The sequence below is a fragment of the Pangasianodon hypophthalmus genome, chromosome 8 (genome assembly GCF_027358585.1).
Source record: "Pangasianodon hypophthalmus isolate fPanHyp1 chromosome 8, fPanHyp1.pri, whole genome shotgun sequence".
NCBI lineage: Eukaryota > Metazoa > Chordata > Actinopteri > Siluriformes > Pangasiidae > Pangasianodon > Pangasianodon hypophthalmus.
Window position 1 is genome coordinate 23,348,216 of NC_069717.1, and position 142,198 is coordinate 23,490,413.

The window sequence follows — 142,198 nt, forward strand, 5'->3', positions numbered from 1 at the left end:
TTGTATGTAATTACTTCTGGGTGGGTCAAGTGAATGGCTTTAGTGCAAGTATTTTGTTTTCAATTACTGCTGGTACTCGATATACTATATATAGAGAGATCAGTGCCAGTGGTGCAGCACTTCAACACATCCAAAAGCATCTACCAACAGCATCCAACATCACTGCTTCGACACATTCAGCATCATGCTGCCTTTCCTGAAGCTTACTCTACTCACCTGTAAGTTTCTTCCATGCTTTTCCATATGAAATCCATGGGTGTGTTAAGCTAAATTTTTACCTCATCCCTCTTAACAGGAGAAATAGGAAAGTAGTCAAATTTATGTTCTTTTGATAGTAAACTATCTGTGTTTTGCTTTACAGTACTTATTACAGCACCTGGCTTGCTTGTTTCTGGAGGTAATATTTGAATGCAGTCAAACACCATGATTTTAAATAACTTAGCATATGATAATGGTTTCACACTGTACCTGACCAAATAATTCAAATATCTGTGTGTATAATCTGTTCTTTCAGAGAATGTGATTACCTGCGATGGTGATGTCCATCGCCTCACTTGTGGTAAGTTTAATTGTCTTTCATAACAATGCTGTAATAAATGTGAATTTCTTTGAACTGGAAAGACTTGTTATATTTATATGTTTTCAGACTATGGACTGATAGTGGTGTGGTCTACTCTGTACGGCCGTACGGACAGAAGCATCTGCAGTACTACACATCCCCCTCTTCAGGTTACTGATACTAGCTGTTCCTCGAGTATTTCCACTATTGCTGAGAGGTACAGTGTTTCTTGGCTTATAATTTCTTGGGTAGCACAACTGGCAGAAATTTAAACACAAGTGATTTAATATTATTTATATAATTCTTTAAAATAATTTATACCACTGTCCTGCTAAATGCTACAATCTAATTGGTCACAAGGTGCTGATTAATTTTCTACAGCAGCTCTATACACTAGACAATTTTTTTGTTTGATTAGTTTCAAGAGAGAGGAGCAAAAAGAGATTGTGCTGGTGAGGAAATGTCTATATCTGCTATAACGTACAAGATAAGAGAAACTAACTTCATGTTCCACAGCATTAAACATAACTGTAAAGGGATAAAATGTACAACATGTCCTTCTTTAATAAGTAACAAATTGTAATAGTTGAGAAATTGCTTCAGGATCGGAGGAATGAAACACTTCAAGGCATGCTGTTTTCGAAAAATAATCAAATTCAGTGTGTAACAGTAGCTCTGCTTCACAATGGGGTCCATCACACATAACAGCCTTGTAATTATTATTTGAAGAGAAGAAAAGGAGCCTTTATTTGTCACATATACATTACAACACAGTAAAATTCTTTTCTTCACATAGCCCAGCTTGTTAAGAATCTGGGGACAGAGCACAGGGTCAGCCATGATAAAGTGCCCCTGGAGCAGAGAAGGTCAAGGGCCCAACAGTGGCAGCTTGAACCCCTGACCTTCTGATCAGTAACCCAGAGCCTTAACTACTGAGCCACCACTGTTAATTAAGAGCAAGTAATTAAAAACTAAGAGTCAAAAATTTGAAGTCAAGGTAAGGGTTAAGCATCATATTAATTTGCTGCATTAATAATTATGTCAGCTGAAGGTCCACACAAGGATGATAAGACAAATTCACTCTCACAAAGTTGCCTCAGCCCTTTCTAACTAAATAGACAGGCACTGCCATTTTATTTTTCTTCTGTGATCATTATAATGAGAAGATTTATACACTAAATAGTTCCGCTATTTATTCCAAATTCTGAATGCGCAAAAGCCGACACTTCAAACCTGCTGAAAACATTTGGTTTATTTACCCAAACAGATGCAATGGACTAGCAGAGTGTGAGGTAAACACGGATTTGCTTGACACCCCTGACCCATGTGAAGGAACCTACAAATACTACCACACCACTTATAGCTGCTACCCTGATCGTAAGTAGTCTATAGAGTGGGCTATGTTAGAATTTATGAAGGCTCTTATGAAATTGGTATCACAGTGCAGAATTCACTGTTAACACACTAATACTGATCCAATACTGACACCTTTTTCTCACCCTCTGCAAGCTTCTGCTGAAAATTTATGCAAAACATTAAAGAAGTGATAGCGATTTGCCTTAGGACAATTTTTTTCAATATTCATGTGCAACTTTGTCATGTCAGTTGACAAAAGGTGCTCATATATCAAAACCAACCCAATATACATACATACATATATATATGCTTTGTCTCTTTCCTTTAGGTAGAGCTGTGATCTGTGAGCACGGCTACAGCACACTGGGATGTGGTAAGAACTATTTGTCCTTATGGTTGTGCTACTAAGCTTTATATTACTTTTGATTTTGCTGCTAATCTACAGCAAGCTTACCTGTATATCTGTGCAGGTACTGGTGAAGGTATTTTGATCATAAATGCAAACTTCGGGCGTGCTGATACTACAACCTGTTCAAATGGAGTCCCCAATGGTTTGACCAGGAAAATCAACTGTTATGCTCCAAACACGCTCGCAACTGTGGCAACACTGTAACGTTTTTGTTTGTTTGTTTGTTTGTTTGTTTGTTTTTTAAAGATTTTTTTAAGCTTTTACTTAGTAGATGCACTTGTCCAGTGCTCAAAGAGGCCATGTTAACATCTTACTTTCATTTACAGGTGCAATGGACAGCAGAGTTGCACTGTGGAAGCTTCACCCACTGTCTTTACAGATCCTTGTCCTCGGACTGTTAAATATCTCACTGTGTCCTACATATGCATTAGTCAGTGAGTGTCTCCCTAACAATACTTTCTTTTTTTTGAATACTGGTTTTTACCTCTTTTCAGTAATCTGGGGTAAACAGGAAAGAACAAAAACCCTTATGAGCCATGATTAAAAGTCTTTAAAAGTCTTTTACTTTAAATGTACATTCATTATCTTTTTTGCACCTGTAGAATCATTATTGCAATACGGACAGGAGCAGGGTCTTTAAATGTAGTAAAAATAAAATTATCTTAAATTCAGAAAAAGTAAAAGTAAAAGTAAAAGTGCACACTTTTCATAAAAATCCAATAAATTCCAGTTTAATTTATTTATTATGCACATTGAAAGTAAAGCAATCATAAATGGTTTATTTTTCATTTGTATACTCAAAATTTGTTGAGAGCTTTATAAAATCTTTTTCATTACACAATTAATTTGTTTCCTGCAGGGAAGGCTGTAATTGGGGATGCTGAGCCATGTGGTTTGTAATCTTTTTTTCCCCAGTTGTTTTTTTTTTACTTTTATATTATGTTATATTACATATTATAATATTATAGATAATAGATAATATATAAATAGATATAGATAATATAATATATATTATAATATCTGCTACAAATAATGTCTTCTGTGACGCCTGCATTGGCACCTATAAGTACCTGAAAATTGTGTACGCCTATGTCTAACAGTGAGTTGCTCTCTCTCTCTCTCTCTCTCTCTCTCTCTCTCCCATGTATCTACTGAAGGAGATTCAGCCAATATTGAGAATATAAATATTCTATTTATACCACAGTGTTGATGAATTCTCAGTGCTGCCTGGTCAGAAGGTCACTGGTTCATTTTCTATAACGGCAGCTCTGATCATAGTGCTGGCTAAAATTCAAATCACAGGCTAATATTAAAGCGCTCATTCTAATAAATTATCATTTATATAGTAACAACTCATTCACAGGGACGTTCATCTAAATAATATTAAAAAAAGTGATAAGACAGAGTGTAAGTGATAATAGACCAGCCCGTACATTAATAAATCAACAAATGTAATCATTGGAAAATTGCTGTAGTATAAGAGAAATAAAACACAGGTGGAAAATAATAAACTTCAAGGTGGTAACAGTTATCAAACTGTTTCACATCACTGTGTTAGTTTTTTTTTATTTTGATTAATTTTCCTATAAAAGTATGAACGTTCATATTTTATTCCTTATGTATTAAAGTCAAAAAGTGTAAGTCCAAGCCACAATGCAAAAATTTAAAGGCCAAACAAGATTTATATTTTTAAAAAGTTCCCAAATACTAACATCACTATGTAATGTTCATTTTATACTAAATCTCAAAAGATGATACAACACAAAACATACTGCAAAAATATTCCAAAATTAAATTAAATTATTTTTCATCTTTATTCTGAATCATGTCACTTCTAGGGTACTGTATAAACATTATTTTATGTGCAGTACTACAATTACTCTTTTTTCCTTGTTGTTACTGCTATTGAAGGTATACCTAGAGGGACTGCAGCTTTCTCCCCAGCGGCCTCTCTTCAGTCTGAAAAAGACTCAGCTTTAAATATGCAACCAGGCACATGATAACGTGCTGGAGTCTTGGTGGTGGTATACTTAAACTTTGCATGTTATATAATCAACTGATCTAATGATTTTATTCTTGAAACATGTAATCTGTTCCTCCTAAACTAATCCACTTTTTTAATGATTGTGCAATAAACTATCCTCTGAGTGCAAGCATAACAGATGAGAGTTGTGTGAATTCATGTGCAGTTGGTTAAAATTGATACAGTTTGTGTCCAGTTCATGAGCTGATAAACAAACTCTAATTAACATTTTAAAAACAGAGCTCAAGCAGACAGGTGCAAAAGGTAATTCAAAGGCAGAATACAGATACATAGTCCAAGGCTGTAACACAAGTAGGCATACTTAAGAGATCAGTAATTACACTCATTAAGTTATTAAAGGCATTCATGCACAGACAATACATGTCAAGTGTTCAATAAAATAGATCAGAAAATAAGGAGAGAATGATTAAGGGCAGCATAGTGTAGCAGCGGGTAGTGTTTGCTGGCTGAAAATATTTTAACACTTCAAACAGTGGTCTAATGATTTTAGAAAGTATAACACTTCATAGGGTAAAGAAGACTTTGGACCAGGGTGGAGAAAAATGATCCAATTTTAGTCATGAGATTTTGATGGTCCAAAATTTTATCCCCTTAAACATTGGTCTGAACATTGCTTAATATAGGAAAATAAGAGATTTTATGCAACATAAAGAAGAAGAAAAATTTGGGCACTTGGACTGGACACACAATATCCTACTTTAGGAAGTCTTACTGTTGTATTCTTTCACATTGGGGTGAGATTCCGGTGGCCCAGAATAATTTAGTCCCTTAAACAGTGGTTTGAGCATTGGTCCATCTAGGAAAAGGCATTTGATACAACATAATATTATGCATATAAGGGTGAAAGTGGTTCAAACAAGACATTGTGTTATTAATTTGTACTACCAAAAAATGAAAAGCACCTTAATTCATTTACCAATTCAGAGTCATTCTACAAAACATTAAAATTAAAAGAAAAAAGACTGCTGCAGTGGTGGCTTGTCCATATGGGGCTGTTTATCAGCATTTATATCAGCTGTTTAACAAATGTTAATCTTCATAAAATCCTCATTCACAACTCAATACATTTAAATTCCACTGAAATTCTAATTACCTCTTCTGAGCGGCCAATGATTTCAAATTGAGTTATTTGGCAGATAAAAGCCAATGTACTGTTGATTTGCTCTTGTTTCAAGATTGCAATTACAGGGCAGTGCTCACACCACTTAGCTTCCATAGAGTTATTATTACACCTTGTGCTTGTTACAGTTTCTTTTTTGACCATTAATAGAGATCCATAAAGTCAGGATTTGTGCTGCTCCATGCTCAGTCTGAATATTTTCAGTAGAGGAGGAGCATGAACAGAACAGTTAATGACATGGTTGCTAAATTGGGTTTAAGAATACTTTGGGCATCCAAGATATATAGAAAAAAATGAAATACTTGAAAGGCTGAGAAAGACAAGAAACATTTTTCCCTTTTCCAATGGACAAATGTTTTGGACTAGTTTTAGGTATTTTGCATTGTTTTTGTGATGTAGTTGGGCTGGAAATATTGCTGAAAACTGGCAACCCAGGTTAATAATATTAGCTTGAACACAGTTGAAGGCATGTTTAACAGATAACACAGGGACACCGCTATTTTTTTAATTGTTTTAAGTGTCTCTGCTGATGTCCCGGATCTAAAGTGTTGCACAGCATTAAAAGAAGATGCTGTGGCAAATGGAACTGATTTATAAACCAGCTTTCATCCTTCAAAACAAACCGTGCAGTCTTTAAACAGCTTTTCCCTAATAAGCTTGGCATGCACTAAATCTTTCCTCAGGGAAACTGATATGTTTTAATTATTTTGAAGTGTCTAGGCTGATGCCCGGAATGTGAAGTATCACAAAGCATTAAAAGAAGATACCATAGTAAACAGAACCGATTTATAAGCCATTTATAAGCTTTCATCCTCCGATAAAATCATACTGTCTTTAATTCTTTTAATCTTTTCCCTCATAAGCGCGAACACTCTGAATAAACTCGACAGTATAATTCATATATAAAGGTGTACGGTGGCCGACAGGGCCCAATGCGCTGCAAATACAGAAATCACATGCAAATATAGAAATGACTTGCAAATACAGAAATCACATGCAAATACAGAAATCACATGCAAATATAGAAATCACGTGCAAATTCAGAAATCACATGCAAATACAGAAAACGCATGCAAATACAGAAATCATATGCAAATACAGGAAACGCATGCAAATACAGAAATCACATGCAAATACAGAAATGACATGCAAATAAAGAAAACGCATGCAATTACAGAAAACACATGCAAATGCATAAAATGGATACATTAAACTAGCAACACACGCACTGTACCGACAGTGGGCCAACACAATTACAGAAAACACATGGACTGTATACTAGGTACCCAAGTGTTGGTTCTAGTGTTAAATATACACCGATCAGCCATAACATTAAAACCACTGACAGGTGAAGTGAATAACATTGATTATCTCGTTACGATGGCACCTGTCAAGGGATGGGATGTTATGGTAACATACCTATTAAATGTGCAAATGAAATAAAGTAAGGAGTTTCATAGCTACTTACCACAAGTTTCTTGAAACATTCCTTTAAAAAGTAATGTGTTTCATTGCCATATTACCGTTTTTAATAGTACCTCGTTATGTAATTATGCATGAGCTGCTGAGAATCAAAAATTTATTTAAAATATTGACCTGTTTATGTAAAAAAGATAAACAAAAATAAAAAAAAAATTAAATTTAAAAAGTAAATTTTAATTTTAAAATTAAAAATGTAATTTACAGTATGTATGTAACATTTTATACCTGACAGCTTATGATTCTCATTTCTGTGCTTCACAGCCCAGGTAGGCTATGGGAGGTATTTTGTGCCAAAAATAAAATTACATTAAAATTAAAATGCAAACCTCCATTTGCCATTTCTTTTCCCAAAATGAAAAATACAATGCAATCTATTTGCATTTTAATTTTCCATGTAAGCATGCAACATTAGTGTCAAAAATAAAAATAAAATCAAACCATAATGTTCTTCATCATTTCGATATTTTATGGTCATAATCAAAATTAAAACATAACATGTTTTAATACCGAAATGTAAAATGAATGAATGAAATCAAAACCAAGTGCAAGCGATTGGGTTTTCAGCATGGAGGCGCTGTTAGTGTCAAAAGGGAAAAAATGCAAATGATCACTGGCGCCATCTGCTGGTCATTTACTTTTCATTTCCTACTTCGCCTTTTCATTTCCAAGGTCACCCAATATTCTAAGTAGCTGTGGCCGGGGATAAGATTAAGGCCACGCCCACTCACAGTTCTACTCTTATTGCCGCGCAGTAACGTGGAGCGCGAGACTCCAGCAGCATGTAACAGGTGGCTAGCCAGTTAATGGAGTTAGCAGATTTTTAGGAGATTTTCCTTTTATTAACATGTTAATTTTTTCAAATTCATGTCAATTAACTTTTTTTCTGTTAATGCCAGGGCTATACCGGACCTGTTAAAGAGAAAAGCATTGTTTCTGTTTTGTAAAGGGAAAGAAGCAGAATTTTTGCTTTGTTCAAGGAACTCATGCCTGCAAAGAAGAGATGATGTTTTGGAAGAATCAGTGGGGTTGTGACATGATTTCCTTTTGGTGCTGCGAATAAAACAGCAGGAGTCGCTGTTTTAAGGGACACATTTTCTGGTCAGATTATAAGTCAAAAATTAGATAATCAAGGTCATTGGATCATTCTTTCACCTGAAATAAACCAAATTAATTTTATTCTTATTAATGTATATGCCACCAACAATAAAAAATAAAATAAAAAAAACCATTGGGCTCATTTTTCAAGACATTCAAGAGGACAATGTCACAGGTACACACTAAATTTCCCTCTGCTAATGTCATTTGGGTGGTGATTTAACACGGTTTTTGGTGAAAAATTGGATATATGGCCCCCTAAATCTGACAGCAGTGTAAGTGAAGTAAACAATGTATGTTTAAGATTGGGCATCATAGACATCTGGAGATATAAAAACCCACAATTTGAATAATAAGAAGAATAAATCTATGCAATCACGAATTGATGTTTGGCTCATTTCGGAAGATATTAAAGATAAAGTTGAATCCGATATAACTGAAACATCTATTTTAACTGACCACAAAGGGATAATGATTAATATTTTATGTAGCCAATCTAACAAGGTAAACAGAGGGTACTGGAAATTTAATAGCAATCTATTGAACAGTAATGATTTCAAAAAAGAAACAAAGTGCGCAATTAAAAAATAGTGGAAGAAAGCATCTATTTTGCAGAGTTATTGTCAGGAATCTCCCCCTCGCACCGAGTGCTGTGTGCAGAAGCCTACAGCGCTGAAGCGCGCGCTTCTGTGTTGTCACGTCTTTGTTTACATTGGCATGTGTGTTTTTGTTTTGATTCCTGTCCTGTCTCCTTCCCTGTACTGTCACTGGTTATTTCCCGAATGTGTCATGATTACTCTCACCTGTTCCCAGTTTTCCCTTTGATTAGTTAGTATATTTAAACCCTCGTGTGTCTGTATCCTAGGCTAAGTACTGTTCAGTGGTTTGCTGCTTGTGGAGACCAAGCCTTTGTTCTGTGTTTGAATGCTCTGCTCTTGCTCTTGCTCCCTGGTTTATGCTTTTGGATTACTCCGACATTGTTGTTTGTAAATTGACCACTGCCTGTTTACCGTTTAAGGTTTCGGGTCACGTTTTGGATTTGTGTGCCTGCATCTCTTTAATTAAACGCTTATGCTGTATTTCCATCCGCCTCAACTCGCTTTCGCATTACGTGGGAAACCTGTATCGAAAAAGAAAACAATGTTGTGAAATAGTGTGCATTTCACAGAAGACTAAGGGTGTCTTCGTTGGATCAAGATAAAAATGGATGGAAGTAGGTGAAAAAAAAAACATTCAAAATTTTCGGGTTAGAAAAAATAAAATATCTTGGGGAAATATCTTCTGTAAATAAGCTAATAATAAATGGTATTCCTAATGAGAATCCTAAAGATTTCTCTAAATTTGTTGCTCAGTTTTATTGTCAGACAACCAATCTCCGAATATAGACAACTTTCTTAGGAATGTTTCAAAAAATATCAATATGATAACCACAGATTTTAAAAGTTGTGAGATGTGACAAAGATTTAGAAATTCATTAACATATAGATAGTATAAACAGGCATAAATACAACAGGTCTCCAGGCAATGATGGCGTAACGGGAGAGTTTTATAAAACATTTTGCAATCATCTTGCCCCATTCTTACTTTCTGTTTTTAAAGAATCAATCGATTCAGGAAAATTTCCTGTCTTGCTGAAACAAGGATGAATTATACCCATACCAAAACCTAACAAAGATAAATTATCTATTGAAAATTGGAGACCAATCAGTTTATTAGACCATGATGCCAAGATTTATGCTTTAATATTTGCAAAAAGAATTTCAAAAGATTTACGTTGAGTAATTGATGAACAATCAGGTTTTATGAAGGGGTGTTACATTGATAACAATATTAGATTGATTTTGGTTTTAATTAATTATAGACATCTTATTTCAGATGGAAGCTTTATTTTAGTTATTGACTTTTATAAAGCTTTTGATTTGCGATATTTCAGGGAATTTCCATGTTTGGCAAAGAATTTAAGCTATGCCAACTAGCTGATGATACAATACTTTTTGTTAAAGGCAGTGAAGAAGTAGAGAAAGCCATTAAATGTATACATTATCTGAGTTTTATATGATATAAAGATAAATGTAGTAACAGATATATTGGGAATGTTTTTAAAATGAAATTTGTACCATGTTCAACAGTGTTCTGATCATCTCTTTTTGGAAATATTAATTGAAAAAGGGTCTGGACAACAACCAACCAATACTTCATGTGTAATAAAGTTAGAGAGGTATCCTTTAAAATGTCACATAGAATCTATCCTCTTAAACAGTTATTTGAAAGATTTAATTTGGATATTGAAAATTCTTGCAAATTTTGTGGAGTTGCAAAAGAAACTGTTGTGCATCTCTTCTTCCAGAGTGTGTATTCAACAATGTTTCGGACAGATGTCTCTAACTTTCTGTGAAGAATCTTTGCATCTTTGATACAAATTGAGTTGCAAAATGTAATTTTATTTTTTGTACATGATAACACTGATTGCAAAAGTATTACTTATTTTATCATACAACTGTTCATTTTACTTGGGAAGTATCAGATTCATGTGAGAAAATAAACTAAAGCTAAGCCAACTTTTGAACAGTTTATAAAAGAGGTTAAGCAATATGGATCTGCTTTGAATTGCATTAGAAACAAAAAATTAAGAAAGAAACATGAGGCACTGCTTTTATTTAATTTATTATAAATTGTAATTTTACCCCGGCACAATTTTATATATTGATGGATTTGTTGTTTTGTTAACATCTGTTGTGAGATGTATAGATTTGTATTAATCGTGTACATGAGTTAATAAAAGTTGATTAGAAAAAAAAATCTTTTACTACTGCAGTCTCACCATCACACACTCAGAATTTCTTGATGTAGCATTTCATTTGTTTTCTCTCAGTGTTTGTGTCAATAAAGGAAAACCTTTTTGCGTTTCTTCGGACTGTTTTTAATGGATAGTAATAATATTATGAAGTTGGAAGTTTTCACCTCGACATTAGTTTGTCAAGTTTATGCAGTTGTTACATTATTTGTCCACTAGATCGCAGTCATTGACTACAAAAAATATGCGTTTGTGCGCTCCTCTCATAAATAAATAAATACTTGAGTGCAAAAGGGCACTAATGCAATGAACTATAATTACTTGAGTGAAGAGAGCACTATCCCTTTCCGCTGAAATAAATAAATAAAATATGCATAAAAAGTAATGATACTTATAAGAAATACTAATAATTCTTAATACACACACAAACACACACACACACATATATATATATATATATATATATATATATATATATATATAAAGAAATGCTGTAGAGCAATGATGCCTTCTACAATAATGAAATTAAATGTTTCTACATTAAAAATGTACTGTGTCTAAAAATGTGCAATATATAATTTTATTTCTTACAACACTGCATCACTGTGATATTCATCTGTGCAATATTTTTATAAAATGATTTTATATAATTTTATTTCTTTTATTATTCCTAAGGGTGCATATATAGTTATAGTTTTAACTTTTCTTTCTTCCTTCCTTTTCTTTCTTCCTGCACTTTAACTGTCTGTGAGCTGCTGTGATAAGTGAATTTCCCCACTGTGGGATCAATAAAGCTTATCTTATCTTATCTTATCTTATTTTAAAAAATACTATAAAGAGCAGTAAACAGTAATAAATGAAACAAAGTCAATATTTGGTGTGACGATCCTTTTAAAAAAAATAGTAGTCTCAGGTACAGTTTGTGCAGTTTTATAAGGAAATGAGCTGGAAGTGTTACTGAGCATCTTGCAGAAGCAGCCACAGCTCCTCTGGAAACTTTGACTGTCACACTTGCTTCTTATTTTTGCAGCAAAACCCAGCAGCCTTCATTATGTTTTTTTGTCTGAAAAGTGTCTCTTATGTAATATGCTGCATTCTTTACTGACATACAAACATTTTTCTGTAACATTTAATTTTGTGCTGGAAAACTAATGTTTGGAAATCTAACATGTTTTTGTACTGAATCAATAATGTAGAAGTCATAAAATAAAAATTGATAAAGTTTGTATTAAAAGAAAATAGGGTGCCTAAGACTTTTGCACAGTACTTTGTGTATATATATATGTATGAAGTTATGGAAGTTATGGACGTATGGACGAAAATTTCATTTTCTCCTTCTGTATAAACTTCAGAGCGTAGTCATATATACTGTGTGTGTGTGTATATATATATATGTATGAATATATATATATATATATATATATTCATACATATATATATATATACATATATATATACACACACACACACAGTATATATGACTACGCTCTGAAGTTTATACAGAAGGAGAAAATGAAATTTTCTCCTGTTCCACGCAGTTTCTTAGTCTCAGACAGTGAAGTGGACGAGAGACTGAGCTGCGATTGTGGAAAGCCAAAAGGGTCACATCGAAATAAAACAGTTTTATTTCGAAATAAAATTAGAAGGTGAAAATTATGAAATTAGAAGGTGATGCTCTTATACAAGGTTATATTCATGTTATGGTCCTGTTTAGTGTGTGTGTGGGAGGCTACATACCTGAAAACATTTGGTTGTAATTTTATAATTAAGCACTTGGAAAGATTTACAATCAAAATTCGTTACATTTGTAGCTATAAAAGTAAATTCACACTGCTGGTTCATTGTGCTCCCTAGGCGCTTTTGCTGTTACCTTAAACGGGGAACTCAACCGGCCGGTAGACGTCCATAACTTCTAGTCTAAAGGGTGAATCTGAAAAAAAAAAAAGTGTGTATGTGTGTGTGTGTGTGTGTGTGTGTATGTATGTATGTATATATATATATATATATATATATATATATATATATATATATATATATATATATATATATATATATATACAAACATAAAAAATAAGTTTTGCGCAAGTATTTCATTGTGTGTCTGTTAGAATTTGAAGAAAATGCTTTTTTTTGTTTGTTTCATGCTAACTGTTCCTCTAATGCTATATACTTCATATCACTAGAAGGAGCAGTAGTGTTGACTAGGCTGTGTAGGGGAAATGGTAACTGTATATAACCTATTACTGTATATAATCCTGTAGCAGTATAGACACTAAAGGACTTTTATACAGCAAAATAAGGGAGGTAATGAGAGACAGGTTATTATTTTCTATGGTCCTTTCAGGTTTATTTAGATGAAACAATGCACCTGTCAAGTTCACATTATACATTTCATGAAATTTCTCTGTTATGTATGTGTCGGTCATAATAGTTACTATTTTGTTTTGTAGTGTGCCAACTGTTTTTTTCTTCTTCTCATGACTAAGCCTATTTTTACTGTCATCATCTGCAAGCTGTAATTAAAATAGTTATTTCATCTATAAATGTGCCACATGACAGCGGGACTGCCCTTGTAAAAGAAAAGTGTAATTAACTGTACTTTTAAAAGTGTGCTTAATATGAACAGTGCATACTTTTCAGGTTAACTGTTTATACATGCTTTAATACATACTAAATGTATTATTTTGAAACAACTTATGACAAGTTGGTTTAAATTGTAATTATGCTATGCTTAAATATAATATAGTTGCACTCAAGTAGACTTAAAAATGTAATATCTAGACACAATTGTTATAACTTGAAGTAGAGCACAAATATACGACAAGGTGTATTAATACACACACACACACATACATACATACATACATACATACATGCACTGCTAAGCCATAACATTAAAACCACCTGCCTAATATTGTGTAGGTCCCCCTTGTGCAGCCAAAACAGCTGTGACCCGTCGAGGCATGGACTCCACAAGACCTCTGAAGGTGTGCTGTGGTATCTGACACCAAGCAGCAGATCCTTTAAGCTCTGTAAGTTGCAAAGTGGGGCCTCCATGGATCGGACCTGTTTGTCCAGCACGTCCCACAGATGCATGATTGGATTGAGATCTGGGGAATTTGGAGGCCAAGTCAACACTTTGAACACTTTGTTCCTCAAACCATTCTTGAACAATTTTTGCAGTGTGGCAGGGCACATTATCTTGCTGAAAGAGGCCACTGCCATTAGGGAATATCATTGCCATGAAGGAGCGTACTTGGTCTGCAACAATGTTTTGGTAGGTGGTACATGTCAAAATAACATCCACATGAATGCCAGAACACAAGGTTTCCCAACAGAATGTTGCCCAGAGCATCACACTGCCTCCGCCAGCATGCCTTCTTCCTATAGCACATCCTGTTCCAATCTCTTCCCTAGGTAAGCAAGCCATATGCACCCGGCCGTCTACATGATGTAAAAGAAAACGTGATTCATAAGACCAGGCCACCTTCTTCCATTGCTCCATGGTACAGTTGTTATGCTCACGTGCCCATTGTAGGTGCTTTCAGCAGTGGACAGGGGTCAGTATAGGCACTCTGCCCAGTCTGCGGTTATGCCGCCCCATATGCAACAACCTGAGATGCACTGTGTGTTCTGACACCTTTCTATCATAGCCAGCATTAACTTTTTTAGCAGATTGTGCTACAGCAGCTCTTCTGTGGGATCGGACCAGACATGCTAGCCAAGTGCTTCAATGAGAATATCGCCAGTTCATCGGTTGTACTTTCTTGGACCACTTTTGGTAGGTACTAACCACTGCATACCAGGAACACACTACAGGACCTGGTGTTTTCAGCATTTTTAGACCATATAAACAGTGCAACATCAGATAGTCTACTTGGTGTAGCACTTACAGTTGGGACAGTATTACTCATTTTTGAGACTTTTGGAGAAAATGTGCATCATTTCACATAAATAAACTTGATAGGACCATAGAAATTGGAACTTTTATCAACTTTACACAATCTATGTAAAATGCGCTGGTAAGCTCTCTAATTATTTTAAACTAGATAAACAGTCATTCCATGTCTTGTTATAACCCAGGCTCATCTGTTGCATTAATGTAATGTAGCATTTCATCTGTTTTCTCTGTTTTTGTGTTGATAAAGGAAAACCTTTTTGTTTTAATGGATAGCAATAATACTATGAATTTGTTGGAACTTTTCATCTCGAGAGTAGTTTATCAAGTTTATGCATTTGCTACATTATTTGTCCATTAGAGCACAGTCATTGACTACAAACAATATGCATTTATATGCTCTAATAAATTAATAATTACCAAATGTGCAATTTTAAGGATTCAAATCCTCTTCTTTACTTCTAGTCAGCAAAGCATTTCCCTACTTACCCACTATGGCTATAATTGCATAGCAAATAAAACTAAAACTTATTGTGCCAAATACCCTCTCATGAAAAGTGCACTAATGCAATGAAATATCCACAAACAAATAGAACGTTTCACATTGCTTAGTCTTTTTTGCCCTCTAGCCTTCATGACTAAGCTTATTTTTACTGTCAAGCTGTAATTAAAATAGTTATTATCTATAAATGTGCCACATGACAGTGGGACTGCCCTTGTAAAAGAAAAGTGTAATTATCTTACTTACTGTAATTACAAGGTGTATTAATACACACACATACATACATACATACATGCACTGCTAAGCCATAGCATTAAAACCACCTGCCTAATATTGTGTAGGTCCCCCTTGTGCAGCCAAAACAGCTGTGACCCGTGGACTCCACAAGACCTCTGAAGGTGTGCTGTGGTATCTGACACCAAGACATTAGCAGCAGATCCTTTAAGCCCTGTAAGTTGCGAGGTGGGGCCTCCATGGATCGGACTTGTTTCTCCATGGTCTAGTTGTAATGCTCACGTGCCCATTGTAGGTGCTTGAGCCTTGGGCGCCCATGACCCTGTCGCCAGTTCACCGGTTGTCCTTTCTTGGACTACTTTTGGTAGGTACTAACCACTGCATTATAGGAACACCCTACAAGACCTGGTGTTTTGGAGACACTCGCTCTGACCCAGTCGTCTAGCCATCACAATTTTGCTCTTGTCAAAGCCACTCATATCCTTATGCTTGCCCATTTTTCCTGCTTTCAACACATCAACTTCAAGAAGTGACTGTTCACACAATATTTTTAACAAAAATATTGCATTCATTGTTTAGGAATTACAACCATTTTTTACATAGTACCTCCATTTTCACAGGCTCAAAAGTAATTGGACTGATATGCCTGTTTCCTCCTTATTTCATGGCAATAAAAGGTCTGGAGTTGATTCCAAGTGTTCAATTCGCATTTGGTAGCCTTTCATGGGAAATCTCACTATGCGATCCAAAGAGGTGTCGATGCAAGTGAAGGAGACCATCATTAGGCTGAAAAAACAAAACAGACCTATCAGAGAGATAGCAGAACCTTTAGGAGTGGCCAAATCAACAATTTTGTACATTCTTAAAAAGACATAGTGCACTGGTGAGCTCAGCAACACCAAAAGGCCTGGAAGACAACTAAAGTGGAATTCTTTCCTTGGTGAAGAAAAACCCCTTCACAACATGTACCCAAGTCAAGAACACTCTATAGGAGGTAGGGATATAAGTGTGAAAGTCTACAATCAAGAGTCAGCTTCATGAATGTAAATACAGACAGTTTATCTCAAGAAGCAAACCACTCGTAACACTCAAGAACGGAAAGGCCAGATTAGATTTTGCTAATAAATAAATAAATAAATAAATAAAAAGCCTGACCAGTTCTGATGCAAGATTAACTTGTGCCAAAATGATGGGAAGAGAAGAGTATGGAGAAGGAAAGGAAGGGATCATGATCCAAAGCATACCACATCATGTGTCAAACATGTGGAGGCAGTGTTATGGCATGGGCATGTATGGTTGCCAGTGAAACTGGGTCACTGGTGTTTATTGATGATAAGTCTGTTGCTAGAAGTGGCAGGATTAATTCTGACTTCTATAGAGCTATATTTTCTGCTCAGATTCAGTCAAATGCTGTAAAACTGATAGGACAGTGCTTCACAGTACAGATGGATGATGACACAAAATATACCATGAAAGCAACCCAAGAGCTTCTTAAGGCAAAGAAATTGAATGTTCTTAAATGGTAGAGTCAGTCACCTGACTTCAACCCAGTTAAGCATGCTTTTCACTTATTGAAGACAAAACTGAAGGCTTGGCAAAACCCTGGGGGTTCCTTCATCCATCAGGGTGCAGACTCTCGGCCAGACGCTGGTAGGGCATGTGATCTTTGGTGCTATCATCAGTTTCTACATGCAAGGGAGACAAACGGATCAGCAGGCATATTCAGACCAAACTGACTCACCTTCCTGTGTCAGTGATGCCCTTTTTATACTCCCCTGGCTTCTCGTGGTGAGGAGCCTCCACTGCTGTCATTGGTGGCCAGCTGTGTGTGGTTCTAGCACTCCGCCTCACAGCCATGTGCTCCCGTGCTCACCACAACAGCAGAGGTGCTGAAGTGGCGCTGTCCCTTCAACACCCGAGTGGCAGTTGCACAAGGAGTGTATAGAAGTTTTTGTGCAGGGGCACTCGGCTTATCTAAGCACATTAAGTCTACCTATTTAGTGTACTAAACAATAATTTACTTTTTTTAAACATTGTCTTTATAAAAAAAACACTTACACTGAAAAGACAATTAAATATAATGAAGTGTACTTCCTGAGTAGCATTAAAGCATACTTTGAATGCATACTTTCAAAAAGCAAAATGCAAAAGTATACTTTTTAAATAATATTTAAGTTGACATAATTAAATATTCTTTAGTTTATGTATGCTTTAGAAATATATTTATTCAAGTGTAGTTCCTTACAGCATGCCAAAGAATACTTTAAAATCTATTGCTTTAAAAATGCATTTTGAAAAATACAGAAATGTATTTTAGGTGCATTTCCAGAAATGAAAAATATACTTTTAATATTCTTTATATACTTGAAGTATACTATTTATGCATGTAGGTAGGCTTTGTTTTCACAAGGGAGTGAACAATCTGTATAGTTGTGTTTATTTGTTTACACATATTAGTGTAAAATTAGTATCATAGCGTATACACATTTTGCTATATGACTACAAGTTGTACACTGATGACATCTTTGTAGATTGTTATTTTATGTGAAGTGCACAGAGTACAGAAAGTGAGGTTCTGAGATTTCATTGGATTTCTATGGAGTTTACACTTCATTCATGTGCACAAGTGAAAATCTGACTAGAAGCATAAAATAAGGTGGCGTCATGCACAGGGAGGAATTTTTGGCCTTCATTTATGTGCCTGTGATGTGGAAGTGTGGCTGGAAACATTTTTTAAAATGGAGTTGAATGAGGTCTTGACAGGACACGTGATGCTTAATGTGATGCGCTAACATCTGACATCTAATTTGAATCATTTTCAGTGGAACTGTCATAAATAGAAATTGTAACAGTATTAAATATTTATATTAATGGTATTAATATTGTCATGTTTGGGAGACGAAGGCAGATGCAAATGCAGATTTATTTAAATAAAGTGCAGCAAGATCACCAAAACCGTGAAAACAAGAACCGGAACTAGAACAGAGAATACTAGGCAAAAACGTCCAGGCAATAATCAGGGTGAAAAGAGACACAGGTGCAAGTGATACCTAACATCATGTGTCATAGAATAGAATCTCCTACAATCGGGGCACTTTCAACAAGCTTTTCAAGGGGTGACTCGCTAAGGAGAGCAAACCTGTTTGACATGTAAACCAGAGAGGAGTAGTGCTTTCATGGGTGAGCCTTAAAACTGGCTTTGGCTCTGCGCCTATGCCCGTGGGAGCTGAATATATCTACCTGAGGCACCCACACTCCTCTACTAAAACTATGCTGCTCTTCCTGTCAGTAGTTCTCTCTAATGTGTGCATAGGCACTACGTTTCACATTTCAGGGCAGAATATGGTGAAAAGCACTGTCATACGTGATCACAAAATGTAGGTGATTTTTCTGTAAGGAATCCCATCTCACTGTGTTTGATACTCTTAGAAAAAAGGTTCTTTGAAGTTTCCTCAAAAGTCACTTTGTACAGTTAGGGGTTCTTTTCTGCTTAAAAAGTTTCTAGTTTGGTATTCTTTTTTCTATCTGGTTTATTAGCTCAGAAAAAGCAATCAAAGATACTGTGGTTAGGACAAATTCCTGCAAAATTATCTAGTGTGTAGTGAAATATTGACGCTAAGTATTCGATCATTCCTGTTTGTCAGAATTCTTGTGAAATTGTATGTAATACATTGTGGGTGGGTCAAGGGAATGGCTTTAGTGCAAGTATTTTGTTTTCAATTACTGCTGGTACTCGATATACTATATATAGAGAGATCAGTGCCACTGGTGCAGCACTTCAACACATCCAACAGCATCTACATCCAACATCACTGCTTCAACACATTCAGCAATATGCTGCCTTTCCTGAAGCTTACTTTACTCACCTGTAAGTTTCTTCCATGCTTTTCCATATGAAATCCATGGGTGTGTTAAGCTAAATTTTTACCTCATCCCTCTTAACAGGAGAAATAGGAAAGTAGTCAAATTTATGTTCTTTTGATAGTAAACTATCTGTGTTTTGCTTTACAGTACTTATTACAGCACCTGGCTTGCTTGTTTCTGGAGGTAATATTTGAATGCAGTCAAACACCATGATTTTAAATAACTTAGCATATGATAATGGTTTCACACTGTACCTGACCAAATAATTCAAATATCTGTGTGTATAATCTGTTCTTTCAGAGAATGTGATTACCTGCGATGGTGATGTCCATCGCCTCACTTGTGGTAAGTTTAATTGTCTTTCATAACAATGCTGTAATAAATGTGAATTTCTTTGAACTGGAAAGACTTGTTATATTTATATGTTTTCAGACTATGGACTGATAGTGGTGTGGTCTACTCTGTACGGCCGTACGGACAGAAGCATCTGCAGTACTACACATCCCCCTCTTCAGGTTACTGATACTAGCTGTTCCTCGAGTATTTCCACTATTGCTGAGAGGTACAGTGTTTCTTGGCTTATAATTTCTTGGGTAGCACAACTGGCAGAAATTTAAACACAAGTGAATTAATATCATTTATATAATTCTGTAAAATATTTTATACCACTGTCCTCCTAAATGCTACAATCTAATTGGTCACAAGGTGCTGATTAATTTTCTACAGCAGCTCTATACACTAGACAATTTTTTTGTCTGATTAATTTCAAGAGAGAGGAACAAAAAGTGTTTGTGCTGGTGAGGAAATGTCTATATCTGCTATAACGTTCAAGATAAGAGAAACTAACTTGTTGCACAACATTAAACATAACTGTAAAGGGAACATATCCTTCTTTAATACGTAACAAACTGTGATAGTTAAGAAATTGCTTCTGGATCAGAGGGATAAAACACTTCAAGGCATGCTGTTTTTGAAAAATAATCAAATTCAGTGTAAACCAGATCAGTAACCCAGAGCCTTAACCACTGAGCCACCACTGTTAATTAAGTGCAAGTAATTAAAAAAACTAAGAGTCAAAAATTTGGAGTCAAGGTAAGGGTTAAGCATCATATTATTAGCTGTATTATAATTATGTCAGCTGAAGGTCCTCACAAGGATGGTAAGACAAATTCACTTTCACAGAGTTGCCTCACCCCTTTCTAACTAAATAGACAGGCACTGCCATTTTCTTTTTCTTCTGTGATCATTATAACGAGAAGATTTATACACAACATAGCTCTGCTATTTATTCCAAATTCTGAATGCACATAAGCCAACACTTTAACCCTGCTGAGAACATTTGGTTTGTTCACCCAAACAGATGCAATGGACTAACAGAGTGTGAGGTAAATACGGATTTGCTTGACACCCCTGACCCATGTGAAGGAACCTACAAATACTACCAGACCATTTACAGCTGCTACCCTGTCCGTAAGTAGTCTATAGACTGGGTTATGTTAGAATTTATGAAGGCTCTTATGAAATTGGCATCACAGTGCAGAATTCAGGATGTTCACTGCTAACACACTAATACTGATCCAATACTGACACCTCTTTCTCACCCTCTGCAAGCTTCTGCTTGCAATTTATGCAGAACATTAAAGAAGTGATAGCGATGTGCTTTAGGACAATTTTTTTCAATATTCATGTGCAACTTTGTCATGTGACTTGACAAAAGGTGCTCACATGACATTAAATATATATATCAGAATCAGAATCAGCTTTGTTCGCCAAGTGTGCACGCAGACACACAAGGAATTTGTTGTGGTTTTCTTTAAGGTGCTCTTGGTACATACATACATACATATCTTACATGAGAACAAAAAAAAACATTTAAATAATAAGACTTAACAATAAAAAAATAAAAAATAATAATGTGTATGAATCTGGAACAGAAGATTTATGTACAGATTTGTGCATTATTTACTCTATATACAGCTGTATAAATAAAGAGATATGCATATGTATTTACATAATACTTGAGAAAGAGGTAGTAATTAGAGATGGAGGATGAATTACAGAAATGAATTATAGAATAAAAAAACACAGGTAATGATTCCTGTGTTAGCTGTTTAAGCTGGAGATGGCATGGGGGAAAAAACTGTTTTTATGCCTAGATGTCCTAGTGCACAGAGATCTGTAACGTCTGCCTGAAGGGAGGAGTGCAAACAGGTTGTGGCCGGGGTGAGAGGGGTCTGTGATGATGTTAGCTGCCCGTTTCTTCACTCTGGAGTTGTACAAGTCCTGAAGATTGGGCAGGTGCACACCAATGATCCGTTCTGCTGTCCTAACTATATATATATATATATATATATATATATATATATATATATATATATATATATATATATATATATATGAAAAGAAAGTACACCCTCCTTCCACCCTCCAATTGTGTGGTCCTCACCAACTTCTATAAACAAGTCAATACCTCATTTGGCTGCAATTACAGCTGTAAATCTTCTAGGATATGTCTATATCAGTTTTGCACTTCAGGATCCTGATAAGTTCATTATGTCCATTCTTCTTGGCAAAATTGCTCAAGCTCTGTTTAGATTGGGCTTGACCATTCATGTTCTTGGTTTTGAAGCACTCCATTATAGCTTTGGCAGTATATTTAAGGTTGTTTCCGTGTTGGACGGTGAACCTCTGGCCCAGTGTCAAAACCCTAACCAGTTTTCCAGTCCCTGCTGATGAAACTCATCCCCACAACATGGTGCTACCAGCATAATTCTTCACTGTTAGGATGAAGTTCTAGGGTGAAGAGCAGTGCTGGGTTTTAAAGCTTGATGATAGAATGATCTATGAATACTTATGCAAGGCTGGACAATATCTGGATATTGTCAGAATTCTTGTATTTGCTTTGTCTCCTTCCTCTAGAGAAAGCTGTGATCTGTGAGCACGGCTACAGCACACTGGGATGTGGTAAGAACTATTTGTCCTTATGGTTGTGCTACTAAGCTTTATATTACTTTTGATTTTGCTGCTAATCTACAGCAAGCTTACCTGTATATCTGTGCAGGTACTGGTGACGGTATTCTGATCATAAATGCGAACTTCGGGCGTGCTGATACTACAACCTGTTCAAATGGAGTCCCCAATGGTTTGACCAAGAAAATCAACTGTTATGCTCCAAACACACTCGCAACTGTGGCAAAACTGTAACGTATTTTTTTTTGTTTGTTTCTTTTTTTAAAGCTTTTTTTTAAGCTTTTACTTAATAGATGCACTTGTCCGGTGCTCAAAGAGGCCATGTTAACATCTTACTTTCATTTACAGGTGCAATGGACAGCAGAGTTGCACTGTGGAAGCTTCATCCACCGTCTTTACAGATCCTTGTCCCCACACTGTTAAATACCTCACTGTGTCCTACATATGCATTAGTCAGTGAGTGTCTCCCTGACAATACTTTATTTATTTATTTATTTTTTACCTCTTTTCAGTAATCTTGGGTAAACAGGAAAGAACTAAAGCCCTTATGAACCATGATTAAAAGTAGGCAAATAACTTCAGAAAACATTAAAGTAGACAAGGACAAATAAATTCAGAAAACATTAAGCCTAGCCTAGGTTCCCACAAAGGGTTGATACTCATGAAGTCATATGTTTACTATGGCACAGAATATTTTTAGTATTACCTTTACTTTAAATGTGCATACATTATCTTTTTTGCACCTGTAGCATCAACAGACATTAATTCTCATTACTGCAATACGGCCAGGTGCAGGGTCTTTAAATGTAGTAAAAATAAAATTAGATTAAATTCGGAAAAATAAAAGTGCACACTTCATAAAAAATTCAGTAAATTCCAGCTATATTTATCTATTATGCACATTGAAAGTAAGGCTATGAATGGTTTATTTTTCAATGGTATACTCCAAATTGGTTGAGAGTTCTATGCCTCTTATCTACAATACTGTACATATTACATTTTATTTAAAATTTTTAACATTACAGAGATAAAAAGAAAAAAATACATAAAATCTTTTTCATTACACAATTAATTTGTTTCCTGCAGGGGAGGCTGTAACACGGGATGTTGAACCATGAGGTTTGTAATCTTTTTTCCCCAGTTTTTTTTTTTTTTTACTCTTATATTATGTTATATTACATATTATAATATTATAGATAATAGATAATATATAGATATAGCTGTAGATAATATAGTATATATTCTATTATCTGCTACAAATAATGTCTTCTGTGACCCCTGCGTTTGCACCTGTAAGTACCTGAAAATCGTGTATGCCTGTGTCTAACTGTGAGTTGCTCTCTCTCTCTCTCTCTCTCTCTCTCCCATGTATCTACTGAAGGACATTCAGCCAATACTGAGCCCCACATATACTGTATCATATATTATATTCTATTTATACCACAGTGTTGATGAATTCTCAGTGCTGCCTGGTCAGAAGGTTACTGGTTCATTTTCTAGAAAAGCAGCTCTGATCATAGTGCTGGCTAAAATTCAAATCACAGGCTAATATTAAAGCGCTCATTCTAATAAATTATCATTTATATAGTAACAACTCATTCACAGGGACGTTCATCTAAATAATATTCAAAATAATAAATGGGTTGTTACTTAGCAGTATGTCTAATCATTGATATGTTGGAGTTTTCTGTAAGGAGATGGTAAGAGTCTCTGGTGTCAGCGTTTTGTAGAACAACAAGGTCTTTAAGACAGAGGACTTTCTGCTTATATCTGCTATAATGTAAGTGATAGACCGGCCCGTACACTAATAAATCAATAAATGTAAGCATTGGAAAACTGCTGTAGTATAAGAGAAATAAAACACAGGTGTTATTGGAAAATAATTAACTTCAAGGTGGTAACAGTTATCAAACTGTCACATCACCCTGTTGGTTTTTTTTTTTATCTTGATTAATTTCCTATAACATTATGACCGTTCATATTTTATTCCTTATGTATTAAAGTCAAAAAGTGTAAGTTCAAGCCAATGAAAAAATTTCAAGGCCAAAGAAGATTTAAATTTTTAAAAAGTTCCCAAATACTAACATCCCTATGTAATGTTAATTTTGTACCAAATCTCAAAAGCTGATACAACACAAAATATACTGCAGAAAAATATTCCAAACTAAAATTAAATTAAATTTTTTTCATCTTTATTCTTCATCACTTCTAAAGTACAGTATAAACATTATTTTATGTGCAGTACTACAATTACTCTTTTTTCCTTGTTTTTACTGCTATTGAAGGTATACCTAGAGGGACTGCAGCTTTCTCCCCAGCGGCCTCTCTTCAGTCTGAAAAAGACTCAGCTTTAAATATGCAACCAGGCACATGATAACGTGCTGGAGTCTTGGTGGTGGTATACTTAAACTTTGCATGTTATATAATCAACTGATCTAATGATTTTATTCTTGAAACATGTAATCTGTTCCTCCTAAACTAATCCACTTTTCTAATGATTGTGCAATAAACTTTCCTCTGAGTGCAAGCATAAAAGATGAGAGTTGTGTGAATTCATGTGCAGTTGGTTAAAATTGATACAGTTTGTGTCCAGTTCATGAGCTGATAAACAAACTCTAATTAACATTTTAAAAACAGAGCTCAAGCAGACAGGTGCAAAAGGTAATTCAAAGGCAGAATACAGATACATAGTCCAAGGCTGTAACACAAGTAGGCATACTTAAGAGATCAGTAATTACACTCATTAAGTTATTAAAGGCATTCATGCACAGACAATACATGTCAAGTGTTCAATAAAATAGATCAGAAAATAAGGAGAGAATGATTAAGGGCAGCATAGTGTAGCAGCGGGTAGTGTTTGCTGGCTGAAAATATTTTAACACTTCAAACAGTGGTCTAATGATTTTAGAAAGTATAACACTTCATAGGGTAAAGAAGACTTTGGACCAGGGTGGAGAAAAATGATCCAATTTTAGTCATGAGATTTTGATGGTCCAAAATTTTATCCCCTTAAACATTGGTCTGAACATTGCTTAATATAGGAAAATAAGAGATTTTATGCAACATAAAGAAGAAGAAAAATTTGGGCACTTGGACTGGACACACAATATCCTACTTTAGGAAGTCTTACTGTTGTATTCTTTCACATTGGGGTGCGATTCCGGTGGCCCAGAATAATTTAGTCCCTTAAACAGTGGTTTGAGCATTGGTCCATCTAGGAAAAGGCATTTGATACAACATAATATTATGCATATAAGGGTGAAAGTGGTTCAAACAAGACATTGTGTTATTAATTTGTACTACCAAAAAATGAAAAGCACCTTAATTCATTTACCAATTCAGAGTCATTCTACAAAACATTAAAATTAAAAGAAAAAAGACTGCTGCAGTGGTGGCTTGTCCATATGGGGCTGTTTATCAGCATTTATATCAGCTGTTTAACAAATGTTAATCTTCATAAAATCCTCATTCACAACTCAATACATTTAAATTCCACTGAAATTCTAATTACCTCTTCTGAGCGGCCAATGATTTCAAATTGAGTTATTTGGCAGATAAAAGCCAATGTACTGTTGATTTGCTCTTGTTTCAAGATTGCAATTACAGGGCAGTGCTCACACCATTTAGCTTCCATAGAGTTATTATTACACCTAGTGCTTGTTACAGTTTCTTTTTTGACCACTAATAGAGGTTCACAGAGTCAAAATTTGTGCTGCCCCATGTTCACTCTATGAATATTTTCAGTAGAGGAGGAGCATGAACCGAACAGTTAATGACATGGTTGCTAAATTGGGTTTAAGAATACTTTGGGCATCCAAGATATATAGAAAAAAATGAAATACTTGAAAGGCTGAGAAAGACAAGAAACATTTTTCCCTTTTCCAATGGACAAATGTTTTGGACTAGTTTTAGGTATTTTGCATTGTTTTTGTGATGTAGTTGGGCTGGAAATATTGCTGAAAACTGGCAACCCAGGTTAATAATATTAGCTTGAACACAGTTGAAGGTATGTTTAACAGATAACACAGGGACACCGCTATTTTTTAAATTGTTTTTAGTGTCTCTGCTGATGTCCCGGATCTAAAGTGTTGCACAGCATTAAAAGAAGATGCTGTGGCAAATAGAACTGATTTATAAACCAGCTTTCATCCTCCAAAACAAACCGTGCAGTCTTTAAACAGCTTTTCCCTCATAAGCTTGGCATGCACTAACTCTTTCCTCAGCTAAAACATTTGTTTACGGCTATGCACAGACCAGCCCGGCCTCCATTTATACAGTGCCATTTCTTTTATCATAATTAAATGACTAGTTTTATATGGCTTAATTTATGGGCTTGTGTTGGCTTACTTTCTTTATTTTTCATGTTCTTTAATTAATGCCAATAATATAAAACGATTGAGTTCCCAAAATTTTCTGGATGGTATTCGACCTAGTGAACTAGCATGAGGAGGTGTTTCTGACAGACACTACAGACTTTGACAGACTATACCCAGGTGATCATGCTCACCAAGCAGGCCACACAGGAAAACTGGTATGTTTTAATTATTTTGAAGTGTCTCGGCTGATTCTCGGAATGTGAAGTGTCACAAAGCATTAAAAGAAGATACCATGGTAAACGGAACGGATTTATAAGCCAGCTTTCATCGTAGGGTCATAAAATCATAGGGTCTTTAATTTTTTTAATCTTTTCCCTCATAAGCTTGAACACTGAATAAACTTGACAGTATAATTCATATATAAAAGTGTACGGTGGCCAACAGGGGCCAATGCGCTGCAAATACAGAAAACGCATGTAAATAAGGAAATCGCATGCAAATACAGAAATCTCATGCAAATACAAAAAAAGGAATGTAAATAAGGAAATCGCATGCAAATACAGAAACCACATGCAAATACAGAAACCACATGCAAATACAGAAATCTCATGCAAATACAGAAATCTCATGCAAATACAAAAAAGGAATGTAAATAAGGAAATCGCATGCAAATACAGAAACTACATGCAAATACAGAAATCTCATGCAAATACAGAAATCTCATGCAAATACAGAAAACGCATGCAAATACAGGAATCACATGCAAATACAGGAAACGCATGTAAATAAGGAAATCACATGCAAATACAGGAAACGCATGTAAATAAGGAAATCACATGCAAATACAGGAATCACATGCAAATACAGAAATCACATGCAAATACAGGAAACGCATGTAAATAAGGAAATCACATGCAAATACAGGAAACGCATGCAAATATAGAAATCACATGCAAATACAGGAAACGCATGCAAATACAGAAATCACACGTACTGTATACTAGGTACCCAAGTGTTGGTTCTAGTGTTAAATATACACCGATCAGCCATAACAGTAAAACCACTGACAGGTGAAGTTAATGATATTAATTATCTCGTTACGATGGCACCTGTCAAGGGATGGGATGTTATGGTAACATACCTATTAAATGTGCAAATGAAATAAAGTAAGGAGTTTCATAGCTACTTACCACAAGTTTCTTGAAACATTCCTTTAAAAAGTAATGTGTTTCATTGCCATATTACCGTTTTTAATAGTACTTCGTTATGTAATTATGTATGAGCTGTGTACCTCCATTTGCCATTTCTTTTCCCAAAATGAAAAATACAATGCAATCTATTTGCATTTTAATTTTCCATGTAAGCATGCAACATTAGTGTCAAAAATAAAAATCAAATCAAACCATAATGTTCTTCATCATTTCGATATTTTATGGTCATAATCAAAATTAAAAGATAACATGTTTTAATACCGAAATGTAAAATGAATGAATGAAATCAAAACCAAGTGCAAGCGATTGGGTTTTCAGCATGGAGGCGCTGTTAGTGTCAAAAGGGAAAAAATGCAAATGATCACTGGCGCCATCTGCTGGTCATTTACTTTTCATTTCCTACTTCGCCTTTTCATTTCCAAGGTCACCCAATATTCTAAGTAGCTATGGCCGGGGATAAGATTAAGGCCACGCCCACTCACAGTTCTACTCTTATTGCCGCGCAGTAACGTGGAGCGCGAGACTCCAGCAGCATGTAACAGGTGGCTAGCCAGTTAATGGAGTTAGCAGATTTTTAGGAGATTTTCCTTTTATTAACATGTTAATTTTTTCAAATTCATGTCAATTAACTTTTTTTCTGTTAATGCCAGGGCTATACCGGACCTGTTAAAGAGAAAAGCATTGTTTCTGTTTTGTAAAGAGAAAGAAGCAGAATTTTTGCTTTGTTCAAGGAACTCATGTCTGCAAAGAAGAGATGATGTTTTGGAAGAATCAGTGGGGTTGTGACATGATTTCCTTTTGGTGCTGCGAATAAAACAGCAGGAGTCGCTGTTTTAAGGGACACATTTTCTGGTCAGATTATAAGTCAAAAATTAGATAATCAAGGTCATTGGATCAAATAAACCAAATTAATTTTATTCTTATTAATGTATATGCCACCAACAATGAAAAATAAAATAAAAAAACCATTGGGCTCATTTTTCAAGACATTCAAGAGGACAATGTCACAGGTACACACTAAATTTCCCTCTGCTAATGTCATTTGGGTGGTGATTTAACACGGTTTTTGGTGAAAAATTGGATATATGGCCCCCTAAATCTGACAGCAGTGTAAGTGAAGTAAACAATGTATGTTTAAGATTGGGCATCATAGACATCTGGAGATATAAAAACCCACAATTTGAATAATAAGAATAAGAATAAATCTATGCAATCACGAATTGATGTTTGGCTCATTTCAGAAGATATTAAAGATAAAGTTGAATCCGATATAATTGAAACATCTATTTTAACTGACCGCAAAGGGATAATGATTAACATTTTATGTAGCCAATCTAACAAGGTAAACAGAGGGTACTGGAAATTTAATAGCAATCTATTGAACAGTAATGATTTCAAAAAAGAAACAAAGTGCGCAATTAAAAAATAGTGGAAGAAAGCATGTATTTTGCAGAGTTATTGTCAGGAATCTCCCCCTCGCACCGAGTGCTGTGTGCAGAAGCCTACAGCGCTGAAGCGCGCGCTTCTGTGTTGTCACGTCTTTGTTTACATTGGCATGTGTGTTTTTGTTTTGATTCCTGTCCTGTCTCCTTCCCTGTACTGTCACTGGTTATTTCCCGAATGTGTCATGATTACTCTCACCTGTTCCCAGTTTTCCCTTTGATTAGTTAGTATATTTAAACCCTCGTGTGTCTGTATCCTAGGCTAAGTACTGTTCAGTGGTTTGCTGCTTGTGGAGACCAAGCCTTTGTTTTTTGTTTTTTTCTTGGTCTTGGTCTTGGTCTTGTTTCCTGGTTTATGCTTTTGGATTACATTTTGGATTTGTCTGCCTGCATCTCTTTAATTAAACGCTTATACTGTATTTGCATCCGCCTCAGCTCGCATTCACATTACGTGGGAAACCTGTATCGAAAAAGAAAACAATTTTGTGAAATATTGTCCATTTCACAGAAGACTAAGGGTGCCTTCGTTCGATCAAGACAAAAATGGATGGAAGCAAGTCAAAAAATTACTTTAAAAATTTTCGTGTTAGAAAAAATAAAATATCTTGGGAAAATATCTTCTGTAAATAAGTTAATAATAAATGGTATTCCTAATGAGAATCCTAAAGATTTATCCAAATTTGTTGCTCAGTTTTATTGTCAGACAACCAATCTCTGAATATAGACAACTTTCTTAGGAATGTGTCAAAAAATATCAATACAGTAATCACAGATTTCAAAAGTTGTGAGATGTGTCAAAGCTTTAGAAATTCAGTAACTTATAGATAGTATAGACAGGCTTAAAAGCAACAGGTCTCCAGGTAATGATGGACTAACGGAAGAGTTTTATAAAACATTTTGCAATCATCTTGCTCCATTCTTACTTTCTGTTTTTAAAGAATCAATCGATTCAGGAAAATCTCCTGTCTTGCTGAAACAAGGATGAATTATACGCATACCAAAACCTAACAAAGATAAATTATCTATTGAAAATTGGAGGCCAATCAGTTTATTAGACCATGATGCCAAGATTTATGCTTTAATATTTGCAAAAAGAATTTCAAAAGATTTACGTTGAGTAATTGATGAACAATCAGGCTTTATGAAGAGGTGTTACATTGATAACAATATTAGATTGATTTTGGTTTTAATTGATTATAGACATCTTATTTCAGATGGAAGCTTTATTTTAGTTATTGACTTTTATAAAGCTTTTGATGCCATTGAACATTCTTTTATTTTTAAGGTCATTGAGTATTTTGGTTTTGGGAGGTTTTTTCTTTCAGAAAGCTATTAAAACACTTTATAATGGATGTAAAAGTTCAGTTCAACTATCCCATGGGATTTGACATTTGTCCATGGAATATGGCAAGGGTGTCCGATATGCCATTGTATTTTTTTTATTAGTTACACAAGTGATGGCAACTTATAAGAAAGTGATATTTCAGGGAATTTCCATGTTTGGCAAAGAAATTAAGCTAAGCCAAGTGGCTGATGATACAATACTTTTTGTTAAAGGCAGTGAAGAAGTAGAGAAAGCCATTAAGTGTATAAATTATCTGAGTTTATCTGAGGTTTTGGGTTTAAAGATGAATAAGCACAAATCTGTACCTTTTCCTCTTAAAGACTGTGTTTTGGGAGAAATAAGTGGAATACCAATTAAAGAAACAGTTACATATCTGGGCATAGTGGTGAGTAAAGGTCTTAGTCAAAGAAACACATTGAATTTTAGGCCTGGGCGTGTTCTCTCACTGAATGTCCCAGAAAATATTATCAAGGAATTAGATAAGGCTCTTTATGACTTTATATGGAAGGAAAAAAATCCCCACTACTTACGAAAAGATATAACAATAAATAACATGGAGGTCTTGAGCTATTAAATTTCACAGAGCTCAGTGATGTTTTTTAAGATAAAATGGATAATTGAATTTATTACAAACAAAGATAGTGTATGGAACATTTTTCCCAGTTATTTGTTTAACTCTTTAGGTGGCATTTTTTTTTTTTTTTTTTTTTTTTTTTTCTAAAATGTAATTTTTATATTGAAAAAAATCCCTACCAAACAAGTAAACTTTCACAAGAAGTCACTATTGGCTTGGCAATTAGCTTATAAACACAAATCTGTATTTTGTTTGGAATTACAAGGACATCTTGTACAAAAATAAATCTATTTTCTATCAGACATGGTATAATAATGGTATCATACTCAGAATTCCTTAAAAGGTTCAAGATTCCTGTGAAACCAAAAGAGTATGCTATCATTTTTGATGCAAGTCCAAGTAAGGTTGTCTCATTGTACAAATTGAGTTGCAAGATGTAATTTTATTTTTTGTTACTTCAAGATAATGAAGCAGATAAAAGGTCTGGAGTTGATATCAGGTATTGAGTTGGCATTTGGCAGCTGTTCGACTGGAGCTATGAATATGAAGTCCAAAGAGATCTCAATGCAAGTGAAGGAGGCCATCATTAGGCTGAAAAAACAACATAAATCTATAAGAGAGGTAGCAAAAACCATAGGTGTGGCCAAATCAACAGTTGGGTACATTCTTAAAAAGAAAGAAAGCACTGGTGAGCTCAACAACATCGAAAAGCCTGGACGACCACGGAAGACAACTAAGGTGGCTGCAGTGAAGGCCTGGCAAAGCATCTCCAGGGAGGAAACTCAGAATTTGAGTTTGAGAACATGGGCTCCAGACTTCAGGCAGTCACTGACTGCAAAGGATTTTCATCCAAGTATTAAAATTATGGTTATATTTACAATTATGTCACTTTGTCCAAATACCTTTGAGCCCCTGAAAATGGAGGTACTTTGCTTAAAATGGCTGTAGTTCCTAAACGGTAAATGCCATATTTTTATGGAACCTCTTAAAATAAAGCTGAAAGTCTACACTTTGATCACATCTTGACTGTTTTTTTTTTTTTTCAAATCCATTGTGGTGGTGCATAAAGGCAAAATCACAAAAACTCTGTAATTGTCCAAATACTTCTGGACCTGACTGCATATTACTGAAATCTGACCTTTAAGGACCATAGGAATCTGTAAAACTTTATCCAATAGCAAAGTAGATGGACAGGGAAAGTTCAACTCTGAGATTGAATAAAATGTTGGACTTGAAAGTAATGAAATAGGTTGGACTGTGATAACTGAAATTTCTCAGAAAGATCCCTGAAACTGGCAAAAGTGTTATCAGTATAAAAATCACAAGCCTACATTCGGCCAAGCCAAGGAAACATGTATGTATGTATATATATATATATATATATATATATATATATATATATATATATATATATATATATATATATAATTAATAATTACCAAACATATAATTTACTGCATTACTTCTAGCCAGCAAAGTGTTTCACCATTTATCCACTATGGCCATAAACAAGGACACAGAAAAGCATATACATTAATAGAATAGACAGTCCACTCATTTATTTACCACTATTTAGCTGTCTTTTAAAAAATATCTATCTTCTTCAAAATTCTATATATGATAATTAATGTTTTTATTTGTAGGCTAGCTGTTTTATTTTGATGTGCAAAACGTAGACTACATATTAATCGCGTGTAATTTAGGTGCTTTTGTAGGCATGCAGGTAGACAAGGGATGTAAGTCATAGGTATATTTAAAACTTATCAACCCCCCATACACCATACCCCTGTCTGTCTCAGATCAGTCCAGTGTAACGCGCTGACTAGCTTTACATGTGGAGAAGGCTACAAGGTCTTTAGGTGTCAATCGTGCGTCCTTTAAACACTTTGGCAAGAGTGCAGGTAGACAAGACAGGCAGGTAAATTTAAGAAACTCATCTTATTTTAGAACTGGAAATTTTGTACATTTGTTTCATCCTTAACAGTATAAACTCTTCACATTAATGCTGGGGAGACAGCCTGTGTGTGGCTGTTAATGAAGTGCGGTTTGGCGCACTCTTTGCACAAATAAAACAGCCTAAAAATAGAGATGTCCTGAAATAGTTTTGTTTTAACTGTGGCAAAGACAACTGCTTGACCAGTTGACTACTTTTTTAAAATTACTGGTTGACTAGTAAGACTTAGTGCAGGCTCGAATGTGACACTTCACTGCTGCACCTCTAACATGGCCCATGCAGACTGAAATGCTTTTTTTTTTTAAATGGAATCCAATGACATGTGACATGATTCTACACCCAGCGTCTTCGTGAGATGTAATAATAATTGCATAGCAACTTCAAAGTTTGTGGCAAAATAAACTCTCAAAAAGGGCACTAATACAATGGACCATCCAAAAACCAGTAAACAGGTTCACATTGCTTTTACGACTTTTTGCTCACCAGCCTTCATGACTAAGCCTATTATTACTGTTGTCTGCGAGCTGTAATTAAAATACATCTAATTACATATGTAATTAAAACAAAAATGTGACACAAGACAATGGGACTGCCCTTGCAAAAGAAAAGGGTAATTAAGTGTATTTTTGAAAAGTACATACTTTTAGGGTTAACTGGTTATACATACTTTAATACATACTAAATGTATTATTTTGAAACAACTGATGATAAATAAGTGGATTTAAATTGTAATAAAGCTATACTTAAATATATCTCAAATGTATTTCATTGTGCTTTTTAGCTTAGTTGCACTCTTAAAAATTTAATATCTAGATACAATTGTTATAACACTTGAAGTAGATTATAAATATACTATGAGGTGTACTAATACAGATATCACATATACTTCTGTGCTACATATACTTCAACTAAAATACAATTAAATACATTTAAATATCGCTAAATAACTAAAATACATCAGTATCACTAAATATACCTGAATACTTTGAATAAAAAGTTAAAAAATATATATATCATAAAAAATCATAATTTACATGTTTTTTAAAACATTATCTTTATAAAATAAATAGATTTAAGTTGAAAAGATAATTAAATAGACTGAATTGTACTTCCTATGTTGCATTAAAGCATAATTTGAAAGGCATTGCTTTAAAGTATACTTTTTAAATAATATTTAACTTGACATTACAATTAAATATGCTTTAGTGTAAGAATGCTTTAGAAATATATTTACTCAAGTGTAGTTCCTTACAGCATACCGAAGTATAAATTAAAATTGCCTACTTTAAAAATACATTTTGAAAAATACAGAAAAGAGAGAGAAATAACAATTCATGAATAAAAATGATTGACAAATGGTTGTGGTAAGGAATAAAACATGGACACACCCATCTTCTGGTTCTAGTAAAGACTCGGACTTTGCACTTACTGGAACTCGTTTATGCACTTACTGGAACATCCTGACCCCAAGGCATACAAGATATAACAAAAAGGTGAACTAGTTTTTCAACATCATAAAATCATAATATTTTCAGAGCTTCTCTGTCTGACATATTTTGTTTGTCATCATCTGCAGGTGTAATTACAATCTAACTATAGGTAATTAATCAAAATTGTGATAAGGCATTGAGACTGCCCTTGTAAAAGAAAAGTGTAAGTAAGTGACTTTTAAAAACTATGCTTCTTAGGAACAGTACATACCTTTAGGGTTGACTCTCTATACACACCTTAATTCATACTAAATGCATTATTTTGGAGCAACTTATGACAAATTAAGGGGGATTTAAATGTAATTTAATATATTTAGTTTTGCTTTTTTCAACCAATTTAGTTGCACTCAAGTAGACTTAAAAATGTAATATCTAGGCACAATTGTTATAACACTTGAAGAAGATTATAAATATACTATGAGGTGTACTAATGAACATATCACACATACTTCTGTGCTACTTCTACTTCAACTAAAATACAATGAAGTATGTTTAAATTATATCTCAATATCACTAAATAGACCCAAATACTTTTAATAAAATGTAAATAAAATATTTATAAAAAATAAAATTAAATTAAAATTAAATTAAATTAAAAAAAATAAATAAAATAAAATAAAATTTAATAAAATGTAAATGAAATACTTTAATAAAATGCATGCTAAATTATGCAATTAAATATATATAATGTATATAAAATAACCACTGAGCTCCACTTCTTCAAACCAAATTCTACATTGATCAGGAATTGAACCCAGGCCTCCTTTAATATCATTGATGTGTAACTCTTTAATGTGCTAAATTTACATGTATTTTTAAAACATTATCTTCATAAGAAAAAAGCACTTGAGTTGAAAAGACAATGAAATAGACTGAAGCGTTCTTCCTATGTTGCATTAAAGCATAATTTGAAAGGCATTGCTTTAAAGTATCCTTTTTAAATAATATTTAACTTGATATAACAATTAAATAGGCTTTAGTGTAAGAATGCTTCAGAAATATATTTATTCAAGTGTAGTTCCTTACAGCTTAATGAAGTATAATTTAAAATGTACTACTTTAAAAATACATTTTGAAAAATACAGAAAGGTAGTTTAGGTGCATTTCCAGAAATTGCATGGAATGCAGAATTTACTTTTAATATACGTTACATACTGTAAGTATATTATTTATGCACATATGCTTTGTTTTCACAAGAGAGTGAACAATTTGTATATTTGTGTTTATTTTGTTTCCATATATTAGTGTAAAATTAGTATCATAGTATATACACATTTTGCTATATGACTACATGTTGTACACTGGTGCTATCTTTAGGACCCAGGCACTGAAAATTCGGCCGGTCATTGGCCATTAGGCCCAGGCAAAGGGTAGCACATGGGCATGGTGGAGGGATCTGCACCGCCCCTTTTTACAGGGTACATTAACTTGGTGCATATATTGTACATACTTGTACATATATGTATGAAACTCAGTGCACATATTGTTCTCATCGACCCGAACAACTTTTGTGCTGACAGTCATTGGCTCCGCCCAACAGGAATTCAGCCATTTTGGATTTTGTGAAAAGAGCATGTGGTGAACTTTTAAATACTCCTCCTAGGGGATTCAAGTGATTGTCACCACGCTTGGTCAACATTGTGTCATGTCAAGACATTGAGGATGCTAAATTGCAAATGGATTTTTAATATCTTGATTTTTAATATTTTTAATATCTCGAAAAGTTTTGCCATGGCAAGGCAATAAATTTATGGCGAAAAAAGGGACACAGGATGTGTTTCATATCTTCTGAGTGCATTGAGTGATTTAGATGAAACTTGAGCTGTATTTTTGGTACTGGGGGCTGAGAACATGGATGTAGCTATTCTGTGTCATAGTGCCACCAACTGGCAGCAGGAAGTGTGTGACTTAAAACAGACTTTGCAATAATCCTCTTATATTTACCAGAATTACCTCAAACTTGGTCAGAATAATGTCAAGACATGGCTGATATAAAATTGTTAAAGGATTTTTGATATCTTCAATAGTGTTGCCACTAACATTCAAACATTAATTCTCTTTTTGAGAGTTTTTGGGGCTCTTAGCATACTTAGCATACACATGGGCATGGGGGGGGGCTCTGAAGCGCCCCTTTTTGACAAAAGTGGTGGAATCAGTTTTACCTACAGTCACCAAACGTGATACATATATTGTTCTCATCAATCCGGACAATTTTCAAAGTTGACAGACATTAGCTCCACCCAACAGGAAGTAGGTCATTTTGGATTTAATGTGGATTTTTTGAAAATTGCATGCTCTGAATTTTTAAATACTCCTCCAAGGGGATTCATGCAATTCTCATCAAATGTGGTCAACATTATGCCAAGACACTGAAGATGCTAAATTGGGAACGGATTTTTGATATCTCAAACGTTGTGGCCATGGTGAGGGATTAAACTAATGACAAAAAAGGGAAAAAGGAAGACTCTCATATCTTCTAAGTGCACTCTCTGATTTAGATCAAATTGGTGTTGTATGCTTGATAATGGGGGCTATGTTGCACCCCTTAAATGCATATGCCCAGTACACATTACTTCACTACAATTAATTACTGGCTAATAAGGATAACAACATATATCTCTTATCTTCTTCACGCATTATATCACCAATTATGAGCTGTATGTTTGGACATGGAAGCTGTTGTAAAGCCTTAGACCTGGGCTTAACCTAACAGATCAGCACAAAACAAGTTACTCTACAGCACTCACTTGAATATGCATTGTTTTCATGCACCCACCGGGTGGCGATGGCACTGTAGTGCTTGGGCCCATCATCGCTGCTTGCAGCTATAGTCGTAGATTGTTTCTTTACGTCAAGTGCACAGAGTAGAGAAAGTGCTTCTGGGATTTCAGTGGGTTTCTATGGAGTTTATGCTTCACTCATGTGCAAAAGTGAAAAATAGGCTTGAGGCATAAAAGGAAGGTGGCATCATGCAGGGTGGAATTTTTGGGCTTCACTTATGTGTCTGTGATGCACAGCAATACCACAGATTTCTGTGGTAAGGAGTAAAACATGAAGACCTGTGCTGTTATAGGGTAATGATTAAACTGTGAGTGGTAAAACATCACACCACCTGGCATAGATTGTTCTCGCAAAACTAGTTCAGATGAAGTGTCACATCACTCCATCTTCAACAAGCCTGAGTGATTGCGTAATGGGGACATCAAAAAGCAGAATCTTCAATATTCTACATAGTGATAAAGAACCTCCACCTTTTGATCGAAGCAGGCATGGCAAATCATAATAAACCTAAGGTTTGCTCGGCTACTGTGGGGCAAGACCCCATTTTCTGGTTCTAGTAAAGACTCAGACTGCAGCATTCTGCACTTACTGGAAGTTGTTTATGCACTTACTGGAACATCCTGACCTCAAGGCATTGGTTCAAACAAGATATAACAAAAAAGGTGAACTAGTTTTACCACATCATACGATGACATTATATTTTTAGAGCTTCTCAGTCTGACATATTTTGTCTGTCATCACTTGTAGGTGTAATTACAATCTAATTATAGTTAATTAATAAAAATGGTGATAAGGCATTGAGACTGCCCTTGTAAAAGGAAAGTGTAATTAAGTGACTTTTAAAAAGTATGCTTCATAGGAACAGTACATATCTTTAGGGTTAACTCTCTATACACACCTTAATTCATACTAAATGTATTATTTTGGAACAACTTATGACAAATTAAGGGGGAATTAAATTGAACAACTTATGACAAATTAAAGGGGAATTAAGTTGAACAACTTATGACAAATTAAGGGGGAATTAAGTTGAACAACTTATGACAAATTAAGGGGGAATTAAGTTGAACAACTTATGATAAATTAAGGGGGAATTAAATTGAAATTATGCCATATAATTTTCATTTTATAATGAAAAATATGCCATTTAAATATATCACAAATGCATTCAGTTTTGCTTTTTTCAACCAATTTAGTTGCACTCAAGTAGACTTAAAAATGTAATATATAGGCACAATTGTTACAACACTTGAAGAAGATTATAAATATACTATGAGGTGTACTAATGCACATATCACATATACTTCTGTGCTACTTATACTTCAACTAAAATACAATGAAGTATGTTTAAATTATATTTCAGTGTCACTAAAATATACCTGAATAATTTAATAAAATATATATATATATATATATATATATATATATATATATATATATATATACATATATATATAAAAAAACATTTAAATATACTTTAATAAAATGCACGCTAAATTATGCAATTAAACATGAAACATTGAAACATCTAAGCACAACCTTCTGATGAATATTCCAATGCTTTAACCACTGAGCTCCACTTCTTCAAACCAAATTCTACATTGATCAGGAATTGAACCCAGGCCTCCTTTAACATCATTGTACTCTTTTTAAATAATACATAACTTGACATTACAATTAAATATGCTTTAGTGTAAGAATGCTTCAGAAATATATTTATTCAAGTGTAGTTCCTTACAGCATACCAAAGTATAATTTAAAATGTACTACTTTAAAAATACATTTCGAAAAATACAGAAAGGTAGTTTAGGTGCGTTTCCAGAAATTGCATGGAATGCAAAATTTACTTTTAATATACTTTACATACTTGAAGTATACTATTTATGCACATAGGTATGCTTTGTTTTCACAAGAGAGTGAACAATCTGTACATTTGTGTTTATTTTGTTTCCATATATTAGTGTAAAATTAGTATCATATTTTTATCAACATTTTGCTATATGAGTACAGGTTGTACACTGATGCCATCTTTGTAGACTTTATGTGAAATGCACAGAGTATAGAAAGTGTGCTTTTGGGATTTCAATGGATTTTTGTGGCATTTACTCTTCACTCATGTGATGTGGCAAGTGTGGAGTGAAACATTTTGAAAATGAAGTCGAATGAGGGCTTGATACAACACATGATGGTACAGTAGTTTAAAAAAGTGTATACTGTCATAAGACAGTGGGGACCCTGGCAGGTCTAGTTATGAAATCATAACTAAAGGTCAGAGCCAGAATGTAACACAGCCAAGAGGGCACTCTGGCACATAACGTGTCACCTCACTCCACCTTTTACAAGCCTGAGTGATTGCATAATGGGGGGCATCAGAAAGCATAATCTTCTAAATTCTACATAGTGATAAAGAACCAAATCATAATAAACCAAAGGTTTGCTCAGATACTGTGGGGCGAGACCATTGCTTTATACAGTACGTCATTAGCAGTATTTTATAGTCAACACAAAATTTTACTGGGAGCCAATGTAGTGTGTATAAGACAGGAGTAATATGATCAAATTTTCTGCATTCTGCACATACTGGAGCTTGTTTATGCAACTGCTGGAACAAGGCATTAATCTAACCTAGATATGCCAAAAGCATGACCTAGTTTTTCCACGTGATGTAATGACTTTATATTTCTTAGCACAGCAAAGTTTCTGAGATGAAAAAGGTTATCCTAGTAATATTATTTAATTATTTAATAATTATTTATTCTAATGAGAGACTGAAGTCAAAGATCACACAAAGGTCTTTCACTAGACACAATGCAACTATTGTCAGAAAGTAGGAAGTAGGGACTGAGCATCTAGTGCTTAACATGCTTTTCACATTCCTCAACTGTAATTTAGCTTAGTTTGTTAAAGACACATTCTGAATTGCAATCAAATAATTGAATAATGCAGAATACACAATTAGAGAATTTAAAGTAAAGAAAAGAATGAATAAAATATGTATGCATTAAAAACAATAAACCAACATAAAATAATAAAATACATAGGAAGTAAAATGGACTGGCTAAAAAGGGCATTACAAAATATTAAAAAGCCTAATGCTACATGGAATGGTGCACTTCACATTTCTCAGTCTCTTTTTTTTTTTTTTATTTAAGAGTGACAGCTGAAAGTTTCCCACAGAATTTGACCTGTTCTCTCTCCCATACTAGGTGGGAAGAGATTGCGGAGAAGATAGTTAGAGTGATGCATGTCCTTTATTAATTTTACAGTGGCCTATATACTCCATGTCTATAAGTCTGGAAGATATAGGGGGATCCTTTGAACCTTCATCATTATTTTCATTCCTCTTTTTTGTACCTTGCCTGTTGCACCTCACTGAAAAAGAGCTTCAAAAGGGGCCCCATTTCTAACCCTAACAGTAAGGAAGTGTAAACGCTTAGAGGTCTTTTTCACTCACACCTTTTCCACTGAGATGATTATCCAGACTGAAACCTAGGTATTTTATCTTGGTTACAATTGGCACAGTGTATCTACCAAGCATTAAAAATGTGTGAACAACTTTGGTGAGAGGGTTAATAATCACAGATCAGCCTTTAACTGCCCCAGATGTCAAATGAACATATACCTTAGTTTGTTTAAATACATTCTATTGGCTACCAGCTGCTATGGTGACAAACAGGATCAGAATAACCAATCAGGAGCATGCATATTTCCATAAATATAACATAAAATGTCATTTTCTCCTATTCCTAACATCAAAAATATAAATTCTCATAAACATACACTCACTGAGCACTTTATTCAACATCTTCTAATGGCTACTTCCAGCATGATAATGCACCATGTCACAAAGCAAAGGTCATCCCAAACATGACAATGAGTTAAGTGCTCTTCAGTGGCCTTCTCAGTCACCAGATCTGAAGCCAATATAACACCTTTAGAATGTGGTAGAACAGGAGATTCACAGCATGAAAGTGCACCTGAAAAATCTGCAGGAATTGTGTGATGAAATCATGTCAACATGGACCAGAATCTCAAAGGAATGTTTCAAACATCTTGTGGAATCCATGCCATGATGAATTGAGGTTGAAGAATAAAGGGAGGCTCTACTAAGGATTAGTGTATTGTTCATAATAATGTGTCAAAAGTCAAGGGAGTGGCTTTAGTGTAAGTATTTTGTTTTCAATTACTGGTACTCAATATACTATATATAGAGAGATCAGTGCCAGTGGTGCAGCACATCCAACAGCATCTACATCCACACTGCTTCAACACATTCAGCATCATGCTGCCTTTCCTGAAGCTTACTCTACTCACCTGTAAGTTTCATCTATGCTTTCCATATGCAGTCCATGGGTGTGTTAAGCTAACTGTTACCTCATCCAACTTAACAGGGGAAGTAGTAAACAAGTAGTGAAATTTATTTTCTTTGGATAGTAAGCTATCTGTGTTTTGCTTTACAGTACTTATTGCAGCACCTGGCTTGCTTGTCTCTGGAGGTAATATTTGAATGCAGTCAAACACCATGATTTTAAATAACCTAGCATGTGATAATGGTTTCACAGAGAAAATGAACAAATAATTCAGGTTTACTTGCTCAAATATCTGTGTGAATAATCTGTTCTTTCAGAGAGTGTGATTACATGCGATGGTGATGTCCATCGCCTCACTTGTGGTAAGTTTAATTGTCTTTCATTCTGTATAGTTGTATGTAAACATTGAATTATTAGAGGAAACTAGATATAGCACTGCTGTAATAAATATGAATTTCTTTGAATCGTAAAGACTTTTTATATTTATATGGTTTCAGACACTGGACTGATAATGGTGAAGTCTACTCTGTACGGCCGTACGGATAGTACCATCTGCAAAACTCCACATCCTCCAAATCTTCAGATTACTGGCACTAGCTGTTCCTCTCCTATTTCAGATATTTCTGAAAGGTACAGTGTTTGTTGGGTTATAATATACACAACAAATCTACCACAACTGGCAGAAATTGAAACACAAGTGATTTAATGTCATTTATATAATTCTTTAAAATAATTTTTACCACTGTGCTGCTAAATGCTCGAATCTAATTGGTCACAAGGTTTTGATTAATTTTCTACAACAGCAGCTCTATACAATAGGCACTAGTGTAGTTGCAAGGTTTATATTAATACGCTTGCTCTAATACATTATTCTTTCTAGAATAACTGCTTACACAGGAATTTGTATGGTTAACACACTGTTGACAGATGTTTATTTAGTATTTATGAAAGGAGTTTTATGTAAAGTCAGTAAGGCTTCCAACAAATCAAGGTCAGAGGACTATGAACTTTGCAGTTTCACAGTAACAGGACACACTGTTTTTTTCTTTCTTTTTTTTTTTTTGTCTTATTAATTTCAAGAGAGAGGAACAAAACAAGTTTGTGCTGGTGAGGAAATGTCTAATGTCTTACTTGATGTTCCACAACATCAAACATAACAATAAAGGGATGTATGATGTATCCTTCTTTAATAAGTAACCAGTTGTAATAGTTGAGAAATTCGGAATTAGAGGAATAAAATACGTCAAGGCAGGCTGAAATAATCAACTTCAGTGTAGTAACAGTAGCTCTGCTTTACACTGGGGTCCATCACACCATAACATCTTGCCCTGGCCAGGCTTGTAATTAATTAATTAATTGTAAGTCATTTAAAAAAAAAAACTGAGAGTCAAAAATTTGAAGTCATGGTAAGGGTTAAGCGTCATATTAATTAGCTGCATTAATAATTATGTCAGTTGAAGGTCCTCACAAGGATAGTAAGACAATTCACTCTCACAGAGTTGCCTCACCCCTTTCTAACTAGATAGAGAGGCACTGCCATTTTCTTTTTCTTCTGTGATCATTATTATGAGAGGACTTATACACAGCATAGTTCTGCTATTTATTCCAAATTCTGAATAAGCCAACACATAACTCTGCTGAGAGCATTTGGTTTGTTTACCCAAACAGATGCAATGGACTAACAGAGTGTGAGGTGAATACGGATGTGCTTGACTCCCCTGACCCATGTAAAGGAACCTACAAATACTACCAGACCACTTACGAGTGCATCAGTGGCCGTAAGTAGTCTATAGAGTGGGGTGTGTTTGAATTTATGAAGACCCATATGGAATTGGCATCACAGTGCAGAGTACAGGATGTTCACTATTAACTGGATTAACTGGATAAAATTAATGGCTGAATACTCAGTAGTCTTAAATGTAATCAGTAACATATTCCGTTACACTGCTGAAAAGGGGTGACATATTCAGTTTATTTTTAGGATACTTTTTTAAAAAAAGAATTTAAAGGCACAGTTTAATTATGATGTGTGATCAGTGTTATGGTTGGTGGCTTCCTGTTTGTTATGCAAAGCGCTTCTAAATAGTGAGTTTCTTAATTATTTGCTCATTGTATACAGATAAGAGCAACAAATCTACAAAATTAACAGCAGACAACCCCCTCACATTCATACACATCATGTATTAACTATTGTATAATACATTCAGACACCTTGGATTGGTTAACAATGTCTCTAGGAATAAGTGGCGTATGTTCTGATCAGGAGTGCAGAAAGATGCTTGAAGCAAGGGGGGCTGCCAACTGAAAGGAAAAGTGTGACGTCATATATTTATTAAAAAAAAATTTGCACACACACATATACATACACATGCACACCACACATGTGGGGAGTGAAATGAATAGAATCCAATCCAATACTGATCCACTGTTAATGCCAGTCTTAGCCCCAATACAGATATTCAATATTTGGCATAATTTAATATAATATACTGAGTTCTTCCTCTTTCTATTTTCTTTAAAAAAAATAACATACTGCATCTAATTTTTTGTTTGTTTGTTTTTGTATCCATATGATAATTTCTGAATGCTATATGGTTTACTGCTTACCTGTTACAAATGTGCAACTGAAATGGACTTATTTGAGATTTTTACCATTTGATTTGACTAACATTTTGAAGGTGCAAAATACTTTTATTGTGACACAAAGGTTAATTATAGAAAAAAGCAGAATTTTGTTGGTTGCATATGTATTCACCCCACCCAAACCCCCCACGAGCAGTGTTGGGTTTTAATAGCTTGTTGATGGAATTATCTATGAATACTTATGTTGTGTATTGTCAGATTGTATACATTTCACTTTGTGTCCTTCTTCTAGGGGTTGTTGCGGTCTGTGAAAATAGCTACCGCACACTGGACTGTGGTAAGAACTTTTTGTCCTTATAGTTAAGCTTTTTATTACTTTTGATGTTGTGAATCTATAGCAAGCTTGCCTGTATATCTGTGCAGGAGATGATTCTATTCAAATCATAAATGCGAACTACGGGCGTGCTGATTCTGTAACCTGTTCACATGAAGTCCCTACTGGTTTGACCCTCAAAAACAACTGCTACGCTCCTAACACACTGAGTCTCCCACATGTGGCTCAACTGTAACTATTGTGCTTGTTTTTTTAAATAAATGTTTTACTTATAAGATGCATTTACCTGTTGTCCATTGCTCAAAGAGGCTATGTTAACATCTTACTTTGATTTAAAGGTGCAATGGACATCAGAGTTGCACTGTAGAAGCTTCATCCACCATCTTTACAGATCCTTGTCAAAAAACTGTTAAATACCTCACCGTGTCCTACACGTGTAATCCATCTCCTAGTGAGTAATCTGCTCTCCCTGACAATCCTTTCTTTTTTTTAAAATCTCTTTTGGTAAAGAGTGTGGAGTATTTTACCTCACTGAAAATGTTTAGTATGATCTTTACTTTAAATGTGCATACATTATCTTTTATGCACCTGCAACATTACCAAATGATAATTCTCATTCCTGCAGTATGTCAAGGTGCATGGAACAGCAAGGCCAATCTTTTGTTTTCGCTATACACTGAAGACATTTGGGTTTGAGATCAAAAGATGAATATGAGATGATAGATCAGAATTTCAGCTTTCATTTCCTGATATTTACATCTAGTTATACATGTTCTAAGTTGTTTAACGCATCTAGATGTAAATATCAGAAAATGAAAGCTGAATTTCTCATATTCACAAAGTCTTATGTTCATCATTTTTGATCTCAAACACAAACGTCTTTAGTGTATAGCAAAAACAAAACAATTGGCCTTGCTGTTCCAATACTTTTGGGTTGTGATTGTGTGATACCTTATTTTTATTTGTAAACTCAAAAATTGTTGACAGCTCTACACTCCCTGTTCTGTTTACAATACTCATGAAAAAAATGTCCTCATTATCACATCTTATTTAAAAATTCTAACATTTAATTACAGAAATAAAACCAAAATCACAACATAAAACCTCTTTTTTTAACTTCAATAATGACTCTGTTTCCTTCAGGGGATGTTGTGACCTGTGAAGGCGGTACTGCTAAGCTGACATGTGGTTTGTGCTCCTTTACCCCTAATTTTTTGTATATTATATTATATTATATTATAATAACATATTACATTATATATATACAGTACTGTGCAAAAGTCTTAGGCACATGCAAAGAAATGCTGTAGACGCCTTCAAAAATAATGAAATGAAATGTTTCTAAATTAAAAAAAATACTATAAAGAGCAGTAAACAGTAATAAATGAAACAAAGTCAATATTTGGTGTGATGATCATTCGTTTTAAAAAAAAAAATAGTAGTCTCAGGTACAATTTGTGCAGTTTTATAAGGAAATGAGCTGTAAGTGTTGCTGAGCATCTTGCAGAAGCAGCTACAGTTCTTCTGGAGACTTTGTCACACTTGCTTCTTATTTTTGCAGCAAAATCCAGCAGCCTTCATTATGTTTTTTTTGTCTGAAAAGTGGTCTCATGTAATATGCTGCTTTCTTTACTGACATACAAACATTTTTCTGTAACATTTAATTTTGTGCTAGAAAACTAATGTTTGGAAATCTAAAAGGTTTTTGTACTGAATCAATAATGTAGAAGTCAAGAAATAAAAATGTATAACAATGTATGTACTAAAAAAAATAGGGTGCCTAAGACTTTTGCACAGTACTGTATATAACCTATTAAAGATTTTAAGCACCATCTATAAATGCATGTTCTAGGAAACCTGAGTAATGGTGAGTGTTATACCAAGCAGATCTAGCTAGATCTAGATTTGTTCACAAAAGATTTGGTCTTTTATATATATATGTGTGTGTATATATATATGTACCGAATTCTTCTAATTTTAGGTGCTGGCAAGATAAAGATCAACAGTGCTAAATACGGCCGAAGCGATACCACCACATGTTCTTCAGGCCAATCTGAAAATGAGCTCTCCAACACACATTGCGACATGTCTTGTGCCCTAAATATAGTTGCAGCTAGGTAACAGAAGTATTAAATGAAGTGTCACCTTTATCATTAAGTTACATGACCATTAACATTAGCATACATTACTGATATCTGTGGAGACAATTCAAATGAAAACCTGTTTGTTTTGCAGATGTAATGGACAGAGTAGCTGTGAGGTGCCTGCTACGAATGATTTCTTCTCTGACCCCTGCTCTGAAATCTATAAGTACCTGAAAATAGGGTACTCCTGTGTCTAACTGTGAGTTGCTCTCTTTCTCTCTCATATATCTGATGAAATTCATCTAATGTTGAGCCCCACATATACTGTATCATATATTATATTGTATTTATAACATAGTGTTGATGATTTCTCGATTTTCTGTAACAGCAGCTCTGATCATAGTGCTGGCTAAAATTCAAATCACAGGTTTACATTAAAGCGCTCATTCTAATAAATTATCATTTATATAGTAATAACTCATTCACATGGATGTCCAACTAAATAATAATCTAAATAATAAATATGTGGTTATTTAACAAAGCAATACATCTAATCCCTGATATCGTGTAGTTTTCTGTAAGGAGACGTTTATTCAACTTCTATGGTAAGAGTCTCTGGTATCAGTGTTTTGTAACACAACAAGGTCTTTAAGACAGAGGACTTTCCATTTATATCTGCTATAATGTGAGTGATAACAGGAACTAATTTGTCTCAAGGCATATAATTGCATTAAATGTAACTATAAAAAGTGTTATGTGTTGTTCATTAATAAATTTAAAAAATTTTAATCAGTGGAATCATTGCTGTGGTATAAGAGAAATAAAACACAGCTGTTACTGGAAAATAATCGACTTCAGGGTGGTAACAGTAATCAAACCATTTTTTGATTGATTTTCCTATAATAGCACAACCTTTCATATTTTATTATTTACTAATTAAAGGTAAAAATTGCAAGTCCAAGCCACAGTGAAAAATTTTAAAGGACAAGGTAGATTTAAATTTTAAAAAGAGGCCAAATACTAACATCACTATGTAATGTTAATTTTGTACTAAATCTCAAAAGATGATACAACACAAAATATACTGCAAAAATATTCCAAACTTAAATTAAATTTATTTTTCATCTTTATTCTGAATCATGTCACTTCTTGAATACAGTATGAAAGTTAGTTTATGTATTATGTTATTTGGTTTTTTTTTGGGCAGTATTACAACCATTCTTTTTTTCCCCCTGTTGTTGTTACTGCTATTGAAGGTATACCTAGAGGGACTGCAGCTTTCTCCCCAGCGGCCTCTCTTCAGTCTGAAAAGGAATCAGCTTTAAATATGCAACCAGGCACATGATAACGTGCAGGAGTCTTGGTGGTGGTATACTTAACCTTTGCATGTTATATAATAAACTGATCTAATGATTTTATTCTTGAAACTTTAATCCACTTTACTAATGATTGTGGAATAAACTATCCTCTCAGTGCAAGCATAACAGATGAGAGTTGTGTGAATTCATGTGCAGTTGGTTAAAATTCAGTTTGTGTCCAGTTCATGAGCTGATAAACAAACACATTTTAAACACAGAGCTCAAGCAGACAGGTGCAAAACGTAATCCAAAGGCAGAATACAGATAAATAGTTCAAGGCTGTAATACAAGTAGGCATACTTAAGAGATCATTAATTACACTCATTAAGTTATTAAAGGCATTCATGCACAGACAATACATGTCAAGTGTTCAATAAAATAGATCAGAAAATAAGGAGAGAATGATTAAGGGCAGCATAGTGTAGCAGCGGGTAGTGTTTGCTGGCTGAAAATATTTTAACACTTCAAACAGTGATCTAATGATTTTAGAAAGTATAACACTTCATAGGGTAAAGAAGACTTTGGACCAGGGTGGAGAAAAATGATCCTATTTTAGTCATGGGATTTTGATGGTCCAAAATTTTGTCCCCTTAAACATTGGTGTGAACATTGCTTAATATAGGAAAATAAGAGATTTTATGCAACACATTATATGATACTGTAAAGGAAGAAGAAAAAATTGGGCACTTGGACTGGACACACATTATACTACTTTAGGAAGTCTTACTGTTGTATTCTTTCACACTGAGGTGAGATTCCGGTGGCCCAGAATAATTTAGTCCCTTAAACAGTGGTTTGAGCATTGGTCCATCTAGGAAAAGGCATTTGATACACCATGATATGATGCGTATAAGGGTGAAAGTGGTTCAAACAAGACATTGTGTTATTAATTTGTACTACCGTAAAATGAAAAGCAGCTTAAATTCATTTACCAATTCAATGTCATTCAAAACATTAAAATTAAAAGAAAAAAGACTAATGCAGTGGTGGCTTGTCCATATGGGGCTGTTTATCAGCATTTATATCAGCTGTTTAACAAATGTTAATCTTCATAAAATCCTCATTCACAACTCAATACATTTAAATTCCACTGAAATACTAATTACCTCTTTTGAGCGGCCAGTGATTTCAAATTGTGTTATTTGGCAGACAAAAGCCAATGTACTGCTGATTTGCTCTTGTTTCAAGATAGCAATCATAGGGCACTAATAGAGATCCATAGAGGCAGGATTTGTGCTGCCCCATGTTTACTCTATGAACATTTTCAGTGGAGGAGGAGAGCAAACAGGATAGTTAATGACATGGTTGCCAGATTGGGTTTAAGAATAAAATCTTGTTATATAGCAAATAACCTATGATCTTGTTATATGCAAATAATTAAATACTTGAAAGGCTGCAAAAGACAAGAAACATGTTTCCCTTTTCCAATGGACAAATGTTTTTGGCATTTTTAGAGTTTTAGGTCTTTTGTGTGGTTTTTGAGATTGTTTTGTCAGAGACATTCACACCAGTGGCCTGCCAGAGGTCATTCTATAGGGCTCTGGCAGTGCTCATCCTGTTCCTCCTTGCACAAAGGAGCAGAAACCGGTCCTGCTGATGGGTTAAGGACCTTCTATGGCCCTGTCCAGCTCTTCTAGAGTAACTGCCTGTCTCCTGGAATCTCCTCCATGCTCTTGAGACTGTGCTGGGAGACACAGCAAACCTTCTGGCACGTATTGATGTGCCATCCTGGAGGAGTTGGACTGCCTGTGCAACCTCTGTAGGGTCCAGGTATCGCCTCGTGCTACCCGTAGTGACACTGACTCTAGCCAAATGCAAAACTAGTGAAAAACAGTCAGAAAAGATGAGTAGGGAAAAAATGTCAGTGGCCTCCACCTGTAAAACCATTCCTGTTTTGAGGGTCGTCTCATTGTTGCCCATCTAGTGCACCTGTTGTTAATTTCATTAACACCAAAGCAGCTGAAACTGATTAACTACCCCCTGTGCTACTTAACTGACCAGATCAATATCCCAGGAGTTTAATTGACTTGATACTCTGATTAAAAAGTGTTCCTTGAATTTTTTTTGAGCAGTATATATATATATATATATAATCCATGCATATTATATGATATAAAGTCAATCAGTCAAAGTTTAGGCTTACATTTCTATGTCTTCTTATATGATTTTACAATTTATGAACTAATCAGTTTGTATCCAGCTTGATAAATGAGACCCAAAGTTTTTTCGTTGCTGTCAGCAATACTGTATCTTCAGACATGAAAAGGAGGCATTTGTTAATGTCCTTAATGTGAATGCTTTAATTTTTAAATATATATATATATGTAACAAATGCTCTCCCTTGTGCCTACTAGACTGTTCTCGTTATGTCAGGCTGGGAAAGTAATAGAGTAATATCGCCACCTATTGGATAGTTCAGGTAAGTATGTAATTCGAAAGCTGGTATAAAGGAGAAGTAGGATCAACATTTATCATTTAAATAGGATTATCTGGCACGGAATCAATTCCATAGTAAAGAGTAAGGGAAATGTTATTACAGTGTGTACTGCATAATGAGGAATGAATTACAGCAAAACACTGTTTTTGCTAGTACTGTTTTGCATCTAACATGGTTCAGGACACTGATCAGGGCTAATCTACCAGTAGAACAAGAGATTTTGTAATTTCTTATGATGATCATGGACACGTGGTCTTTTTAAATCTAAAATCAAATGAAATAGACCTATTATATGGCTGCTGCAGCAAAAGAAATGACAATGATGGCAAATTGCTGACAGTTACTGCTATTTTTTTAAGATTAAAATATTCTGTAGCCTATTTACTTGCATTCAGTACTTAGACTAAAATGTCATAAAATGTCATTTGTATCTACTTTTTATAAACATTATTTTTGCTAATATTTGATAAAACGGATTTAACCTGGCTGGTAGTCTGTAAAACACATTTGACAGCTAACCAAAATATAATTAAAATAAATTGTTTTCTGATCAGTAATAAAGCTAGGCTCTCGTAGCCTGTAATAATTTACTTCACTCTCATTCCATAGCCAACAGGAAGAAAGATGAAGGAGTAGTTCTTCTTCTACTTCTACTAAAGAAAAAATTTGTGGCAAGCAAATTCATTCATTTGTTCATTTATATTCAGTAACCGCTTTATCCTGGTCAGGGTTGTGGTGGATCCTGAGCCTATCTTGGAAACACTGGGTGTGAGGCAGAAACACACTGTGGATGGGATGCAGGTCAATCCCACGCACCATGCACGTGCACATTTGCACACTGAGTCACTTTTTTTTTCTATTCTATTTCTATATTTTTCTAAGTTATTAATATGTTGTTGTATAGCTGAAACTTGCTATATGTAATGTCAACACTATTAGCATCATTGTAGGGCTTTATAAATTCTCACACTGTTCGCAGTTGAAATGAATGCTCTGTGGGTGAAATATCATTAATAATTGAGTTGATAAAACATGGACACATTACTAGCATTGCTGCACTATTTTAATCATACACCAGTTAGAATATACTGGGGAAACCACTTTCCAGGAGTGTCAGTATAATCTGTTTCACCTGTTTCTTAATTATAAAAGCATATGGATGAAACTTGTAGAGTTCAGAGGAAAAAGAGAGACAGATTACAATCATCACTGTTGAATGTCAAAGCCATTTCAATAGTAATATTTTGTAATATTTGTGTGAGGAAACCTCCTTTCAGCCAGTTCTCTCTGTGGTCTAGTGTAAAAGAATGAAGTATGGATGAAACGTGCTGAATGAAACTGTGCCATTATAGTAGGATGTAAAGTAAATGTAATCTACTGGCAATATACTACAGGGAAACCACTTTTCTAGGTGCATGTGCTCTCAGAGTAAAGCCTAGTGTGTACCTGAGATAATTAACCTAAAATAACACAGACTACTTATTGTGCAATACAGTTTATGTCTGCAACAAAACTTCAGGTTGTGTGACACACACATACACTATTATTATTATTATTATTATTATTATTATTATTATTATTATTACTACTACTACTACTACTACTATTATTATTATTATTATTATTAAAGCTGCAAGCAGCATTTTTGGTGGGGCCAGCACCCAGACACGGTGAAACACACATTCACAGACACGCTACTATTGTTGCCTAAAGAATCACAAGAAAACAGAGCTTTAGGCAAAGGGATTCAAGAGTGATTTGTAATTTCACTCATGATGTGTATGTTTGACCATGGACAGTGGTGGAATGAACAAATGGGAAGCAGGGTGGCATTGCTGCAGCATTGTTTAGACAGGTGTCAAGATGATGTGATCCAAATTTGGTGAAGATTGTCAAAATTTGAAGGACGTCCTGAAGATGCCTACCAAGTTTTTTGTCAGTGCGCAAACTCGTTGCTGACATACAGCGTCGATTCCTGTTTGGCGGCTTCGCTGTCAGATTTGTTGGCCCATTATGGACAAACCGTTTGAAATATTCAAAATTATTTTGATAACATTTGTGAGGCTTACTCTGAAGATGATGTTTGCCAAATGTGGTGATGACTGGAGACAATTTGTAGGAGAAGTAGCAAAAAAAGAGTTTTTAACAAAATCCAAGATGGCCAATAGGAAGAACACTTGAATTTCAGATGTTGGTGTGCGTTCACTTCTGCATACTGCAGGGAATTATAGAAAAAATGAACTGTGAATTTATCACAAACTCTTCAAATGATACAAGGGAAAAAAAAGAAAGTTGTTTCAGTTCTTGAACATAAGGTGGCGCAGTCACGTAACTTCTTGGGTACATTCAGGGCATGGTCCTGAACGTAGTTATCAAATTTCGTGATGCATTGCTGAGATACACCTTCACATCCTGTTTTTTGATTTTGCCAGTGTGGTACAGGAATATAGGTTTGAATATCAAAATTCCTTTGAGAACTTTTGTTCAGACAGGTCTCAAGATGATGTGAGCCAAATGTGGTTGAAGATTGGACAAAATTTGGAGGACAAGTAGCAAAAATGGCAGTTAGATGTAAGCATTTTATGCATGTTATTCTAACTTTTGACCAGTATATGGTGCTACCATGAAATTTATTGCATAGCCTCAGGTCACGGTCCTGAAGATGCCTACCAAGTTTTGTGTCAGTGTGCAAACTTGTTGCTGAGATACAGCCTCACATCCTGTTTAAATTTAGTGATGGTTGTTCAAAATTTGTAGGAGGAGTAGCAAAAAAAACAGAAACTTTAATTAGACAGAAATTGACATCATAGGGTGCATTGAACTCGTCTCGGCCCAGGGAACTGGCGTTTAAATTTTGAACACACGGTTCGAAGGTTATGACCATAAATGTACTTCCAAATTAGGCCCAAATTTGACCCAATGGTGGCACTAGAGTGTTGGCAGCACTTGGCTCAAATTTGGTCAGAATGTTCCTTAGACCTGCCCCAATCAGTGTGTGCCAAATTTCACAACTTTTTCCAGACGGTTCTTCTGGCTGCTATAGACACCCTAGCCAGAAGAAGAAGAAGAAGAAGAAGAAAAAGAAACATAGAATAGCAGTAGGGTGCCTATCCACCTTCAGTGCTTGGCCCCCTAATAATAATAATAATAATAATAATAATAATAATAATAATAATAATAATAAACCCTACTGTCTGAACAAGAGAATGCATCTGAAGTACTAGACATTTACAGTTTCTAACCTGGCGCATCAATTCTTGCTATGTTACACAGAGACACTGAAAACACGGCGAAAGCTAGAATTAGCAAGTATATCCGACTAACGAGTAGATTTATCAATAAAACCTCTGACAACAATACATTCTATACTTTAAATTATGTATATTTAACTACACACTATTTAACAGGCGACGTGAAATTCACTTTATGCTGATGAAAAAAGTAATAACGCTATAAACGAACACACGCGCTCATATCGCGCACACTAGGAGAAAACATCATGAGTTCGCACATGCGCACTGACGTTTAGTTTGCTTTGCACTCTGGAACGCAATCTTCTGCATAGTGACAGTGCCTTCCAGCGCGGTTCCAGCGCGTGCCTTATGGTGGCGCTCACGAGCCCAGTCGCCATGGGACCGTAACGTGACGTGACGTGAGCGGGCCTGAAGGCGGAAGTCCGAGCATCAACAACCCCTACGTCAGTGATTTTTTTTTTTTAGGAGACAGACGTGAACGTTGTTGAGGTTAATTTGTGTGTTTTAAACAGAAACCTCTAGCTGCCATGTCTTTGTTTGGGAAGTTGTTCGGGAGCGGGGGGAAAGGGGACAAAGCCCCGAGTCCTCAGGATGCGATCCAGAAACTCCGCGAGACGGAGGAGATGTTGTCGAAGAAGCAGGAATTTTTGGAAAAGAAGATTGAGGCGGAACTGCTAACAGCGAAGAAGAACGGCACGAAAAACAAACGAGGTTCGAGTTAAACCGTAATTGACGCTTATTATTTCAGTAGTTACCTGAACTGTTAGCTGTAATTAGTTGTTGTTGGCCGTGAATAGGTAGGCGGCAGGTTAGGCGGCTCAAAATGTGTCAGCTGTCTAATAACCTGTACAGACCACGGAAACAAGGCCAGCCCCAAGCAATGTGGAGCTTTGCCTTATTACTCAGCATTTCTAGCGGCTTGTGTGTCTGTGTGTTTGTGTTTGTGTGTGTTTTTGTGTGTTTGTTTGTTTGTGTGTTTGTTTGTTTGTTTGTTTGTTTGTGTGTGTGTGTGTGTAGGGGGGGGGGGGTCTTTGAAAATGTCAAACAGCCCAGATCACACTCAGACATTTCAAAATACCCAAATCTCCAACAGCTAATCAGTGTTTTCATCATCACCTCTTCAAACTTCTATTATGTCTTTCAGTTGGAGTTTTTTATTATTATTATTTATTTACTTAGTTATTTATTTATTTTTTGGAAACCCCCTAATCTCATACCCTCCTTTAAAGTGAAAAAACATCCCGAACGACTTTCATATTCATCTTTGTAAGCAACACATGACCTTCAGTGACGTCACGATATATTTTGGAAAGAGATAAAGAGAGCTTTTTTTCTCTATTTTCAGTCTAATTGTCAGGTTCCTACATTACCCACAATGCCGTGGTGGTAGTTTCCTAATACTCACAATGTCACAAAACCTGCTGATTGTCGTGCGTGTGAGAAGTAAGCCTTGCTTCAGCTCTACTTTAAGAGAGCGAAGCAGCAGCGCTTTAGTGCTTTAAGTCTGTCTGTCTGTCTCACTGCCACATCTGTAAAGTTTCAACTTTTAATTCTAATACTGCCGTCAGTGCCATCATGTTTATCTTATCTATAGATAGTTAACTCTGCCATAACTGGTTGTATATCTGCATTGCATTCTGGAAGTTTGAGTCCAGTGTTTGTTGTTTCCACTACTCTTCTGCTGGATTTATCAATAATATGACATTAAACGTCACTGGAAAATGATAAGTGAGAAAAGAAGCACATGCTCTTTCATTTTTAGGAGCTCACAACCAAAACCTGGATCTTATCCCTTATGTTACGTATCTGTGAAGTTTGTTCCCTATTAATCACCATTGTAACTGTGCTAGTAATGTCTCCCTGTGACGTCAGCATGACAGACAACTGCTAACTTCTCACAGGAATAATGAAAATACAGCACCATGAAACAATTAAGCACCAGAATCATTATCACAAATATGAACGTATTTACTCCGTTTCAGGGTGGAGTTTTCCTTCAATGAAGCGATTAAGCGATTGGAAACAGTGCCACTGTGTTCAAAGTCAAATTTATTTATTGTTGGCACAGTATATCAGGAAATGTGTAAACTGAATTGCTTATGGTGCTTGTAAAGTAACATAAGGCACAGAGTACGCAAAACACACAACCACTTAAATATGAAGTACAATAAGAATACAATAAACAAAACACAATATAAGGAAGTAATGAAAAGGGAAAGAGAGAAAATGAACGATTCCTGTGTGTAAATGGATGTTATCTGCTTTCTCAAGCTGCCCTCCAGGCCCTGAAGAGGAAGAAGCGTTATGAAAAGCAGCTGGCTCAGATCGACGGCACTCTGTCCACCATTGAGTATCAGCGAGACGCTTTGGAGAACGCCAACACTAACACAGAGGTGCTCAAGAACATGGGCCTCGCCGCCAAGGCCATGAAGAACGCTCACCAGAACATGTACGGTTTTGTGGTCTTCAATGATCCTTTTAATGCCAGCTGTACATAAACTTTCTGACTAAAGTAAATGTGACTGTATTCTTTGATCATTATTAATTTAATTTCTCTTGTGGGTTTTTTAGGGATATAGACAAAGTGGACGAGCTCATGCAGGACATCACAGAACAGCAGGAGCTGGCACAGGAGATCTCCGATGCTATTTCAAAACCAGTCGGCTTTGGAGAAGAGTTTGACGAGGTACTGGATTCCTCAAGCGCGTACAAATTAGGCTTTGGATTTTATCACTGAACGTGCAGTATGTGAAAGCGTGTAAATTCCCAAGTGAACTGGTTGCACGGTAATGCTTTGAAATTCCAAACTGCATTCCAGCTGAATGACACTTTGCTAAACTAAGAACAATAAGGGTAAAACTAAAGTATAAACATGTAGTATAACTGGATAACTGTATTATGCTGTTATGGACAAATAACCTACAGAGTGGGATTTTATTGGATTTCTAAGCATGAGCAGATCTCTGTCAATTTAGCTCATTATGTAGACTATACTAGGAAGTGCATTAATTAGTAAAATAAAAAAAATGATACTGAGATAAAATCAGCACTTAATAATAGATTAAACTCACTGACTTATTTATTTGGTGTTTTCTCTTTTCTAGGATGAATTGCTCGCTGAACTGGAGGAGTTGGAACAGGAGGAATTGGACAATACCCTGCTGGAAATTGGTGGCCCAGAGAATGTCTCACTGCCCAGCGTGCCTTCAACCTCATTACCTTCCCAACCAGGTAACACAGACAGGGGCAGTAATAACGTACTCAGAACCATCGCTATGCATGTGTACATAAACTCACCGTTCACTTGATTAACACCTGCACGTTCATGCAGTTATCCAATCTGCCAATCCTGTTGCAGCAGAGCAGTGCATAAAATCATGCAGATACAGGTCAAAAGCATCGGTTAATGGTCAAGTCAAACATCATAATTGGAAAATGTGATAAAAGTATTTCAGAAACGGCTCATCTCCTGGGATTTTTTTAACACAGCAGTCTCTAGAGTTTACACAGAACGGTGCGAAAAACAAAAAAATATCCAGCAAGCAGCATTTCTGTGGGCGGAAACGCCTCGTTGATGAGAGAGGTCAGAGGTGACTGGCCAGACTTCCCAGTAACCACTCTTTATAACCGTGGTGAGCAGAAAAGCATCTCAGAACACATGGAACCTTGAGTAGGATGGGCTACAAAAGCAGAAGACTACATGGGGTTTGACTCTTGTCAATCTAGAACAGGAATCTAAAGCTACAGTGGGCACAGGCTCACCCAATCTGGACAGCTGAAGATTGGAAAAAGACCAGGTGACGTTTTTTGAGTCCTTTTTCACCGTTCTGTGTAAACTCTTGAGACTGTTGTATCTGAAATACCCAAAACAGCCCATCTGGCATCAACAACCAGCGTTAATACCACAATCATGTCTATGCATCTGGCCTGACCTCACACTTTGTACTGGTCAGAAAAACTAAACAAAAACAAGAAGCAACACACAGCAATGTCTCTCTCCACCTTTCCTGGCCGAAGGTCTCAGGCGAAACTACACTTTGTCATTATAAAGTTTCCGTTATTGTACATGTATAATGTACATACATAGAGGCACATACATATTCAGGCAGTGTATGTATTTTTGCTGTATTGAAGAATGGATTTTTTTCGAGACACCACCGTATCATATCGAATCAAACTTTGAATCATTACACCCCTAGTAAATGTTTCTATTCCAAGGGAAACTTCCTGTTAAATTCCAGCCACAGGGATTAATAAGGAATTATTAAGAGAGTGAAATAGACCAGTCCCAGCCATAGGACTATTCTAACCCCCTGTTCTTCTGTCTACAGCTAAGAATAGAAAGGAAGAGGATGAAGATGATATGGAGGAGCTGAAAGCTTGGGCAATGTGAACCAAGCCCAAACATCCGGACTGTCTAATCACTCGCTGTGGTGGACTGATGTTCAGAGTCGACTCGAACACCTTCGGAGAGTTAACGTTGCAAAAACAATTGTCTAGGAAATTGTAGCTCCAATTAATGGCTTAGGTCCAGAAACAAAACAAACAAACAAACAAAAAAAACTGTCCATAGGGATGTAAAGGAGGCTATGAAAGCAAAACAAACAATCAGATGAAATTTTATTCGTGAAACAATTTGGCTAAGGTTTGTTTATGGATATTTTGATGTTCTTCTCCTATTGTTGCTCATTTTCCCTTTTGAAATTGGAATGTAATCATACTGAACCCACTTAGACATCTACCTCTATCTGTTTATTAAACACCTACAGCAAGTGGGATTCATGTCATCCCCATAGTCTGTTTGGTAAGTATCAGGATTACGCCAATCCACTCATAGCTTTGTGTTTTCATGGTGATGACATCACTTGTGTATATACAAGCATCGCGTCTTTTGCATGCTTGATTTGAGAGCCTCCATTTTAAAGCATCTCCACTGACTGTTATGATACAGGGAATAGTTTTGGGTCTGATAATATTCTAAGGTTGATCTCAAAGTGCTTTTGTTTTAGAAGCTTTATTTAAACATCCAGAGTTGTTTTGATATATATATATATTTTTTTTTTATATTTCATTGATCATAGATTCTTACATCAAAAAAAGATTTAAAAAATGCATCACAAATAGTTACAGCCCACAATTTCTTCACTGACATCTCAACAAAGTGCTGTATCTTACCTGAAACTATCCTGCTGAAATCTCAAAGCACGTCAATCTGATGTATCACTTTTCATTAGGGTGGAAGGGTTATAAAGTTGGAAGCAAACTCTAAAGCTAATTTGTTTATTTGAAAAGATCCCTAGGAATACATGGACTTACTATATCTTTTGTAAAGAACCTGAAATGTAACAGCAAGGTGTGTCATGTGTACATTTGTATGTTTGAGATTATTCAGATAAGACTTTTATTTGAGAGATCATTAAAATGTTCGATTCTTCGTGCTGGTGTTTTTGTTCGTGTTATGGTTGGTGGGAAGTCCTGCATCAAGCAGGCATGCAATTCATTTTGCACTTTAAGCATATGAAAATGTATGTGAGCTGCTATGTGCCTTAATAATTGGCATGCTTATGCAACATGCAACAGTGACATGACATGTCTTAACATGAATATTCTAATGTGTGTAATACCAAACACCAAAGGTGCAAGAAGCATGTTACATTAAATAAATTTGTAGATACTGCAGTTGTGTGAAATCTGTCCTAGAGTTTTTTAGTTTGGATATGTGTAAATGTGCTTCAGATAAATGCTTACATCCCAAAATTGGTCAGCTGAATTCAGTTTTCTGCAATAAAGAGAATCACTAAGTGTCATGGCCTCCTGGAATGACTAGACAGTGTTACTCCTCACAATATATATTATATATATATATATATATATATATATATAAGTCAGCAACACAGAGATAGCTAGACACAACTGACATGTCAGTGTTTTATTATTTTCCCTATATCATGGTATAAAGTGATTTAAAAAATGTAGTCAATATAAGAACGTGCAATCTTCCACACAGCTAATATCCTATAATAGCTCAAATAAAGGCTTGACGGTGATATTAGGCCAGTGAGTTGAATGCAGCAACAAGCCCACCCACATTGTGTCAAATCAGCCCAGAAGGGCGGTGGCGGAATTTGTCGGAATATAGGTAGGATTAAAACAGGGGCGCCAACCACGTTTTCCGTCGCTGCATCTTTGGCGTCATCATTACTCGTCGGAAGTACGCGTGCGCACTCGGGCTCCATTTGCTGATGCAAGACACTTATGGTAAAGAGGTTCAGTGCCATTTAGCTGTTTATTGTCACTAAGGCGCTTTTGAAGACACCAGTTTGATACAGCGACCATGTCAGAAGACGAGGTGAGTTGAAACGAGTTTGTTTATCGTTCTTTACCCTCGGTTTTCAGTGAAACAGAAGTGTATGCGTTACACCATGACTTTGGGCCTTATCAGGTAGCTAACTAGCACGAGAGCTAACTCTGCTAACGCACAGTGAGCTGCGTTTAGTAGCTGTAAGCTAGCAAATGGGTCTCGTTTTCCTCGAACCTCTGTCTGTAATAAATAAGCAGTTGGTTATAATATGACCTTTGCAGCGCTGCTAAGATATTTGGACCTGTTTGTTTTTTTGTTCCTTCTCATGTAGCACGTGTTTTACCTTTCTGAAGTGCCATAGAAGCTAATTTTCAATGGGGAGCCACCTCGTTGTCTTTAAAAGAGCACTGAAAGGAGCAGGAAAGCCCTCCTCCCAACACATACACACGAACAAACAAATAAATAAACAAACAAACAGTATCCAAATGCAAACAAGCACATACAGATTTCTAAAACTGCTTTGAATAAGGCTGGCCAAATCTCAATTGCCCCTCTCCATACCGTTTATATAAGTGCACTACATAGTGTTTAAATATAGAGTATTAGAGCACAACCAATACCCAGAGCTCTGAGATCAGCATCACATCTATAAATGCAGAAATTGGATGCATCTCTTTTAGTTAGGCATATAACCACAGTCATCCTCAGGATGTTGAAACTGGACTTGAATTCTTTCGCAGATCTTATTCGACCCCACCACGACCAAGAAAAAGAAGAAGAAGAAGAAGCCCTTTATGCTCGATGAAGAAGGTGATGGACTCAGCGAGGAGACGCAGCAGGCCGAGCCTCGTGAGGCCGAGCCTGAGGCAGGAGAGGAGCGCGAGGTGGAGCCTGAGGAAGAGGAAGGGAAGAAAAAAGGTGACAAAACTAATACCTATACCCTGGGTCATGCAGTGACCCCAAAACTGTTCTCTTTCCTCTTGTGTATTCTTACAAGAAATGCAGTGTAATCATGTTTTAAGCAGGATAGGGATAGGAACTAAGCACTAGGCCACACAAGACTTGGAACCATGCTCTTGAAACTGTAAATATTTGTAAATGTATTACAGAAGATTTCTGGGGGTTTGTTGACTTCTTAGTTGTGCTGTCCAATCCCGTTCAGGAATCTAGGATATTGTTTTTTGTTTAATTGATAGTGAACAGAATGATGGCAATCTTTCTTTTGCTTCTCCACAGAGATCACAGATGACTTGGACGATTTAAATTTCTTCAATCAGAAGAAAAAGAAAAAGAAGCCCAAGAAAGTGTTTGACAATGACGTCGAAGAAGGCATGAAGGTCTGTAACCATCTTGTGTCCACAGTCAAGCCTTTTCCCCAATCTTTCTATTGACCTAAAATTGCATAAGACGAAGTTGTACTGCTGTTTCATCATTTAGTGACTTGAGTCACCTAAACTAGTGAATCAACTTGATACAAGCCTAAAGGAAAGAAATGATCTATTTAAGCTAAAGCTCTCTTGATTGAAATAATTGTGATTTTTTGGATTGGCACCCAGGAGCTGAAGATTGAAGGTGAGCAGCCTGAAGTGATGGAAGATGATGACTTGGACCTGATGTTGCCAGCGAAGAAGAAGAAGCCCAAGAAGGTGGAATTTGTCGAGGATGGTGATATGGCTGAGAAGGACGACGGTGAGCGAACATTTTGCTGTACTTGATTATGATTTTCACCATTTAGCTATGTTAGTAAAGCATCTGCATGTCTGTGAAGTCAAAAGAAAATCTTGAATTAAATTAATAGAGACTTATTATTTTTCTTGAGGGTTTCAATATGAGGAATTGTGTGTGTTAAATTCCCACAGAAAGAGTTATGCGAAACGCAAAATTGTTGCCTGATAAACTACAAGTTACCACAAATGTGAAATGGTTGCCAAATTCTGTTTTTATCAAGCCGTCAATGTTACGTACAGCAAAAGGCTTTCCTATCCATCTTCGCCAGCATTTAGATTTCTCCCCTCATTGCACCTGGCAATAAAAGGATCCTGTACCGTTAGACAACATGAGTTTCTAAAAAGGTGCCATGAATATGATTTCTCATAGGAAACTGTCTGTATTTTGTCATTCATGATAGTTTCTTTTCCTCTTTTTTCCTATTTGCAGCTCTGGAGGACGATGAGAGTAAAAATGCAGATGGTATCACGTTCAGCTCTCAGACTGGCCCAGCTTGGGCAGGTTCAGAGAGAGACTACACATACGACGAGGTACACACACACACACACACACACACACACACACACACACACATTCTCCTAGTTCCTGTGTGATTGCATTATGTGAACAGCTTTCACAAAACAGGTGGTCATAAAGTAAGACAAAGCTTTTTTTATTTTTATTTTTTCCCCTCCCTTTCACGTTGTGAAACATCCCTCTTTTATTTGCCAATTCCCCTTTAGAAGAGAAACAATGCATGCTGAATTTTGGTTGGAAAGCATCTCCTGTCCATTTGTTTTGGCTTTGTGAGTCTGATTTGTCCCAAATAGATCACTTGATTAGCTCAAGTGAGCTTTCCTAAAAAAAAAAAAAAAACCTCTGGATTTACAAATATTTCTAAAATATCTCAGTCTTTGTTGGATTCTGTTCATCAGTGTACTCAGTATTTACTGTTTTAAAAGTAAAAGAAAATGTTGGCTGAGGGATGTGTAGGGCTGAAAGCATGCACATAAAACTTTTCCATTTACTGGTACAGCAATGGAAAAGGGTAAAAAACACCTCTTGCATGTAGAAATCACAGAAATGACCAGTGCACAGAGAGAACATGGAGCTGGCACTAAATAAATGATTACACAGCATGAATTTTTTTGTTTGTTTGTTTGTTGGCCCAAATATCCAGAACATATGCCGCTTATAGCTCTGTCCTTTGGCTCAGTTTATCAGCTCGCATCTACTGATAAATGCTGATGAAACAAACGGCATGTTTGGTTCACATTCAGCAGCTGAGTTGATTCAGAGTCGACTCACCTTCTCACTACAATTAAACTACACTAGAATAACACTTTGCTGAAGTGCCTTCGGTTGTTTTGGTTCACACCTTGTCCTGTCTCGTTTGCATGAATGAACCGCACTGAGGGTTAAACACACCAGGGTTTGATTCTAACAGACTAAACACTGCACCCTAAGAGTCATACTGCATGTGGGTAATTTTATAGATCTTTTATTTATTTATTTTTTTCCCTCGTGGTCATCTGAGAATATCTGTGTCAACAGTTGCTAAGTCGCGTCTTTAACATCATGAGAGAGAAAAATCCCGACATGGTGGCGGGAGAGAAGAGGAAGTTTGTCATGAAGCCACCTCAAGTGGTGCGAGTGGGAACAAAGAAAACATCTTTCGTCAACTTCACTGACATCTGCAAACTGTGAGTGTGCATCACTTATCTCCTTGACCATTTCATTTTTTCAGTACTACGATGAATATGAAAGTCTAATAGTTTGTGTTTGTGTCTCTGTGCAGGTTGCATCGACAGCCAAAACATCTTTTGGCTTTCTTACTGGCGGAGTTGGGAACGAGGTAAACATGGATATTGCATGACGTGCTAGGCTGCATGCTTTTTGTTCCACTGTAATCATTTGTATTAACGTAAGTGATGTTTTTGCAGCGGCTCCATAGATGGAAATAACCAGCTGGTGATCAAGGGGCGATTCCAGCAAAAACAAATAGAGAACGTCTTGAGAAGATACATCAGTGAGTCATGTAGTGATCCTCACATATGGCATGAGTTTGTGGGATGGTTCACTGTAATGGGAGAATGTATTTAAATCAGAGTTGTTAAAACATTGAGATAATGAATCTTTTCAAAGCATACACATTGCTTTTCAAAGTCTAGATCACTTCACTGTCTGAATTCCAAAGCTGTGTTCATAATGGGTGTTCTTGATGTATAGACAAATTTCTGTGCTTTTTGTGGTGATGTTGTATAAACACACACACACACTGTAACTATAGGGCCTTTTGCACCGCGGGAACCTTTCCATAGTACCTGAACTAATTGTGGAACTACCCACTTTTTGGCGTTTTTACTGGGTGCGATTTTAGTACCGGACTGCAAGAACCAAATTAGCTCCTACTCCGGAGCAGGGTCTAACCAGCACACCTGGTACTATCCGTGACGCAAGTAGCACAAATGACGTCACTGTCGGTGCGATTGCACCCCTTTAAACGGTACTGGTATAGTTTGCCCAAAATCACCCAGTACTTTAGTACTGTAAATTTAGTTCTGGAACTAAAGCGGTGCGAAAAGCCCTTATAACAACTGTTACCATTGAGGTCTGCCCTGTTTCTGATTCTGCTGGCTATCTAACCAACCTAGGTAGCTGTCTACATAGATTTAGTTATTAGTGTTAATAATAAAGATGAATTTCTGACCAGTTTTGGTTTTGGAGGCAGAAAATGAAACGAAAGTGGGTGCTACTGCAAACAGACAGACCGGCACACAGCCCTCTATCCTTGTTGTTATCACTTCCCCTGTGACAAAGTCCTTACAATAATACATGTCCACTCAGCCGTTGCCTTGGCAACACTCCTGCACAGTTTTTTCCAGTTAGACGAACCCAAGCTCCACTTTACTTGAATGTGGAGAGAACATTAAAATGGAAACTGCTCACTAAGCTGATGGAGTCAAATTTGGACCACAATGGCTTATTATTTGTGGTGTTTTGCTCCATTAAGACAGTAGTAGTAATTTTTCAGGTTACTCTGGATATTATGCATGTGACTCTGTCCCTAACAATGGCCCCAACCTTCTTTGTTTGTTTCCACGATAGACATAATCCGTAAAGGTTTCCTACTAGGTGTATATATGCACTACATAGGATGTAACATCTACACCATATGTAGTGCATCATGTGGTAGAAAATAAGCCATTTATGATTCTGCTTATTCACTCGTTGCTGAAACTGAAGCTGTAGAACGAATGTGTTAGCCTTTTGGAAGAACTACGTGATATGGAATAGGAAGCTTTTTCATTTAATTCGACATAGCTCTCTATTCCATAACACATAGTTTTTTCAAAAGGCTAACGCATTACTTCTACATCTTTAGTTTCAGCAGCGAGAGAATTCTACATCTTATTCTCTCATTGCTGAAACTAATGCTGTATAAGTAATGTGTTCATCTGTTGAAAGAACTAGGTGTTATGGAATAGGAAGCTTTTTCATTTAATTCCATGTAGCTCTCTACAATTAACTGTATGTCTTCAATGTATCAAGTCGATTTGACTGTTGCTTTGTTGTTGGGAGAATCCCAAATTATAATATGGACTTCTGGTATGAAATGGTATAATCTGAAAACAGTACTTTTGCTCAGACAGAAGTGACTAAATATGTGCCTGTGATAATGATTGGCTGGACCAACCAGGTGGCTCGTTTTATTCACGATTGTAGCTCGTAATGCAGTCAACATACCGAGCTTTACACACTGTCTTAATCTTTCCACTCTTGAGTTGTCTGTATTCCTGATATAGTCTCTAGCTGTGATCTGATTGGTTAAGTGATAAAATGCTTGACATCACTTAGCACCTTTCTGCATTCTGCGCTAAACATGCTGATTTTTTTATTTTATTTTTTTGAAAAACAGCTGCCTTTTTCTGTGCATAACTGCTATCTAACAACTTATTTTTGTTCTCCGTTTGAATTTTACAGAGGAATACGTGACCTGTCACACGTGCCGCTCTCCAGAGACCATCCTGCAGAAGGACACTCGGCTGTACTTCCTGCAGTGTGAGACGTGTCACTCACGCTGCTCTGTGGCCAGCATTAAAACAGGCTTCCAGGCCGTCACGGGCAAGAGAGCGCAACTCCGCGCCAAAGCCAACTAACGAGGCGACCTCTACTCTTTCTGATTCTCCTTTCCATTACCAAACTTTGCGCTGCCCCATATGGCTACTTCAACTGCTCAGTGCTAGCTTATTCTCAGTCATGGACTTTGAGTGAACTGGTGAAAAAGTTTAGAGTGGATTTTTGTTGTAATCTAAAAGAAAACATTAAAATACAATAAGCAGGAGGGCTGGACAGCTTGAGCCACTGGTTTAACGAGTCACATCGTCTCTCTTTCTCAGAAAGACCACAGCTTTTGATTTAACAAAGTAGTGTGAGAAGCAGGGGGCCAGAGCATTTCAGACTCATGATTTATTTGCACATTGGTAGCAGATTTCGTTCTACTGTTTTGATTTCTTTGCAGGAATGGTATAGGTGGAAATATGGGCAAGTGACCTGTGTGCTGTCTGCTCCTGCTTTTTAAAACAGAACCACATCACAGACCTTTATGATGACTGATTGAGTTAGCTTTCTGTTAAGAGACCTGTAAACGACTTTTTTTTTTTTTTTTTTTTTTTTTTTTTTTTTTTGGGGTCAAACAGGCTTCATATAGATTCCATTAAGTGTGTTTGGATTCAGCCTTGAGGATTTGGAGAGCTCTGCTACCTCTGTGATAAAACCCCGCTAGGAGTCTCGGGCTCTGGCTTCTGACTGCTATGCTTAGGATTTTGGTTGTTTACTGATGATCACACTGTTTAATGAAGGTGACATCCACATATTAGTTTCGAACATCTCTACACAACAGAACAATCCTGCACAATATTGAGAAATATTGTTGTATGATTGTGTAGGTTGTTTAGAAAAAAAAATATGGGCCAGGAGATATTACAGTGCAGTGTTTCAGATAAAAGTAAGATGGGTGTCATTGTTTAAAACTGATTTTTTAATAAAAATGTACTCTATAACAACAGTATTTTGTGTATACTGTACCTGACTGTTGTTCTCACGCAGATGCAGTAGCTTCTACAAGTTGTGGGCAGGATTTCAGACACCAAAGATTAAATTCTAGTTTTTGACCACATGGAGAGTTAACTGGAAAAATTATCAAGCTAAGTTAAGTTTCAAAAGAGCTCACAGGTTTGAACTGGGTGTATTTATGGACTTTCTCCAATAGGTGTTCTGTTCAGTGAGCCACTTTTGCCTGTAGATGTTGGTGGGGTCATCCTGGAAGATAGCACTGACCCTTCCCTTTAATGGGACATAAAACAGTCAGAAAAATGCCCCTACAATAGTGTTTGTGGGACTGTTTTTAATGAATCTGACAAGTCCTGCCTGGTCCTGCACACACACACATGATCAATCCCAATACTGCAGCTAATATTTTATTTGCACCTGTATTTTTTGAACAAACTTTGTTGGTTCTGTCTCCCAAAATGGAAACAAATTAAGTCATTTAAACCACCATGACCCTCACCAGGACAAAGCAGTTACTGAGGACAAATGCATGAATGCTGTACAGTGCTGTGTAAGCACCTAATACACAACTATGTTCATGAACATGGCCTTTCTTTTGTCCTGGGAGCATCATATCTGACTGGGCACTCACACAGTAAAATCTGCCCACTCCTATGACTCTTTATCAGGTCCCATGTTGGGGTGGTACCCTTCTCCTGTGTTCCTTTTAACATTTAATGTTTAATCTTTCACCTGAAGATGTGGATATACACTATATAGCCAAAAGTATGTGGACACCTGACCCATCACACCCATGTGTGCTTGCTGAACACTACATTCCAGATTTAGTCCCCCTTTGCTGTTATAATAACCTCCATTCTTCTGGGAAGGCTTTCCACTAGATTTCAGAACATGGCTGTGGGGATTTGTCCATTCAGCCACAAGATCATCAGTGAACTCTGGGGCACAGTCAGCATTCCAGTTCATCCCAAAAGTGTTCAGTCAGGTTGAGGTCAGGGCTCTGTGCAAGCCACTCCAGTTCTTCCACTCCAACCTTGACATGTGCACAGGCAAACTGACATGCTGGAACACGCTTGGGTTAGGTCCCAACATTCACAGCTACAGTGTACGAAGATATTCCAAACAATTCTGTGCTTCTAACTTTGTGGGAACAGTTTGGGGAAGGCCCACATATGGCTGTGAAGGTCAGATGTCCACATATTTTTGGCCATATTGTTAGTATAATGTACCTTTTAAAAAAGATACATTACAATTGAGCCATAATTACTTTTTAAAGCTTTTTTTTTTTTTACCACATTTCTTGGTAAAAGATACAGAAGGTGTATGCTTGAGGGTACCACCCCAGTGACAAGCAATGGTACAGAGTGCATCTCTACCCTGCAGCACTACAGCCACCACTTTGTCCTTTAAAATCAGTCTCAACCCAGAAATAACACTGAGGTGTCAAAAAAAACACCAATCCCACCAACACTACCGCACCTGATACCCTCATACCAGCACAACATCCCTTGACTAACCTCTACTACACTGTATGATTGTCCATCTGAGATTCCGCCATGAAACCTGACGCCGTGGTGTCCAATGCGCATGCGCACAGCAAGAGCGATTCAGCTGGTCGGTGTTGGAGCAGAAATGGCGGCGCTCCGGCTGTGTGTGTGGCGGTCTACCGGCAGAGCTTTACTCCACTCTAAACATCCAGCTCAGTTTTCTCGAGTGAGTCAAGTGATTTAAACACACAGATAACAATTTAGAGAAGGTGTCGCGACTTTCCTTTCAATGAAAGCTTAGCTTTAACGTTACTAATGAGTTGTGACAGAATACACAAGGTCACATTAATGTTATTAAAATATTTGACTCACCAAGTCGTTGTTACCAAAAATGGGGTTATTTTGCTTGTAGTATTTAAATTCAAATACATTTACTCCGTTGCATCTGTTTTGATTTGATTTGATTTGTCAGTGATGTGAGCAATATGTCTGCATTTGTCCCCTTCCATAGGAGACACTGACATTTTGGAAAGTTCATTCATGTCTATAAATAATTTCTTACCTGAAGTGGATTATATTGAGGTTGCTTCAATACCTAAATGTGTGCTCGTGCTGTCTTACTGAGAACACTCACACACTATGCTGTAAAGCTCCATAGTGCAGTTGTGCATGCAGAAGTCTGACTGGTGCACCTTAGTAGCAAATAACCACCAGGTAATGAATGTAAATCTAACCTTCAGTCCAAACTAAGGTGCTGAAGATCCACCCAATTTCACCCTATCATATTCACACATGCTATTCTATAATCTTGGTAAGTTCTCTGGACATCCAGGATTGCTGTTCGGCCTGCTGTAAGCTCTGCTTCTCAAGCTTTGACCTTGATTTAACTCTTAAGAAAACTGTTATCTGGGTATAAACTTCATTTTGCTTTAAAACCACTGCTGGATATTGGATCAGCAGTCAGGTGGTGGACGAATATAGACACTGTTGTAAACAGTAGATTAATGATCATGTGTGTAAATTCTGTAATAGCAAAATAAATCATTGTAAAAACAGTGCAACAGAGGGTCACAGGTCAAGGGTCACAGGTCCAGGGTCTCTGGTTTGAACCTGAGCTTGGGTTACATATGGTCTGTGGTTTGCGTTTTCTCTGGTTTCCTCCCACTGTCCAAATTCATGCAGGTAGGTGTACTGGCTATGCCAAATTGCCCCTAGATGTGAATGTGTGTGTGTGCACTGTGCCATGAGATGAAGTGGCATCTCAATTAGGTCGTATTTTTGCCTCATGTCTTGTGTTCCCAGGATAAGCACTGGATCCACTGGGAATCTGACTAGTATACTATATACTGAAGATGAATGAGTGAATGCTAAATCCAAATTTCTGTGATTTCTAGGCAAATATATCCTTTGCCAGTCTGTCCAAGGGAAGGAAAGCAGCGATCTCTACTCTGGGTGTGTTGACAGCGGGAGGTGCCGGACTTGCACTGATTTTACATCAGTCAGTGAAAGCCTCTGAGCTGGAGCTACATGCGCCGTCTTATCCATGGAGCCATGGTGGCATGCTGTCTGCTTTAGACCATGCCAGGTGCACTTATGCTTTTTCTAATTTCTCTATGGTGCCATTATGACAGCCATTGTTTATTATCATGCGATTTGCCATGCCATATGAGTTTTGTTTCTTTCTCTTCACAGTATCCGACGTGGGTACCAGGTGTACAAGCAGGTGTGTTCAGCCTGCCACAGTATGGAGTACCTGGCCTTCCGAAACCTGGTCGGAGTGTCACACACAGAGGACGAGGCCAAGGCCCTCGCTGAGGAGGTGAGTTTTAAGGGTGTTTATATTGAAGTTTATATTTGTAGTTAGTTTGTGCTATCAATAAAAAAAAAAAAATAAATGGAGAGCACTCACTCACAAGAGACATGCGACCTCAGAGATGGCACTTACCTCTGTGGATACAGAGTTAGCTTTTCAGGAAGTTCCTTCACTGGGACTGATAGACAAAGGACATGCCTCCATGAGCATACATACCGAAAGTGAATCCAAAAAAAAAATCTGCACTTACACTGGCTCTTACACCTCTACTCTGTGCACTTTGCTCCTCTAGCACTCAATTAAAATCATGTAAGGTAGCACTACTTTATGTAAGGTAGTACTGTTCTTTGATTGATATATCGCTTTGCTTGTAGTTCCTCATTTGTAAGTTGCGTTGGATAAAAGTGTCTGCTAAATAAATTAAAAAATAAAAATAAATGTAAATGAATCAACACCTCCCGACCAGTCAGACTTTTAGCATTAAACAGTGTTGTGGTATAAACAGCTATTGAACCATTTAAGCGATTCGAATCATTAAATCTTAACATCTTTACCACTACATCTGTTTATTCCGTTTAAGAGACATCAGTTAAAGCTTTGAACAACTCTCTTTCTTCCTCCCCTCTCACAGATTGAGGTAGTAGATGGTCCAGATGAAACAGGAGAGATGTTCACTCGTCCTGGGAAACTGTCTGATTACTTCCCAAAGCCGTACGCCAGCCCGGAAGCTGCCCGTGCCGCTAACAACGGAGCTCTTCCCCCTGACCTCAGCTACATTGTTAATGCCAGGTAACAGGTCGCTTAATCTGCTCAATGCACAGAAGTCACATCTTTGCATATACAGTACATGAGCAAGTCTTTAACTCACCATGTAGCTATAATTCAACTTCTTCGTCCCAAGTAGACTTCCTGACCTTTTTTATTCTATAAACCTAGATGAAGTGCTGCCTTGGGCACGTCCTCTGCTCAGATTTTACACTTCACCTCTGTACTCAAACTCCCACAAGACCCACTGGCCTTGTACAGTGTTTTAAGATTAACCGCTGTATGATTTGGCGAGAAGTGAATCACTTTGTATGAGCATGGAAAAGAAAATTCCTTCTTAACACTGTGTAGCATTTCTTTGATAGTTAGGGAGTCAGACTCTGTTATTCATTAGAGAGTTGAAAAGAAAATAAAGCGTTCATGGTCATAAGCTCAAACATTTGGGCCATACTGTAGCTTTCGTTTGTTTTGACAACTTGAGTAGTGTCTAGTTTAGTTTTCTTGTGTATAGTACAGTTAGTAATGTGAATGTTTGCACACTGCAGGCATGGTGGAGAGGACTATGTTTTCTCACTGTTGACTGGTTACTGTGATCCCCCTGCTGGTGTGTCTCTGAGGGAGGGACTCTACTACAACCCCTACTTTCCTGGCCAGGCCATCGGCATGGCTCCGCCCATATATAATGAGATCTTGGAGTACGACGATGGTGAGTTTTCTGCAGGCAGGAATGAAGGAAGGCCTTCACATGATGCTCAGAGTAAACGTCTGGCTAGAGGAATGGTGCCAGTTTGGTTCCAAGCTTAATCTGGGGAGGAAAGACAAATGAGCTCTCCTCATTTTAATTAAGATAGCTAGCTAGATTTCCTAATTGTGTTTTAGAGGGTAGCTCTGTGACCAAGCTTATTTTTTTCCAGTATTAAGGATTAATAATGTAAAATGGAAAGTCAGCCACTTAAAGTCTATACTATTTCTTCAAATAATGAAACAGCTTAAGCAATGCTGTGTGTTTTGTTCTGCAATCTTTATCTTGCACCATGTTTTAGTTAGCTCTGCTGTTATTGTTTGAAGGCTTTACTTCAATGTTGTGGCTTTGACTGCTAATACCTTAATTGCTTCCTTGATCAAACTAGTGTAGTAGATGTATGTTAGACGAATGGAAGTCTACAAAGTACAGATGAAGTCCTTATCATGTATAACTGTAGAATTCCACAAGAACTGAACAGGCTTTTGTCCTGTTACAGGCACACCAGCCACAATGAGCCAGGTGGCTAAAGACGTGTGCACTTTCTTGCGCTGGGCAGCTGAACCAGAACACGACCAGCGTAAAAAAATGGGCCTTAAGGTAGTACATAATCTCTTAATGCATTTTATATACACTTTATAGAAGGTAATTAACACTGCTTTAAAATTGATTTCCAGAGTTTCTTCTGAAGCATTTGCACACACAACTCCAGAATTAATGTTAATACTATTATTATTTTTTTATTATTATTAAGTTTAATCGATTACATCTATATTTATAAAGATACACTATGTATGTAACTTGATCAGGTTTATAAGAAAAGCTATCTGATTTTCACCATGGTGGTGGTGACCAAAGGGTATGCAACTTCATATTTCTACCTCAGAGAAACAGAGCATGGTTATAGGCAATTAAAATAGTATTATATTGCCACACATTCTGAGAGAAAATTTATATATAGTTTTATAGTCTATTTAAAGTTCTTTTGAGAACGGTTTTGTTAAAGGAAAGGTAAGCATTTTCTTCAGTTGTTTTAGTTCAAGATTTAATTGTTTTTGTAATCTCTTTTGTAGGGTACCAATAATTTTGAAATTCACTGTTTCTGGAGTAAAAAAACATTTTTTGTATCTGAACTTTGTAGAACCGGGTTTCCTTACAACCATATTTCTTTCAATTCCAGCTGCTTATGGGCTCAGCAATCATCCTGCCGCTGGTGTACTATCTGAAGAGGCACCGGTGGTCTGTACTTAAGAGCAGGAAGATTGCCTATAGGCCACCAAAATAAACCTGAACCACGATCAAGTCAGACAAGACTTTGCATCCAGTCTGTCATCCGCTTTGTATAAAGGGACATTCCGCTTTGTTTAGAGGGAATGATTTCTGACATTTCTAATAACTCCAGGAGTAAAGACTATCAACACTCGACGAATTCAGGCTCAGTGTGAGCCAATGGACCAGGAGGGCCAGTTATGACATATACATGTTCCTGTTAATATGTAATATCTTGGTGTGAATCTAATAAACCTGTATTTTCAACGTGTTCTAGTGTGTACACTTTTTTTTGGGGGGGGGATTTTATGGCAAGGCTGACCTCGCTCTGGCCTTTTAGTACAATGAAGTGTAATGTCTCTTGTTCCTGTGCTTATAAAGTGTGTTATGTGTGTTATCTGGGAGGGTGTGGAATGAATGCAAATAATGTCTCTGGATATGGAAACTGACATAGTGCACCACTTCCTCACGTGACTATACTACACAAGAATTACTATATTCGCTCACAATTCTATTCACTCAGACATTTTGTGAAATAAAGAATCAAAATATACGAGTTGGGTTGTCTAGTGGGGAAAGAAAAGCCCAGAACCCCGGGGTAAAGCAGGGCTGGCCCAGTTTATAGGAAGCGGATGTGTCAAGTTTAGCGGAAGTGGTACAGCCCAGAGACAGAGAAGAACGAGAGGAGGACGGACACTCCAAGCCGAGCTTTCATAGAGAAAAAGCGGGACTAAACCCTATTTAAACCGTGAGTTTGCTCGCTTTTAAATTATAACAACACTAAATCTGTGTCTGACGCTGTTCATTGTGGGTGTCTGAATTAGAAAAAGAACTGAATGGCGGACGTTAGCATTAGCTAGCGAAAAGCGCTAAATGACTAGCTAGCTTCCTTTGCTAGCGAAAAGACAAAACGAGGGCTGAATACAAAATGGCTTCCTGCTCGGCGTATAAACGCCTTGCTTAGGGTGTGAAACAGCGCATGGTGCATAATATATAGTGGATTATACATTTAATACTGAACCATTTGGGATTCGGCCAAGGTTTCAGTTAGCGCGCTAGCTTATTCAGATATCCGCTGCTCGTCAAAAGCAAGGCCTCGGTCTTTCTCCATCAGTGAAAGACCGCAATGGAAAATTTCGCCATTACAACGCAGAAATACTTTCAGAAATGACATAGGAAGACGTATTACAGATCTATAAGTAGCTTATTACAAAGCGAGGTTGCATTTCCGTATATTGTGCGGGTTTTTTTTTTTAGCAGGTTAAGTTGCTAGCGGCGATTAGCTCGCTAACGTCATTGTAGCCAGCTAACTAGGCTATGTATCTGGTGCATCACTGAGAGCTGGGCCTTTGGGATTAACGTCACGACTCGACTAAATCGTTTTGTGCTCTCGAAACCCGACAACATGCAGAATTATCCCACCCCGAGGCACTGGATGGGTTAATATCATGGCGTTATGGTTGGTAGATGAAATCTTTTGCGAAGGATTAGGGGTCGGATTGCTAGCCGCTCATGTCAGTAGCTGCTTATATCCTGTAAGGTGTGCAGGCGCTCCATCCTGAGCATGTTAGCGAGCGAAGAGGGGAAAAAAAATGAACAAAATGGATCACGGAGGCGATGGATTTAAGTGGGTCGTGTCCTAATTAGTTCATCTTAATATTTGCTTTAGGAAATAACTCTACCTAACAGCGGAAATCAGATTGTCCTCGATTCGCTGCTTACTCTGCTTTGATATCCACAAAAATGGACAGAAAAAGAAATGGTTTGCTACACATGAACCATCGCATCCTGTTATTTCTGATCAGGATTCAGACTTTAAAGGTGCTCTAGTCTTAATGATCTCCTATGAGGAAGTGTATATGAAAGAGAGAACCCACTCCCCCCCACTCCCCAGTTTTCTTTGGCTTCCCGTGTTATTAGTGATCAGTAGTAAGAAATTGTCATTCATCCTTCTAAGGCAGAGGCTCTCTATCAAAGGGCAGACCTGTAATCTTAAATTTGACCTTGCTTTCACTAAACTACCACTAGATGGACCTCACTAGACATCTTGAAAAACATCTAAGCAGTATAACCTAGTTGAAAATCAATCTGATTCATTACAGGCAATTTAGCAAGAAGCTGAAATCTCGTCACCTCAGTTTTAACGCCGGTTCTGTGTCTGTCCTCGCAGTCTGACAATGGACAAGAGCGACCTGGTGCAGAAAGCCAAGCTGGCCGAACAGGCGGAGCGCTATGATGATATGGCCGCCGCCATGAAGGCAGTGACCGAGGGCGGCGGCGAGCTGTCCAACGAAGAGCGCAACCTGCTGTCCGTGGCCTACAAGAACGTGGTCGGTGCACGCCGCTCCTCCTGGCGTGTCATCTCCAGCATCGAGCAGAAGACTGAGTCCAACGAGAAGAAGCAGCAGATGGCGCGCGAGTACCGTGAGAAGATCGAGGTTGAGCTGCAGGAAATCTGCAACGATGTTCTGGTAATGCTGGTCATCGTTCATTCAACAGCAATCTTCATTATTTTTACATGATTTTAAACAAACGGTACAACAGGGAGGGGAAAAGATTCTTTTCTGATTTGATTGACATTGTAAAAGCCTCTAATTCGGCATATGGTCTTTGTAGGGTCTCCTGGAAAAGTATCTCATTCCCAATGCCTCTCAGGCTGAGAGCAAGGTGTTCTACCTGAAGATGAAAGGAGATTATTATAGATACCTGTCTGAGGTTGCATCTGGGGAGTCCAAGAGCTGTAAGTTGATCAGTTGCTGATCATCCAAAACAATCGATGTAGCTTAGGAATTAGGGAGATGTAAAATTCTGATTTTCTTCATGCAGCTACGGTCGATAACTCTCAGAAGGCCTACCAGGATGCGTTTGAGATCAGCAAGAAAGACATGCAGCCCACACACCCCATCCGGCTCGGTCTGGCTCTCAACTTCTCCGTCTTCTACTATGAGATCCTGAACTCACCCGAGAAGGCCTGCAACCTTGCCAAGACGGTTAGATTTCATGTCACTCATATTCATTTCCTAACCGTTCCAAAGTGAAGAAGTGAATTAGAAATTGTTAAGAAGTGAATTTCTTTTTCAGGCCTTCGATGAAGCCATCGCTGAGCTCGACACCTTAAATGAGGATTCCTACAAAGACAGCACCTTGATCATGCAGTTACTAAGGGACAATCTTACCGTAAGTTATTTAGTGTTTGCTATATTCCCATTTCAGCTCACTGTTGTAGCATTTTGTAACATTTTGTGGTTTGTGTATCATTTCTGTAGCTGTGGACGTCGGAAAACCAGGGTGACGAGGCAGATGCAGGCGAGGGAGAGAACTAGAGGAGCCACACTGATCTCCAAACACCCGCACACACACCCCCCATCTTACTTAAAAAAAAAAAAAAATTTAAAAAATACACAAATGGCTTCCTCTGAAACCCCCCACCCACCCTGCTTTCCATTCTCCATCCTTTTTCCATCAGCAGCCTGCTCCCTGTACCCACCCTCCCACGATCAGCATGAGATGCACCCGATGCGATACACACACTGATGCCTCTTGCGCAGGCTCCGGCGGCAGGGATGTGAGGGAGGGAGGGTTTGCGGGGTGACATGCCATTTTCAGCAGGTCCGCTCATTTTGTTTGTGAAATTCAACACGGTTGTACTGAATATCAGATCCATATTTGTTAAGTGCATGAGTGAGCGTGTGTGTGAGAGTCTGAGTGAGTGTATGGTATGATAGTGTGACTGAGTTGTTGTTCATGTGAGTGTGTGTGTGTTTTGGAGTCGGGGGTTATAAACTCTAAAAGTCCTTCCTGATGATTCCTTTTTTTTTTTTTTTTTTTTTTTTCTTTTCCCATTTTTTTCCACCTTAGCTGGTTGTGCATTTTCATCCTTATTTTTTTGTTACGGATTTTTTTAGTGTAATTCGTCATGGTATTTGCAGGTTTTATTGTATGGTTATTAAACTGGCAGTTTATTTTCACCAAACACTGTAATTTCTTGAGTTTTGTATGTTTTTTTTTTTTTTTTTTTTTTTTTTTTTTTTTTTTTTGGGACCTGTGATGCTCTGCCTCTCAGCTTGGATTCCTGGTTTCAGTGCTGCGGTTATTCACTGAAAGCCCTGTTCAGACACATGGTCAATGGGCCATTTCATAAAGTAAATGTCTGAAAACTGAATATCAGTAGAAAATGTGTATTTATTTATGACATGATGCAACACACACACACAAGGGCAGGAAGCAGAGAATTTTCCCTTCTGATTTCCAAGACAAATGATGACTGATCATGATAACCACGAGGTTGTGATACTTTAAAATCATGTGGTCAGCATGGCTTTGGCAAGTAGCTGCTTAAGATAAAGATTGAGTCTCTGAAGAAATGAATTAGAATAATATTAATTAAAAAAAATCTAGTGTAAAGGTATGATGGATTAAAAATTATATTTTATAGGCACACATGCATAAACAGCTCTAAAATGCGTACATATATATGGTTGAAAGAAAAAAAAACGAAAAGTGCTGCGGAAATAAAGGCCTGCTGCCTCCACCCGCCTTAATATCTTGTTCCGCAATCTCCAACGTTCGCTCCTGTATAAGGCTCAATCCTGAATCCCCAATGGCTCCCTCTAAGAATGCACTTTATAGCAGAGGAAGTAATGGCCTCTACAGGCTCTGTAGTGCACTGCGTTGTGCAATAAGCCGGTTGGAATACAGCCTTTTTTTTTCTTTTTTTATCTCGTCGCCTGTTGAACGCTGTTTATACAGTCTGCCCTCTAGTGGACAATTATGATATAGCGTTAAGATTTATTGAGTGTTTCTCTCTCACACATACACACACTTTATTGATATTTTTTTGTTTTACAGTGAATGCTACAAAAATCACGCCCTTTAGGATGTGTATATTTTTCTTATTTTATCTTTATCTGTTAATAAAAGTGTCCAGGACGCGCCCCTTCACGATGATTGATGGAACTATTTAACGTCGAGGATCAATATTCTGAATTGAGGCGAAGTTCAACGAATGGCGGCGGTTTTAATTAGCGGTGACGTAAGCGCGCATTGACATGACAGGTGTCTCAAGACAAAATAATCAAACGAAAACATTTGCCACAGAATCGCCGCCGCTCTGAAGACGAGGACCTTCAGTACCATCTGTGTTTCTCTCAAGGGAAAAGGTGATTAGTTTAAACAAGCACGAAATTTACATCATGCACTAGCTAAATATTACCTGAAAGTGTGCTTTGTAGGGATTGTCGGTTATAGTATGGCTAATAACATTAGCTTAAAATTCAACAACGTTTGCTTTAGAGTCTATTTTAGTTTTTTTTTTCTTTTTCAGTGAGCGTTTCAAGTACGTCTTTTGCCAGAAAGTGTCACTAATAACTATTTTTATTATTACTATATACTACAAAGCAAGCATTTTTATCATATTTGCGTTAATTCAGTTGCGCGAGGTCGAGCTGTCGATCAAATAGCTAACGGAAGCTAGCGGTAATGGCCGCCTGATATTAGCCGCTGAAGCTAGCTAGCTACAAAAGATTAAATAATTACTCAAATAATATTAACTGCTGTATTTTAATAAAGTCTTAATTGCTGTGTAATAAGTGGGTAATTTGTTGGAGGCTTGATAATTTGAGATTTAAATTGATTTCTAGGCTTGTGGTTAGTAAAACAGGTCATATCAGTTCTGTATCAGGATCACACGGTATTCTGACGAGGGTGTGTGCGCATGCGCACTGCATTTTCACTCTTCCATGAATTCATTCTTCATTTGTTTTAAAGCTTGAGGCGTTTTGTGATCATAAGATTATGATCTTATCAAAATAGGCCTCCTCTACAAGACACTGTAGTTTAACACTGATTTAAATATTCTGCCTGTAGTTTTATCCTTTTTATACTAGAGGCATTTTCTCATAAGGTCACAGTAATAAAGTACTCAAAATACTTGAAATATTCATAAAACAATACTGATAATTGCACACTAAGGTAGAACAGCAGGACAGATCCTTAGAGCACCTGCGTTAACCGATCTATTTGCGTACACCATTTGTTTGGTATTAATCGCTGATAACGTGCAACATTGAACAGTCGATTGAGTTTTCAAATGTGTGTGTAAACCATGGCAGAGCTTGCAGGATGAACAGCAGTGGGCCGGTGTACCCTTTGGCCTCGCTCTATGTGGGCGACCTGCATCCTGATGTCACAGAGGCCATGCTCTATCAAAAGTTCTCCCCTGCGGGACCCATCATGTCCATCCGCGTGTGCCGGGACATCATCACCCGCAGGTCCCTCGGCTATGCCTACATCAATTTCCAGCAGCCTGCTGACGGTGAGCACTGGCACCTCCTGCTTAATCTAGGTCTCTAATTATTTAAGTGTAAATTTGTCTTTTTAAACTGTTACAATTTATCAAAATTCTATCTATATAATAGGAGTGTTACAGTTGTTCACAGTATGATAAGCTAGTCTAAAAATATCATAGTATTTATATAAAATATCATAATTCGTGGTATTAATCAATCGTTTAAAAAAAAATAAAAAATACACAAGTCGGCAATGAAAAGCAAAACTGTGTTCCGAAATCTTTATACAAGTCTCTTTGCAGATATATATATAATATATATATAAAACAGAAAAGCAGATTGGGACGAAAGGATCAAGCACCTAATAGTGTTGCTTTTCTAATTTTTGAGGACAGCATTTCATGAAAAAAAAAAAAATACATTGTCAGTATTTTTCGTGCCATTATAAGCTGAAAGAGAGTGTGTCTGTGAGGAAAGGCAGCTCGCTGAGCATAAATAAAAATCTAACTACCAGTTTGTAGCCCTGCCTCGACAAAAATAAGAGTTGTTTCTTATAGTTATGGTCAGCAGTGCCATGCTCTTCTGCCATGTCATTTAGGCAATTTTTTGTGTATGCATTTTTAATGTTTTTTAATCTGCATTTTGAAAAAGTCAACAGTGGAGTAACCATCCAGTCAACACCTTGACTAACCGTGAAATCATGACACTGTAACAACTCTACTATCTAGATTCATTGTTTAATTGTGGCATCTTAATGCCCCATAAACTACATCTCTACACCTCTGATTAAAGATTAAATTACAGAACATTTGGGTTTTGCTAGGTGAAATGTCAAGACTTTGATGTCCCATGTCTGTAAATGGCTCTTCACCAAGACAGAATCTTTATAATATTAAGATCATGACTTGTCAAGATGAGTTAAATGATTGAGAGCAAATGTACTGTTCTGCTGCAGCGGAATGCGCACTGGACACGATGAACTACGAAGTGATAAAGGGTCGTCCAATCAGGATCATGTGGTCACAGCGAGACCCTTGTCTGCGGAAGTCTGGAGTAGGGAACATCTTCATCAAGAACATGGACGAGTCGATCGACAACAAGGCGCTTTACGACACCTTCTCTGCCTTTGGCAACATTTTGTCATGTAAGGTCAGCGTCAAACAAGCTTCCAGTTTTTCCCCCCCTTAGTTCAAGATTTAGGCTTTAGGCACTAACACGGGTAATTAAAGAACACATCTTTTCTTATTGCTTTTCTGTCCTCACCAAACCAGAGTTTTCAGCCATAGAGAAAACATCTTTCTGAATTCACTCCCCAGAGTGGATACTGAACACCTTTAGGATGAATTGGAATGCTGAGTGCATGTCAGACCTCCTCGTCCGACATCCGTGCACAAGCTCACTAATGCTCTTTTGGCTAAATGACAGCCACGCTCCAAAATCCCGTGGAAAGCCTTCTCAGAAGAGTGGAGGCTGTTCTAGCAGCAAAGTGTGGACCAAATCCATATTAATGCTCGTGGTTTTTGAGTGGGATGTTTAACACGCACACACTCAGGTGTCCATGTACGTCTGGCCATATAGTGTAAGATTGTCGTATGATAGCCGCAGTTTCAACAAGGTGAAACTTACTGCAATGGAGAAACTTACTGTTACTTACTGTTTCTCCATTGGGAATTTTACTTTAATGTTTGATTGGGTGACAGTATGACAAAGAACTCTTGGGTAAGCAAGAAAACATGTTTTAAAAAAAGATATCAGGTGGATGACAGCTGTACAGCAGCCATACATAAAGCTTCTTCATAATAAGGCTGAGGGGGGAACAGTAGATTCTTGGATACATCTTAATTCACTGTGTAAATAATTCTACATTAATGCACAGATGTCCTAATAAATTTTTTTTAAATAAACATTTTTAATGAAAAGTCACAGGACAGTACAAATACAATGGGAAGCAAGTCGTAATAAAAATAAGTATTTCAGGCCAAAATATATACTAATATTCTGTTGTCTAAACCAATTGGGTGGTGAAACACAAAGGCACAGGCTAGCAAGAGCACTATGTGTGTTAGACCATGGACAAACTCGGACCTGCACCCCAGAATAAATCTAGTAGTGCTTTAAATGTAATCATGTACATTAGAGTTCAAAACTTTTATGACACTGTAGCATTATGATGATTAAACATATGTTTTTAAATATGCAATTTGTCATAATGTGTTTTTTTTTTTTTTTTTTTTCCTTTTTTTTTTCTTTTTTTAAATATATATAAATAGGTGGTATGTGATGAAAATGGCTCGAAAGGTTATGGATTTGTTCACTTTGAGACACAGGAGGCAGCGAAGCGAGCCATTGAAACCATGAACGGCATGCTCCTGAATGATCGCAAAGTGTAAGTGCTGACTCTTTATGCACTCTAGTCTACTTGTACACCAGGCCACTCCTTAAAGCAGGGTTCGTACAGATGTGCAAAAGATGCTTGTCTTTCTAAGGTTAAGTTTTCAAAACAAGCAACAATTTTCAACTGAGTAAATGACTAAGAAAGGCTTGTTTTGTCATTATAAGCGGATTAAATAAGAGAGGCATTAGGTAGTTGCAAAATTATTCGCTACCTAGCATAAATCATTATCAGGAGGTGCAAGTATAAAATGAATACTTACTTAATATCATGCACCATTACCTCCCTCAGCAAGTTAAACTTGAGTTGGCTAGAAAATGAAAGGTGCAAGCCATGATTACAGCAAGGTCAGTTTACATATTGTAAGTTCTACAACAACAAAATGAATATCTTGACATTTTATAATTTGTGCCAAATAGCCTCCAGAGTAATTGGTGACAGCTGACGTGTAATGTACGTGTCTACACTTACCGTAACTTTTCCACCTTAGAGACTTGCCTACGGCTTATTCTTTAAGCCAGTTCCTTATGATTTATATTGAGTTTTAATGTCGACCTGCATAGGCCTGTAAAGTATGGTTAAAAAACGCACAAGTTGTATGAACCCGGTTTAACCTATTTTTCGGTGAAAACCCATATTGTGTTCATGGGTTTGTAGAATTATTTGGCACTAATTATAATAAGAACCATACTGTAACCAACAAAAGAAATAGAAATGGCAGTGAACTATCTTCTCATAAGCATCTCTTGACCTTTTTTTTGCTCAGAAAAGAGGCAGGTAAAGAGCTGGAAAGCAGTCCAGGCCCAGTCTGTCCTTTGGGGATAATAAGTCAGCTGTCCACATTTAGGTCAGTGCACATGAGGAAGAGTTTCCTGCAGGACTTGAGCTGAGGTGACAGTATGTCAGTGATCGTCAGGCTGAGTTTCAGACTTTCAGCAGGCCTGTGAAGTGAATTTAGGAGGAAGTTGCATTGTACCTGCCTTTAGTGCTTCTGCATTGGATTCTCTAGGGATGTACTTTCAGTTTATTGTAATTGCAAACTGAAAGTAAATATTAGTCATATAATCTAATCTTGAATTTGTTGTGATATATGTTTTTCTTTCTGCATGTTTCTGGATTCTGTATGAAGTTTTGTCGGACATTTTAAATCTCGTAAAGAGCGGGAGGCAGAGTTTGGTGCAAAGGCCATGGAGTTTACCAATGTTTACATCAAGAACTTTGGAGACGATTTTGACAATGAGAGACTGCGCAATATCTTCTCTGGATTTGGTAAGAAAATCCTGACTCCACTTCCAATGTGATTTAGGAGATAAGTTCAAGAATCAAATTTTAATCAGTTAAAAGGTTTAACAGCAACCTGAGACAAGCAAGTTATGTGTGCAGGTGATTTGTTACACATATCCTAAACGTCATGGTGGTGTGACAAACCTCAGTGCTATAATTAACTGATGTGTGTTGTGCAGCAGATGTTGTGATTCCAAGCATGTAGCGTGCACTGTAGTTAAAGCGCTGCATCACAGTGAAGTGCATTATTTTTAAACGTCCATATGAGCTAAACCTTTTGTTTCAAGGCTTTAATTTATATACATATATATATATATATATATATATACACACTTGTGTGTGTGTGTATGTATATATGTATGTATGTATGTATATATATATATATATATATATATATATATATATATATATATAATACTAGAAATGTGAAAAAATATGAAAAAACAACGTACGTGACATGCAGTCTATAAGTGGAGCACAAGCTGTTAAACATTCAAAAGTGCATTTTTGCTCTTTAAATTTCTATGAAACGTTGGATAGAATCCTTTGAATAGAATAGTGAAATGTGGTCTGATGACCCTACTGGCTATATAGTGTATTTTCTAGCTCTGTCAGTACATGACTAACTATCGCTGCTGATTGTGGGATTCACAGGTAAGACCCTGAGTGTCCGTGTGATGACTGATGAAAAGGGGCGTTCACGTGGCTTTGGCTTTGTGAACTATGAAAATCATGAGGATGCACAGAAAGTAAGGGGTGACACACAGCTTTCATGTGAATTCTGCTGAGCATCTTGAAAACTAAAATCCATCATCTAGACTGCCTAATGTGTTTGCAGGCAGTAGCTGAAATGAATGGAAAGGAGCTGAATGGACGAGTTCTGTATGTGGGCCGGGCTCAGAAGAGACTGGAGAGACAATCCGAACTCAAACGCAAGTTCGAGCAAATCAAACAAGAACGCTTAAACCGATACCAGGTGAACACATGGCTGTTTGATCATGATACCTGGCACCTGGATTTTGACAGATGCTGATGAATCGCTATAAATTACTTTTATCTTAGTAATATGACGGCAGGACTTTTTTAAATGTTTGGCTGCAGGGGGTGAATCTGTATGTGAAGAATCTGGATGATGGGATTGATGATGAGAAACTGAGAAAAGAGTTTGCCCCCTATGGAATGATCACCAGTGCAAAGGTATCAAAATTGTATTAAACAAAATCTGTGTTGCAGCAAAAATGTATAATTCCTTACATTTTCAAACTGTAAAAACAAATGCTGGAAATAAACAGACATGACATCAGTATTTTTTCAGTCTGCTGTAAAGGTTGAAATGCCTGTTTTTTTGGGCCAGGTGATGACAGAGGGAGGTCACAGTAAGGGCTTTGGCTTTGTTTGCTTCTCCTCTCCTGAGGAAGCCACTAAAGCTGTGACTGAGATGAACGGCCGGATCGTCAGCACCAAGCCTCTGTATGTGGCCCTGGCCCAAAGGAAAGAGGAGCGCAAGGCCATACTCACCAACCAGTACATGCAGAGACTGGCCAGCGTGAGAGCCATTCCTGGCCCTGCTATGCCCGCTTACCAGCAGAGTTCTGGCTACTACATGCCTTCCATACCTCAGGTGGGCAAATGACAGTGTTAGGAGTTAGTGTTTCAGAGTCCTCGTACCTGCTTAAAATGATAACGTTGAGTATTCTCATTTCTTTAACAGCCTCAGGGACGTGCCTTCTACAACACTGTACCAAATCTACGACCAGCACCACGCTTTGCTGCCCAAGCCCCAAGACCACAGGGTGGCAGATAATATTCTTATTTTTACACTCAAATTAGGGTTTGTGCTAGGGAAAAATATCATGTTTTTTGGCAGACCCACAGGGATATTTTGTATGTGTGCATGTGGGTGTGTAAACAGTTGTTCTAACATTTGCTCTCTGATTGGCCATGCTAGCTCCTTACTCAGCTCAGACACTGAGGCCGGCGGTGCCACGCAGGACCTCCACCCCCATCAGCACTGTGCGCCAGGCCTCCACCCAGGCTCCAGGTGTCAACACCCAGAGAATGGGTAAGAAACTGGGTTTGGGGTGGTATAGACAAAGCTTGATGGGTAATGATTAAAGTGGATGATGTCTGGGGAATCTTGCCAGTTTAGTATTAGCTGCCTGTTGCAGTAAATCGAACATCAATTTCAGCAGCTCTCAGCTCTTTTGGTTCCACATAAATGCCAATTCCATAATGTAGAACAATTCCGTGGTCATATAGACAGCATGCATGTTTGCTCTTCTGCCATCAATGGCACATTCTGTAAAACTTCACTTCCTCTTCTTGATCTTGAAGTGTTCACGTGAGAGCAGTGCAGCTAATTGGTTACTGAAAGCCAATGTGGAGGGCATTTTTCTTTTGCAGTTTGAGGAATTTCCAAGAGAAAACGTATGTTTGAGTGGGCAGGAATTTTGTCCTGGGAGTGATGGCATGTGTTTGATCTGTATCCACTTTTTATGTTACTTAGTATAAATCATGATTCTCACTAGCAGTTCAGGGACTCTGATAATTCTCATTCCTTTCACTGTTTTTCACCGTTCATAATTCATGTCGGGCAGAAAAGCGGACACTTTAGTTTCTATGGCAGGGTTAAAACTGAGACAGCTAACACAGGTAGCGAATTCTGGTTGCCCAACGTTAGAACTGATGTCATTGCTACCAAATATAATCCCACCCAACTCAAATTAGCTGAAAATGGCAAGGGAAAAAGAAATTCAGAAATCTCTAACAGTAAGAAGCTAATTATGCAAATAAAAGCAAAACCTTCAAACTCTCTGACAAATGTGCCATTATAAAACAACCCACTGTTCCTTGTTTTGTGTATTGGTCTATGTTGTATTTTGGGTCACGTAGCAAATAATATTTTAAATATTGTTTCTCTGTCCAGCTCACATCGGGACTCAGACAGCAGGTGGGCGAACTGTGGGAGGTCCTATGATGAGAGGCGTCAGTCAATACAAATACTCAAGCGGGGTTCGAAATGTTCAACAGGTCATCACTGTACCAGCTCCTGTTCCACAACAGGTAATGCACATCTATTCATGCAAATGTATGCAAAGCACTCGTGTTATCTCAAAAAAGGGCAAGCATGGCTGTTGAAGCATTTGTAATTACTAGGGTTGTTATTTCACTGCATTCAAATGTTAATTGTGTGTGGCTTTTAGAATAGTAGTATTCCCATAGACTGTTTGATAGTGTTCATTATTCTGCATGAATATTGTGACTCAGATGTTTTCTGTCTCAGCTAGCTTTCTTTTAAAGTGAGAGTGGACAGGGTCATGCATCACAGTGACACTAAAGCCAGCTCTGCACTTGAGTTGGTTTGCCTGAGAGGTTCATCAGTTTTTCAGCCTTATTCTGTCTGAGAAAATGTTATTTTGTAGATGGTGCCTTCTCCAATTATGGAGCCCGCAGTTCATGTAAAAGGTCAAGAGCCCCTTACTCCATCAATGTTGGCAGCTGCACCCCTTTTGGAGCAGAAACAACTACTGGGTACTTCTTGTGTGTGTTTTGTTTGTTTGTTTTTAAATACACGCACACACACACACACACACACACACACACACACACACACACACTCTTAGCTCAGGTACCCTTCACTGCAGAATAAAAGTCAGTGGTGTGGTGTTGGACCTGATCCAGCTTGAGTGAAGGGGTTGGAGACGGGCTGGAGATGTGTGTTTAATGTAATGTTTAGTGTTGTACAGTGATGTGTGTGTTAGGATTTAGAGACGGGAAACGGTCATGGTAAGACATAAGTCATCTCTAGTATGTTGCGTCATTACATCAGGGGGAAATAAATACTGGAAGCTGGTTACAGGTTGATTGTAACTACGAAATGAAACACTTCATGAGAGACAATTTTTTATTTATTTATTTTTTTTTATCTTTAACGTTGTCCAACTTGATGGGCATTGCAGTCATTATTGTCAGTTGTCCACTGCCTGCCTCTCAGGGGCTTTTTGTCAGTGTATCTGATGATGATTATTATTATTATTATTATTATTATTAATTTTATTTTTTTTTTTGGGTGCAGGCGAACGTCTGTATCCACTGATCCAGGCCCTTCATTGTAACCTCGCTGGCAAGATCACTGGCATGCTGCTCGAAATAGACAACTCTGAACTTCTGCACATGCTCGAGTCTCCAGAGTCACTACATGCCAAGGTACTCATAACTGTCGAAAGCAATACCCTACTACCGAAAATGGTCCTTTTGTTGTCAGTGTTATTCCTTTCTCTAATTGTATACACTCCTTTCCTATTAATCAACATATATAGGTTGAGGAGGCAGTGGCTGTTCTTCAAGCTCATCAAGCAAAGGAAGCCTCACCTAAGAAATAGGGGATGTTTATGCAGGTAAAATGCCACACAAGCACGCTGACTAAAAATATTTAACATCTTGAAATATATAAATAATCCATTGGTGTAATTGGATTACAATGCAAACTCATGCAACACTTTCTCCTATAATTTAACGGGACACTCGGGCCAAATTCTGAAATTTACCCATTGATACAGCTGGTGTAACCATACCTACTCACAGGTTTCTCTGTTTGAATACTGGGGAACCCCCTCCTGATTATGTATCTTGGCACACAAAGTTCACTCAGTTAGGCTTGCACATATTCTTGGCTAAATATTCTTTGTCCTAATGCATGCATGTTTACAAAAATAGTAGAAAAAAAAAGTAGAAACTATACCTTTAAACATGTATTTAATGCTTCAATTGTTAAAATGTAGAGATTTTCCCTATGGCAGAGGAGCTTCGTTGCCATTAAAAAAAAATTAGTGCCATCAAATTGGTATACACTGTTAAAAGTAGGTTATGAGGAATGCTATATGCTGTGATCTTTACTAATTTTATTTATTTATTTATTGCAGGCATGATCATCGAAGGTCCATGGGTTTTGCAGAAGGAGAAAAAAGGGGTGTAATAAATAGAAAAGGATTAGTGGTGGGGGGAGAATAATGTAAACACTTTAAAGGCAATGGCACTTTTGTGAGTAGCTTTTACTCATGTCAGTACTGGTCTGCACTAATGTTATGTTAATTCTGAGTTTTGTTATAAAAAAGGAAGGAAAATGTACAAAAAATGGAAAAAAAAAAAAAGGGGAAAGAAAACACTCTGTTGTGCATTAAAAATATTTTGGCTTACCCACAACCAAATTGTCATCTTGTCTATTATATTGATGTTTTCACTGGGGAAACATGGCATGGCTTTATTATAATCTGTTGAGTGTTACCAGTTCCTAAAACTGCAGGGAGCAATATTCACACTTCCAATACTGGAAGGATTAAATCAGTCTGAAAGGCTAAACTTAATGTAGACAGGCTAAAGACTAACGCTGGTCTGAGCGTGTGGGGGTTTTTACTTTGAGATTCGAATTTGTTGATGGTTGAATGATGCAATTACAAGCTTTTTTTCTCAACAGGTTCATTTGGAAACTGGTTATGTGTTTTGCTACTTTTTTCAGTTCACTCATTCTTTCAGATGAACTTCCATTCAACTGAAAGTGTATCAAGATAAGCTCAGTAGAAAGCTGATGCAAGACCCAATCCCTTTTCCTCACACAGTTGCATTACTTTGTGTTGGTTCTGTTTGCATGAGAAGAAAGACAAAGGGATTGTACATGTTTCAGTGAAATGTAAGTGTTTATTCAAAAACTAAAGTCAACATTTGAATGAAGTACTGGATGTTTTACGACTCACGGGTGCTTTTTGTAAACCCAGCATTATGTTTGATCATCCCATGATCACCCAAAGTGTGACACAGGTCTCACTTCCTTGAATGCAGAAATGCATTGAGCAAAAAAAGAAACCAAGTATGTCAAAGTTCACCACTCTGTGTGGGCTGCCACATGACTACCTAGTAAATGTATTAAAGCTTTTTCAAATATGACTCTTCTAGTAAATTCCCATGAGTATATTTTTACTCGGATATATTTAAAATATAACATGTATAGAGGTTGTATTCACGCGTTACTTGTCTGTGTTAATACTTAAGAGTTATATTCATGCCAGTAGCATTTAAACTTAATATCGGTGTCCATAACTTTAGCCCTGTTTTTAAAGTAAGACGGTGACTGGTTTACAGTCACGTTGTCTGGATGTTGTTGATGTCAGCATGGTGTCTCAGCATGCCTATAGGTTGATGCTTGTGGCTTTGCGCAGGCAGAGTAGAGCCTCAGGGGGCACATCATGAGGGCTGATCTTGTTGGCCTCCAGCCTCAGAACACGCAGGTTGGAGTAGTTGGCCACATTTATAACACGACAGAAACTGCTGATTGAGAACTCTGAGGAAAGAGGAGGAGGGGAAAAAAGAGCACTTTAGATGCATGTCAGCAATTGTAACCAAATAGCTTTTGTGATGAACCCTTTGTTTTTGTTTGTTTACTGGATATTTTTATTATACACTGTACAATTAAAGTTCACATTGGCAAAGTCTCACTATGGTACAAAGCTTTTTTTTTTTTTTTTTAAAAGAATTACTTCTTCTGACGAGAAACTTTAAAGAAAGTATTGGGGGGGGGGGGGGGCTTTCTATTTTGTTACTGCTTAGGCTTTAGTTGAGAATGATGTCTAAAGGTTAAACCTGTACAGAGGATTTCCCCCCCACCTGCCTGTTGTTATTTTTTTGGGGAGGTGGAATGATACTCAGAGTATGCATGAAGTCAGCCATTACATCTTGTTGCTTTGTTGAACTGTTGCTCATGCTACATCACAGCGCAGGGTGATGCACTATGAAGAAAGTGCTACCTGCCCTCTTCTGCATATATGAGCCAACAGATGCCTTCAATTGGCTAATGTTGCTGTGGGGTGACAGAGTAATACCATCCCTCTCACCCCAAGATAATGGTGAGTTTTGCTTTCTAGGCTTCCCAGCCATGGATGTGGCATCACGGGAATTCAAACATGCATTCTCTATAGTACAAAGTTTAGTGGCAGCACCTTTGCTGATATTTTTAATAACATTAGTTACATTAGGCCAAAAGTTGAGAATGTAACAACATAAATGACCATAAGTCTAATACATACAATAATTTACCTATATTTTGGTTACCTAATAAGCTTCCATATTTCTTAATGTAGCCTTTTTGAAGGGTGATTCTTGTACCTTTTATGCGATTGGCCTGAAGGTAGAGGTTCTGTAGACTTGTGCTGATGGCTGGAATCTTTTCTAGCTTGTTGTGGGACAGGTCCAGCTCCACAAGCGTACTCACATTAAAAGTATTAGGTGGGATCGCAGCGTCTGTGAGCCGATTATGCGAGAGGCGCATAAAGCGCAGCTCAGGCCGCTTCTTCACAAAGTCCACAGGGACAGAGGAGATGTGGTTGTGGTCGAGATACAGCTGACTCAGCTTGGGTGGAAGGCGCTCTGGAACCTTTGATAGCTGATTCCCACGCAAATCCAGAAAGCTGAGTGAGGCCAGTGACTCTACAGCACCACCGAGATCCTGAATGGTGTTATAATGGAGACGCAAAGCTGTTAGATCGTTCATTCCACGCAAGGACCCAGGAGGCACGGAAGTGATGGCGTTGTGGTCCAAGCGCAGGTCCTGAAGGGAATGAGGAAGTCCTTCTGGGATGTGCTCAAGTTTGTTGTGCTGCAAGAACAGACGCTCCAGTTTGGAGAGCTTGGCAAAGACCTAATAAGAAAAATATATATATATATTACCATCTGCAGATCTTTGTGTTTGTTGAGCTTTGCATTTTCAAAGAGAATGACAGGAAGTGATTACCTGAAATATAGTTTTTAAAATGTTTGTCCAAAAATACATCCCGCTTGTGAGATAAATGCTTTTATATTTTATGATAAAGGCTTTTCTATTTTATGGTTGCCTGTTATGTGCTTAATACTAGCTCAGTCTCCAGTGCAAATTTCAGCTTTCTGTTTCTTAGAATCCTTACAGACTATTGGTCAAAGTGTTAAAAAAAAAAAAAAAAAAATAGATTTTATCATGAGTAAAGTCAGTTAGTATAATTATGGACTGGTCTGTGCCTGGGACAGATTCCCCAGCTGTTGTTCTGTGTCTGTTCTGCTTTACTGACCTTGCTGCTGATTTTGTCAGATCTCAGTTGGTTCATATGCAGGATGATCCACACGAGCTCGGTGGCATTGTCAAAAACTCCATCAGTGATCCCGGTGATCCGGTTGTTTTGGAGGTACACGTACTTCATGCGTGAGGGCACAAAGGGCACATGCTGGAGGTTGCGGTTGTGGCAGTACATGGCGTTAGGGTAGGCAGGAGGGCACTCGCACTCCAGGGGGCAGTCTAGTGCTGCAGAGTCATCTTGTGCATGAAGGGAAGCGTAGTAGTTGCCATGGTTTGGGCTGTATCTGTATCTGTGTCTGTAGGCTTGACTCCGCAGGTAGTTAAGCCAGGTGAAGGAGTCAGTGTGTGCGATGGAGAAGTGCACAAGCCCCGCCCACAGCAAAAACGTACTCCACATGATCACTAGATGTGAAAGGGTCTTGATGGACGATTCACTTTTTGTCTGTACCAAACGGTGCAAAATTGAGTGTTGGCACTCAATCATATGTATGTTCAATAGATTATTTTTTTAAAATGTACAAATAAAGATGTATTCACTAAGCAGCTCAGTTGTCACTTGTTCATATAGTGATGCGAAGTCGGCCAAGAAACAACTGAGCTACTGGTTGTCCGTTCAGTTTTGGCCCCTGAAATGGTGGGATATTGTATAAAACAGATTGATTCTTCTATCTTTCCTGCACTATAGATAGATCTCACCACCTCAAGTCAGAACAGAACTCCATACATTACAAACCTACATCAAAGAACATGCAAATATCTACATGTCTGGACAGGCAGGATAAATTCTAAATCCTGTTTTTTTTTGTTTTTTTTTTTTTAAAGTATTGTACACAGACACAGTTTTGGCCTGAGGGCATTTTTCTGATACAGGTGTGCAGAGTGATTATTCCAGCTCAGGATGCTGTTTGAAAGCAACACAATGGCTACCTGATGGCATAACTCAATTTTTCAAAATACCAGTGTCATGAAGTTCTCTGAACCTAGGTTTATATATATATATATATATATATATATATATATATATATTTATATATTTTTAATCTGTGTTGGAACAGTGTATGACAGTTATTTAAGGATTTAAAATTAAACTAATTTTATACTTGATGTAAAATAAGTAAGGAAACAATTCAGGATCTGGTGTTATAGGAAAATAATTATAAATGGTTTGAAGTAATAACCGTTACCAACCCAAAGCTGATTATTTCCCAATAACGCCATATACTGAAGAGTTTTATTCCTCTTATACCACAGCAATTTGCCAATGATTACAATTTTCATTAATTAAAGAACATCTTGTCATCCTTTTTGTGTTTTTATATTTATGTTTAATATTGTGGAACATCCATGAACCAGGTTAGTTCCTGTTCACTTACAGTATAACAGCTGTAAAGAGTTATTCCCTCACCAGCTTTTCTTTGTTTCTCTCTGCCGAAGACCAGAAAATGCAGCTTTGTCACATTACTGAGGAACAGTAACTTTCCTCTGACAGAAAACTTCAACTTATAAATGATTACACCTTTTTAAATCTGTTTATGTGGAGGATCCACCATACACGTCTCTGTGAGAGTTGTTACTATAGAAGCAATAATATATTAGAACAAGCGCATTAGTGTAAACGCTGCAGCAGAAACCATTGTCAGAGCTGCTGTTATAGAAAATTAATCAACACCTTCAGACCAATCAGAGTTGAGAATTCAACAGCACTGTGGTAAAATTTCATCGGATGTCTTCTTAATCATAACGGCCTGGTTCCATAATAAGAAGCATAAAATAGTATATAGTATAGTATAGTAGTATGTATACTAGTACATAGATTTCAAGCATATATAGTTTCAAGCTCAAGCAGCTGATCTCAAAGTAGTATACTATTGGAGTATAAGAACTATGGAGGGTTTTTTGTTTGTTTTTTGAAATTTAAAATGTAAAACCAATTTTGTAAAGGAATAATTATAGGAAATTTTGATTTGAAATCGTAGGACAAATTAAGCTTGGAGAATCAGATTTAAAATCAGCTACAAATTCCAAAAATTAGCATAAATAATCTACACTCTACAAAACCACTACATCGATACTGACTTCATATTAATTAAAAAAAATCTTCAAGCAGAAAAGCTAGAGAATGAGCTACACCTACCTCTGATTTGCAGGGTGGTTTCTGCCTCAATCACCCCTTCAGTGACTAAAACAGAGAGAGGACGGGGCTGAGAGGTGGAGAATAAAAGGGGGTGTAGTGGCATGGCATCTCTAAATGCCTCTTTCTAACTGCACATTACGAGAGATAATTACACACACTTACACTTACACATAATACAGATACAACAGAGTGCAAAAGATTGAGCTGACTTCAACAGTTTATTACAATTTATTATTCAAGCATGCATTATTTATTGTATTGAGAAGTATCAAATGGGCAAAATATAACATTTCTGGTTAGATATTTAAAATATCAGGGTCGTTCGCAAACCTTAGCTACCTAGCTGGGCAACATGACCTAGCTTTACCTTCAGCTGAAATCTGTTGCAGTTAAACTGCTTCTCAAAAATTGGCACTCTAATTTAACAAAACTAAGGATAACAATGTAAGAAATGAAAAAAAGGTTTAAAATATAGCCAGACGAGGTTCTTTGCTTCAGGTAAATGCATCTGGTGCCTAGCTTTACAGTACAGCTGGCTATAGTGAGCCTTATCAGTAATATTTGCATAACCCTTTCCAGATATAAATAAATATTCTCGAATAACGTCTACACCACCTCTATTTCATGCACCTATTTCTTTCAAACACACTTAAAATGTCATACTGGTTTGAATACAGGATGTCATTGTAGAAATAGGTGTGTGAAATAGAGGTGGTGTAGATGTTATTTGAGAATATTTATTTATATCTGGAAAGGGTTATGCAAATATTACTGATCATCATTTTGATGATTTTACTATTAAAAACCTAAGATGTAGATGTTTTATATCTTAAAACCTTAAGATGTAAGGTTTTACATCTTAACCTAAGACTATTTGATGTTTGATATGCATGGAGAGCATGTAAAACCCCACATAGACGACTCAGAATGGATTCCGATCTCAGGTTACTGTCTTTATGGAGTTTTTGTGCATGTTCTCTACATGTCCAGGTGGGTTTCCCTCGGGGTTCTCCGGTGCGAGTGTGTGTGTGTGTGTGTGTGTGTGTGTGTGTGTGTGTGCATGCTGCCCTGCGATGGACTTTGCATCCAGAGTGTATTCCTGCCTCACACCCAATGTTCTTGGGATAAACTTTGGATCCATCCTGATCAGGATATAGCAGTTACTGAAGATAAATGAATGATACTTGTGATAACGAATAAACATTTATAAAAAAAACCTACCTATATTTCTTGGTACATTTTTCTTTTGCACTGTATCTTACACAGTGATTGCATGTAACACATGTTCCACACACTGATGCAGACGATAAACACACATTGGCTTCCCTCACATCATTAATCATACTGTATCTATCAAGACACACATACACACACACTGTATTTGGAAGCTCTTTGAGACACGTTTGCACACTGCACAAAATAGCTGGGTTGTGTGTCCTGAAGCCATGCGAATATGAATGCCATGTGTGTCTGAAGGCAATACATCTGCTCTTTAACAACCTTCCCTTCCAGCCTGTCAGGATGGAGACACGAGCCTTATCATTAGCTCAGCACACGTGTGTTTGTGTTTATGAGGAATTTGGCCAGGATCTGTGGTGGTGCGAACATGCGTGACTGCATGTTGCTGAATGCTAATAACCGCACATGCTTCCAATCTGCTTTTAATCCAGCATCAGCACTAACTCTCCTGAACACCAGAAAGAAGTTACAGTAACAAGGAAAATTAATGAGCACTTGTAGGCTTTGACGTTGGTTTATTGCCTTGCTCATTTACACTTTCTCTCAACCCCATCGCTGTATTTTCTACTTTCTATTTCTATATCTTTGTTAATTCTGGTCTTCCTCTCAAACACGTCCCTCTCTCGAGGATATCGAGGAAGGAAAATTGCTGACTTCAAGCTGAAAGCAGCACTTTGTGTACATTGTGTCCCACCGAGTGAAACTCAGTCTTAATAGCTCACAGACAAACCACTGAGGTCTTGGTAGGGGAATGTTATTTTCCAATTACATTCACACTTTATCAACAGCCTTGCAGTTTCTATGCCCATCAAGACCGATTGTAAAAAAAAAAATAAAAAAAATACACAACTGAAGAGTCTTTATAGCACAGCACTGTTGATTTCTCAATTCTGATTGGTCAGTAGTTGTTGATTAATTTTCTATAACAGCAGCTCTGACAATAGTCGTGACTGTAATTCAACTCACACTGCTAAGTGCTGTAAATGTAAATCACAGGTTTTGATATTAATGTGGATGCTCCGTATATTCAAAGCGTAATAATAAAACTATTTAAAAAAAAAAAAAAAAAGGAGTCTCCAGTGTCAGTGCTGTAATGTAATGTTGTAATGGTCAGTATGTAAGAATACAAGGCAAAAGTTCATTTTAATGACAGATATAGGATTGTAGTGTTCTCATGGCAAGAATTTTTCATGAGAGCTAGAGAGCAAGGTCTAATAAGCAGGCAGTCATTGGTAAATATGGAGTTGTGCTAATAAGTAGGTTGCTATTACGCAAACCCCTGATTGCGGTTTTAAACCCCGTATCACACCTTTCTCACCTTCCTCTAAGACCTCTAAACTTTCAGGGTGAGAAAACTTTCTTCTTGGGGGGAAATGTAAGTATGTAAGTCTGAATAGATTAGAGTAATGGATAACCACACAGTCTAGAGACAAAGAATTTGAATCATGTTAAGACATAAATGTACAAACAACATTCTGCTGCAATAATGCAGTGTTTGCGAAATATACTTCCAGTATGTATATGATGATGATGCCTACTGACTACATATCACATGATTTGACACATTTCACCAGGCCAAGCACTATGGGGACTGAAATGAAAAGACGAACCTTTTTTGTTACTGGTACCAGTATGAGTACCAAATACTCTTCCTTCTACTTTTTTTTTTACTTTGATGGTTTACTTTCATAACGGAGAGCATCAGCTCGTCATTAATGGCATAACCTGAAACAAAATGAAGTCGAGAGCCTATCATATGTAACTCATGCTATAGGCTACTATGTAATGAGTTTTTCACACAGTAACACAGTAATCGGCTGTTAAGAGTCAATAACATAGTCATCCAGCATACAGCTACAACTACATGTCAAAAAACACGCAAAAGACGTGAAACTAATCCAAAAAATGTGGCATTGGAAGAAGGAGATGCATTTTTTTCTTGTTCTCAGCCTTTTCATGGGGAAACCAGGTCACTGTGGTGCACACACATTTCTGATGCATGGAAATGATACATTATTATTCTATTATCTCCATTTCTAAATGTCTATCATCTAGAAAGGCGAGGGAATCATTGGAACATCAGCTTAACGTCTGTCAAATAGTAACTTTTTTTAAATTGTTGGTAACTTAAACAAGGTCATTAGTATTTCAGCGTAATTTTGAATGTATGAGTTGAGAATGAATATTGACATTTGTTGGCTGAATGCAAAACCCCCCCTACCTCTATATATGAGCCACCACTGATGTGGGATATGATTACAGTACGGCTCTGGGAACAGAACTATGAAGCACTACTGAGACTGAATTTTGGATTGCATATTTAATCAACATGTCAATGATGATACGCTTAACTCAAGATTAAGCATGCAGGAATATTGCTCACACAAACATCTCTCTGTGCGATGTTAATACAGTGTAGAAGCTCAATAGTTTCTCCACTGAGGTTGATGCCTCTACAATGAGGCAGAGAAACAGAGAGATTATTAGTCACTATACTTACTATATTTAATAGATTACAATATTTATATTATTTCTCCTTTACATATCAGTGCCAAAAATGAGGGCTTTGAATTTTCCCCTTCATGTCCATCAGGTTTTAGAGCAGGAGTATAACAAAAGGCAGTTGAAATGAAACGCTTGCATTGATTTTACATTTTTAAACTTTGCTTATATGAATTTTGTATGTGTGAACATTCAGAAATCATAAATCATTAAGAGCTAGACTGGGCACATTTTGGAGATTCTGGTTAATCAACATGGAGCTGGTAGGTTCCTTCATGGTGAACCTTTCAACTGTGTGCGTGCACCTTTCCAGTGACGCAAAGAACTTATCGATGAGAGAGGTCAGAGGAGAATGGACAGGCTGCTTCAAGCTGACAGGACAGTTAAGGTGACTCAAGTAACCACTCTTTACAACCGTGGTGAGCAGAAAAGCATCTCAAAACTCACAACACATCGAACCTTGAGTGCAGGAGACCGCATCTGGTTCCACTCCCATCAGCGAAGAACAGAAATCTGAGGCTACAATGAGCACAGGTTCACCTAAACTAAAGATTGGAAATATGTCGCCTAATCTTTTTTCAATCTTCAACTATCCAGTTTTGGTGAGACTGTGCCCACTGTGTTCTCAGATTCTTGTCTTTGGCTGCAGCTTGGATATTTTTGAAATGCACGTAAAACATTTTAATAATGACAAGTTGAAACGTGACAGTATTTGACAGTATATATTTTATTGCATGAAATGAAACATCACGTGACCGACAGCGCTGTCTTTCAGCACTGCGAGTGAAGACAGGACACTTGGTGTTGGACTATATAAATAATTGTATCATATTTATGATATTAACCTTCCACTGTGCATATGGAATAACGCATTACTATTACCATTTTTACCATACTATTACCAATGTTTAATAGTATAATTATCCAAATTGGGGGAAATGTATTTCAAATATGCATTCAAACACAATAATAAACGCCTATAATACATCTAGATTTAAAGAATTTTGAGTTTTAAAAAAATTTATTTATGCGTGCGTAAAAAGGTCAGTTTTAACGCGGGCTGATGTTTCCACCCGGACATATTTTGCATTGCAGCCACGCGCTTATGCTTGCAGTGGTTGGCTAATGAAATGTAGCATGTTTGATACAAGATGTCACAAGTGTAATTCAGGCATTAGGTGGTTGTATTTCTTTAACTAGTTATTACAAATAAAATACACAACAGGATGTTTGCAAAAGCGTTTCGTGTGAAGTCCAATACCGTTATCAAAGGATCCGACAGGTTTGTAACTAACTAGTACAGCGCGAGCGGGTTAGCTAAGGCTGCTGATTGGTTGAATCATATTTAACTCACAGTACACTGTGTTGGTGCACTATGTAGGGTAGGAGATTATGGCTTCTGCACGTTATGTGGCACGTCATGTAGTCTGATAGGATGTTGTTTGGGATTCGGCTCGTGGTCTTCAGTCTGAGCCTGAGACTAGTTTAGAGTCTCATAGTACGTTTATATTCTGATTCAGTCGTGTTTTATTGACACATTTTTTATGTTTAAGGATTTTTGTTGCATGTTAAAACATACCTGGCTGTTGTTGACGCGAGGAGTGAGGTGTATAGCAAAAAAAATAAATATTTCAACAGAATTTCACCATAAATATCACCATATTTATTTTTTTCCTCCTGAGATATCTGTTTTTTTCTTTTTCAAGTTAGAGAACATACACAAAAACCTAGTGTGCCTTTGTAAGAAGCTTATGAAATACAGAGAGTTCAAAAGAACAACTAATTCAGCTTTACAAAAATAAACTAACAAGGAATATGAGGAAAGAGCTACTGACACTGCAATACTCTGTTATTACATATAAATTATTTTATAGATGTAGATGGTCAGTCTTGTAGAAATACTGAGGATACCTGTAACATGCTCAGGAAAGTGAGGAATAACACACTTGGCGACATGCTGTTACAGGAAACTAATCAATGATGGGTTGCTGCGATGTGGCACAGTTAGTGTTAGTGTCACTGCCCCAAAGTTCATTATTTTCTTTTAATAGCACATCCCAAGGTGTTTTATTACTCTTATACTACAGAGGCTTGCCAACAATTTTAATTTATTAAAGAACGTCACATCATACTTTTATCCATTTATAGTTACATTTAATGTTGTGGAATGTCTGCGAGACAGACCCTTAATGTTTTAGCAGCTACAAACACTTATTCTCTCTAATATGCCTTGCCTTTTTCTGTCTTGTGAAATTAATAAAACCCAAAAAATGTAGCTTGTCTTCTTACAGAGAAACCACAAAGCTCTGTCCTGATCACTTGCTGTCTGTTACAAAGAGCTGACACTGGAGACTCCTTCCATCAATATTAAATAAACATCCCCTTACAGGGAGCATGGTGGCTTAGTGGTTAGCACTGTTGCCTTGTGCCGCCAGGGTTGGGGATTTGATTCTCGCCTCCACCCTGTGTGCGTAGAGTTTGCATGTTCTCCCCGTGCTTCAGGGGTTTCCTCCAGGTACTCCGGTTTCCTCTCCGAGTCCAAAGACATGCGCTGTAGGCTGATTGGCATCTCTAAATTGTCCATAGTGAGTGATTGGGTGTGAGTGTGTGTGATTGTGCCCTGTGATGGGTTGGCACTCGGTCCAGGGTGTCTCCCACCTTGTGTCCCCAGTCCCCTGGGATAGGCTCCAGGCTCCCCATGATCCTGTGTAGGATAAGCAGTACAGAAGATGGATGGAAACATCACCTTACATAAAGCATTTTTGCTAAATTACAGAGTGTATTTAATCTGCTTATTATCAGACATAGGTTGTGTGGAGCGTCTGCCGTGCAAGTCCCTGTGAATTATGAGCTGAATTAGTTGTTACTGTAGAAACAATAACGTAGTAGAATGAGTGCATTAATATAAACCTGTGATTTGAGATGCTGTTATAGAAAACCAATCCACTCTCTCTGACAGCACTGTGCTACAATTTCCTTTAACAGCAGGTGTGTTGTGATAAGTAATATTAATAAGTAAATAGAAAAAAAAAGAGATGCTGGAGTTACATCACGTAATGCTTGCTGTCTTCCATTGGTTTCATTTCCTCCGTATTACATTATATAATACATTTCTTCCCTCCTTCATCCATCATCTGTCCAACAGGAGGAAGCTGAGAGCGGACGTCTCTGCTGCCTTTCCGTCCCTGTCTGCTGATGACCTCAACGAGCTCGTACCGAACAAAGAAGAGCTGAACGTCGTAAAAATCTACGCACACAAAGGAGATGCTGTCACTCTGTATGTGCTCCACAGGAACCCAGTGTTCTTCCAGCTGGAGAAACAGCTGTACCCTACAGGTAGAGTACCTCAACAACAGATGATTATTACATGTAACACAATGTTCAAAATAATAAAAGGTCTGGTCAAGCTTTAAAGTAATTCTTAAAAAAATTAAGAAAAAAAAATCTCCAACATAGCAGTTGATAAATGCTTGGAATATCGGAAGTTAGTGCTGATTAATAATAATAGTAAAGCATCTTTTATTTCACACGACAGCTTTCTATGTACAGTCAATGTAGTGCATATTCTTTTAATGTTACTATTCTACTGTATATACAGATACGATTACTGCTGAAATGCTGCCATATCTGATTTTTTAAAAAAAACCAGTGTACACACTTTGGCAGTATCCTGATCTGTTACCTGCCTTCACAACATGGCCTCCAGTGGTACAGAAATTAACTGGCGGGGCAGGTGAGTTTTTCTGTGGGAATGAATATGAGTGTGTGTGTGTGTTTGTGAGCGTGTGTGTGCTTACTTGCTTTTACTCCATCTTAAACAGATCTGATGCTGCCAGGAGTAGTGGTGTCCTCTACAGGGCTACCAGACGTAAATCAGGGGGACAGCTGTGCTGTTAATGTCGTGTCCAACAGGTAAAGACCGTCTCTCAAACGCCTGCTTATAAACACATCAAGTGTCAATAAAGCAAAAACCATGCTTAGTTATGTGGATGCGTTTATTATGCGTATTAGAAGGAAATATATGCATAAAATTATTTCTAATGATTTGGTGGTATGTGCTTTCATGGACACTTCTCATTGCTTCTTGTAAAGGGGTGTTTTTTTTTCCCTCTACAGGACATGCAGCTGCATCTTTGTTAGAAAAGATAGAATGCTGTAGTTGTTATGTGGCAGTTAATATGTACAAGAATGATTAATAGTTCTACTTTCATTTAAAGAATTCGTTTTAGAGCAGTAAAGAAATGCCAAAGCAACTAGTAAAGTAATTTTCTAACATTTCTACACACTTATGGTACTATTTTAGATGATAAAAGATTCCTTAAAATGCATTTAAGCTAGTTAAGTAAGGAATAAAACATGACAGGTTGTGCTGTTACAGGAAAATAATCAGCAATGGGATGGTGCGATGTTGATTATTTTCCTATAACAGCACATTCCAAAGTGTGTTATTCCACTTATACTACAGCAATTTGGCGCACGCCATACATACGAACAACACGTCATACTTTTTATCCATTTATAGTTACATTTAATGTTTGTGGAATGTCCTGTTATCACTTACATTATTACAGCTGTAAATAGTCATCCCCATAGTCATCAGCCTCTCTTTTTTCTCTCTCTTGAGGTTACTAAGACAAAGAAAATGCAGTTTCTTACGTCACTGAAAATGACAATCCTATGTCTTTTGTCAGAAAATCTACTGACCATTACAAAGCGCTGACACTGAAGACTCCTTCCTCAAATGTTCCATTAGCAATTATACACTCTTATTTGATAAATAACTTTTTTGAATTCTTTTATTATTAGGCTTAGATTATGGGGAGTGTTTGCTATACAAGTCCCTGTGAATGCGCTGTTGCGTATAGGAACGAGCGCGTTAATATAAACTGGTCATTTGAATTACAGCCGGCCTTATTGTCAGAGATGAGAGAAAATGAATAGATACGCACTTTCCAATCAGATTTTGTTTTGCACTGAGAAGTGATGTTTATTTTTCAGTGTTAATGAGTCATTCAATTCAATTCAATTCAATTTTATTTGGATAGTGCTTTTAACAATGGACATTGTCACAAAGCAGCTTTACAGAAATAAATGGATTAAAAAAAATATATTGTAAATATGAGAATTTATCCCTAATGAGCAAGCCAGAGGCGACGGTGGCAAGGAAAAACTCCCTGAGACAATATGAGGAAGAAACCTTGAGACGAACCAGGCTCAAAAGTCCTCATCTGGGTTCAATGGATAGTGCAATTATAAATAAATCCCTTCTATTATTGTGTACTATATGGACAAATAGTGCAATTGTGCAACCAGTAAATTCATCACAGTTTTCGCAAGAAGTCTGGTAGGTTAAAATCTATCCACCGTCCACTGATGGAGTCCTGAGTACAAAGGTGCTCGCAGCCCCAAAGCCACTACAGCAATCACAGTCCCAAGCCATCACAGTACAACTCCCCATATGTGATCCCCAAACCATCTCATTAGAGTCATTCTCTATGTTCATACTGTTGCAAATAGCACAGGAATGTCTCTTACTTAGGTTTAGCCCATGAAAGAGTATTTTATTTGAGTGTTGACTGTTTGCTTGGTTACACAGAGCTCCAGTTGCTGTGGGTACAGCGGCCGTGTCGAGCAGAGAGATGAGGACCAGTGGGATGAAGGGAAAAGGAGTAAATGTGTTACACACGTACATGGACCAGCTGTGGTACGAATCTTCCAAACATCTTCCATGATGCAACAAAATTTTGGCCACCAAAAGACACCCAGAAATTACAATCTGAGTTAAAAAAAAATCAGTAGTGAATGAAGGCGGGGAGCACAGTGGCTTAGTGGTTAGCACGTTTGCCTCGTACCTCCGGGGTTGAGGGTTTGATTTTGATTCCCAGCTTTGCCCTGTGTGCACAGAGTTTGCATGTTCTCCCCGTGCTTCAGGGTTTTCCTCCCCCAGGCCAAACAATTGCGTTGCAGGCTGATTTGGCATTTCTAAATTGTCTGTAGTGTGTGAACGGGTGTGCGATTGTGCTCTGTGGTAGGTTGGCACCCTGTCCAGGGTGTCCCCCACCTTGTGCCCTAAGTTCCCTGGGACAGGCTCCAAGCTTCCCACGACCCTGTGTAGGATAAGCAGTACGGAAAATGGATGGAGTGAAGGACTGAGGGAGTGTGTGTGTGTATGCGTGTGTCTCTCTCTCTCTGTTTCTGTTGGCCTCTTTGTCTCTTTGTGGGTGTCCCTGTGTCTGTGTTTGCCCCGTTTCTGTCTCTGTCGGACTCTGTGTCAGTTTTTGTTGGTGTCTGTGTCTGGATCAGTCTCTCTGTCTGACTACCTGTCTCTCTGTCTGCGTCTGTCTGTCTATCTGACTACCTGTGTCTCTCTTTCTCTGTCTGATTCTCTGTCTGATTCTCTGTATGCTGGGTTGTTCTCTGCCAGGCACAGACGCTCTTTAGGTCCTTTCATATCCTTTCTGTACATATCATGAAAAATTCCTCAGAAAATCTTATTTCGCAATAATGCCATGTATGTTTAAAATTCAGTCTTTGCTTTGTGTCGTGATTTGATACGTACTGCCTCCAGCTACTTCCCTCTTTTCTTCCACAGGGCTTTTGGGGAGAAGACCACACCTCCTGTCATCCCAGTCACTGATCCTTCAGTCCAGGCAGAGGCAGACATGGACGGAGAGGAAAGTGGCGAAGAGGGAATGGAAGATTTGGCTCAGGAGAGCGCAGTACAGAAAAACTCTGGCACGGCTGCAGTGGAATCGTCTTGTCAGAACCTGCAGGATCTCAGTCTCGGAGAGGGAGAGAAGGACGAGGAGACGGAGGAGGTGCAGGGAGAACAGGAGGATTCGAGATCTCCACAAGGCAAGTTATCACAGAGTGCAGCTGTCATGTATATTCATCTCTTTCTTATTTGAGCCTCACACTTTCTGGCCACGTGTTCACACAAATTTTTCATAGTCTTTCTAATAGTTTACGATCCGTTATCCATCATCTCACGTCCTCTTTCACATTAATGTTTTAAAGAGCACCAGCCATCACAGACACAGGCAGAGAAATAGGAACACGCACCAAGAATCTGGTTTCATCCCTCTTTATTTCAGTATTTCTAAATAATACAGTCTCATCTGGACATTGAAAAAACACTTTCTTGTTTATGTTTTCCTCACAATTCTGGAATTTCAAATCAAAATGAAAATGAATTCTTTCAAATTTTACATTTGCATAAAAGCAAGTGGAAACCCAAAACACTACTCCACACATTTTAGCCATATCCCAGGTTAAAAAAAAAAAGATTTATACTAGGAAAGCACTGTTCACAGTAAAACCTGCCCCAAAACTAGTCTAGGAAATTGACCTGGACAGTCCTAATGTTCACTGATATTAAATTACTGTTCATGTTCTGCACACATTGCTTGTAAATGTTGACCGTATTTCTCTGTCCTCTCTCTACAGAGCAGATGGATTCTCTGTTGTTTCAGTGTTTCCTCCATGCCCTGAAGAGTAAAGTGAAGAAGTCGGAGCTCCCCCTGCTGACCGGCACCTTCCTGCGCAAGCACATGGCCTCATGCTGGTAAAATCTTCTCTTTTTTTCCCCCCAGATCGTCTGCATAATTCACTCTTTGACAAGTCATTCTGACTGATGACCAAGCCACTGTACTTGAGATAGTTTGCAAATCAGAACTGTGCTTACCAGGACTGGTGGGAATGAGGGGATTAAAAATGTGCCTCATAGAAAGTTGAGATAGTTATGAGAATGTAACTTTAGAGGTGCTTATGTGCAATCAAGGATTGACCTGCATTCTTTTTTAATTTTAAAAAATATATACATTTTTTCCCCCTCGCTGTGACGTACTGTAAGCAGAGCTTCTTATTACATCCTTTACACAGCGGAAATACACACAGGGCAGAGACACACAGTACTGTGCACAAGTCTTAGGCACCCTATTTTTTTTTTAGTACAAACTTTATCAATTTTTATTTTATGACTTCTACATTATTGATTCAGTACAAAAACATGTTAGATTTCCAAACAGTAGTTTTCCAGCACAAAATTAAATGTTACAAAAAAATGTTGTATGTCAGTAAAGAAAGCAGTAGATTACATAAGAGACACTTTTCAGACAGAAAAACATAATGAAGGCTGCTGGGTTTTGCTGCAAAAATAAGAAGCAAGTGTGACAGTCAAAGTGTCCAGAAGAACTGTGGCTGCTTCTGCAAGATGCTCAGTAACACTTCCAGCTCATTTCCTTATAAAACTGCACACACTGCACCTGAGACTACTGATTTTTTTTTTAAGCGAAGGATTGTCACACCACATATTGACTTTGTTTCATTTATTACTGTTTACTGCTCTTTAGAGTATTTTTTTTAATGTAGAAACATTTAATTTCATTATTTTTGAAGGCGTCTTTGCTCTATAGCATTTCTTTGCATGTGCCTAAGACTTTTGCACAGTACTGTACAGAAATACATACAGGGTGTTGTATTACTCAATTTTTTTTATTACAGATTTAACCATTATTCAACGTCGTTAACATTGTATGTAGCTTTACTGGTAGTTTGGGTAACAGATAAATCTTTGAACTGTAGATTTATTTGCATGACCACGTTTCCTAACACACACCTTGTAACATTCCTCACAGCAGTCATCCTGAATTTTTGTATACGACTGGAATCGCCTGTATTCTGCATTCCTAACCCAAGCGCCTTAATTTCTAGGGCACATTGTTCTAGCCTGAATGTCTGATCCTAAATTATGTATTAACATCTAGTTATTTTTGGTTGATTTTATGCAAATTTTATGCATGTTGTATCACTGTTTTCACTTCACGTTTCTCACATGATTTCTCTCGCATTTTGTTTTGCAGTCCTAAAGGAAAAAATCTTGACATCAAAAAATCCAGCTATAAAAAGGTTAGTAAAAGTAACTGACTGAAATGAGACTAAAAAATGTTATCTTCATATCCATGTTTTTCTCTCTCTCTCTCTCTCTCTCTCTCTCTCTTTCACTTCCTAGCTCTCGAAGTTCCTGCAATCTATGCAGAAGGAGCACAATCTGGTTCGTGTAAAGGAGCTGAGTAAAGGAGTGGACAGCATTGTAGAGGTCGACTGGAAGAACGCTGAGTATGTAGAGTTAGCACACTTTAACAGAAAACACACACATTATGCTTATAGTCAGCAGTGTCGTCTCTGTATTTGTTATGTAGCAGTGTGTAGCATTAACATTAATAGTTAAATATAGTAAAATGCATTATTCTGATAGGTGTAACATGTACAAAGAAGACATTTCTTATGTGCTTATTTTTTAGATGCTGATCCACCTACTAGTAAAAAACATTCTCAGCCACATTCCACCTTGGATGATGTGTGTAGTGCATTAAGTTTAAACATATACTGTGCATCTTGAGAAAACTTTTGCTCTGCAGAAGTCAATAAAAAGTAGAGTTTCTTTACTTTGCTTGTCAGGCAACTATGAATAAAAAAACCTATATTCTGGCCACGTGTGCGCAATGTCACACATCAACATTACAGATATTACAGCATAAACTCAGTAATGTTAGCTTGCTCTAATATCTAAGGACTTCATTTCAGGTTGTGTTCTTTCTGCGTGCCGGAAGATTGGGAGCCTCCAGAGGAGTGTGTTGAGGATAGAGAGAGCTGTGCGGAGGTCTATAAGCCCCCTGAAATCACCCCACTTTACGGGGTCACCGCACGCCTAGAGCCACTATTCCTGGATGCGCAGAAAAAGTGAGTGTGTGGATTGAGTTGGTTTGTCATTTTCTGCGTGCAGGGATAGCTATTAATCTTTTTCATGACCGTCCTGACATTGTATATGAGAGCTATTTTATTCGCCCCCAAAGCAAAACTGTCCCAGGTTTAAAATCCCAGCCTTTTCTGTGATATGGCAAATTATAATAAGAACTTAGCATGGTTTGTTAGAACGTTATAAATGTTAAATGTTAAATTAAGTAAAGGTCCCTCTTGAACATTCTTTTGTGTTTGCCTTGTATTTTGCGGATATCAGCCACACAGCAGGTCTCAACGTGATCGCTGATTTGTGACTCAGTTATGCTGAAGGGATTCATAACACACTTTGGAGTGTGTAGTCAGAGCTATAGTTTCTTGGCAACAGCAGCTATGAGTGGCTGTAGACACTAGTCATTAAGTGCAATGAGAATTCTGTTGCTGTTGGTAGAAAACTGCAGCCAGACATTATTATTATTATTATTATGATTATTATTATTATTATTATTATTTAGAATCAGTAATCATCTCAAGCAGGCACCTCTCTCATTGGATGTTATTCATCTTGGTGTGCTTTTGTGTATTAAGTGTGTGACCCTTCTGTTTCAGAAAGGGTGCAGTGCTACAGGCTAGTGAAGTGAGGAGCATCATCACCGATTATGTGAAAAGAAACGAGCTTGTTCATGAAACCAACAAAAGGTATACAAGTGTTAATTTAATGTCAAGATCACTCATTTTCTTTCACATAGCAAACGTGCTTCTTGAATTTTTGTTTTTGAAAATTTGTTTGTGATTTAAAATACAATTAAACAAAAATTTCTTGAGTATTCTTCAGTGGAAATGATTTCTTTTTTTGTAAATGCATTATTATTTTTTTTTGCAAAGTTGTATTCAATTGATTATTATTATTATTGTTATTAGGGATGCATCAATAACAATACTGGCATCGGGTATCGGTCTGATAGCGTGCACGTTTACTTGTATTTGTACTCGTAAAAAATGCTCTTATACCACATGACATTATGTGACGTAAGTCTAGTGTACGCTGTCGTGCTAAGGAACATTTTGTCACAATTAGTTATTAAAGCTGACTGCAGACTGTATTCTGTGAAAATATCACGAAGAAATACAGCATTTTCCTACAATACAAGTAACCTGATAAAAGATCAAAACCTAAAATCAGCTTGAGGTGTTTATTAGGCAAGAATAAATGTATATAGACAACAATAGGAGAGCGAAAATATCAGCGCTTATGATATCTTGATCTTGATGAACAGACACTATAGGTCAAGGGATCAGGATGCAATGCTGACAGTGAAACTTACTTTACTTATAGCTGAACAGAAGTGCTTTTCCAAAGTGAAACATAACCAGCTCTTCTCCACTGCAGCTCCATCCAAGGAAACTTGTGTAGCTGGCTAATGCACGTCATTTAAAATCAACTAGCTAACATTATAAAGAACAAGCCTAGTAACGTATGTGTGTCCCTGATTGATTAATACTACGTAGGGTTACTCATTTTGGTATCATTATCGGTATCAGTGAAAACCAAAAACATGTCTCTGTACTCAGTCTGAAAAAAAAATTATTATTATTATTATTATTATTATTATTATATACAGAAATGCTGGCATGGTAAATTGATTCCTCTTTTCCTTTGTGCCATTCTCTTTATTTGGCAGTTATGTGAACATCAACCCTGTGCTGTGTGACTGTTTACTGGAAAAATCTGAATATCAGGAGGTCGAGACGTTAAAATGGGACGATCTCTTCAGCCGGTAAACCCTCTTTTCTAATTTGTAGTATTGTTTTTTTTTTGTGGAATAGCTAATATGACTCTGATTTTCTAGTAGCTGTTGGCTGTAAAACTAAATTACGTGAGACCGTATTGACGAATAAGGCTTATATATGGGTCTGTTTATTGATCCAGAGTCATGTATTGTGTTGAATTTTGCGTGTGGTCATTTAGAAGGGAATGCAATTACAGTTTATGAGCGTTTATGAGCATCCATGTTAGACAGGCAGACAAAAAAAATCTCATTCAGAATCCAAAATGGAGGACTTGCACAGAGTATATCACTCTAAACATAATTCCAGTACCCAGCTGGAGTAGTACATAATGCATTGATTAGCATTAGTCTCACGTTGCCATTAGTGTAACAGTGTTGAGTGTGTATTAGAACACACTTGGCTGTGATTGCAGGACTCTGAGCAGGATGCAGTCGTGCCATCAGCTGCAGTTTCCAGGCCAGGCTCCTGTGGTCCGGAAAGGGCAGGTGGAGCCCATCGATATCACTGTAGCCTCCAGAGGCTCTAACAAGAAGGTATGGGTCAGACTAATTAACAGCTTCAGCCATGCTCAGTAGCTTATGACGGAGGGCAACCAGTCACATGCTTTTTTTTGTTTCTGGATCCTAGATTTATTTGTAGTATCATTGTAGGCCTTGTTTCAGCTGTTTGAGAAATCCTCAGGTGGAATAAAGAATGATCTTTTTATCCGTTTTGCTTCATTTATTTTTTTAAATTGTTGATTGTGATGAGATTTTAATTCTGACAGTAACACTGTGGTAATTGCTGTCATCTCTTAATGACTGATATTGACTATTGATCGATTAGTTCTGCTAGTTCTGCTAGTTTGTGCCAGTGGAATCGGACCTGTTTGAGCTGTACGGTGGAAGTCTGTGTAACTCTGTTGTGTGAGTATTTAAAGTGCATGTGTCTCCCTGACCCGATTCTGCTGGTGTGTTCAGGTGACGATAATAAAGAACTTGGAGGTGTTCGGTGTAGAGCCAGCGGTGGTAGCTGACACACTGCAACATCTAGTCCAGGCCAGTTCTGTCCTCCACGATGTCCCTGGAGCCAAAGAGCGGCAGCTGGTGCAGATCCAGGGCAACCAGGTGCATCACGTCGGCAAACTGCTACTAGGTAAAGCTCACTTCTACATAACCACTTAGATCTGTTCATTTACTCTCATTCTTCCTTATCTTTTGTTTTGTCTTGCTTTGTTATAGAGCAATATCAGATCCCTCGCAAATACATCCAGGGTTTGGACAAAGCTCCGAAAGCAGGCAAGAAGAAATAACACCCGTCCCACACTAGTGACTGTACATTGCTGTAACATAGACATGAACTACTGGCCTAATTCATTATTTGTGTACTAAGACTACTCCACCGCCGTGATGTTTAATCAACAGAGCTGTACTTTACATTCAATCATGGAATAAAATATTTGAATAAAACAAATTGGACAGCTTTCTATATTGTTTTGATGTACAGAAACATGCAAGCATATAATATACATGCTTTTCAGTAAGACTGTCACGCTAAGCATAATGCTGTGAAACCACACCTTATGAGAAGTAGTTTTATTCTGTCTCAGTTTTTTATTGTTAAATAGTAAATTGGCAAGTTCTAAACATTTGTGTCCATCTCCCTTCCCGCAAACATTTGATTTCTATCACATCGGCCATTTTTAAGCACAGTGCGTAAAATCATATAGATCAAATCATATAGGTCAAGTGTTCACGTCAAACATCAGAATGGGAAAAACGTGATCTCAGTGACTTTGACCACGGCATGGTTGTTGGTGCCAGATGAGCTGGACTGAGTATTACAAAACTACTGATCTCCTGGGATTTTCACACAAAACATTTTCTAGCATTTACACACAATGGTGTGAAAAATGCCTTGTTGATGAAAGAGGTCAGAGGAGAATGCTCAGACTGGTTCAAGCTGACAGGCAGGCTAAGGTAACTCAAAAAACTACTTTTTACAACCATGGTGAGCAGAAAAGCATCTCAGAACACACAACACATCAAATCTTGGGGATACAACAGCAGAAAACCACATCAGGTTTCATGCCTGTCTGCAAAGAGCAGGAATCTGAGGCTATAGTGGGCACAGACTCACCGAAACTGGACAGTTGACGACTGGAAAAAGAGGTGTCATCTTTACAATCTTCAACTTTCCAAGTTCCTTCATCAATTAATTAAATTTGATCAGTTGCATTTATGTGATATCAGTATATTTTTCTGTCATGTTTGGTGAACAATGTGGTGATTTTAACAGTAACATACAGTAACACTTGACAAAAATGTACAAATACACACACAGCAGTGTGATCTGTGGTTTCCCTCCAGGATGAGACATAAATCCTGTAAATTCTTCATGATGCAAACACGCATTAGCACAGAAGCATAAACCAGCCCTTAATGTAGTTAAAAAATAGTTCAGTTTTACTTTCATTAACTAAATATACACTCCTGGGCAAAAAAATGTGCCAAGCCCAAAATGGCAAAATACTAAGGTTTTAATGGTCTTAACAACAAATCATTGGTCAGGAAATTAGCAAGAATTAAACAAATAGATAAAGGAACTTAGTATGGGATAGCTTTGATTTCTTTAAATGTTTAAGTCTTGTGGTCCTTGATGGGCTGCAAATAATGACTCATTTTTTAAGAAAAAAAAAAAAGATCCCAGAAGATATTTTTGGGAAAGTTTTGTACACCTAGAATTTTAGTTTGAATTTTACATCAAACAATTTAATCATTATCATGATTTTACCTTCGTGTACAAGAAGACTATATAAGTGAATTTCCCTGTTTCTAGCTTTTCCCCAAACAGTTCACTGCAGCAAAAGTAAACCAGAAAGTGGTGGCACAGGAGCTCTCAGGGGTGCATTTGTTTAATTCCTGCTAATTTTCTGACCAATGATTTGTTGTTAAGACCATTAAAAACTTATATTTGCCATTTTGGGCTTGGCCCATTTTTTTCGCCCATGAGTGTAGGCGAAAACTAATAAGAAGAGCTATTAAGTATGTGAGTCAAAAGACTAAAACCAAATTAGCTGTCAAGATTAACACTAACCTTTTCATAATGCAGTTAATGACTAGTCAAAAATAGTAGAAAGGCTGGACATACAGTAGATCTTGATCAATCTTTCTGGTAGGTCTGGAATTTTTTTTTATCTGGAAAATGCAAGAACTCTGAAAAGTAGTTTAAAAAAAAAAAAAACATGTTGGAAGACATGGTAAAAGTGGCAACACTAGAGTTCGACCCTTCATTATGCCTGAAGATATTACCCTCCACATGACATACTAACAGACCTCTAATTTTATGCAGTTGCTGTGATCAAGGAAAGCTTGACAGCAGTACTTTTCTATTATATAAGAAGAAAAAGAGAGCTCTCTAGAAAAGAGACGAATAATATAACAGACATAATTCATCCACTTTAAGACCTATTATTGTCAGATCAGTCAGATGGCTCTGATTCAGCCAGTCTGCTTTCACTCTAAACCACTAGTTTAAAGCTGTAAACTGTATAATTACAGTCCATCACTCCTGTCTAAAAAGCATGTTGAAGCAATACTTCTGAAAACATAAATGTCCTGAAATATGTCCTACAGAATGTACAACATCTGGACAGGTGGTCATAGTTGTTTTTGGCAATGCAAAGCAAAACACACACGTTATATAATTGGGTTTCAAAATCCCTTACCTAATTAACTTATCCCATAAACATGTTGGAAAGTGTTTGAGGAAATTCCAGTTGAGAGGAAACATTATAATGGTTTATTATAATATTTTACACAGCAGCCTTTATTATTTGGCAATGCTCTATGGAAACAATGTCTATTTGCCTCGTCTTGTTGTTGAGTCTATAGGCTGGACTTGTTTGGAGCACTTCTCTGTGTTTTTAAAGGAAATTAAATTTCAAATGCAAACATAGCAACACTTCCAAACAATATACAAGCCTCATAGACACAGCGTATTTGCGCAAAGGCAAAATTAAAGCCGGTTTATTGGGTTCAGACTGACTGGCTTGAACAAATGAAGTTGCAGATGAGAGGAATACGTGTGTGAAAAGGAAGAGGGGTGTCTTGAATAAATGTTTGCAGACACTGATTAATATATATTTTATATTTGAACCTCTTTTTTAGTAATTAAAATGCTTTAAAATCTTGAGTTGCTAAGCACGGCTGTCTAAATGTAGCTATTTAGTAGGAAAAGTTGTACTCGTTTTTTGGTTTGTGAATCAGTAGGATGTGTTTAGGTAGTAAGATGCGGGGTGCTAGGACTAAAAACGGTTTCTAAGCACTGAAAATTAACTCTCATTAAATTTCTTTCATTGTTAGGAGGTTCATTCTGGTAACCAATACAGTGGCTTTCTGGCACCAGTTCCTTTTATGCAAGTGTTCATATGGGTTCACCTTGCTTCAGACTATATTGTACCTATATTTTACAACTTCTCTAAAACAATGTCTAATGAAATGTCTAGAACATGAAGCAAAATAGGAGACAAGAAGAAAAGTAAATACTATAAATTTTGTCATGACCATCTCTGTCACCAGGCCTGACATGAAGAAGGGACTGGCACACAAGTCAGTCGAGAATATTTACACCACAGCACTGCAGAATTCTGGAGTCTGATTGGTCAGGATGTGTTGGTTAATCCTCTATAACAGAAGCTCTGACAATAGTTCTGACAAGAGTTCTGTTTAAATACATTATCATTTTCTATAGTAAAAGCTCATTCACAGGGACTATACACATTGATATGGTGATGTTTTCTGTAAAGAGACGTTTATTTAACATTTATGGAAGGAGTCTCCTGTTTCAGCACTTTGTAAAATTCAGCAGGTCTTCCACCGTGGGAACGTTTTCAGGACAGACGAGTTTGGACTTTCCAGATTCTCAGTAACATGAAGAAAAAAAAATGAGAGACTGGTGAAGGAACAGGAACTAAGTTATGACAGGAACTAACATGTCTTGTGGATTTTCTGTAACCTTAATATGTAAATATGTACTATAAGCATTATAAAAATATGATGTTCATTAATAAAGTAAATTGTAAATGTTGGAACATTTGTTTGGTAAAACAGGAATAAAACACTTTAAGACATGCTGTGTATATATATATATAAAAACAACTAGACTTGCTTCACGGGTTGCATCACACCATCCTGACAGTGCTGTTCCTGTAACAGTCCATCCCATCATGTTCTATTCCTTAATCATATCACACTCCAAAAAGGAGAGGAACTGATATCATTTAATTTTTTCATTTTTAAAGTTGATGGATGTCAACTGTAGACACCTACCCTCTTTCCACCCCCTCTTGGAGCTCTGGAGCAGTTCCAAACCTGGCTTTATTTAATAACGGTATCTTTAATAATGGTTTTTACACTAGTCCAGACTAATACAATTGAATTTTTCATTTCTCAGTTGAGAATCATGCTTTAGTCTGAGAATAGTCTCATTCACTAATATGGAGTGAATTTGCTTTAAACCTCCAAAAAGGATTTGCACAGAATTAGCAAAGTTAGAAAAGTTAGACATAAAATAAATATAATACTTGGGGATAAATTTATACATTTAAAATTTATATCCTGAATTTATATATTTCTGTAACGCTGCTTTGTGACAATGTCCATTGTTAAAAGCACTATACAAATAAAATTGTGTGGTATACAATAATAATAAATGAAACAATACACAACTGAATAGTTAATCATGGAATTTATATTACTATGCATTTTGAAGAAATGTGTGCAGAAGGTATTTGAGAGAATGCTGTATGTTTGCAGATGGAAATGAAAATGTAAGTCAAAAAATTAAATAAATTCTTGAACATCAAGGTAACCAAGCATTTATTCATTGGAGGCATTGTATTTTACTATATTTACAGTGCATTTTGTTTCATAGCACATGTAGTTTTCAGTTCCCTGTAAACATAAAAAGATCTGTAAAAGTGGATGAAGCACAATTGCTACAGTAGGTACAATAACTTCAGAACAGCACAGTGATACTTAAACAATTAAAGTTATAACTGAAACTTAAACATATGAATTAAGAGGAAAATACAGGCCGATGAACAAATAATATGAATCTGATCTGATTTGGCTACACATCATATTGCACTTCTCTTTTTGTAAAAGATATTAATACGCATTGCAGTCTTAACCCTTAAAGGTTCTTCAGTTTGTTCCTCCAGGGGAACCCTTAGAGCCTTTAGGCGGGTGTTTCATAGCAGAGAGGCACTCCTTTAGGAAGATAAGAACTCTTAGCTATTCTAAGAGTGTTTACCTCCTCCATTTTCCAAACAGGGCCTCATTTGTGTCCTGATGGACCATTTGTGATCAAGCAGCATCTCCTCAGAGAATATTTGACACAGGTAATAACTTCTTGTCTGAATCTGGTCTGTGTGCATGCATACAAGTACATGTTTATGGCGGCGTTGCTAAGGCTGAGCATGGTGCCGATATCCGCCGCAACATTTATGCTCAGACTGTAGTCATCGCGATTCAGTGCCCAGCCCTTAGTGCGCAGGATGATCTGAGTGATGGAGCGCGTGATGGTCAGCAACACGAAAGTCATGGAGACGGTCACCAAAAGCACCACAGACTTCCTCTTTCGTGAACGTAGCAGCGGTGTCACCTTTTGGCCTGATGTACATATTATGTGCACTCGATTAATGAGAGAGATCTGGCGCAGCGTCAGGCCATTCAGGACGCCAATAATGACAAAGGGCAATATGTGGGAGACAATTGTCTGCATGCTCACTATGGTGAGTGTGTACTGAATGGTGGCATTGGGTTTATATATGCAGACCCAGCGTTGGAGATCCTGGCTGTACATGGATACGTAGGCCCAGTAATAGGGCAATGCCAGCAAGTGACTAAGCGCACAGATAATGCAGATGGTCCATAATGTACCATGAGGGATGCCCATGTGCTTCCTGAGACTATAGGTGGTAATGGAGAGGAAACGCTCTGCAGTGAAGGCCACCACCAGCCATGTAGAGGTGTTGGAGGCTCCGTAAGTGAAGATGTCTCGTAGGCTGCACCATGGTTCCTGAGACCAGAAGGGCTCCACCGTGAGGTATTTAACGGAGAGCTCCAACACCACGATAAACACCAGGACAGCTGTGTCAGCTATGGAGATGGCCATCAGGTAGAAGGTGCTCGATTTGGAGAGCATGCATTTGCGTCTCCAGAAGATCACGAAAGACATAACGTTAGCTACAGGGCAGAGCAAAACATTAGAATTCATCACTTGCAAATTAATCAATGAGTAATGAGATGACTGGGAAACCAAGTGTTAAAAATCCTCTGGGATCATCTAAGGGTTTTTAGCCTCCTAACACTGTACCTGTGATTTTATGTGGAACCGTTCCCACAAATGGCCAATGTGGCTGCAAGTTTTCATTGCAACAAAGCAAGAGCCACAACTTAGAAATGACTGAAGGCTACAATGAACTGATTACAGGTGAATCGGTGGAGTGAAAACCTGCAAGCACACCCAACCCTATGTAGATAAGATTAAACAGCCCCACCTTAAGGTTCCCTCCAGACAAACAAATTGAAGAACTCTTCAGGGATCTAGATTTAACCTTTGTTTCTAATAGTGTATGCATGGAAACCATCACTACCATTCTCTTCTCATTGACCTATATCCATTAATATTTCAGATGCATGCTGTATGTGCAAATGAGTATGAATGTAAATACTCACAGGGGATTCCAATGGCTGCGAGAGTAGGGTAGAAGACCCTCTGCAGGTGTATCATCCAGTGCTCCTGAGCTTCCATTTCTCCCCTCTGATAACAAATCTGTCTCCACTTCAACTTGAAAAAGACTTCATGGGTGGAGAAAGGAAATGGTTGGGCATCTATGTCCTGCCCACATAACTGTGGTCATGGAAACATATTGCTGGCTGTTTATCAGTTCCCTTAATATTGCCAGTGCTGGGGAGAATTTGAACTTAGATGGTAATTAAATCATAAAGATCACTTGTTTTTCACACTGAATTATAGATTAGCTGTTCAATGGTTGCTAATTCCCTAGATAAGATGATGACAATACAAAGAAATAATGTTCTCTCATCCGTAAGGAGTCCTATATCTGCACTACCTCCAGCTACAAACTAGAAACCTAGAACATATATTATGGCTTTTGATATGCATTTGAGACAGTTATGAGATGATTATGAGAGGGTTTTGGATTGCTTTGGGCATCATGTTTTCAGAAAGTAAAATAGATCTTGGATATTTTTTAAACCTCTAATTTCAGGGTGTATTAAACATGCTTGTCTCAGCCTGTGTAACAAGTCGGATACAGTATATGGCTTTGTTGAGGCAGTGAGCCTGGATTATGGGTGATGAATGTGGCCAGAAGATGGCAATATTAGAACTCATATAGTGGCAAAGCATGTATAATCAATCTTTAAAAAGTAGGTCTACATACATCCTGACAGCGTGTGGTGCATGGCCTGGGTTACTGATGAACCTCCAACAGGAGCTGTGTGAGTTTCATGCTGGTCCAACCATCCTGAACCATCACATAGCAGGCAGGCACTTTATATCAGTAATTAACCTTCACTATAAGTAACTTGTAATTAATCACAGATAAGCTGTTCCCATGAAGTAAATACATCAGCAATGACTTTTTATTCTATAGTAAAGACAGGTTGACATTTAAATCTACATTTTTCAACTGCATCCTACTGCATTAAATAATATGTCAAAATACTATTTAGTATGATGTCCTTATCATGATGAAATAGTGACATTTAAATTCTCTGTTGCACATTTAGCAGTATGGTAGTTGCTTTTGAAGTACACATAGATGGTAGTATGTTAAATTATTTATTTTAGTATTAAAAAAAAAAAAAAAAAAAAAAGAACACTTGACAGCCGGTTATAAGACGTTTTAAGATAAATCACAATTGTGAGAGAAGTTACTTTTTCTTAGAGAAAGTATAGCAGTCTTAGTGTTACGAGGGACCTCAGGTCACCTCATAAAGAGTGTTATGACTGTTGGAAGAAGCCAAACCAGGAGTTAATCATGGGATGAACAGTTTGGGAACAGTTCAATAAAACCAGGCGAAAAACTAACTCAATGGATATTAAAACCAGGCTCAGAACTAGACCCAGTAATTGTCCCAAAATCTAGCCCAGTGGTCAATAATACTGGCCCAAAAAAACTAATGATACAAAAAAAAAAAAAACAGCCCAAAAACTAGCCTGATGAAACCTGTCAGTAAAACCAGTTAAAATTAGCCCAAATGTAAAACCAGTTAACAAAAATAGGTGAATTTAGCCCAATGGTCAATAAAACCAGGCAAAAACTAGACCAATTTTAAAAATTTATGAAATACATTCAACCCTCAGGTAAAATAGGCCAAACTAATGTAAAATATCTGCTTTTCATCCACAATTGCCATACATTGAAACTCATGCCAGGAGAGGAACATGTTCTAGCTGCAAGAGAAATGCAAATGGATTTGTTTCTGTCAGTATATGGTGCTATTTTCAGGTTCACTTACTATGACCTACTTACCCAGTGGTTACTAACCTGAAACCTCCAAAAGTTAGATTTCATTATTTCTCCATTACACATTATGTATACTTTTAGTTTCTTCTGTGTTAATCTTAAATAACACCAAGACAAATTTGATCAAGCTACAGTACATGTAAGCTAAGCTAAGGTAATGTAGGCTGCATTACATGACAGTGCACCTTTCAACTAGTAAAATTTTGTTTTGGTAGGTGTGGCTACAATTGGTTAGCAATTCCAGCTCCCAAGCTCTCAGTATTTAAGCTTGGGTTTGAAACTGAAATCTCTGATCTACCCTATTTTGTCTTGGCCACCAGGGGCCATTCCACCTCGGACCACTAGAGGACACCCCGACTCCCTGTGTAGAACTTCTTCTTCTGTTGTTTGCCTTATTTCCTGTGATGATCATGCTCACCTGTTTGTTATCTTCCTGATTAATTACCCTATTTAACTTCTGGATGGTCTCCCTTGGTTTGTTGGAGTATTGTGTTAAGATAGTGTTATCTTAAGCTGTCTGTTGGTTCTCCTGTGGTTTTCTTGTGTTTTATTAAAGAAGTTCTGCTTTTGCATCCGTCTCCATGGATTCCTCTATGACATATTTACCTGAATTACAGCATTATTCAAAAGGTTGCACCATAGCCTCATCCCCCCTGGGCTCCTGCTGTCTGTATGAGAGGCAGAATGATATACACAGCTTCTCTTATCCATCCAGCAGGACTTCAGGAGTAAAATGGTTATTTTTCATGTACTTTTTTTAGTCTGTTTCTTTTTCTTTCACTTCCTCTATTGATGGCCCCCAAAATTTGAATGATAAGAACTAGATAACAATTCATTATGCAAAGAATAAATTTTGTAGATTTACATTTATGCATTTGACAGACTACTTGCTCCTCACCTAAGAATAAGATTACAGGTACAGGTGGTGGAAATGAGGTTCCTTCGACAGGGTTGTTGCACTTACTCTCCTTCATAAGGTGAGGAGCTTGGCAGTCTGGGAGAGCCTTGGAGTAGAGCAACTACTCTTCCAAATTGAGAGGAGCCAGTTGAGGTGGTTTGGGCACCTTACATGGACACCACCTGAGCACTGGGTGGAGAGCATGGGGCAGCCCCAGGACTTGTTGGAGAGATAATTCTCACAGTTGGCTTGGGGATGTTTGGGGATCTCAAAAGAGGAGCTGGAATCTGTGGCTGGAGATGCCACGGTGACCCCTACCAGGAAGAGCTGAAAGAAAATGACTGAATCATTTGGCAGATGCTTTTATCTGAAGCAACTTACAATTAAGCTTGAGGATTAAGGGCATTGCTCAAGGGCCCAACAGTGGCAGCTGGGTAGTGCCAGGATTTGAAGCCTTAACCACTGAGCCACGACCGCCTTTGGTACCTCTGAGATTGGTGTGTTGGAGCTACAGGTGGGTATTTGACTTTTTCTCGGTCATGGATACATGTAAGTGTATGTAGTCTTAGTATTAGTGTAGTGTAGACAGCTTGTACTCTAGGTGTGGGTGTCTTTCCAGATTTTCAATTCTTCTCTGAACTTTTGTTAGCTGATTAGCCATGGCATTTGTCGAGAGATGAAAACCACACATACGGACATGGTGGTAACATGTTATTACTGGGCCTGCAAAAGGAGGAGGATTTATGAAATGCTTATGTCAGAATTTGTGCAGTAGTATAACTTTCATATGTTTTTCTCTTTCATAAAGCTTCGAGACATTCCCGTTCATTCACATGACATAAAATCAAAGACAGAGTAATACTAGATGATTTATGAAAGATTCATGTAAAATCTTGCAAAATGACTTTAGAGGTTTTTATTATTATTATTATTATTATTATTATTATTATTGATAGGCTTCTCAATTGTTGTAACTGTAATTTTTCCTCTTAGTTTATCTCCTTACAGAACATTCACTAAGATTTAAGACCTCCCAACTAGAAAGTACCATTTAATTTTAATGTATAGCTCCTATGACATATTAAATATGCCATATGCCAGACAAATGGATGACTTTCATGTCATTAAACTCAAGTGGTTATCAATTTTGCAGTAATAAGACTGTTATGAAGCACTAATGTATACTTTCTACAACTTCACTTATTTAAATAGTCTTATGATCATGGTTATATCATGGGGTGGACAAATAAAAATGTATTGGCTAGCTTGTGTTTTTATAGGTTAAAAATGCTTAGGAGGGTAATATTATAGGCAAATAATCAATGATGGGGTGATGTGATGAAGCTTGATGTAAAGTGGAGCTACTGTTAAAACCCAAAGGTTTTTTTTTTTTTCAATAGCAGCATGACCTGAAGTAGCTAATGCATGCTCGTAAAGTCAACAAAATTCACAAGATGAGATCACAAACTTATTTGCATAATCTTTGAGTTATGATTATCATTTGCATATCAAAACATATTACATAGAGAATGAAGACACACAAAGTCATCCTTGGTCATAGCACCACAAATTATTTACATTTTTCAAAGCACTATAATTTCTATAATTCAAAATTCAAAAATCAAAAATTGAAACAGTGGTGTTGAGGAGTGTGAAAAAAGACAGAAAGGATTGTTATTATTACTTGTATTAATGATGGGTTACTTGTATTTTATTACTTTTATAAATAAAATACATCTAAAAATAAATAAAATAAAATAAAAGTGTCTGCCATATGACTAAATGTAAAGGGAAGTATAGCTTAAAATGGTTTAAAATAAAGAAGTGCACAGGTGGGATAAAAAAATGGTGATCAGTGATTGGTCTTTGGGATGAGTGGTTATCAGTGATTGGTCTTTGGGAAGAATAGTCATCAGTGATTGGTCTTTGGGATGAGTAGTCCTCAGTGATTATTTATTAAAGTAGTGTTATTTATTAAAGAATAACACGCTGTGCATTTTGTCTAATTGTAGTTACAATAAATGCTGTGAAAAGTCTGCAAAACAAGTTTGTTTCTCTTGATTGGTCTTTGGGAAGAATGGTGATCAGTGATTGGTCTTTGGGAAGAATGGTGATCAGTGATTGGTCTTTGGGAAGAATGGTCATCAGTGATTGGTCTTTGGGAAGAATGGTGATCAGTGATTGGTCTTTGGGATGAGTCCTCAGTGATTATTCATTAAAGTAGTGTTATTTATTAAAGAATAACACGCTGTGCATTTTGTCTAATTGTAGTTACAATAAATGCTGTGAAAAGTCTGCAAAACAAGTTTGTTTCTCTGATAAACAGTTGTTCCTTCACCATCCTCTTTTTTCTTGTTTGAATTTAATAAGACAAAAAACAATGTCTGACTGTTACAAAATGCTGACACTGGAGACTCTAGTATATTTTTATTCATAGTAAATTTATATTTACAAATCATTTTGTACACATTCTTATAAAAGAGGTTAACCTCTGAATTAATTGCTCAGCTAAAGCTGTCTACTGTAAGAGGTCTGTGTATAGCTCCTCTGTCTGGTCATGAGTATATTTAAAGGCATTAACATGTGTGACAGGCTTGGCCCAGCCACTGCTGCAGTGACTAATGAGCTTTCCTGTAGCTCTTGTGCATGATGGATGCGGTTCACCTTTATAAAGACGCATGACCCTGCTCTCTATGTATGATCTCAGCCTCTCTCTCACAGCAACTGTGCATGAATTAAGATGGAAGAATTTGGATGTGTATGTGTATCAGTGTGTGTGTGTGTGTGTGTGGGTGGGTGCATACTCGTGTCACTGTTGACTGTCATTTATTGATGATTCAAAATATTATTGTGGGCACTTTAAAATATTGAGAAATATTGAGATGAGAAACCAGTTACTTAGTAGAAGCTTGAGGATGATAAAATGAACATCACAAAGCATGCTGGAGGTCATGATCTATGTTGAAACTGAAGAAAGTCCCTAATTTAAACTGGTTCCTTTACAGTTAAAGTAATTCTGTGTCGCTATTAAGAAACCATTATGGTTGAGCTTTATAGCAAAAGACAGATAGTCAGCACCATTCATGCTATTATTTTAAGTTAAGTGTTTCAAATCCATAAGTGTTCCGACTAGCAACCATGGTAAACAGGAAAGCTGAGCTTAGCCAGCTTTTTTGTTCAAACCACACAAAACATACAATTATGTCGTCCCTTTTTGTACTTTGATTTGTACTTTGATTGGAAAATGCTTGCTGGAATTCTTGTTTCTCCACCAAAAGCATTTTGGAAAATCAACAATCAAGAAAGTAATCCACTTTGTTCATACTAATTACATCAGCAATTGTATTTCATATGTGCCTTCTCAATTCCCTGCGGGAGACGTGATATATGACAGTGAGCTTATATAACTTACCCCTAAATTTCTAAGGGTTATTTCCCCAAGTGTAATCATTTCAGCCTGGTTTATCTACAGCCTGGGTTAGAAAGAAATCAGCCCCAGCCTCTACTTTACTTATGACCATTAGTGATGCTGTTGTTCTTGGTAAAAAATAAAAATGCCAAAATTGAGCCTTGTATGTTTTTTTTTCTTTGAAAAAGAAGACTTGGCCCTGAATATAATAAAATTAAATTTATGGTAATTATCATAGTATAAAAATATTACACTGATGCCTGCCTATTAGTAAAAAAATTGTCACTATTAAGTATCAATGGTTGCTTAATTTTGCATACACAAGAAAAAGTGTGATTTGTTAAATTGCCATGCAATAGCTATATATATATAGCTATTGCATGGCAATTTCTGGGCCCTAAAAGAAGCATGAAATGAATTTTATATGGCTAATAATTCATTTCATGCTTCTTTTAGGGCCCAGAAATCAGCTCAACCTTCAGCTATAACAAATATGCTGAGCTCCGCCCCTTTTGCATACATTGTGTTCAGCAGAGGGGGCGGGGTCAGTCAGGCAAAAAAGAAAATTGTGATTAACCTTACAGACAGCAGAGGGCTCTAAAATGGCAATATAATAATATAATTTTGGTAGCAGTCAGAAACTAAGCTGCAGGTTTACTTTGCTGCAGATAAGTGTATTCTTTTTGTTTTCTTTTATGTTTGTGTGTGTGAGAAGTTTGAATGGCTGCCAGAGGTATATTACGGCGCAGCGGCAGTAACGGCAAATAGCTCCATCCACACTGCCAGGATGTTATATGAATGGTGATGAAAAAGCTTAGTTCTGAATAATGGATGTCTGCTGGGAGATGTTTGGACTGGAGAGATTGAGCCTCTTCTCTTCTCTTCTCTTCTCTTCTCTTCTCTTCTCACTGGCTCATCAAGCCTTGCACACACACACACACACACACACACAATTTTTCAAGATTGATACCATTTCTTACATTGTCAGAAGAGTCCATTAGCTTGTGACTAATAAGTGTATCAATGATCTTATGCAGTATTGATTACTGCATGAGCCAAAATAAAGCACCAAAGGCCCAGTACTCTTAAAAACATCTCGAAGTGAAGTGAAGTAAGAGTGCTGATCTGGGAAATCTTTTATAAATATATTTTTCCTGATCTTTATCACTGTATAATAGTTGAAACTGACAGAAATATAGTATTATTACATCAAGATAAGTGAAAGCTCACGAGAGATCATTTAAACCAGGGGTTCTCAAACTTTTTATAGTCACAGACTATAAAACTGTTTAACTGCTAAAACCGAAAAACAAAACCCTGACCCCTTTTCTGTACAGATTTATTTTACAAACTATTTTAGTTTTAAATCGCCTAAACTAACTTAAGCACATAATTTAAATAGAATACAGTATTTATTGTATTTACTGTCTTTTTGTATTTCTGAACTTGACAACCATAGAACCCATTTTTATTTAAATTGTCAGTAAATTCAAGCTGATGTAAATAAGTTGTGGTGCCATGACATTATTTCTAATAATAATGTCTTTGATGTGACTGATTATAGCAGGTAGTGATTTCCACCGCTGTAACAAAATGAGAAAAATCACAGACCCTTGGCTATGCTTCATGGATCCTCGGGGCTCCCCGGTCCGCACTCTGAGAGCCATGCAGGACTGAGTGGTAAGGCACGTGCTCTGAACTACACACTCATCCACTTTCTTCTGTCATCTGAATTGAAAGCTTTCTATCAATTGCTCTCCTTTTAAGTGAACTTTCATACGTCCCATTCTCCTGGGGACGCAAGATACATATTTCATGTAGTACCCTCTTGGCCTTATAAAAGATATTACAACTTTATTCAGTGGAATTTATAGTCTCATTCTTTTTGCTTAATAAAGGTGAGAAATACATTCCATAATTGTGGCTGTCTTTTCAATAACTTCATTTGAAACAGTAATTGGATTAGCTTGGAGTATGTAATTGCTAATATCTTCTACCACAATCATTTTAAGATATTATTAGTCTGCGTTTTACATGCAGCTATTGCATTTGCTTCTCATCTTTTTTTTTTTTTTTTTTGAGACTACAGATGTTAGTTCTAAGGTGTGCCACATTGCTCTTGTGCTCTAAGGAAGATCAATATCTGAAGCCTCAGCCTGACAGTCAATTGATTTAGCATTCAGTATGAGTCACTCAGTAACTGAAATGGTGGTCACTACAAATTAAGACATAGATTGGAGTGGCATTCATTTTGTGGCTTTAATGACATATTGTGGCAAATATGCATGACCTCTTCATCTACCAATCTACCCCTCATCTACCCCAAGCCCAGGTCTATTCTCAGGTCCTTTATCAGCAGTGATGACCCATTATCTGGTTTGGAGAAATTCTGAAAATGATTTTCACGATACTCAAATTGGAACAGCCAGGTTTACAGGAGACCAGGGACAATTGTAGGAGTTCTTCCTTTTTGGGTCCATTTATTCATTTTCGGTAACTGCTTTATTCTGGTATTCCCACTCTGGTGTGAGTTGGAATACTCCCAGGGCACCATTCACACACTCTGTCACACCTAGGGGCAATTTAGTGCAGCCAATCTATCTACTGGCTTTTTTTTGGGAGGTGGGAGGAAACTGGAGAACCCAGAGGAAACCCACATTGGGATAACATTAAACTCCAGACAGACAGTAACCCGAGCTGAGGATCAAACTGGGGACTCTGGAGCTGTAAGGCAGCAACTCTACATGCTACACCACCATGCCACCCTCTCCTGTTTGATACTTATATTTCGGTGTGCCAAGTTAACAACACTCAATTTTAGTCATGCGCTAAAGTCTTAGCAGCAGTTCAGAAAAATAAGTAGTGTCTGGTTTCATGTATCTCGGACAAAAAGCATTTTTGCCTTTGCCTTCTGAGGCTGGCAGCTATCATGAGGGGGCTAGTTGGGGAAAATGGGTTTTTTTTAAAAAGCCATTTTAAAATTAAACTTGAAATCTGTATCATTTAAAGAGTAAAGAATTTTTGACTCTGTTAGCCAATGAGGAGTCAGTTGATTGCACATGTATACAACAAAAGTGTACATATTTACTGCAGTCCTCCAGTTTTAGAAAGTGAAACTCTTTAAAAACAAATTTTGTTAGACATTCTCTCATGTCTTTCTTAGCCACTTACTTTAAAAATGTATTCATTGATGGAATGTGACAGGTGCCCATAGACTTCTAAATGAATTTTTGTGTTGAAATAGAAAAATGTGTTGAAATTACTGTTTGTGTGGGATTTACTGTATGGGATTTATCATTTAAGGGTGATTTAAACAGACTTACACACAGTGCAAAAAATGGCGTGTATTTGCCTGATGTGGACATAATTGCCCACCCGAATACATCTCAGTGTCCCGCTGCATAATTTATCTGCCGGGACGCCTTTCCTCTCTCTTCAGCTATTTATAAATGCCAATCTCCATTCATTATGCTGCTATCCCTCTCTCATTGACCTTTTACTCCTCATCAGTCTGTGCTCTTTCTTTCTTTAGCCGTCCTTCCTGTTACATTCCATCAGCAGTAACTAATAAGTTGACCAACCACATTTAATGGGATGCTACAAACCAGAGAAAAACACATCAACACAATGGATGCATGGAAACATAAACCAGGCTAAAAGGTCTTTCTCCATCAAGAGAGCAGATCCTTATAGAATAGTGTGAAATTGTCCCCCTCTCTCTCTGTTCTGCCATCTCTCTTTCATTCTATCCCAGTGCCCTCCAGGTGAGCCTGCAGTCTGGTGTTTGTGTGTGTTCTTCTTTCTAAATATTACATGTATTTGCAGTGGGTCTAAGACCCTCTGTGAGGTTCAGTGGTGAAGAATAGCATCAAGTTTTATTCCTCTCCACCTCCATGATTTATAAATGCATCCCTTTACTAATATATTACACCCACACAGTCAAACTTCTGTTAAAACACGCTGAGGCCTTCATGCCGCCCATGACAGCCGTTCTCCACTTCCCTTTAAACACGACACATAAAACCTTCCAGAACCCTTCCAATAAATGATGCAGTGGTTTATGTCAAGAGCAGCTGTTCTGTTACAAATCTTTTCCTTCATAGCACTGGATCTCCTAACAGTATAGAAAAAAATCAATTTTCTACAAACTGACTTTCCAATAAAACATTTACCAATGCTTTACGCCATTTCATTCCATTATAAGGGCCATTCTCAGGTCCGTATTATCCGCAGTGATGACTCATAATCTGACGTTATTATACTCCATTAAATACACAGACGTCATCCTAAAAAACAGTTCTTATGTTAATGCGTGACTCAAGTGGGAACAGCCAGGTCTACAGGGAAGAAGATCATCTGATATTGATATTTTCAGTGTGCACATTAACTCCTGAAATTCTCAGGACCTGTTGGCATGTTCAGAATTACGTTCCTCTCTCTGGTAACTGCAGAATTCTGTAATAACACAGGTAATCATATGCTTACATGACTGACATGTTAATACACTTTCCAGGCTGATTCTTGTTAGATCATCATAATAAATGACTTCGTAGTTCAGTGTAATTCTGCTTTGTCAGAGTCACGTAATGGCGCCGATATGATATCTCCAGCATTTAAAACCAAAGTCAGTCTTTTTTAAAATTAGACAAATCACTTAAATCTGTCATGGAGTTATTCAGAATCTTATAAATAGTAATATTAGTAGTGCCAGAGAAAATATTAGATATTAAATATTAAATAATCTCTTATTACACTTTCATGGTGTTGCCATCGGAAATATGAAAAATCAATTTACTAAGGGTCTTAAGAAGAAAAACATAGCTGTTGTTACCGTGCCACGATTATCACAGTAATACCCTTCCTTATACCGCGACGCTTTCGAATTCTCAATTCTGATTGGTCAAAAGGTTTTAATTTAAATTTTTATAACAGCTGCTTTGACAATAGTCTATGGCTGCAAGGTTTATAATATTGCACTCGTTGTATTACGTCACTGTTTTTTATAGTAAAACCTATACTTGAATTTGTATGGCAGATGCTCTACATAAACAGATTTTGTAAAAATGTGTGTAAGAGAGTCTTCAGGATGGAGGGCTTTGTGCCTTCTTTGGAACATGATAAGCTACATTTTTCTTATTAATTTCAAGAGAGAAAAAAGACAGTCTGTTGAGGATATACATATATATGTATGTATGTATGTATGTGTAAGGACCAACGAATGGACTTGATTTGATGGAATATAGGACGTTCACACCCGTAGCCATGTGCATTCTCTCATGACTGATTCTGAGCTTCATTTAGCCTGAGCTTTTTTTTTTAAACGCACTGCATCACTTGGTCACACCATAACACTGTGGTTCATTCTGGGCTTTCTACTGGCAGCTCCTGCTGGGAAATGACAGACAGATGGTTTAGAAACCCAGGGAGAAGGAGAGACATAGACCGTCCTTGACTTTATCCTGGGGAGCCATTAGGACAGGCACAATTTCTCCCACATCTTTTAAATTGTTTACGCAGTGCTCCTCTTCTTCTTTTCTTCTTTCTGACTGTCATAAATTTCAGAGTTACAAACTTAGGCGCCAATAAAGGGTCGCAGGTGGAGGTTAGAAAATGTCAATATGTTCAGCTCAGTATCTCTTACACTACAAGCAAAATTCCAACATGAACACAAAAACATTTCCTGCAAACAAAAACCACTTTGACATTACTTACAGAAAGTTCAGCCAAAATTTGCATATGAGCGAGAAATAGAAAAGGGCAAAACAATGTAGCACTAAGATGGTAGATTTACAATGGCATTTCAACAGGGATTAATTATTCTGTTATTCGAGGGAAGTGTAGGCTGTTCTGGGTGGCTGTTTCTTCCTAACTTAAAACTTACTGCTCTCTTTTCCTGCACAATAGACAACCCCAGAGACACAAGTACATATATTATCTTTTTACACACCGGCTAAGGTTATGCAACTACCAGTGTCGAACACTGAGCACTAAACTGCTGTGAAGAAAACAAAGAAGCACAAAAATAGAAGAGAAGAAAGGAAAAAAGCAAGCAGGAAACTAATTAAACAAGGAAAGGCTATGAGAATAAAATGCATTCACACAGAATATTGTAGATAAAAGAAGGTGTGTTGAAATCTTGACCATTAAGGAAGGGTTGAGATTGACACAAATAGTTAAAATCCCTTTGTTAAAAGACAAAGCATCTAAAGAATTCATAAGCATACTGTGATCTGCCACAAACCTAGCATAAAACACAAGAACATATGTTTTTTTTCTATGTAGTGCTGGATTAATAACCCAACACGCAGTATGAGATTTTTAACTTCTAATGTGATCTCAGTGACTCGGACTGTGGCGTGGTTGTTTTTGGCAGTTTGGCTGGTTTGAGTATTTCAGAAACTGCTAAAAAACAAAACTCGACCAGTGAGCAGCAGTTCTGCAGGCAGAAATGCCTTGTTGATAAGAGAGGTCAGAGAAGAAGGTCAGCTGGTTTGAGCTGACAGGAAGGCTACTGTACCCCAAATATCCACACTTTACAATTTTGGTGAGTAGAAACGCATCTCAGAATACACAGTCTTGAGGCGGATGGAGTACAAGAGCAGAAGACCACTTCGGATTCCACTCCTGTCAGCCAAGAATGACAGGCTGTAGGATTGTACAGTCTGGGCTAGAAAGAAATTGGCCACAGTCTCTATTTCAGCCCATTCTGTGTGTATTTACTTACAACCATTGGTGGTGCTGTTGTTATTAGTTCCACAAAAGTAAAAAAAAAAAAAGAATCCATTTTAAGCCATTTGTTAACAGGAAATAATCCCCAAATTTTTTCCTTTAGTTTTATGTTTAGTTTTTATAGTTTTCCTTGAAATCAGCCTTGGTGATACACCATCTATGCCTATTTGTCCAGTGTGTGTGTCCTGACGAAAAAAAAAAAGACAAGAAAAAAAGACAACAAAATCTGATGTTAAAAGTGAGATGCTCTTCATTTTCAAATTCTGTTAAAACTCATGCAGTGTATGGCCAGATGGAGGCAGATTATAATGTAAATTTCGCTCTAATGATTCTCTAAATTCTCTTCTGCCAGTAATTCAGTAAAAATGTGTGACATCTGCCGCTGTCATTCCATAACTGTTCAGATGGCCATCATTACCGGGACAGCAGAGGAAACCAAGCCAAAGTCCAGTTGTTTGCTCCTGACTAACATCAAATAAATTACAAACAAGAGCACTCTGTGAATGACATTCCATGTAGAGATCCATTTTAAATATCACTACTGGCTAATCTCTGGTAGACATGAGTTTGTAATCCCACCACATAGCTTGCCCATTTAGGTCTTTTCAATATCAACATACTTTGTAATCCCAATTTATAAACCATGCCACCAAGACCAACAATCGTTTAATCAGTCATTATGGAATCTTCCATGTACTAAAGGGTTTGGTGTCACAGTGTGAAATATGATTACTGATTCCTTCCCTTTCAAACAGCTGCAATAATAATAAAGAAAGAAATATGTCACATCTTGCTGGCCTTAATCTGTGGATTAGGCTATTGATAGAACCCTGTGATGATTGTGTGTGTGTGTGTGTGTGAGGGGGGAGTTACCCTTGGTTTAAGCTCGAGTAAAGCTGCTTGGCTAAGATGAAAATGGCATTCGGAAAGTCTGCCAATCATGACAGACCTCAACTGTCACTAGTAGAGCTCAGGGATGGCCAGATGTGGGCTGTGCCTTTTGTATTTGCATGTTAGAGGACACGTGTATATGCATGCAGCTCAGATCAATTCCACTAAAATCCTCGTAATATATTAAGCAGCCTTTTCATCTGTACAGGCCTTTGTAATGGCCTCTGTGTAATATATAAAGAAATCAAACTCTAATCAACAAAGTATGTCAACGTTTGGTATCATAAAGTATTTCCTGCTTGGCGCACAAATATACTATATACATTCACCTGTACACCTGCTCATTCCTGCAATTACCCAATCACATAACAGCAGCGCAATATATAAAATCATGCAGATGCAGTTCAAGAGCTTCTGTTAATGTTCACATCAAACATCAGAATAGGAAAAAAGTGACTGCAGTGACCATGGCACTGTGGTTGGTGCTGGATTGGCTGGTTTGAGTATTTCAGAATCTGTTGATCTCCTAGGATTTTCATGCACAACAGTCTCTAGAGGTTTTGTTGCAAGAAACAACAACAACAAAAATTCTGAGTGTCAGTGCTGCAGGTGCAAACACCTTGTTGATGAGAAGTCAGAGGAGAAGGTCAGCTGGTTTGATCTGACAAGAAAGGCTGTGGTAACTTAAATAACCACTCTTTACAACCATGGTGAGCAGAAAAGCATCTCAGAGTGCACAACCTTTAGGAGGAGGAGGTTGGGCTACAACAGCAGAAGACCACATGGGGGATGAACCTTGATTTTTGCTGTGAAATGCAGATGGTACTGTCAGAATTTGGCATCAAGTACATCAATTTATGATTCCCAACCTGCATTGGGTCAACAGATCAGGCTGATGGTGGTGGTGTAGTGGTGTGGGGAATATTTTCTTGCCAAACAATGGGCCCCTTATTGCCAATCGAGCATCATTTGAATGCCACAGCCTGTCTGAGTATTGTTGCTGACATGATGCCTTCATTTATGGCCACCAATTACCCCTCTTATATTGGCTATTTCCAGCATGATAATGCACCATGTTGCAAAGCACAAGTCATCTCAAACTGGTTCCATGAACAAGACAGTGAGTTCAGTGTACTTCAGTAGCTTCCCCAAAGGGATGTATCTCAAAGGAACACCTTGTGGAATCCGTGCCATGAAGAATTGAAGATGCTCTGAAAGGGGTGGGGTGGGTGCATATATCAGTATATATTATTTACAGTTTATTATTCATTTAGTAGATGCTTTTATTCTGGAAGTGAGGCAAGCATAGAGCTGAGCAGGTGAGAGTTAAGGTTAAGGATTTAAGGAGAGTTAAGTCCTTTTCATTAGTTCTAGTTTTCTAAAGGGGCTCTATTCAGAATCCCTTCTGAAAAGGAAGCCCTGTTGTATGGTTCCCCCAGTTTTTTTTTTTTTTTTCCTTTGCTGTCAAATGTAATATAATGCAATATAAAAGCAAAAGACAATTTAAATTTTTTTTTAAAAAGGCAAATATGATGTTCTATGAATGATAATATGGCCAGCATTAAAATAACATCTAATAGGAGTCTATTATTTTATCAGTATATTATGCATGAATAGTGGTGTTTGTAATTATCATATTAATCTCTGCATATTTGGGTTTAATTTAACAATGTGTCTTCCACCCTCATTAATTGTAAATAATTCATTTTTATTATATAGTCAAGTTTTTAACTTTGTAATCATGCTGTGTCTTCCCACTAGCAATCACGCTGTTATCTAGCTCTTTCATTCAAACCACATAAAATTCATGATTCTGCTGTTTCTCTTCCTGTAATTTGTACTTTTTTTGCAATTGTATTTCATGTATGCCTTCTCAATTACTGCTGATAATGTGTTAAGATAATTTTTAAGCAGGCTTTAAAATATTAGCCTCAGTGCACTTGAAATCTAGGAGGCATTTCACCAAGTGTAATCACTTGACGTGACTGTCAACGATACACTGTGTGAATCTGCATTTTGAGCTAGAAAGAAATCAGCTGCAGCCTCTATCATTGCCTGCATTTTTAATTAAAAACCTCTGGTGGTAATGTTGTTCTTGCTTCAGTCTTAAACAAAAACATGCAGAAACATGCTCCATACGTGATGCCTTTTGTTCTGTGCCAGCAGACTTAAACACACACACACACACACATCTATATATGCTGCATGTGAGACCATATCCATATTGCTTGGTGCCATGGTTCAGTAAACAGGGCATTGCAGTATACTCATTTTCACATCAGTACCCTTTCAGTGCTAAATAACTGCCTTATGAGAATTGACATTTTGGATTTTCATGAGTGGACCATTCTAACAAGTCTCACTTATCAAGTGGCCTCAAGTGCCATAACCAAAGGATATGCTAGACATTAACTGCATGGGTTCTATATGGGTGAGAAACAGTTCTGAGATATGAGGCATTAATTTTTTGGAGCTGGCAGAACACAGGTAGTGCACTCCACAGGTACAATTATTTAGGATATTTAGAAGAAAAATATGGGGTGACATAGTGGTGCAGTGGGTACCATTGATACCTCAAAACTCCATCGTCAGCAGTGTGGTCCTGAGCTTGGCTTACTGACTGTGTGTACTTTCTGTGTATGTTGTCCCCGTGTCTGTGTGGACTTCCCCCAAGTTTCCTCCCACCACCCAAAAATATGCTGGTGGCTGTATTGGCTACTCTAAGTTGCCACTAGGTGTGAATGTGTGAGTGCATGGTGCCCTGCAATGGACTGGTTTTCCAACCAGGATGTATTTCTGCCTTATGCCCAGTGTTCTTTTGATTGGCTCCATATCCACTGCAACACCGAACAGGACAAAGTGCTTACTGACGGTGAATAAATGAAAAAAACAGATAAATGAATTTGTGGCCAGTGTCGAGTTTGATTAAACATACCCGAATATAAATTATTAAGTTAAAAAAACATAGGAAATAGACTTTGATTAGTCATACTCTGTCTCATCACCTATTCATCTAGGGTCTGAGAACCTTGTGATAACAACGTTAAACCCTGCAGAGCCCCATGCACACACACACACACACACACACACTCTCTCTCTCTCTCTCTCTCTCACAGGCATTCATTCACACAGAGCAATATATTATAGCCCATCCACCTACTGGCAAGTCTTTGGGGGGTGGGAGGAAACAAGGAGAACATGAGAAACACCACAGTAACCTGAGCTCAGGCTTGAACCCTGGAGCTTGAAACAGGATGTTTTTCTGTAAAAAGCAAGTGACCCTGTTTTAAGAAACTAATGTATTTGAAGAGCCCATAACCAATATGACTACAGCATAATATTAGTAGGCAGCTTTTCAGCTTTTAGACTGAGGAGAAAAGGTTGAGTGAGATTGAAAAAAATCAGGGTAACAACCAGCACCACCTGAAATCTATTACAGATCTAGAACTCATCTTTTTTTTGTAGGGCTGCATCTGATGTCTGCCCTCTGCCCACCATCTTGCCCTCTGCAATCTAATTCCCAGCCTCTTCTTCCCATTAGGTGTTCCTTTTTCTCACCTCCTCCTTCCATCCCTATTTCACTCTAAGTGCATTCTATTTATGGGACTCTCATTCCTGGGCTTGTTTCTTCTCTGACATCTGCCCTCCCTGCAGTGAGCATTTTTTCCCTTATGCTCCGTGTTATATTTATAGAAAGCTCTTAGTTTATTGAGGGGTTCTGGGTTCATCATGAAGCACATGGGGCAGATCTTCCTTGAAGACTGAGAGAGTGGATCGCACCATTCCATAAGATCCAGCATCACTCCAATCATAAAGCATCACTCCACCTTAAGGTTCAAATGCTCCATACTAGGTATGGAGGATGGATGGATGACTAGATGGATCATGCTATAAGGCCAGGACATGAGAAGAGCTACCTAGAGAAGTACTTGAATGAGAATGGCAAATAACACGAATTCAGTGTGGTCAAAAAAACTCATTGAGTTCTTTGCGAGTGTGCTCTGTAAACATAGTGAATAGATGAGAAACCTAGCAAAGTCTCAGTCAATGCTCAGATCTGATTAACAGTGAGAAAATTTTCACATTCACACAGCAAAAATGCAGAAGCATTATGCTCTATAGTTGTTGTTTAAGTGTGCTGACAATATGGTTTATGCAAAAAATGTTTATCACGTCATTGTTGCGTGTAATGAAGAGAATACCTGCTGTGTGTGTTGAAGAGAATAACTTTTGCTCCATCCGACACATGTAGCCACCCACTGTGTCTTTACTGTCACTCCATCAGTTTTGGACAAAACAACAGAGCGACATGGAAGCAAGGTCCTCCTTCCTACCCGGAGAGCAGGGATGGTTAATGCTCTTTTCGAATTCCAGTCACAGATATAATCAGGAAAAAGCTTAGACAGAATGAAACCGTAGATAGTTGTGCCATTCTGGAAACTATGTTTTGTCTACAGCAGCAGACTATCAGGATGGTTGTAGTATGTTCAGAATTAATAGATGTATGATACTTTGGATGGAGGGATGAGGGAAGTAGAATGAATGGATAAAAGTTACCCAAGACGGATGGAGGAATGGAGGATGACTAGGATGAAATAAGGGATGATTCCAGAAAGGATGAATGAATGGATGGATGGATGGATGGATAGGTGGATAATGCTCTAGGTGAATGGATGGAGGATACTCAAGACAGATGGATATTGAATGGATGAAGGTGGCTCAGGACGGGTGATTCGTAGGATGGATAAAGGGGTAAATGAATGCAGAATAGATAGAGGATGCTCAAGGTGGATAGAAGATGTTTAGGCTTTATGGAGGAATAGCAAGTGCTTAGAATGGATGGAATGCAAGCTATGAATAGAAAAACAGAAAGGTAGGATGGATGACAAACACATGATAGATGGATGGATGGATGGATGGATGCATGATGGTTGGAAGACAATGCTCAGGATGCACAGCGTGGAGAGGGTATATGTAGGATGTTCAGGATGGATAGAGGACCAGCAGATACTCAGGATGGATGGCTGTCCAGGATTGATGGATGAAAAACAGATGCTAATAATGGATGTACAGGGCAGATGGAGGAAGAGCAGATGCCCAGGATGCATAGATGGATGTTGGGAGCAGATGGATGAATAGCAGATGCTCAGGATGGATGGATTGATCAATGTTCAGGATGGTTGAAGGAATAAGAGATGCTCAGCATGGTTGTTAGTGGATGGATGGATGTTCAGAATGAATGGAGAATAACAAATGCTCTGGATGGCTGGGTGGATGCTCAGGTTGGATGGAGGAATTGCAGATACACATGCAAGATGGCTGGATGGATGGATAGAGGAATAGCACATGCTCATGATGGATGGATGAATATTCAGGATGGATGGAAGAATAGCGGATGCTCAAGATGAATGGATGGATCATGCTCAGAATGATGGAATGGATGATGGAATGGATGATCAGCATGAATAAAGGAATAGCAGATGCTCAAGATGGATGGATGGATGATGCACAAAATAGATGGATGGATGGATGTTCAGAGAGGATGGAAGAATAGCAGATGCTCAGGATGGAGGGATGGGTGGAGCATGATGCTCAGTATAGACAGAGAAATAGCAGATGCTTAGGACGAATGGATGAATGACTGATGCTCAGAATCAAGGGATAAATAGATGGATGGATAATCAGGGTGGAGGGTGGAGGATACCCAGGATGTATGTATGTATGACAGATGAATGAATGGATATTACATAGATGAAGGATTCCCAGAATGGATGGATAAAGATTGAATAAATAGATGGAGGATGTTCAGGACGGATACATGGTTGAAGGATTCTTCAGTGCTTTCATGCTGTTTCTCTCTGCATGATTAGTAACTAACACTCCATATTACAGACCACATTATAGCAGAATTCCGCTGTAATGTCATTCATGTCTCATCCATATCGGACCTAAATGTTGACATAAGAAGCACAATGGTAAAGACACTGAAACACCTTATTTCTTCTTCTAAAGAGGAATTCTCTTCATTTCTTGTGCATCAATGAACCTGTCTTTCCCTTTCTTCAAGATTTCTGGTGTGTGGATTAGATCAGGGACGTGAGATGGGAAGAAGAAAGCAGAGGTAATTCATCATTTATAAATAATGCATTTATTTTAGAGATGTAGACTGACTTTTCAGAGAGATATGTGTGAGAAAAGCCATGCTCTTAAGCATTCCATCATGTACTCCCCTGCAGGCTCTCTCTCTCTCTCTCACACACACACACACACACACACACACACCCCTCCTCCTGTAGAGAGAGAGAGCGAGAGAGAGGTGCAACATGCAATGCAACATCAAGAAGGCTGCTTTATTGCTCTTTTTCTTTAGGAGAGAGCGAGAGAGTTAATGCTGCACTCTTTCTTTCCTCCTCCTCCTTGCACTCTCTCTCTCTCTCTCTCTCTGCTGTGTGTGTTTTTTTCCTCCTTGCTGGACAGAGCAGCAGCAGCAGCAGCAGCAGCAGCGGAGGCAGCGGAGGCAGCGGCAGTGCACCAGCAGTGATAGTGGGAGCTCTGGTCCTCTCTCTCCCAGAAGATGCTCAACAACCTAACCGACTGCGAGGAGGGGGATGGGGGCACCAACAGCCAGGGTGAGTGGCAACTGCGTGTATGTGTGTGTGTGTGTGAGCTTTCGTGAAACAGCTGACCTGTGCTGACAAGGGGGTTTGGTATTTGATAAAGCTTGAAATAAACGTGTATCCTGCAGTGATACCTGGTGCTGGTGCAAATGTGTGACGTTGTTCCTGATACCTGTCCAGTGTGCTTGTGTGTAACCTGGTACCTGTACAGTAAGTGTGTTCGTGCGTGTGCATGAAGTAACCAGGGCGACAGTGACATATTAAATGAGATATGAGAATGGAATGAGTGTGTGTGTGTGTGTGAGAGAGAGAGAGAGAGAGAGAGAGAGAGAGGTGAGAGAGTTTTGGCACAAGCTCACACTGCAAGGTTGCTGTGAGGAGAATGATAATGTTTTCTGCCTCTGACTGAGGAAGGACAGGCAGTACGGCACTTCCAGTGAGTGCATGATGCGTTATGGATGGACGTGTGACAGAAGTCCCACACAGGCATAGTCTCAACAACCTGCATCAGTCTTCTTTCACTCTGCTCCTCACCCATCATCTCCCTCTTTTAATCCTACCTTTCATACTGAGGTGACTGAGGTGTGTGTTGCTGCGAGCTTCCGCTGCAGTGTGTTTGGTGTATCTGCTGCGGAATGTGTTGTGTCTAGAGCTCCGACGTGTTTCTGACATTCGTCTATCTCATATGCAGGAGCACATGTTTTCTTTTTGGTGAGGCTTTAAGGAGAGACAGTAAGATGAAAGAGAGCGATGTCAGATTGCTTTATTTCAGTACAGGCTGGTGGACCTTTCCTGGACCCTCTGCAGTACGTAGCGCAGGAGCACGGACCTGTCTGTGTGCAGCTCTGATGAGCAGGGGATGAGGAGATGATAGGCAGGAACAGATAAGAGCAAGACAACAAGAAGTTCAGATGGAAAGAGCTGAGCTGCATAAAATGATGTACATAAAGGTCATTTTTCTAGCAAGATATTTATATGCAGAATTTTAGGATTCAGGATCCACACACATGAAGCACTACAATGAAATTCTTTGATGTCTGTAAGTGCGTGCTATACTATTATAGGGAAATTAAAAATCCAAATCCAAAAATACCGTTGCTGCCTCATCTAAATTAACATATGTCCATGCTCTATTAGTCATCAAAAAAATCTATTTTTAAAATCTTGATCTGAATATTGAATTTACTAGTGTTCATCTAATCTCAAGGTCTGCTCTGCTTTAGAGGAGCACTGCAGGTCTTCTCTGTCTGGATGTGGCCTGTGCTAGAAGTGCTGCAGTGCTTAAGCTTTATCCTCCTTTTATCTCCATATTAAACCTCACACTGATTCTAATATACAAGATTGACGTACAGAGAATTAAATGGTCTTGGTTTTAAATATTTCAGTGATCTTATTCTAGGATATTAGTATATCATACTAATAATTGTACTGATAGGAGCACTTTTTCCTATATAGCCAAAAAAACTGCAGTGCTTTTATCGTTTTTATATACATTAATTATTTTTAACATTATTTTCTGATTTCATGACCTATATATATAATTTCATTCATTTAATTTTACAGTTTTCTTATTTGTTATTTTAAGCACTGAAAATGATTTCGCTTTTGCTCCGGAGTCCAGTGATGACTGGCTTTTAGATCTCACTGTCGCTCCCTCTTTTTTTATGGGGAATTGGGACAGTGCTGCAATGCTGCTACCCATTTGGTCACCAAGCTTAGGGATTTGTTCACTAAAGCTGTGCCAAAACAGTTACTGTGTTGTCTCTTTCATTCTCTATCAGACTACATTCACATTAGGAGATGAGATCATTATATACAAAAGAGATGTTAGATCCCCTTAAAAGCTTCTTAACATGCATGCTATTACCATCATTTCATCTTTGCCATCAGACAATAATAAATGCCATTGAATACGCATTTAGAACTGAAGGACAAAATTCTCTAAAATCCTACCGTGTAGGATAACTCTATTACAGCATGTTAACAAAATGTCACAGCTATTGTGTCTTGTCTATTGAAAATGGATTCAGGTTTGTTACTTGACATTTTACTCTCAATCACAAACACTTCCAAGTCTTTCCAATCACTGAAAAGTCCAAATCAGAGCATCTCTCTATATATATTGCATCTATCTATCTCTACTATACTGTAATGTTGGGGATATGTCTGAGTTTTCCTGAAAAACTTGCCAAATATCTGGACAAATATCTGAAGAGATATGTTAGGATATGTGATATGCAGGATGTAATTATATAGCGTAGCAACAGATTTTTTTTCTAATTAACAAATGATAACAAAATCATAGAAATTAGGAGTGTAAATGCAGTACCACTATCTGTAACTGTTTAGTGCTTCAGATATCCATATACAGTATGTATCTTTATCTGTAACTGTATTCAGATTTAAACTTGAACTGGGTATGGCCTAAACTGGAAAGGTGTTAAACCCTTAATTGAACCCTTCCCACTATGCCACAGAAACACTGGGAAATCCTAGAGGTGGAAATACCACCACTGACAGCATGCTGTGTAAATTCTGGCTCTGACAGTTCCTCAACCTCAGCTACATCACTTGAGTGCATAAGTGGTCTCAACTAAAGATGTGTGAAGGACTGTTCTTTTAAATCCCGCTCATGCATTTGTTATTCTTGTTTGTACCTGCCTGCGATATTTTCCAATAAATTATGGTTCTGTTTCATAAAAAATATAAACAAACTAGTAGCATGAGCCTGACCAGGCAATTGTTAAGGATTAATGAATGAAGCTGTAACTGCATATCTGACCACTCAGTCGCATCTGCATGAATGTAAAAAACACCCACTCGCGCATCTTTTCTGTTGTGTCCCATGGGAGCCCAGTCCCAATGCACACCTCTAGTCTCAACCAGATGCCCTACGAATCTTTCTGGCAAGTGTGCCTCCTACTTGTATTTGTATTCAGTTGCATCCTCGATAGAAATAAAGCTGTGATTGAACTGCAGAGATCTTGCAGTCAAACATCATCCTGATTTTTTGGGATTGAGTTTCAAGGAAGAACCTCCAGAACCTGGAAATTTACTAAGTAATGTCACATGGTTTAGGAACATAAACATTACAAATCAATGAGCAGAGTGTGAGCAGTTACTGGCTAACATAACGAGCACACACATATTTTAGCACATACTTCAAACTGTCTGACACTCAAGCATGCCAAATTATGCCTTTGCCAGACTGCTTTTTGGCTGAAGGTCCTCCTCCTGCTGGGATGGAGATCTTTCTGATTTTTTACCACCTCTTGACATTTAGCTGTAGATGAAGTTCTGGATTAGGTAGAATAATAAATGGAGGGAAAGTGATGATTGACTTCAGAAGTGGAGCAGTGACATATAGCAGTTTTACCTTTGAATGGGATAAAAGAGCAGTACCACACCACACACTAATCACAGTCATACTCCATGGCAGGGGCCAGAACATGTGCAGGCACACTTTTACATTCAATCATTTTCCTGAAGCTTTTGTGCAAATCGACTTGTAAGTGAAGAAAATTAATAATTAATAATACTCTTGCTCAAAGGCATAATCGTGGCTCTATGACATTCATGAGATTTGAACTGATAATCTTACCATTGAGCCACCACTAATAAAGTTTTTTCCAACCTCTATTACAGAAAACTAAAAAAAAAAATTAAAAAAAGGAAACTAGGAAAGCAAAACAACAACAACAAAAAAAAATAACAGTACATCCAAAATGACAAATCTTTACTGAGAAAATTTCAAGGAGCATTTTACACGGCCCAGTGTGTATAGAAAAAAAAACAATCAGTAATGGCCTAATGGTTTCTATTACATATCTAATGATTTAACTATTAATGAAAGTCATTAGGTTAAATACAGTGTTCTACACTGCATTACAAAGAACATTAATTTTCTGTAACCACTTCACCCTGATCAGGGTCCAGCAGAGCCTATCCCAGAAACACTAGTTGCCAAGTACCACCAAGATGTCACTGTTAGGCCTTTGAGCAAGACCTTTAACCTTCATTTGGTCAGCTCAGTTGTAATTCACTTTAAAATAAAACTGTCTGGAAATGAATAAATGTTAATGCAAATGTAGGCGCAAGAATAGAAATACACTCTGAATGGGCCACTATGCGGTCACAGCGCAACACTCATACACACAGTTCTCAATTTAGAGTTGCCAAACCATTTACAGATATGTTTTTGTGGGTAGGAGTAAATTGGGGAACCCAGAGGAAAACCCACAGGGGAAGAATATGTGAAATTCCAGTAGCACAAGCTCTGGATTAAACTGTGGACGCTGCACTACCCCCAGTGCCGCCAAGCTACCTTACAAAGAAGAGTTACTAGAAGATGTCATTTGTACCAGAAAACCTGCACTAGTATCCATCTCTCCGCTTCACATTAGAAGACTTTGGTAAAAACACAGATGCAGGATGGCTCCAGCAAATTCCACCAGCTCTCTTTGCTCATGGGGGTGTAGTCAGTGAACGGTAACAATAAATCTCTGCCATCTATGCAACACTAGGAAGTCTCACCAGCCAGCTTAACAAATGATGAATTCCAGTACTGTCATGTTGGTGCCCATGTCAGGTAACAAGCTTTTCCTGACAAGTATGACATGCCCAGGTTTCCGACTACAGTGCTCACTGTACTTCTCCTCTCAAGATTTCAAGTTTGATAAAGACAGCGTAGCCCAGATCATCTCACGGCTCACTGTGAAAGCACTTGAATGGGCCACTGATGTCTGGATTAATGAGGGTGACATTGTGCAGTCATATGACAGGTTCACTGACCTGTGTTTCATCACCCTCCCAATGTTCACCTGCTTCCTTGGAGTTTTGCACCTTAGTTGATGGAAGCAGGATGTCTCAGCTTTCACTCTTTGCTGTATTTCTTCATGGGGCTAAAAAGATTACCTAGTTGGCTTGACCCAGGCTCATATATGACCTTCATGTTGCTATCCATGCATTACTCATTGTTATATTTACTCACACTCTCCTGGAACCAACTAAATGGTGATGCAGTTCTGTCCTTTCTTCTGTAACTGCCACTGATTCATAGCCTACTGAACATACACAGGGGGTGAAGGTTTCAGCCCTACAATGTATGACCTATGAGAAGCTACCGGAAGCTACTACACCTGTACTACATCTGACTTCTTTATGAATTTCACAGTGTAAATTGTCCTTAAAAACTTAAACATGTCAACTTCAACATGAAACCGCATTCATCACAGAATGTGTCATTGTGTCAAGCACTGTCCTCAGGATATTTGGAAAAATAGTCTATAATTAAAAGGAATGTTTCCTGTTGAAATCAAGGATTTCAGCAGAAATGCAATGCCATGCTATGATCCATGCAGCATCGCTCATCCTTGACATGTTGATGAATGATTTGGCATGTTTGGCATAACTTTTATTCTTTGTTGTGTTGTGTTCCACCACATCAGAACCTCCATCTTAGCAGTAAGGCCTAAAATATGCTTGCCCCACCATTCCGAGTCCATCTTCTATATAGATAATGTGTCTTATGGGCTAATGTGGCTGTATTCTGTATTCTCTGAATTACCCGCAGTGGCAGTTTTTTTTTTTTTTTTAAGATTTGTATTATGCTGTCCAGTAGACAGGTTCTTGTACTGCAGTGTGTATGACCTTCTCCTCACTGAGATAACATTGATTCAGAACATCTTCACTAGT

General features: G+C 37.5%; 12 protein-coding genes across 21 annotated transcripts in view; 10 read left to right on the forward strand and 2 right to left on the reverse strand.

Annotated features, from left to right (window-relative positions):
- The first annotated feature begins 73 nt into the window (after positions 1-73).
- LOC128316975 (rhamnose-binding lectin-like) lies at positions 74-4,483 on the forward strand. 2 transcript variants are annotated; one of them, XM_053235823.1, is made up of 10 exons: positions 74-218; positions 362-397; positions 515-559; positions 647-776; positions 1,827-1,936; positions 2,244-2,288; positions 2,386-2,524; positions 2,651-2,758; positions 3,184-3,216; positions 4,236-4,483. In XM_053235823.1, exons 1-9 carry the CDS (start codon positions 185-187, stop codon positions 3,206-3,208), a joined length of 672 nt encoding a protein of 223 aa, XP_053091798.1. In that variant the 5' UTR covers positions 74-184; the 3' UTR covers positions 3,209-3,216; positions 4,236-4,483. The 2 variants fall into 2 exon arrangements, with proteins under 2 accessions (XP_053091798.1, XP_053091799.1); XM_053235824.1 differs by lacking the exon at positions 3,184-3,216.
- Positions 4,484-18,598: 14,115 nt separating this feature from the next.
- On the forward strand, positions 18,599-24,862 carry LOC113533316 (rhamnose-binding lectin). Of its 2 annotated transcripts, none has more exons than XM_053235822.1 (10): positions 18,599-18,673; positions 19,505-19,540; positions 19,658-19,702; positions 19,790-19,919; positions 20,718-20,827; positions 22,277-22,321; positions 22,419-22,557; positions 22,676-22,783; positions 23,414-23,446; positions 24,613-24,862. In XM_053235822.1, the coding sequence occupies exons 1-9, from the start codon at positions 18,670-18,672 to the stop codon at positions 23,436-23,438; spliced, it is 642 nt and encodes a 213-aa protein (XP_053091797.1). In that variant the 5' UTR covers positions 18,599-18,669; the 3' UTR covers positions 23,439-23,446; positions 24,613-24,862. The 2 variants fall into 2 exon arrangements, with proteins under 2 accessions (XP_053091797.1, XP_034162791.2); XM_034306900.2 differs by lacking the exon at positions 18,599-18,673 and adding an exon at positions 19,214-19,361.
- Positions 24,863-41,610: 16,748 nt separating this feature from the next.
- On the forward strand, positions 41,611-48,235 carry LOC113533314 (rhamnose-binding lectin). Its single transcript, XM_026925371.3, has 12 exons — positions 41,611-41,756; positions 41,901-41,936; positions 42,068-42,112; positions 42,248-42,380; positions 43,419-43,528; positions 44,626-44,670; positions 44,757-44,898; positions 45,006-45,118; positions 45,811-45,855; positions 46,649-46,784; positions 46,903-47,010; positions 48,008-48,235. Exons 1-11 carry the CDS (start codon positions 41,723-41,725, stop codon positions 47,006-47,008), a joined length of 945 nt encoding a protein of 314 aa, XP_026781172.1. The 5' UTR covers positions 41,611-41,722; the 3' UTR covers positions 47,009-47,010; positions 48,008-48,235.
- Positions 48,236-54,207: 5,972 nt separating this feature from the next.
- Positions 54,208-59,234, forward strand: LOC113533263 (charged multivesicular body protein 4c). The gene is made up of 5 exons (XM_026925267.3): positions 54,208-54,511; positions 56,072-56,249; positions 56,372-56,486; positions 56,905-57,031; positions 58,132-59,234. The coding sequence occupies exons 1-5, from the start codon at positions 54,328-54,330 to the stop codon at positions 58,191-58,193; spliced, it is 666 nt and encodes a 221-aa protein (XP_026781068.1). The 5' UTR covers positions 54,208-54,327; the 3' UTR covers positions 58,194-59,234.
- A 755-nt stretch (positions 59,235-59,989) lies between these two features.
- On the forward strand, positions 59,990-66,879 carry eif2s2 (eukaryotic translation initiation factor 2, subunit 2 beta). The gene is made up of 9 exons (XM_026925266.3): positions 59,990-60,149; positions 60,842-61,019; positions 61,338-61,438; positions 61,658-61,790; positions 62,259-62,359; positions 63,363-63,511; positions 63,607-63,663; positions 63,752-63,837; positions 65,793-66,879. Exons 1-9 carry the CDS (start codon positions 60,135-60,137, stop codon positions 65,966-65,968), a joined length of 996 nt encoding a protein of 331 aa, XP_026781067.1. The 5' UTR covers positions 59,990-60,134; the 3' UTR covers positions 65,969-66,879.
- Positions 66,880-68,438: 1,559 nt separating this feature from the next.
- LOC113533186 (cytochrome c1, heme protein, mitochondrial) lies at positions 68,439-73,228 on the forward strand. Its single transcript, XM_026925124.3, has 7 exons — positions 68,439-68,594; positions 69,763-69,953; positions 70,061-70,187; positions 70,813-70,970; positions 71,492-71,652; positions 72,188-72,288; positions 72,869-73,228. Exons 1-7 carry the CDS (start codon positions 68,463-68,465, stop codon positions 72,971-72,973), a joined length of 975 nt encoding a protein of 324 aa, XP_026780925.1. The 5' UTR covers positions 68,439-68,462; the 3' UTR covers positions 72,974-73,228.
- Positions 73,229-73,546: 318 nt separating this feature from the next.
- Positions 73,547-76,930, forward strand: LOC113533564 (14-3-3 protein beta/alpha-A). Of its 2 annotated transcripts, none has more exons than XM_026925780.3 (6): positions 73,547-73,705; positions 75,128-75,428; positions 75,574-75,697; positions 75,784-75,947; positions 76,039-76,134; positions 76,224-76,930. In XM_026925780.3, the coding sequence occupies exons 2-6, from the start codon at positions 75,135-75,137 to the stop codon at positions 76,278-76,280; spliced, it is 735 nt and encodes a 244-aa protein (XP_026781581.1). In that variant the 5' UTR covers positions 73,547-73,705; positions 75,128-75,134; the 3' UTR covers positions 76,281-76,930. The 2 variants fall into 2 exon arrangements, with proteins under 2 accessions (XP_026781581.1, XP_034162357.1); XM_034306466.2 differs by having other exon boundaries at positions 73,584-73,705; positions 75,060-75,428.
- A 331-nt stretch (positions 76,931-77,261) lies between these two features.
- pabpc1l (poly(A) binding protein, cytoplasmic 1-like) lies at positions 77,262-88,332 on the forward strand. Of its 5 annotated transcripts, none has more exons than XM_026925106.3 (17): positions 77,262-78,116; positions 79,068-79,270; positions 80,200-80,393; positions 81,515-81,630; positions 82,403-82,483; positions 82,766-82,905; positions 83,575-83,669; positions 83,759-83,896; positions 84,022-84,117; positions 84,275-84,541; positions 84,632-84,713; positions 84,869-84,982; positions 85,847-85,983; positions 86,343-86,460; positions 86,996-87,126; positions 87,240-87,317; positions 87,843-88,332. In XM_026925106.3, the coding sequence occupies exons 2-16, from the start codon at positions 79,078-79,080 to the stop codon at positions 87,300-87,302; spliced, it is 1,965 nt and encodes a 654-aa protein (XP_026780907.1). In that variant the 5' UTR covers positions 77,262-78,116; positions 79,068-79,077; the 3' UTR covers positions 87,303-87,317; positions 87,843-88,332. The 5 variants fall into 5 exon arrangements, 4 of the variants coding, with proteins under 4 accessions (XP_026780907.1, XP_026780908.1, XP_026780909.1 ...); XM_026925107.3 differs by having other exon boundaries at positions 86,343-86,451; positions 87,843-88,330; XM_026925108.3 differs by lacking the exon at positions 82,403-82,483 and having other exon boundaries at positions 87,843-88,329.
- A 262-nt stretch (positions 88,333-88,594) lies between these two features.
- On the reverse strand, positions 88,595-93,219 carry fmodb (fibromodulin b). Of its 2 annotated transcripts, none has more exons than XM_026925722.3 (4): positions 93,150-93,219; positions 91,011-91,457; positions 90,076-90,607; positions 88,595-89,254 (listed from the first exon to the last, which is right to left on the reverse strand). In XM_026925722.3, exons 2-4 carry the CDS (start codon positions 91,410-91,412, stop codon positions 89,103-89,105), a joined length of 1,086 nt encoding a protein of 361 aa, XP_026781523.3. In that variant the 5' UTR covers positions 91,413-91,457; positions 93,150-93,219; the 3' UTR covers positions 88,595-89,102. The 2 variants fall into 2 exon arrangements, with proteins under 2 accessions (XP_026781523.3, XP_026781524.3); XM_026925723.3 differs by having other exon boundaries at positions 91,011-91,417; positions 93,150-93,215.
- Positions 93,220-97,959: 4,740 nt separating this feature from the next.
- eif2d (eukaryotic translation initiation factor 2D) lies at positions 97,960-109,871 on the forward strand. Its single transcript, XM_026925085.3, has 15 exons — positions 97,960-98,172; positions 100,036-100,226; positions 100,540-100,623; positions 100,712-100,802; positions 102,487-102,594; positions 103,483-103,745; positions 104,337-104,454; positions 105,752-105,797; positions 105,901-106,007; positions 106,476-106,631; positions 107,238-107,327; positions 108,311-108,406; positions 108,832-108,952; positions 109,379-109,553; positions 109,640-109,871. Exons 1-15 carry the CDS (start codon positions 98,117-98,119, stop codon positions 109,708-109,710), a joined length of 1,773 nt encoding a protein of 590 aa, XP_026780886.3. The 5' UTR covers positions 97,960-98,116; the 3' UTR covers positions 109,711-109,871.
- Positions 109,872-114,238: 4,367 nt separating this feature from the next.
- On the reverse strand, positions 114,239-116,300 carry LOC113533602 (probable G-protein coupled receptor 139). Its single transcript, XM_026925841.3, has 2 exons — positions 116,141-116,300; positions 114,239-115,648 (listed from the first exon to the last, which is right to left on the reverse strand). Exons 1-2 carry the CDS (start codon positions 116,214-116,216, stop codon positions 114,738-114,740), a joined length of 987 nt encoding a protein of 328 aa, XP_026781642.3. The 5' UTR covers positions 116,217-116,300; the 3' UTR covers positions 114,239-114,737.
- A 19,908-nt stretch (positions 116,301-136,208) lies between these two features.
- slc12a5b (solute carrier family 12 member 5b) overlaps positions 136,209-142,198 on the forward strand; it is a 67,400-nt gene continuing 61,410 nt past the window's right edge. For both annotated transcript variants that reach the window (XM_034306881.2, XM_026925612.3), the window contains exon 1: positions 136,209-136,516. In XM_034306881.2, coding sequence (XP_034162772.2) covers positions 136,462-136,516 — 55 coding nt within the window. In that variant the 5' untranslated portion in view covers positions 136,209-136,461. The remainder of the gene's footprint in view (positions 136,517-142,198) is intronic.

Bases quoted from the DNA above. Each gene is read 5' to 3' on its own strand.
- fmodb (XM_026925722.3), bottom strand. From the start codon at position 91,412: ATGTGGAGTACGTTTTTGCTGTGGGCGGGGCTTGTGCACTTCTCCATC. The intron at 90,608-91,010 runs GTCAGTAAAGCA...TTTTCTTATTAG, and splicing joins CTGACAAAATCAGCAGCAAG to GTCTTTGCCAAGCTCTCCAA. The intron at 89,255-90,075 runs GTACAAGAATCA...CTCTTTCCTCAG, and splicing joins TCAGGCCAATCGCATAAAAG to AGTTCTCAATCAGCAGTTTC.
- LOC128316975 (XM_053235823.1), top strand. From the start codon at position 185: ATGCTGCCTTTCCTGAAGCTTACTCTACTCACCT. The intron at 219-361 runs GTAAGTTTCTTC...TTTGCTTTACAG, and splicing joins GAAGCTTACTCTACTCACCT to TACTTATTACAGCACCTGGC. The intron at 1,937-2,243 runs GTAAGTAGTCTA...TCTTTCCTTTAG, and splicing joins TTATAGCTGCTACCCTGATC to GTAGAGCTGTGATCTGTGAG.
- LOC113533263 (XM_026925267.3), top strand. From the start codon at position 54,328: ATGTCTTTGTTTGGGAAGTTGTTCGGGAGCGGGGGGAAAGGGGACAAA. The intron at 56,250-56,371 runs GTACGGTTTTGT...TGGGTTTTTTAG, and splicing joins AAGAACGCTCACCAGAACAT to GGATATAGACAAAGTGGACG. The intron at 57,032-58,131 runs GTAACACAGACA...TTCTGTCTACAG, and splicing joins CTCATTACCTTCCCAACCAG to CTAAGAATAGAAAGGAAGAG.
- eif2s2 (XM_026925266.3), top strand. The intron at 62,360-63,362 runs GTACACACACAC...CTGTGTCAACAG, and splicing joins GAGACTACACATACGACGAG to TTGCTAAGTCGCGTCTTTAA. The intron at 63,838-65,792 runs GTGAGTCATGTA...TGAATTTTACAG, and splicing joins CGTCTTGAGAAGATACATCA to AGGAATACGTGACCTGTCAC.
- eif2d (XM_026925085.3), top strand. From the start codon at position 98,117: ATGTTTGCAAAAGCGTTTCGTGTGAAGTCCAATACCGTTATCAAAGGA. The intron at 106,632-107,237 runs GTGAGTGTGTGG...CTTCTGTTTCAG, and splicing joins TTCCTGGATGCGCAGAAAAA to AAAGGGTGCAGTGCTACAGG. The intron at 108,953-109,378 runs GTATGGGTCAGA...TGGTGTGTTCAG, and splicing joins CCAGAGGCTCTAACAAGAAG to GTGACGATAATAAAGAACTT.
- LOC113533314 (XM_026925371.3), top strand. From the start codon at position 41,723: ATGCTGCCTTTCCTGAAGCTTACTCTACTCACCT. The intron at 44,671-44,756 runs GTAAGAACTTTT...ATATCTGTGCAG, and splicing joins CTACCGCACACTGGACTGTG to GAGATGATTCTATTCAAATC. The intron at 45,856-46,648 runs GTTTGTGCTCCT...TTCTAATTTTAG, and splicing joins TACTGCTAAGCTGACATGTG to GTGCTGGCAAGATAAAGATC.
- LOC113533564 (XM_026925780.3), top strand. From the start codon at position 75,135: ATGGACAAGAGCGACCTGGTGCAGAAAGCCAAGCTGGCCGAACAGGCG. The intron at 75,698-75,783 runs GTAAGTTGATCA...TTCTTCATGCAG, and splicing joins ATCTGGGGAGTCCAAGAGCT to CTACGGTCGATAACTCTCAG. The intron at 75,948-76,038 runs GTTAGATTTCAT...TTTCTTTTTCAG, and splicing joins CCTGCAACCTTGCCAAGACG to GCCTTCGATGAAGCCATCGC.
- LOC113533602 (XM_026925841.3), bottom strand. From the start codon at position 116,216: ATGGAAGCTCAGGAGCACTGGATGATACACCTGCAGAGGGTCTTCTAC. The intron at 115,649-116,140 runs GTGAGTATTTAC...TCTGCCCTGTAG, and splicing joins CGCAGCCATTGGAATCCCCT to CTAACGTTATGTCTTTCGTG.
- LOC113533316 (XM_034306900.2), top strand. From the start codon at position 19,328: ATGCTGCCTTTCCTGAAGCTTACTTTACTCACCT. The intron at 19,541-19,657 runs GTAATATTTGAA...CTGTTCTTTCAG, and splicing joins TGGCTTGCTTGTTTCTGGAG to AGAATGTGATTACCTGCGAT. The intron at 22,558-22,675 runs GTAACGTATTTT...TTTCATTTACAG, and splicing joins CTCGCAACTGTGGCAAAACT to GTGCAATGGACAGCAGAGTT.
- pabpc1l (XM_026925106.3), top strand. From the start codon at position 79,078: ATGAACAGCAGTGGGCCGGTGTACCCTTTGGCCTCGCTCTATGTGGGC. The intron at 84,542-84,631 runs GTGGGCAAATGA...TTTCTTTAACAG, and splicing joins ACATGCCTTCCATACCTCAG to CCTCAGGGACGTGCCTTCTA. The intron at 87,127-87,239 runs GTACTCATAACT...CAACATATATAG, and splicing joins CAGAGTCACTACATGCCAAG to GTTGAGGAGGCAGTGGCTGT.
- LOC113533186 (XM_026925124.3), top strand. From the start codon at position 68,463: ATGCGCATGCGCACAGCAAGAGCGATTCAGCTGGTCGGTGTTGGAGCA. The intron at 69,954-70,060 runs GTGCACTTATGC...TTCTCTTCACAG, and splicing joins TCTGCTTTAGACCATGCCAG to TATCCGACGTGGGTACCAGG. The intron at 70,188-70,812 runs GTGAGTTTTAAG...CCCCTCTCACAG, and splicing joins CCAAGGCCCTCGCTGAGGAG to ATTGAGGTAGTAGATGGTCC.